This window comes from Candoia aspera, chromosome 11 (genome assembly GCF_035149785.1).
Source record: "Candoia aspera isolate rCanAsp1 chromosome 11, rCanAsp1.hap2, whole genome shotgun sequence".
Classification (NCBI taxonomy): domain Eukaryota; kingdom Metazoa; phylum Chordata; class Lepidosauria; order Squamata; family Boidae; genus Candoia; species Candoia aspera.
Genome location: NC_086163.1, coordinates 12,714,464 through 12,838,767, shown reverse-complemented (window position 1 = coordinate 12,838,767; position 124,304 = coordinate 12,714,464). Strand labels below are relative to the sequence as shown.

General features: G+C 40.9%; 6 protein-coding genes across 6 annotated transcripts; 2 read left to right on the top strand and 4 right to left on the bottom strand.

Moving 5' to 3' along the window:
• The first annotated feature begins 9,806 nt into the window (after positions 1–9,806).
• Positions 9,807–41,940, top strand: CMTM4 (CKLF like MARVEL transmembrane domain containing 4). Its single transcript, XM_063313019.1, has 4 exons — positions 9,807–10,052; positions 25,724–25,900; positions 30,906–31,004; positions 32,226–41,940. Exons 1-4 carry the CDS (start codon positions 9,867–9,869, stop codon positions 32,397–32,399), a joined length of 636 nt encoding a protein of 211 aa, XP_063169089.1. The 5' UTR covers positions 9,807–9,866; the 3' UTR covers positions 32,400–41,940.
• A 3,140-nt stretch (positions 41,941–45,080) lies between these two features.
• CMTM3 (CKLF like MARVEL transmembrane domain containing 3) lies at positions 45,081–53,615 on the bottom strand. The gene is made up of 5 exons (XM_063312947.1): positions 53,297–53,615; positions 48,233–48,388; positions 46,804–46,899; positions 45,863–45,983; positions 45,081–45,574 (listed from the first exon to the last, which is right to left on the bottom strand). The coding sequence occupies exons 1-5, from the start codon at positions 53,414–53,416 to the stop codon at positions 45,546–45,548; spliced, it is 522 nt and encodes a 173-aa protein (XP_063169017.1). The 5' UTR covers positions 53,417–53,615; the 3' UTR covers positions 45,081–45,545.
• A 3,332-nt stretch (positions 53,616–56,947) lies between these two features.
• Positions 56,948–61,478, bottom strand: LOC134503815 (chemokine-like factor). The gene is made up of 4 exons (XM_063312724.1): positions 61,342–61,478; positions 58,882–59,040; positions 58,102–58,197; positions 56,948–57,615 (listed from the first exon to the last, which is right to left on the bottom strand). The coding sequence occupies exons 1-4, from the start codon at positions 61,408–61,410 to the stop codon at positions 57,535–57,537; spliced, it is 405 nt and encodes a 134-aa protein (XP_063168794.1). The 5' UTR covers positions 61,411–61,478; the 3' UTR covers positions 56,948–57,534.
• Positions 61,479–65,186: 3,708 nt separating this feature from the next.
• Positions 65,187–79,874, top strand: TK2 (thymidine kinase 2). The gene is made up of 10 exons (XM_063313045.1): positions 65,187–65,444; positions 68,765–68,802; positions 70,075–70,149; positions 71,955–72,008; positions 72,581–72,670; positions 73,446–73,519; positions 76,124–76,212; positions 76,968–77,047; positions 77,763–77,843; positions 79,165–79,874. The coding sequence occupies exons 1-10, from the start codon at positions 65,270–65,272 to the stop codon at positions 79,261–79,263; spliced, it is 855 nt and encodes a 284-aa protein (XP_063169115.1). The 5' UTR covers positions 65,187–65,269; the 3' UTR covers positions 79,264–79,874.
• Positions 79,875–83,735: 3,861 nt separating this feature from the next.
• On the bottom strand, positions 83,736–88,286 carry LOC134504039 (uncharacterized). Its single transcript, XM_063313043.1, has 2 exons — positions 87,746–88,286; positions 83,736–85,420 (listed from the first exon to the last, which is right to left on the bottom strand). The coding sequence occupies exons 1-2, from the start codon at positions 88,058–88,060 to the stop codon at positions 83,999–84,001; spliced, it is 1,737 nt and encodes a 578-aa protein (XP_063169113.1). The 5' UTR covers positions 88,061–88,286; the 3' UTR covers positions 83,736–83,998.
• Positions 88,287–92,497: 4,211 nt separating this feature from the next.
• On the bottom strand, positions 92,498–123,629 carry BEAN1 (brain expressed associated with NEDD4 1). Its single transcript, XM_063313008.1, has 6 exons — positions 123,384–123,629; positions 121,038–121,112; positions 115,245–115,379; positions 101,503–101,712; positions 99,965–100,106; positions 92,498–93,097 (listed from the first exon to the last, which is right to left on the bottom strand). Exons 1-6 carry the CDS (start codon positions 123,415–123,417, stop codon positions 92,749–92,751), a joined length of 945 nt encoding a protein of 314 aa, XP_063169078.1. The 5' UTR covers positions 123,418–123,629; the 3' UTR covers positions 92,498–92,748.
• Positions 123,630–124,304: the final 675 nt, after the last annotated feature.

Below are 124,304 nucleotides of genomic sequence, written 5' to 3'. Positions count from 1 at the left end.
AGCCAAATGAATTCTTTAGCCAAATTCTTCAACCATGTGATTCCCTCTCTCCCCCCCCCCCAAATAAGGATAGGATGGCAGATTTTGGGGAAGCAAGAAGTTTCCATAGCTATTCCTTAAATCCCATCCAAAATTACACAACTATGTCATTTTGTTGCTAGCTTTCAAGGGCATGATTTCAGGGCTTGGAGGGAGGGTTTAAAGATGGGAATGGTAACTCTGTTCCTACAGTCCCCCAGATTCCATTTCCAACTTTAAGCCCCCAAAGATAGACCAAGAATGGGACACTTGTGCAGCTTTCTTGATGGTCAGATTGCAAGCTGCAGTCCTATAATGTGCTGAACCTAGATGGACGAGTGATAGCTTCATAGGCTTCTAAATGTACAAAACTCCTATTTCTAGGGTACGCATCATTCCTAAAGCAAACATTCCGAATGGAAAACTGCAATGCAAAGGTGTTCCATTTGAATGAAAGTATCCTCAGCAATTTACGTGAACAGTAATTCACTATAGACGTTATTTGGGAATCTTAATATCGGGGCTTCAGATTGGAGTCCAGTAGCCATTTCTTCATCATGGGTGTCGGATACTTCTAGGATCCACGCAGGCAAGCTATGAAGTCCATAGCTGTGTCCTACAACGGGCTCCAAATGTTTAATATTCAGAGGTATTTTTTCCTGATAAAATAGTACCCTTTCTGCAGCCCATAGGAATGAACACTCTTTTGATGGGCATCAGTGGCTATTTTTGGATAAATACTTCTCTAATTAAAATGAATGTGAAGTACTGGTATATTGCATGAATCTTAAGGGCCCTTACAGTATTACCTTTTGGAACCACCATTTTCAAGATCTATCCCAACAGAGTTGATCTAATAGGAATAGGATGTTTCAGATCCCCTCCCTGAAAGAAACTGGGGGGCTCAGACCTGGATACTCTATTAACTTTTTCAGTAGTAGCCCTCTCCCTCTGCAATAGTTTGCCTCCCAAGTTAAGGTGTGCCTGATGATGTTTTGAAAGATGACAACCCTAAGAGTATTTGCATTTTACAGCACTATGAGTTTATAGTTTTATTATTTATTGGTGTTATGGATGGATTTTACAATTCTATTACCGTTTTACTCATGCTGTAAGCTGCCCAGAATTTGAAGAGTAGGCAGCATATAAATTTTGGTAAAGATCATCTCTGCCACACCCTTAAAATAGCTCTGAACTCTTTAAACCTTAGAAAATAAGAATGGTAGGTATTTGTAACCTGTTGCTCTTTTGAGAGTTTGTCTTGCAATTATTTCCTGTTTTGTCACTAGCCACCGCTCACCAGGGTAGCCATTCTAAATAGGAATCTTGCCTCCCCTGGCTGTTTGAGGGGGCATTCATAATATACAGTCAATATTCCATGTGCCCCCATCAGCTGCCAGCAATTTCTCTTCCCATGTTCTCTGCAGTATACTTAAAGCAAGTTGTGGGGGAGAGAATCAATCTGTTCAAAGAGGCTGTGCATTTAAAGAGAAGCTTTATTCTAATCAAGGTACAGTAATGAGAAGCTACCACATCCATTAGCAGCATAAGCCATCTGTTTATTGAGCATCGCTTCAACCTTCATTGTGTTGCAGTTTTATGAATCCTGTTCTTTTCAAAAATAAAATTGGCAGTTGAATGCAGATTGATAATATGCACAGCTCCCCAGGATAGAGAGCCTACCCCCGTGGAAAGAAAGGTAAAATGGTTTTAAACTGTTTTAATTGGATTTTTAATGTTTTTTTATTTTAGTTTATTTGTAACTGTTTATTGTTTTTTTGTTATTGTGTGAGCTGTCCAGAGCCACATAAGATGGCTGGCTATATAAATCAAATCAATAAAACAAAAAGAAAACAGATCTGATCTGCTTTATTTACTGAATTTAGTACATCTCAGTAGCTCGTTCTGTTTATTTGGGGAAGGTTGATACAATACTGGCCCAATATTGTCATGCCACTGAGCTACTTGGAACATCCTTTCAACACATTTGATCAGTGTTTCTCAAACTTGGCAACTTTAAGATGTATGGACTTACAACTCCCAGAATTCCCCAGACAGCCAAGCGTGCATTAGATTGTGTTACCATATCCTCTCTGACCTCAATCTCTATGATTGTTATTTATGGAGGTGCTTTATGCTACTTTTGGGCACAGCCTGTAAGGTGGTCTGTGATTTAAGCTGAAAGCAAAAGGTAATGAAACGCATGGCATCAAACATCTAAGGTAGAAGATACAAAATCTGACAGTAAAAATGGTGCTCAAGCTTGAGCCTGCTAAAATGCACTCTACAGCAAGGGAACCTAAATTGCAAATCGAATCAAAGGACTGACCAAAAAAAAAATTTTTTTAGCCAATCCCTGGAAAGGCATTAAGGAAGAGGCTAGTCCAGTTTCCCAGGAAAGGAAGTGCCACAAGCGAGCTGCTTCATGGAAAAGGCCCAACCAGTTGCCTTTCCAGCTCCAGTGAGTAAGACCTTGCAAGAAGAGGTGAAAAAAAGGTTCATAGTTCCTCAAATAACCAGTTTCACCTTGACTTTATCTTGCCTATATTTCTGTGTATGTTTCTGCTGTTTATTCAAAACTGATCTTGCTAGGCTAAATGAACTGATTGTATTACAGCTTCATCTTCTTTCTGGTTTCTAGAGGTTAATTTGAATTTGAAAAAGTAATTCCTCTTTATCTGTGTCATCTTTGGTGAACTTACCATGAAGACTGTAGTGCTGAAAAGATCTTTATAAGATACCTCCCATATTGTGAATGCAATCCTATTTCTCATAAATTTTTGGCTCCAGCATGCAGAATGAACAGGTCTATTTAGCTATACTGATGCAAAACGACAACAACCACCTGGCTTGTAATCTTGTTTCAGAAATACAGGAAACTGTGTTTACTGCCAGAGTATTGACCTGGCTGGCTCAAAACTAGGTCTCTCCAACATCTCAGTACACTTTCTCAGTTGTTCAGGAAGATGCCAGGAATTGCATTTAGATGTTACTGCATGCAAAATGTGTATTTTGCTGCTGAGCTAAGATTGTCTTTGGATCAAAATATGTCGGCAACTCACCAGTTTCCCTCTTAAGATAGCTCTTGGGTTCTATGGGATTCCAAACAACCAGGCATTCCAAATAACAAAAGGAGAGAGATACCTGCCTTTCTTTTTAATTAACCAGTGTAAGGGTTTGAGGCCTATTCCAATATTACTTATTTTATATGTTTCTGTCTTGCCTTTTTTTTTTTTTAAGAAAGCACTCTAAAGGGTTAACACAATTAAAAGAATTATGGCAATTAAAAGTGAGCAGTGAAATTTCTTCTGCAATTTAATACAAATGGCCTTAATGAAAGTTCAAGGAGCAGAAAAAACTAGGAAATTTATTTAAATTGTGCATTTTTTTAACCCCTGTGAAGAGATAGCTCTTAGCTCAGCCTTGCATCATTTACGTGCTTTCAACATCCAGCTGCAAGAACTATTTTTGTAGATTTTCTCACCGCATTGTTGCAACATTATCATCTATGGATTTAAAAACCCACATTTTAAAGTACCTTGACCTGATTTTCTGCTGCTAATAAAAGGCGCTTAATTTATTCCTTTCTTTTTTAATGCAGATATCATTACTTTCCTCTCAAAATTGTGAAAATATAACATATGCTCTTTTGTTTTGAACTGAGGGAGCTGGAAAGGTTGGCTTGCCAAAAATATCTTGCTTTAAACGAAAAACAAAGTTATTTTACTAGCAGCCCATGTCTGCTTTTATTCTTATCTAAACTTTTGCCTGAGAAAAAGGAAAATATATCCCAGACCAGATCAGTGAATATGACATCAGTCATGGTAGTTGACAAGGAGGATGGGCCTTCCTCAATTTGGGGGATAGCATATAGTCCATACATTGGGAGAAAAAATAGAAGATCATGCAAAATGTTCAGCATAAAATAGTTTCCAAAATAGGAGTTAAAGGGGTGCATTCTACTTGTTTATGTAATCCTGCTGTACGATGCTTTGAAGTTAGCCTGAAATCAATGTCTGGAATCTGTGTCAGCCCTTGAAGAAAATGACAATACTTAAAACCAGAGGAATTTTTAATTTTCTAGCACTTTAACCAGACACCCAGGAATGAAGTCTAGGAATGTTTCTTCTTCAGTGCTGGAATTTGTGGATGTGATACAAACTTGGTTTGGCCATGGACAGACTGCCATCCTGTGGCTAGGTTTATGCCACACAATAATTGGAATGTGATTCATCTGCTTTAGGCTTAGCACACGCAAAACCCCTCCTTGTGTTCTCTGATCCCAAACCAGCCACCTTTCCAAGTTTATGGAAGCTAAAATTGGTAGCCTACAGACCTTGGTTACAAATTTCAGTTTCCATGATCCCAAATGGGTACCACTTTGGGTTCAAATTACTTCAGCAAGGTACCTTTTGGGGTAAAGATGTATGTGTGATCTGAGTTAAGACTGTGACTCTGTTCTCATTAACTAACATTCTGCCTGTTTTCACAGGAAGTATATAGGTTGCTAGATGAGGAGCACAAACTATGATTCCTTGTAAATATGAAATGTGTGAGTATGTATATGTTTTGAGTTTTAAGTCCAGTGGTGACCTAAAGTCTGGGAAGAGAAGGCATTTTTGATAGCTTGTCCATCTTTTTGTTTTAGGAATGAAAAATCTACTTGTTAAGTGACTACAGAATGAAAAACTAGGCTGATGGTAACTGGAGAAGTTTTGTGATTTTCCCCTGACTCTGAAATATTCTCTTTAGGTTCTGATGCCCTAAAATCTTCTCATTTGCCTAGATTTTTATCTTGGTGAGATGGGAACTGTCGTTCAACATTTCTAGAAGGCATCCCATCAAAAAACTGTGTTTGTGTGGGGGTTATATATGCTTACAGAAAATGAACCAGTATCTACACACATACAGTACATATATTTTGATTGATTATATGCCATTGAGTCATTTTTGACTCCTAGAGGCCACATTAATAGATTTTCTCCATGAATATTTGTATATAAAAGGTAATTAAAACAATAAAATCTCCCCCTTGAGCCAAGCTTGAACTCGGGCAATTTCAGGAGCATCACAGTTCGTTTGGCAGAAATCTGGAAGCTGTTGGCCTGCTGCTGCTTCCCCCCCCCGCCCCCAAACAAGGTTTTTCGACTTCTCAGTCTAGCCTTCAGCCCTGGGATCTCCTGGTGGCCTCCCATTGCCTCATTTTCAAAATCAGCTGTGGTCTGTTGAGATATATTACACAAATAATAATAATAATTTCATCATGTAACAAACAACAGTAAATATCGCCTTTGTAGTGAAAAGGATGAAATAATTGAACATTTGATCAGTGGCTGCACCAAAATTTCAAGAACTGACTATAAGCAGCATCATGACTGAGTTGCCAAAATTATTCACTAGAAACTTTGCCAGAGGTCTGGATTTGAATGTAGCAAGAACCACTGGGACCATCAAGTTGAGAAGGTTTTGGAAAATGAGTGGGTTAAGATCTTATGGGACTTTAAAATGCAAACAGACAGGCACCTTGTTCATAACATGCCTGACATAACAGCCACTGAAAAGAAGAAAGTCTAGTTCACTGATGTTGCGATACCAGATGATGCTAGGATTGAGGAAAAGCAATCTGAAAAAATGACAAAATACCGGGGCTTGCAAATCGAAGTTGAATGCTTATGGAAAAAGAAATCCACTGTTATGCCAATTGTGATTGGAGCCCTTGGAGCAATATCTAAAGGTTGTTTATTCGTTTAGTCGCTTCTGACTCTTCGTGACTTCATGGACCAGCCCACGCCAGAGCTTCCTGTCAGTCGTCAACACCCCCAGCTCCCCCAGGGACGAGTCCGTCACCTCTAGAATATCATCCATCCACCTTGCCCTTGGTCGGCCCCTCTTCCTTTTGCCCTCCACTCTCCCTAGCATCAGCATCTCCTCCAGGGTGTCCTGTCTTCTCATTATGTGGCCAAAGTATTTCAGTTTTGCCTTTAATATCATTCCCTCAAGTGAGCAGTCTGGCTTTATTTCCTGGAGGATGGACTGGTTGGATCTTCTTGCAGTCCAAGGCACTCTCAGAATTTTCCTCCAACACCACAGTTCAAAAGCATCGATCTTCCTTCTCTCAGCCTTCCTTATGGTCTAGCTATCGCAGCCATATGTTACTATATGCACTTTTGCACTTTCTTCTTTCACCTTCATCATAAGGCTCCTCAGTTCCTCTTCGCTTTCAGCCATCAAAGTGGTATCATCTGCATATCTGAGATTGTTAATGTTTCTTCCAGAGATTTTAACTCCAGCCTTGGATTCCTCAAGCCCAGCATGTCGCATGATGTGTTCTGCATACAAGTTGAATAGGTAGGGTGAGAGTATACAGCCCTGCCGTACTCCTTTCCCAATCTTAAACCAGTCCGTTGTTCCGTGGTCTGTTCTTACTGTTGCTACTTGGTCGTTATACAGATTCTTCAGGAGGCAGACAAGATGACTTGGTATCCCCATACCACTAAGAACTTGCCACAATTTGTTATGGTCCACACAGTCAAAGGCTTTAGAATAGTCAATAAAACAGAAATAGATGTTTTTCTGAAACTCCCTGGCTTTTTCCATTATCCAGTGGATATTGGCAATTTGGTCCCTAGTTCCTCCGCCTTTTCTAAACCCAGCTTGTACACCTGGCAATTCTCGCTCCATGAATTGCTGAAGTCTACCTTGCAGGATCTTGAGCATTACCTTACTGGCATGTGAAATGAGTGCCACTGTTCGATAGTTTGAACATTCTTTAGTGTTTCCCTTTTTTGGTATGGGGATATAAGTTGATTTTTTCCAGTCTGATGGCCATTCTTGTGTTTTCCAAATTTGCTGGCATATAGCATGCATTACCTTGACAGCATCATCTTGCAAGATTTTGAACAGTTCAGCTGGGATGCCGTCGTCTCCTGCTGCCTTGTTATTAGCAATGCTTCTTAAGGCCCACTCAACCTCACTCTTCAGGATGTCTGGCTCTAGCTCACTGACCACACCGTCAAAGCTATCCCCGATATTGTTACCCTTCCCATACAGGTCTTCCGTATATTCTTGCCACCTTTTCTTGATCTCTTCTTCTTCTGTTAGGTCTTTGCCATCTTTGTTTTTGATCATACCCATTTTTGCCTGGAATTTACCTCTGATGTTTCTAATTTTCTGGAAGAGGTCTCTTGTCTTTCCTATTCTATTGTCTTCTTCCACTTCCACACATTGCTTGTTTAAAAATAATTCCTTATCTCTTCTGGCTAACCTCTGGAATTTTGCATTGAATTGGGCAGATCTTCCCCTATCACTGTTGCCTTTTGCTTTCCTTCTTTCTTGGGCTACTTCTAGTGTCTCAGCAGACAGCCATTTTGCCTTCTTGGTTTTCTCTTTCTTTGGGATGTATTTTGTTGCCGCCTCCTGAACAATGTTGCAAACTTCTGTCCATAGTTCTTCCAGGACCCTATCTACTAAGTCCAGTCCCTTAAATTGATTCTTCACCTCCACTGCATATTCCTTAGGAATATTAGTGAGCTCATATCTAGCTGATCTGTGGGTCTTCCCTAATCTCTTTAGTCTGATCCTAAATTGTGCAAGAAGAAGTTCGTGATCTGAACTACAGTCAGCTCCAGGTCTTGTTTTTACCGACTGTATAGATGTCTGCCACCTTTGGCTGCAAAGGATGTAGTCAATCTGATTTCGGTGTTGTCCGTCTGGTGAAGTCCATGTATAAAGCCGTCTCTTAGGTTGTTGGAAGAGAGTGTTTGTTATGCAGAGTGAGTTGTCTTGGCAAAATTCTATCAGCCTATGTCCTGCTTCATTTTGTTCTCCCAGGCCATGCTTACCTGTAATTCCAGGTGTCATTTGACTGCCCACCTTAGCATTCCAGTCTCCCGTGATGAAAATAACGTCTCTTTTAGGCGTGTTGTCCAGTAGGTGCTGCAGATCCTCATAGAACTGCTCTACTTCAGCTTCTTCAGCATTTGTGGTTGGGGCGTATATTTGGATCACTGTGATGTTAGATGGCTTGCCCTGAATTCGAATTGAGATCATTCTATCGTTTTTTGGATTGTATCCAAGCACTGCTTTAGCCACTTTACTATTAATTATGAAGGCTACTCCATTTCTTCTGTGGTCCTCTTGTCCACAGTAGTAGATATGGTGGTCATCTGATGTGAAGTGGCCCATTCCAGTCCATTTCAGTTCACTGACGCCCAGAATGTCTATCTTTAATCTTGACATCTCACCAATAACCACCTCCAATTTGCCCTGGCTCATAGATCTTACATTCCAGGTTCCGATGGTGTGTTGATCCTTAGAACATCGGATTCGCCGTTCACCACCAGCACCGTCGGCCGCTAGCCGTCCTTTCGGCTTTGAGCTAGCTGCGTCATCACGTCTGGGGCTAGTTGAACTCATCCTCCGTTCCTCCCCAGTAGCATTTTGACCATCTTCCGACCTGGGGGTCTCATCTTCCAATGGTATACCGACATATCTCTGGTTGTACTGATCCATTTAGTCTTCACGGCAAGAATACTGGGGTGGGTTGCCATTACCTTCCCCAGCGATCGTATTTAGTCTGACCTCTCTGTCATGACCTTCCCGTCTTGGGTGGCCCTTCACGGTTTAGCTCATGGCATCATTGAGGTGCTCAAGCTCCAGCACCACGACAAGGTAACGATCCTTTGCTGAAGAATATCTAAAGGACACCCTTGATATTTGGAAATTTTGAATTTATTGGACCTGAACACCCTAATTTAAAAAAAAAAAATACCCTGCATGGAACTGCCTATATTCTCAGACGCGACCTTAATAATTCTTAGGTCCTTGGTTAAGACTTGAATTATTACATTTTCACCAGCCTTTGACTGTGAATCTAATTGTAGATTACCCATAGAAAATAATAATAATAATAACAACAACAACAACAACAACAACAATAATAATAATAATAATAATAATATATGTGCCATCAAGTCATCGACTCTTAGGGACCACAGGGATTTCCTCCACCACCACCACCATCATCCATGAAGAATATTATTCATGGAGAATAATGTGGTCACTAAGAGCTGAGAACGACTTGATGGCACATAATCAATCTATTATAATTACTATTATTGGAGGAAATCCATGTGGTCGCTAAGAGTTGAGAACGGCCTGATGGCACATAGTCAATCTATGATGATGATGATGACGATGGGGCTTCGGGTGGTCTGGCCTTGGGATCATCTTCCCGCCGCTCGCTCGCCCTTCCACAGGGGAAGCTCCCCCGCCCAAGCCGTGATGCGCCCCCTCCCTTTCGGAGCCCCCGCCTTACCTGTGCAACGGCGGCGCTCTCCCTTCCCCCGTCCCCCTCCGGCCGCCGCCGAGGATTCGCGCCCGGAGACCCGCCGCTCGGACAGGCGGGCGCTCCCCGGCCGGGGCTCCGCGCCCAGGGGCGCTTCCCGCGGGGCTGCCGCCTCGGCCCCTGGTGCCTGCGCCGCGGGGCGGGCTCCTCCCCGCCTCCGCCCTCCCTTTCCGCCGCCGAGCGGGAGGAGCAGCGGTCGAGGCGGCAGCCTGGGCGGGAGCGGCTGAGGGCGAGGAGGCGGCCAGGCGGGAAGCGGCGCCGGGGGGGCGCGCGAGGCTGCTGAGGCGGGGACGACGCGGCCGCGGGGCACGCCGGCGGGGCGGGACGGGGCCGGGGCCGGGGCGGTCCGCCGCGCTCCGGGGACCGACATGCCGCCGCCGCCGCCGCCGCCTGCTGCTCCGCGCTCCTGCTGCTCAGCGGCATCGCCGCCGCCTCAGTCGTCCTCTTCCTCCGCCGCCGCCGCGTGAAGCGAAGTTCCCGGGCCGCGACCCCCGCGCTTGCCATGAGGAGCCCCGAGGACCTGGAGGGCTTCGACGGCGAGGCGTCCAGCACCTCCATGATCTCCGGCGCCAGCAGCCCCTACCAGCCCACCACCGAGCCCGTCAGTCAGCGCCATGGGCTGCGCGGCCTCCGCTGCGATCCCGACTACCTGCGCGGCCCCTTCGGCCGCCTCAAGATCGCCCAGGTGGTGGGTATGCCCTGGGCCGCCGGGTGCCGCCGCCGCCTTCTCCCCGGCGGGGCAAGCGAGGACGGCTTCTGCCCCGCTCCTTTCTTCTCCCCCAGCCCCCCCTCCAGCTGTGTCCGACGAGACCCCCTTTCCCGTCCTGCGAAGGACAGATTGGCCTCCAAGGTCCAGCAGGGGGTTGGGGGGGGTCCCCCCTCTCTGGTGGTCTCCCCCCTTCTCCCCCCCCTTGCCCCCTTCCCAAGAACCTTGATGGCGACTTCCATATGTTGCTTCAACCTTTTGTGCTCCTGCTCTGTTTACATTATTTCCTAGGAACATCTGGCGCCTGGGAGCCTCTTCTGTGACATGGGGGTTGTGGAGGAGGAGGAGGAGGATGATGGGTGTTCAGGTCCAAGGTATCTGGAGGGTGCCTGCTTGGGGAAAGATGGCTAGTCTCTTCCCCTTTCATTTTTTTCCACCTGGGCCAACCTTTGCTTCGGTGACCCCCCCCCCCCCCTGTTTTTGTGGAATGGCCTTGAAGGCTCCAGATGTCTGGTTTATCAGCCCAGTTGGTCTGTCACAACAGATGGAAAGGAATGGGCACATTGCAGGGCATCCTAAAGTGTTAGCCCGATTCCTTCTGACCAAGGAGTGGATTGCTGGGCCCTTTGAGCTTGGTAGCATGGGTGGTACCCTTAATCGTTTGGCAGAGATATGCTATAACTGGGGATGCTGCGAAGGGGGAAGAAATTATGGGGATCATCCTTGCCCTGTGTTCACACTTCCCATCCTTTGTCGGAAGAATAGCCTGTGCTGTATTTTTGGAGTGTGTGTGATGGGAATTGTTGCCCAGTGCTATGGGAGGGTACCACGTTGGATAAGACTCTCCTAAATAGTGGAGTCCCAAAACTAACACATGTAGAGAATGCAGGCCATGTATTTTCGCCTGTTTCTGTGCCTTTTCTCTGGCCCATCAGTATGGGTGAGGTTGTCAGTCTGCAGAGGATGAAGTATGGTAATCTACAAAAGCTTCTGCCACAAATCTGTAGAATTACAAGGATTCTTTTGTTGGTTGTGCCCAAGCCTAGCAGAGCTGGGATTTGGGGGAACTCATATTCCATTTGAAGATCTTTGGAGAGGGAAAAAGGGATTATATATAGCATATTACTTTTCTTCTTCTCTTCATGCTCCCCTTTCCTTTTTATGAACAACTACTTTAAGGTGATGGGACTCTCTGTATATTTTGCTGAGGATACTGGCGTTTCGTTTGTCTCCCTGGTGCCTCTTATTTTTTTTCCCCCTAAAGAGAACTTTATGAAAATGATCCATTTTCCTTTCTTCATTCTTCGTTCCTATAGTTTCACCAGTATTTCTTTTCAGGTTTGGTTCTGTTTAATTAGGGAGCAGTTTGGCAACAGGTGACATTGTATATGGTTATTTACGTTTATCCAGTTTTGCAAGGTCATTCTTTGTAACTGGGGAGAAAAAAAGTAGGAGATAAGATATCCTCTTCTGACCCTTTATCTCTTACCTCAAGGTGTGTTCCTAGTGTGTTTGCAATGTCTTTTCCTCGTTTTGATTTAGCTGATAGATCTATTCATGCCTTTGTTTCAGTTTGCATAATATAACCAAGAAAGTGCTTATATTTTGGCATACAGAAGTGTCTGCTCCCCGAAACTAGGTAATTTCATGTAGGACAATCCTATGTTTATTAACTCAGAAGTCTTTTTATGCATAAGAGAACTTACAGCATTGCAACAGTGAAATACGTGGGTCTTTTGGTCTCTGTTACTGTTTCATTTGGAATGGAAATATGTGAAATTGGAAATACACAGAAAATGTGGCTTATACTGTGTCAGAGAAATGTGAACAATTGTTATCTTTTATGTTTTTGTCTCTAATTTTAACAACTGTCATCTCATATTGCTCAGGTGACTCCTGTTTATGTATTTAGAAGTTTTATACCCCATTTGGTCTACAAAATTCCTCAAAACACTTTTAGAAAATTGGTGAAAAACTTATACTAAAGTTGCTGTACTATAGTACAACAAAACACAAAAGCACTGAAAGTAGGTCTAAAATTAAAATATTCCAAAACTCACCTTTCAATTCCTCCTGCCCCGAACAATTGAGCAACAGCATCTTTAATTGTATTTAAATGTGAAAGTAGAAGGCAAAATAAGCTTGTAGTTCAGGTGGGGTGGAGGTGTTGAAACTGATGTACAGTACTAACTTCCACATAATACAAATGTCAGTGAGAACAGCAGAAGTATGTTTGAAAAGCCACAAAGTGATTTATTGTAGATTGTTTTTGATGGCATAAGGTGTGGCCACAGAAATAGCTACCAGCCTAGACTATTAAACATGAAAAGTATTTGATGTGATATTGTATGTTGAATGTACTGTACTGTAATTGTTTTCTTTTTCTGCCTTGACTGCTAGTTTGTTGATGTCTTAATAGCTTTAATTTTTTCATTGGTATCGGAGATTTACATCTTAACATCTTTGACGTATGCCTCCATCATACATCTATTGTGAATGGCCAAATTGGGAAAAGAAAATGGGTGTGGGCTGTTTACTGACCTTGGTCTGGCTAGAGTTTCTTTTGTGTTGTTGCTTAGGTGCCACAGTTCTTATCTCTATGTTTGAACACTGCAGTTCTGATATCCTAGTTAAGTGTTTTTAGTGGCATTTCAAGAACAGAGAGACAAATCTCAGGGACACAAAATTGTGCTTTACTACAATTGAGCCATGATTTGGCATTATGTGCATAAACAGTTGCGACTTGGGCTTACATGTTGCAGCCTTCCTTTGTACTCCATGACTGGAATATTCTAACAGCAGCAGCAAATCATAGTTTGGGCTTGAGCTCGGTGTGCACAAATCATAGTTTGCTGCATAGAGATGTAATGGCAAACTTTTTACCGTGAATCTGAGTTAGAAGTTTCCAGCAGCATTTTTTAATAAACAAGACTGCAAACTAGATGTTCCAATCTATTTATGTCAGGATGACCTGAATTTCTGCATATTTTATGCATTTAACCAGAGGACTTTTAAGGATGTATTTTCCAGAGGCAGCTTTATGAGACATGGAAAAAATTCTGGGTGATCAGTGGAATTTGTCTAGCATGGGAAAGGCACCTAGTATGATTATATGGGAAGGAACTATGTCCATGTAGTCATTTCTTTCTATTTCTGTTCTAAGAATGAAACAAAATCTCATCAGTGGGAAATAGCTCATACCACACTGGTTACTAGAAGTAGATTTTGTTGTGATTTAACAAGAAAGTGCTTGTTAATTATTTTATGTTGCGTGGCATTCAAGTAAATATATTACCCAGATACATGTAGTTCTGTTTTTATTTGAATTCAGAGATCACAAGATGATCACAAGCCACATTTTGATATTCCTTAGGTCCCTGATTTATTAGATGGAATGTTTTAAAAAATGCTAACTTTGCAAGCACTTCAAAACAATTTGGGGATCATTTCTGATTGGAAGAGCTGTCATGTACAACTGTAATGCTAACATTTAACATTAGTCTGGGCTTGGGCTGCCATTTGAGATTTTAAAGTCATTTCTGTGTGTTTTGTCTAAACTCAACCCCACAGTAAAAAATTAACAAACAAAATGTGAGATGAACATTATTCAAGATAGGTGTTTATATATTACTGTATTTTAAAATCACAGTTATTGGGCTATTATTATAATCCAAAAAGGGAAGCACAGGCATTTTCAGTAATTAGATTACATCAGCAAATGACACATGAGCAATTGTTGTGTTGTCTTTTATGTTACAAGGTTTATTGTAATTTACAAGGTTTATTGTTATTTACAAGCTTTATTGGTAGATTTAATTTTGTAACTTGTTTCTTGATAATATCTTCCCCCAGTAGTATTTATTTACATTAAACTTCTAAAGTTTAGTTATTTTCTGACGTTTGATGGTAGCTGAACATAGATACTTTCTTTGTGAGAATTCCATTGATTAGAGGTTATGATATTTTTAATGAATCCATCTCTGAATCATTCTCATGCTTTCCATCAATACCCTTTTGACTGTTCACATGTTCTGTTTCTTTATCTTCAGTCCTTTGCTTTTCTAACTCTTTTACAATACAGATACATACTGTATGTATGTCTTCTGTGTGTTACAAAATCATGCAAACTGTCTGAACCATGCACATTCAGCAGATATTTATACATGTTTGCTCATTTGACCATGGAAACTATAAAATACAGGCTTTGTGACTGCTTTTTTAAAATAACATTTTGGAGCTCCTGATGTTTTGTAGTTAAATATATCACAACAAATGTATATATTGTCTCAATGTTCAAGTTAGCTTATCTAAGCTAAATTGCACCTCTTAGCTAATTTAGAGTATAGGATTTCAATTCTGAACAGTAAACTTGATACTGAAATTTTTCAGGCACAAGAAAAGCTTGCTGCTTACAACAGGACACATTAGGATATAAGAAATGTACATAGATATTCTAGTTACGGTCGATTGCTGTAGTGTTTGGAGAACGGTCATGTTTTCTATGTAACTTTCTGTTCTCTAGATTCATTTGTAGTTTTGTGTATAATTGCAAATAGTAGTTTCATCTCCCCTTTGTTCAATTTGTGGAACTTGGGTTCTTTTGGAAAATATTTACTTGAGGCCCCCACCCCTCTGTGAATATATGGTGGTGCAATATATATATGGTGGTATTGCACTTCAGGGTGCTCGGTGACACATTATTGGCAGGCAGTTTAAACACAGTGTGGGAAGTTTGGGCACTTTAGGGAATGTGAAATGTTCTTTAAAAATTCAGACAGTGGAAAAAATTTTTCTTTTTGGGGCATAATTTGAAACATTTGTGTGGCTTTGTTTCAACCAAGGGTAGAAGGTAATTTTTTGAATTGCTCTATAAAAAAAAGTTGAAATATCCTGGTTCTGTCTGAATTACAGCCAGCAGCTAATATTGGAGTAGTTCAGGAGTTCTATGCTCTTATCAGTGTCATTCTCTTCATGTAAATTCCTTAAAACAAGTCATGTTCTATAGGTAGTGCCAGTGGGTGCCTGTTTTGAACTGTTAGCTACAGGTTATTTGGTAGAAGAATACTATTGCCAGTATTGAACATATTGAAGTAATTTGCCACAGAGTTTTTCCTTCTGTGCCCATTTTGTGTGTGTGTGTGTGATGGAGACAGTCCAGGCCATGGCGACCTTGGCTGGCAAGGTATTCTCATTGTCATTGTCCCATTTGCATGGTCTTTTAACTGCAAATAAGTAGAATCCTCCTTCTTGAAGTATGCATTCTGTACACTTAAAAGGAATTCTTCCTAATGGGAACTATGGAAAGGCACATACTGTACTCATGTTAACTGTGCGAGGCCAAGATTCTTATCTATTCAGCAAATCCTTTATTGAAGCTCCTGTTGAAGGAATGGACAAGAACTGTACTCTCTTTATGCATATGACCTCTCTCTACCTCTTTTTAATGGATTCAGTACTGTCTACAATTTCCAGTACGATTGAATCAGTATTGGAATAAGTGAAAGAATTAAAAAGAACAGCTGGATCATTGTCTCTGTAGGAATGATGTCCTTATAATATGTTGCTTCTGCAGGCTTTCATTATAATTGGTACTTACCTAGTTTTGAGGCAGCGGAACCTGTGTCCACCATATGGTTTCAACTTCAGCCTTCATAAGATTATGGAAATTGTAATCCAAAATATTTGGAAAGCACAAAGTAGCCTACTCCCATTCTCAGAAATCAGACTTACTATAGACAAGCTTGTGCTAATGCTTTTAAATGCCATGCCCTTGTAAGTGCTCCCCTGAGCACATTTATTTGGTTGATTGTATTGGAGATTTTAAGACCACACTACATAATACTTTTTGGAGTATTTCTGAAAACTGTTAGGGAGGGAACAACAATTCTGAAACAATAACTGTCACATAAAACGTTTTAAAATTATGTCCATAAAAAAAACATTTTCCTTCCTAAATACTTACAGAAATCTAAGGGTTATGCTAAAGCATTTTGAAGTGGTCAGAGTGGGGGCCAGTTGCAGATTCAGGCGGAGCGTCTGTGACTGGGAGGCCCTCAAAGGGACTTTTGTACAGATTTTAATAATTGGGCAACCTCGTAAAATGCATGATGTTGTATATTTTCTTTTTTGCATTGTTTTGATATATTATTTTTGAGGATTTTTCTTTTATTCTATGGTGTTTTGGACTGTTGGCCACTTAGAGCCTTCAGGAATGGACAACATAGAAATAAAGTAAATAAACGAAATAGCCATTTAGAGCTTTAAAGGTTAAAATCAATGCCTTGCATAAAAGCACGTTTATTTACTGTAGCCTTTGAAATATATTCTTGTTACATATGTTTAGCGATTGCTCATAGTTGTTGTATTTTTCAGCTTTGTTACATTTAACATGTTTTGGCTTTCCTGTTTGCATTGTTTGAAATTTGAGAGTAAGCTGCCTTCATGGGTTGAGCTAGTTGGTATAAATTTTGTAAATTTAAAATGTGAAAAGGTGGCTTAGCATAGCAAGGATATTTGAAATTCTTTAAAGAGGTTGTAGGAGTATTAGCTGGAACCATTGAGCAAGTAAGGCAAGGAATAGCCAAGTATTAATGCTACTTTTCACTGCAGTAGACCATTTTGTATTTACGCCCAACTCCACCCATCTTTGCATACATTCTGTTTATAATGTTCCATCTGTTCACTGTATTTGTACAGTAATTTAATAGTCACCTCTATTTCTGTTTTGTCTTTTTAGTTCAGCTCAACAGTTGGTCAGGATGTATGTTGATTGGTTTGATTATTTAAAACATATCACACTGGTTCTTAAAAATTTGCTGTAGCTGCCTGTTTGTCACTGAGCTAGGGAGGGTGTTGGTTTTGATGTCAACCACCTTAAACCACTTAGAATTTAGTTTTCTATTATCCCTGTGAACTGAATTTGGTTCTAAAGGCCCCTCTGGTTATATTGTCACTCAACCAAGTTTGACCTTCTTGGTGATGGAATGCATGCCTTCTTTAGAATATTTCTTCTCTTTGTGCTTTGACTGGTACTGATGTAGGGTATTTTTTTGTGTAAAGTGAAAACTGTTTTTAGCCACAGACTTCTTAATATGGGGGACCCTGTATTAGGAAGAGACAGTGGAAGGTTGCTTTTTAAAACCTTATTTGACAGCTGTTTAATTTATTGTCTCTTGATTGTATATACCGATTATCTTACCATGAGGTGAGATAGAGGGATTTTATAAATAATAAAAAGTGTACATTTTGATGCTTACTGATGTATGCAGGGAATGCTATGTTGGGAAAGTGGCAGAGAAGAAGAATAACTAGGAAGAATAGCAAGGATAAACATGTGTCACGAAAAAAGCTTTGCATATTACTTTGCCATGTCCTAAGGTATTTATTTTGGGGAAAAAGTATGACAGTTCACACTACTCTGAATGTGCTTAATGTTCCTCAGGATATATCTTCCACAAACAGAAGCCCACAGAAACTAAGGTTACTATTCTCTTCTCTATAACCTCTTTAGAGTCCACATTTGTTGCATGTCCTGCAACTCCACTGTTACAGTTTCTTTCACCTTTCTCACAGCATTTGTGTCTGAATTTTTAGAGTTCTACCCTGGTGTCTGTTCACCCTGTTGCAATTAGATAGTGCCTGGGTGCTAAAACCTTTTTGTCTTTGTGTTCAAGGCATACATTTTTTTTTCCATATTATTCTTTTCCATTTTGGGGAATTGCTTGTGAAATTCTTACAGAATTTGTTCCTATTAAGTGTTGTACTGCAGGGAAAGAATGCAACATGCATTTGCATCAGTGGGTGGATCATAACCAGGTGTTCTTGGATGTTTATCCTCCTTTGCTTCTTTTCTATCTCCTTCCTCATTCATTCCTTTGAGGGAACTGGCACTTTTGATAGGATTTATGGGCTCAGTGAAAGCAAATTATTAACATTAAGAAGGTGTGCCTAATGAACATGAACTAAAAGTTTGGTTCTGTTCTGAACACCTCTTTTCCCTGTTCAAGATCAGTGGTGTCATATGATTATGCAGGAAATAGTATTTCTGTGAAGAACACTTTAGAATTAGATTGTCCAATTTTTTTACAAATGACGGAAATATTTTTTTCTGTTTTGAATCAGGAAACTGAAAAAGTAGGTAGAGACAAGGCACTAGCACATATGGTAGTATTTTTAAATATGCTAGCTTGAATGTGTGAAACACCTACAGACATACTCATAGCAATTAATGCACCTTGGAGAAGAATGATGAGTGTCATTATGCTGGGTCCCCTCATTCCCCATCCATCACAGCCATATACTGTATATGGAGAATTGTGCTTTTGTGCTGAGGCTTTCTGATTATTCTCATTAAGAAGAATGAAAAGGAGATAAAAGATGAGGGGATGACTAAAATATGCTGATGTTATCTGGATCTTCTGTGAAATTTCTCTAAATAAAGTATATGCTAAAATGTCTGTCTGGAAAGAGTCTTTCATATATTATTTGGCAAGTTTCAATGCTCCTTTCTTCTCATTTCCTAACTGAAGGGCTATATTTAACTTTTTTCTTTTAGTTGGCCTAGCGCATAGCTTCCTCTTCTTTTGCTGTCACTCCATCTTCTTGCAGCACGGTCATTTTTGTAACCTATTAATTGTCCTTAATTAGTTTGTTCTTAATTGATGCCATGTAGTCAACAGCTGAGCTTGGTAGAAGATGCAATTATTTATTGCTTTTGACTTTTGAGATGTGATGCTTCTGTAGATTGGTAGCTATGTAATTAAGAACTTGAATCTTCAAATTATGACACATCATCCTATAATGCCCCCTGGACATGTTTACAACTAAGCAGAATTAATTACTTTGAGAACCCTCAGAGGAAACAATGCCTTCGATTTCAGTGTTGTTGCACCAGTGTGAGAAGGAGGGGCGGAGGAATCTGTATTCTTCAAAAGTCAGGATATTTTGTTACAGTACAGTAAAAGCTTAAAAAGTCTTGAAAGGCATGAGTGATGATGGATATAACAATTCGTGTTTTACAGAAGTGATCTATCTGTGTGAAAAATATGAGGAACATGGCTTTTCTCATGCAGATTCAAGTGATTTTATTCTATCATGTCTTGGGCCGAAGCTGGGTGGGATTCCATGATGATTTTGGATAGGAATTTTATTGTATTTAGTTACAGTTTATTTTAATTGTACTGATTTGTTCTACTGTTTACCCCCAGTGTCTGTTGGAAATGTAGTAGTGATGAATAGACATTCTGTAAAATAAATGAATGATTTTTTCACACCTTTTCCTTATTTAAACATGATTTTTGAACATAGGACAGTGCCAAGTCTGCTAATTTTTGTATAGCTTTTTAGAGGAGAATATTGTACGCCTTGCTTGCATTGTTGAAGCTGTAGCTCAGGCCTCAAGCACAGAGACAGAATATTTCAGATTGACCTTTTCCATATAGAGGAATGCCATAAAACAAAACAGAAACTAATAACTTTAGTCAAAGATAGCGTGGTGCCTGTGGGTACCAGTGTGCCCATGGACATATCCCTTAATGTCCAACAGGGCTACCTGCCCTTGCTGACTTTTTAAAAGATTTTTTAAAAAAGCTTTGTGCCCAGAAAAAGGTGAAAGGTAAGCTGGGGAGTGGTATATAACACCACCACTGGGGTGGGGGCTGGAGGATATGATGGGGAAAAACAAACTGAAAATTCCCCCAAGTTGGTTGCAAAATTCTAAACATGCTGATAGACTTAAAGAATTTGCCATGGCTTGAGTCTTTGATTTTTATGCCTCCCTCTCTGCAGCCGTGTTCCAACAGCAGACATCAGGAGTCTTGTTACTATATTCAGCATAGCAGAACTTTTTTTTACAGTAATTTCCATGTTGTGTGAGTGCTGTCATAGTTAGTTCAACCCTAGGTGAAGCTCAGTATCATTGGTTTCCTATTATGTTGTTGAGCTATCTTTGTGCTGCATTTCCCACCTAATCTGGGCTCTGTAATTATCTGAGCTTGGTTTCATGTACCATCCTTTAGAATTGCAGACTTTGTTCACTTTCATCTGTTCATCCTGAGGCTGAATCATTTTAAACCTGGACAGTCAGTTATTTGTTGGCTTATTCCTTATCTTTGCAGCTGTTTATCCTTAAGGGAGGAAGGAGACCAAAAAATGCTTTTTGGATGCAATTTGTTTGTGGGCTTCTTGTACTTACCATGCTTATTTGGAAGGTCGTACTCCTGGTGAAAGTTTTTATGGATTTACACTCTCCCTACTCATATTTTAAAACTAAATGTCTTTACAGCAATGATTCTGGTGTTTAGCTAAGCTAAATACTGCTGAACAAAGAAGTGCACATGTGAGATGTATTGCATTTCATTTGAACTGCTGATACATGTACTGAATATACAAGGATAATATTGAGTTGTTTTTTTAAAACTCTTCTAATTGTTTTATGGAATTTCTGGCCTGGTCCCATGTTTATACTTATTTTTAGAAAGTAATAATTTGTTTTTTAAATGATGAAACATTAATTGAAGCATGAAATCCACCCGATATTTGTTTTGGAAGAGATCACCGGAAAAAAGCAAAATCTCTCGGAAGCCAAACATTTCTAGTTTGCCTTTATCAATTTAATTTTTGTTCCTTTCTTTGGCCTAATGCTTTCAATTTCAAATTGCTTTTAGAGCTGGCATTAGAAATGGTGGTGCAACTTAAAGTGCTTGCTAATTTGTTTTTTGGGTGTTTTTTTTTTTTGTAGGACTGACTATATTCTTAGTGTTGTGGCTAGCCGTTTTATTTTTTTATATTCCTGTTTTTCCAGTATGTCAAGACTGTTTTGTCTTTTAGAGCATGGCATCTAACAGAGTGATCAGACTGAAGATTTGGGATTCCTGAGATTGTGAATATTTTTGAGTTGTTAACATTCTTATTCTAGTGCCTTCCTTTTAGGTCACGCTGTGCTCCTGATTATTCCCTTATTAAAATTCTTGCATTCTGGCACTGGTAGTTGGATACTAGATAGATACTTCGACAAATCTTAAACAAGTCTGCTGTTTGAAATGAAAGCTTTTAATTTAAAATGGGACTTGCTTTTTCTTTATTCTAATTTCGTTTGGATATTAAGGTAAAATATGGCTTAAAATTTATTATTCATTACAACAACAACAACAACAGATATATCAACTCAAATCAAACCTTTATTATGGCCTTTAGGCCAGAGAACACTACAATAAAAAAACACTGGTATTTATTAACAAAACTAAAAAGTAAATGTAAAATACAATAAAATTACATAAAAATTAATACAGCAAGAATAATACAGAAAACAGTGGCAATCACCCACATTTGTACTAGGAGGTCCTAGCTCTGTACATGGTATTCTGTTCTCCAAGAACACTGAGGTAGATTAGACCTGGCCCCAAGTCACCCGGTGAGTTTCTGTGGCTGCTGGTAGACTTGAACATGAGTCTTCTTGGTCATAGTCCAGCACTGTAATCATTAACCACAGCAGTGTGTCTTAGACTTGTGAGCTTCCCAGTCCCCTTATGAGTGGCTGCAAGGAGGTGCATGTGTTTGGACTGGGAATACACAACCTAACCACATCCTCCAGATGTTTTTAATAGAACTGTACCATTTCTTGTCACTGCTGTCAAAGTTGGCGGGAGTTGAAGTTCAAAATATCTGGAGGGTTCCAGCCCTGTTTCAGTGTAACTGTGAGCACAGCCAGACAATCCACCAGTCCTTGAGCTGGCAGTAAAGTTTGCTAGCATCACATTTGCTATCCTGACTACTAAGCACTATTTTGCCTTAGTCATGAGGCTGGTTATTGAAAGGATTTGCCGGTGACATCACTGTTGCCCAGGGGACACCCGAGGGGGCTCCTTTCATGTTCCTGTTATTTTCCCACCGAAGTGGTACCTATTCATCTACTTGCATTTGCATGCTTTCAAACTGCTAGGTTAGCAGGAGATGGGACAAGTTGATGGAAGCTCACTCTGTCACGTGGCTCGTTCTCTCGGGTTCCGAACTGCTGAGCTGCTGACCTAAATGGTCCTCTGACTCAGTGTCTTAACCACTGGGCCACCGTGGCCCCCCATTTTGCTGTTGATGAAAAGTAAAATCAGAGGGTATCCAACTTATTAAGTACATCCCACCAAGCACCCCTATATGGCACATATTCTGAAACATACAGTGTGTGTGTGTGTGTGTGTGTGTGTATTAAAAGAACTGTTTCTGCATAATGGCCAGTTTCTTTAACTTGCTTCATTGCCTTAGCGTTTTTGCTAATAAAATTTCACACTGTAACTGCATTGCAAACAGTAGACATGCTTCCCCTGAAAGTGCCATATGTCTCAGATGAGGAAAATAAGGTTTTCTTTCAGAATGTGTGGAAGGCTTAGACCTCTTGGTATGGACTCCCCCAAGTTGGAGCCCTCCAGATCTGTTGTGACTACAACTCCTAGAAGTCTCATACACTTTAAGGGGTGCCAAGTTGGGGAAGGCTGCATGATAAGGCCTAACTACGTTATATCTTAGGAACCCATGTACATGATGGAGGACTTTGCAGGTAGAACATAAAAAAGGAGAGTTCAGTACATAATTAATCATTGAGTACTTCAATGAAAAAAGAGTTTCCTTTTGGAAATTCAATACTTCACTGATAGTCATATTATTGAAAATACACATTTTTGTGCTCTTCAATATAGAAAATGCATCCTTCTTATAAGGAATGAGGCCTACTTAGTATTAGCCAAGTTAAATCAGAATAATACATCTAAAGCTGAGTACAAGTGAGAGATTTGATGTTAAGATATACTTGGGGAGTTCTAAAGGCAATTTTCTCTCCCTTTCCCCATCCCTGTACTGTGCTGTATTATCACCTTTAGCATGTCACAGGATAAAGTAACTCCTGTTAAAGTTTTTGCTCAAAGATCATGAATATTCTTCAGTAGGAAAAAAAGTTGATTATTTGGTGGTTTTTCACAATCATGAGTAATTATGTCATTGAACGACACACACAATAAATCTTTTTATGGGCTCCTTCAGATAAACAGGAAGGCTTTTTTTTAAGCAATCATGATGGAGGCTTTTTTACTGCTTTTATTGCCCAATTTATCAAAAGATAAAATGCAGCCAACTAAATAGGCAAAATGTAATGGTAGCATTCTTTTTCCTTATGAAAACTTCTGTTGAGGTTAAATTTATACTTCAGTGCATTCTCTTCATTTTTCTCAGATGTTGACAGTAATACTTCGTTAAGATGATTTGCCAAAATGGATCTGGTGCTGCTTCAATTCATTTTCTTTCTTACTTGCTTTGGTGGAGTGCGGGGCCAATTCCAAAGTTCAAAAATATGTGCTGCAGTGTCCTTTGCAATAGGACAAAATATTTGGGAAAAGTTTTTTTTGGCTGTTGTTCTTTGATCTACTATAGTTATAAAAGAACTCATTGGCTCTTGAAGAACTGAAACTATTTGGGGGAATTTTGCAGCCAATTCCACATTTTATTCTGTACCACCAGTCTTGTTTTGCAACATGGCTGGGGTTATTTCAGCAGTAGGTCCCTTTCTTTGCATGACACAAATGCCTTGATAATTAGCATGAACAGGGTAAAATTGGTTAGTGGTTAGATTGGCCCAAACCTTGCTGGCCTTTAGGAAGTCCCTGAAGACATGACTGTGCCATCAGGCCTGGGGATCCCATGGATGCGGAGAGCCTGCAAGATGGCTGTATTGTCCATGAGTTGTAAGTTGGCACTTTCCCATGCTTTTATGTTTTCAGTTAATTGTTTTAATTTATTTATACCAATTTGTTACTGTTTGTTTAACTTGTGAGCCCCCCAGAGTCACTTAAGTGAGGTGGGCATCTATATAAATTGAAACAAACAAACAAACAAACTAGTTACAAGGTTTGTGTGATCATAACAATTATAATAATGAATCTTATGTCTTCCAGATTTGTGAGTGTGAGATACAAATCTTACATTCCTGGAAAATGGACTATTCTGGCTGCAGTTTATCAGATTAATATTCCAGATCTGAAGAGCTGTAGTTTGGCTGTTCCTGATTTATTAATATGTTTTAAAACTCTGCTGGCCATGTTATAAGAATAACTGCTCTATCTGCCTGAGATCCTCTCTGTCCTTTACCTTCTGTCCTAGATCTTGTTTCCATGGAGTTTAATGGGATGGATTATGACTGGGTGTATCATTCTTGCATTTGGCAGATTGCTTAAGTATGAAATAGTCCGGTGTTTCTTGACTGTGAGTTGGTGAATTCATGTAGAGTTTTGCTTCCTGTGGGCAAAGTGGCATGAAAGCAAATGAGGGATACAGTATTGAAGTCAAGGATGCACAATTTTTTCAGGGCTGGGATTTGAACTTGTCCTTTGAGTAGCATATTGGAAACCCTACTATAAAACTAGCGGGCAAGCAAGAAGAAAAACTAAATTTGGTTTTGTTTAATTTAAATCATTAAAATTATGCTGGATAGCAACTTGATGATAACTACAGCCAAGACACTTGGGGAATCTCAGGTTGTGTACCTCTGGCTTAAGTGCTCATTATGGTGATGCCAATTTAATAGTAGGTAACTATGGCTAAAATATGAAAATTAATGCCTCTTGTACTTTGACTATTGACCTCAGTCCAAGATAGAAAAACAGGAAATGGATCAATGACAATTGTCTATTTTCTCTATGTTTAGGATTTAGTAATTTTAAAAAAAAAATTAGAAGTAAAATCTCAGTAATCCAAGTTTATCGTTTAAATGAGGTATTTTTTTTCTGTCGGTAGTGATTAGAAAAGTTATTACTGGATACAGCACAGCTTATGTTGCTTAGAACAGGGTTTCCCAAACTGTGAGGTGTACCTCCCTTGGGGAGGTGCAGACAGAATCCAAGGGAGGTGTGAAGAATCTTTTAGTTGTACATTGTTACAAACTTTTCCAAAGTTTCATTGCATTGTTTTCATTAATCGTTTGTGTTCATTTTGGTGTTTGGATTTTTAGTGGAGGTATGTACATTAAGATTACACTAAAGGGATGTGTGATGGCAAAAAGTTTAGGAACACCTTAGAATGATTTTACAATGTTCTTCTAGTATGAAAATCAGATTATACCTTATTTTGACAACCAAGTGAGGAAGGCTGTCCAATCTATCTTTTTTTATCAAAGAGAATACTGAGGAGATACCAGATTTCAGGGAACTCTTCCTCCATAAGTTTTCTATGGAAAGAAAAAAAAAGCCATGGGAAAACACAGTTATAAAAAGGAGATTATAATGTCTGCATCCTTCTTAAATTTCATAGATGTTCAAGGTGTTTGGAAACTTTTGCAAGAGAACACATTTCACTAACAGAATTATTGGTTTAGGCTCTTTGCATTGAATTAGATTTGGAAGCATTTCATAGATTCCCCATTAGTGCCATTTAATAGATTTCCAGTATATACTATCATTTATCCAGTAAGCTGTAGATGAGTGTGCCTTAAGCTTTCAGTACTATAGTAGCAAACTAGCTTTGGTATATCTTGTATTGAATTCTTACTTTAAATCATGAGTCTTACTGAAGTTGTACTGCACGTTCTTAAAGTATCAATTCCTCAATGAATGTTTCAGGATTATTTGTGACTATATTCAAAAATTTACAATACTATTTTCCTGTTTTTTACATCTTAGGTTTTGGCTTTGATTTCCTTCATCTGTATAGAGACCATCATGGAATGTTCCCCTTGTGAAGGACTTTATTTCTTTGAATTTGTCAGCTGTAGTGCATCAGTAGTTACTGGAGTTCTATTGCTTATGTTCAGTCTAAATCTCCAGGCAAGGATACCACAGATCAACTGGAACATTACAGTAAGTTCTCATCCAAACCTTTACTTTATAAAAATAGCTGAATAAACATGTGAAGTTTAGATTTTAAACTCTGATTGCCTCATACAGAAACTTGAGATCTTACTAGAGCTGTATGCATGAAGTAGAGGACATGTGCTGCTTTATATTCAGTGTGGATCCCCGCTGGTGTAATAATGTGTTATGAAATATTGTATGTTAAAGTATAGAAAGCTGAAATTGTGTCTGACAGCATTTTCCCTCCTGCATAAGGCAGGGTTTTCTTTAATGTGGTTTTAGTTGCTCATGACTGAGGAAAGCACTTCGAAGTTTTCTAATCACTTAATATTGATACTTGGTATTAGAATGCAATGCGAATTGTGTGAATTAGCTCTGTAAATCAATAACTATTAATAGACACTAATCTATAATGGAGCTACATTTTGGAATTGATCTATTTTTTTCAGTGTGGAAGTAGATTTTAATTTATTTTCTGCCCCACCTTCTTGGAGGAGTGAGGTTATAACCTTCTTTTAGTGCTAATCCTGTACTTAAAAAATAGCGTGAAATATAGGCTAATTTTCAGGAGATTTCTCTTAACTTTACTGTATCACCCATAATTTATTTTTTTCCTTCACTTGTCCTCTCCCATGCTTGCTAATTGTATTAATGAGAGTTTGGCAAGTTGGAATGCACGTTTGTATTAACTGATAAGCCAGTGAATACTTTTTCCCAGCATTGTAGAATAAATGGCACCCTCAGTGTTACAGGTGTGCTGAGAACTCATGAAGAATAAAAATTACGTGTTGCAACAATTTATATAGGCATCAACTGTTCAGTGGCAGAAATCACTAATCATTAATCACAACACTGTATTTTGGGGTTCTCTCTGTTTCCTTTGTCTATGTTTTTTGATAAATATACTGTATGTTTCTGCCTAAAGAAAGAAATGTAGTAGAATACTATTTTTGGCAGCAGTGCTTCTGTTTTCATATTGGGGAATTACATGCCTTTTAAATTATTTTTCAAAAGCATAGCTTATAGAAAGTGAAGCATGCAAATGACTCAGTTGTGCTATGCTGGAAAGAGTTAAGAACTGTGTATTGAGGGAATAAGTGACAAGTCATCTTTCAGACTAAAACTATGTTTAGTTTTCCTATGATAATTAGTTAAAAAACAACAGTGGAAACTCCTTAGCGTTACTTCACAAATATAGCTCTACAGTACAAGAATGTATGCAAATAGTATCAAAGAATGTAATGGCCATGTGAAAGCATTTTTATGATGAGTTTATGTTCACTCATAAAAACTTGTTTTAATCTATTGCAAATACCCAAAATATTTAATGTAATTGCAATTGGTATAGAGTCCTCTTCTCTGCCTAGTGACTGGTTAGAATGGATCTCTTTCAGATAGTTGGAAATGATGAAGGAATGCTTCAGTTTCTGAGATTCGGACAAACATAGATTTGACTAAATGTTACTGCAGTGTGTCTTAGCATGGGATCGTTCAGCAGGGGTAGTCAAAATGGGTGGAAAAAAGTCGTATTTCACCCCAACACTAGCCATCATGATTGCTGCAATTTAATATTTAGTACAAACTGTGTACCGTACAAAACATAAAATGGTGCTTGTTTCTTTTCAAAAGATTTACAGTTTAAATAAGGCTCAATAAAGACTAGAAAGCCCAACCCAGTGATTGAAGAGGGATCAGCAAGTACTGTATTTGTGATAAAGAGAGGGCTAAGAGAAGTCATAGCATTTAATATCACTGTTGCAATAAATTAATTTTGAGAGGTCTGAGAACGAGAGCATTGGTTTGGCAAGAGCAAGGCTGGTCTAGGCATGAAAAGTAGGTGTGAAAACTGTAATAAAAGAAGTAAACTGTTCCTTGCTGTAAGCCAAGCAGAGCATTTTTTTCTTGAAATAAATGTTTTTTTGGAGGGGGAGATATCCATATTTTTGAGTGTTCTGAAGTTACCTAACAAACAGTTAACTCAGAACCTAGGATTGTCAGGCTTTAAGCCTGGCACTACTATACATTTGTACCCTCCATTAAAGAAGTAGATAAGAACAGAATCATGCTAGGTAAGATGGTTTTATTGCAGACAGAAAGAAGCCATACATATGCAGAATATCTGCCTGCTGCAGAACACAGAAATAAAATTCTATATATATTGCAGCCCCAGGGCTTAAATTGGAAACCTTTTCCTTTCATTTATTGAGTCAATAGCTTTTTGGCTGTTCTTTTCCCAGCCTTGAGATTGGAAAGCACCTGCTCTGTATATATCCAATGGTTCTGTCTGGTCTGAGCAGTGCTGATATCTGCCTTGCCCATTTCAGTCCTTATAGGTTGATAGATTGGGACAAGACATCTCAAACGCAAAGTTATTGAAGGTAGTAGGAGTCACTTTTTCACATCTGACCTCTTTATTACAATTGGTTTACTGAACACTTCTTTGTCTTTCTCAATAGAACTTCAAATAGCTTTTGTGCAGGGGAATATAAAGGGTAGTTCCAAGTAGAAACTTGTGCTATTATATTCTGGTTTTGGCTAAATCTGCTTGCTCTTGGCTTGTGTCTAACAAAAACACAAGACCCATAATTGCCTAGCATACAAGAAAATCAGGGAGTCTGTTGAGTTTTAAAATATTTTGTGAACTGCACAATCAGCTTAGCCCATCTCTCCCCACCCAAGTTACAAATTTTGTCATCTGACCTTTTTGCCTGAAAAATTAATTGTAGCAGTTCTATCCTTTGCATAATTAATGTATTGAGATAAATTTGCTATGAATGCCCTCATAGCAAATACCATGTCTGTGTGTGTGTATGTATATATAACCAGTGTAACCAAATACCTTTTCTTTACATCTCAAAATTACAGGGTTCCTGAAAGAGAAAATGGCTTGTTTTTTCAGATTTCTAGTTTCCTTCATTTTGTGTGTGAAATAAAGATATTTTTTTCCTTCACCCATCTAGAAAGAGAAGAACTTACTTATTTCATCTGCAACTAAGCTATTTAAGCATTTTGTGTATTTCTGACTTGAAAGACCAGTTAATGCTATGACTTTAAAACCTGGAAATATTTGGTATAAGAATGCATAAGGAGATGATAACTAGAAATACAAATATGTTAGAAATAAAAAAGAAGATTTAGAAGAGAAAGCAAAATTGTGTGCTAGAAATGCTACCATACCTTTCAAGCAAATGACACTACAGGAGAGAACCAAGTCATATGGAAGATACAGAAACTAGCATATATCCCAAATGACTTCAAATATATTCCTTGTCCAATAGTCAGTTTCTGAAATAGCAAGTAAAGCAGTGGGATGGGAAGAGGTTCTTTTCAGAAAAGAATTTTCAGGCTAGGCCATTTAGAAGTGTATTGCATATTGTAAGCCAGCTCTCCCCAACAGGCACCATCCAGATGAATTAAGATGCAACTTCTATCCTGGCTAGGAATTTTAAGAGTTGCAGTCCCATTATATCTGGACAATGCCAGGTTGGAGAAAGCTGTGGTGAGCTATAATTAAATGAGTTCCTTGGTTTCAAATAAGTCATTCGTTGGCCTTCCAGAAATTGCTTTGAGTTTGCTATGACAGTAGCAAGTCAAGGTATCTGTGATGCCTTGACTTGGTGTAGGTAAATCTTAAACCAGCAGATTGTGGCTCTGAGTATGAGCTGAACACACTATTGACAGGTTCAAATATAATCCAACATCACTGTGGTGAAACCCTATACTTTTTATGTTACTTTTTAAAAACTCAGTAATTGACACTGATTAACTTGTTAATACAAATTAAAGAATTAGTTTATTTTTTTCTCCATATTAATCCAATGAATGTTTTCATGATTACATGTGCAGCTACAGTTTAGCTGAATTTCAGATATTACTGAAATATCTGCAATCATCCATTTACCAGAGCTTTCCCTATGTGGTTGTTGAATATATCTTTTTGATATATAAACATCAAGCAATTTAAATATGCTATGTGTACATATTTCTTGCAGCAAAACTTGCTGGCTATAGGAAGAAATCTACCATTTGAAAAGCTGGTTTGGGTTCAAATTGGCAGTTTCAAACTGGATACACACACACACACACACAAACACTTAGAATCTTCAGTTGTAGGTGGAAAACTCTGGATTTTATATTCAAAAAACACTAAACCTGAAAAATTGAAGCTGGGAGAGAGGATGGACTGAAAAAAGGTGATCTTGGCATGCTTCTGTAATAGACATCCAGAATGTCCACTATTCTTTAACTGGAACATCAAGCATATTGGCTAGGTGCCTCTGCATGATGTCCTGTGAAAACTATGATGAAATTAAATGGATAATGTGCATTTCTTTCTTTTTTTCATTTTGAGTGTATTGGCAAGCCTATAAAGCGTCTAACAAGTTTCTAACAAGAATTATCTCTAATTCTTTAGAATTATAATAATGCCCATAACAGCATGCTAATTATACAGTTGGGAATTCAGTGAGCTTAAAATCACTTGAGCTTCATTGCTAAGTAGGAAGTCTCTGAAACAGAATTGCAAGAGTTACTGAATGATTTGTTGTTTCAGGAATGAACAGTACTTTAAAAAGACTTCTCCAGTATATAGAGAAATGTTCCTTTGTGCTAAAACTATGTCACACAAACAGAGTTAGCATTTTACAGAGATCCTGTATCATGTAATACAGTAAGAGATATGTGGCAGGCATGCAGATAGTTTCCTAGATATGACAGAGCTGTCTGTCTGTCTGTCTGTCATTAAGTTATAGAATATTTTTGTCGCTAGAAGAATGAACAGTGGGTTTGGTGGATAGACAACTTGTACAATGTTTCATCACTTGAATGAAAAAAAAAGTGCAAATTTTCCTTGTTTTTTAAATTAATTAATTTTTTGTTCACTGGGGCTCATGATGTGCATTTTCGGTAGTGTTGCGATTTTATATAAAGAAATCGCATGCAAACTGTTCTGCTTCATCCAGTCAGTCGACATTATCACTAAGATACAATATCTATAATTTTGCTTTTATAGGATTTGGTCAATACTGGAATCTGCACTTTCTTCTTCTTCATTGCATCTGTAGTACTTGCAGCTTTAAACCATAAAAAAGGTGCAGAAATTGCAGCTGTGGTAAGAAAACACTGATTTATTTTCATTCTCTTGTAGAAAAGATGAAAAAATGTGTGTCTTCTCTCAATTCACTTTCAACAGTGAACTGCGACCCAAATTAATTTATGCTGTTGTTTAGAATTTTCAATTTAGTGTGTTTTAATAATAATCTCTCTTGTCATATAGAAATCAGCGTAAAGACAACCAATTTTGTTTGAAGTCAGAACATTGATAAACAAAAATGGTTGCCTTTATGCTGGCTACTACAATCATGGCAATGCTGATATATTTTACTGTTTTAAGTTAATGAAATATAAATGATCCATCATGTTTGGCTTTTTTTTAAAACATACAGCTTAATAACAAAGATTTTCAAATTTGCCATAAAGTGAAAATAATGGCAAGCTTTTTTCCGGATTAGATCAGGGGTTTGCAGCCTTTTGGGGGGGGGGGCGGGGTATGTGAAAGCCACATACCACACTGTTTAGAGTTAATAATCACTCTCCATGCTTTTAATACTTATTCCTTTGTGTTATAGATTAAACAGCATGATTCAGCAGCAATCCTTGAAGTGGTTTTAGGAAGGGGCTGCAAGCCAACAGATTTGCAGATGGTGTATTGATGCTTTCACTAATGGGGGTTCTACTTCACAAAAGAATTTAGCAGTCCTATGATATAAGCTAATCTTCTGCTTTTGGAACTACAATTGTATAATTTTTGCCTGCAGAATTCTGGGGCTTCTATCACAAGAATCTAGAGGACATGAGACTGGGGAAAATTTTAATGGAAAAGAGCATCAGTGTCATCACATGCTCGAGGAACAGTTTTGCTTTCTTTCATGAAGCTGGGCTTCAGCTCAAAAACCACATGGATGGATAAATGGCTATCCTGTAGCATTACTTGAAAATGTTTGGGATATACTGAATTTTCAGGTGCCTGTTGATCTCCTCATGTAAAAGACACCGATAAGAGTAAAAAAAAATTCCCCAAAGTAAACAATTAAGTACTCACCCAACTGAAAGTGCAGGATTATTTCTGGCTTGGGTTCAGAGGAGTTTTAAGAAGCATTCTATGTGAATGCATTTTGTGTGATTCAGATTATAGTTTGTCCTTTAAACAAGACACCATTATTAAAGACATAAAAGACAGCTGCCTGTTTATCTGAAAAAACAACACACAATTTGTACTCTTTTAAGAGTTACCTGTTATGAGTTCAAACCCATGTTCTCTTTCTCTTTTTAGATATTTGGGTTTTTGGCCACTGCAGTCTATGCTGTGAATTCATTTTTAGCAGTTAAAAACTGGAGAGATGCCAATAGACAGCCAAACACACGACAGACCAGTGACTATATGCGTGCTCGGACAGAATCCAGAGAAGTAGATAATCGCCCAGAGATTCAACGTCTGGATGGGTGAAAAAGGGAATTCCCCGAAGATTTTAAAAAAGCCTGCGGACTTTTTTTTTTAAATAAAAAAGAAAAGAAGATGCTGATAATAGTTTTTACAGGCAATAAAGGAGAATGTGATGGCCAAGAGCACCTGCATGTACAAAGAGAAGGAGGCAGATTAAGAAGCAATTATACGAAGCCTATAATGACAATTACAATTTTTTTTTGCCCATAAATATGGAGAATGGGAATACAATAGAGTGGAGAAGGTGGTGCATATTTTTAACATCCAGATGAAAAATTAGAATTAATGCTAGCAATAGATTGTACTTTTGAAACATAATTTTGATGTTTGGCATCATGCACTGAGGTGAAAGATAGCAAGAATATAAATTGGGTATTGGATTATGAAACTGCTGCATACATTTCCTAACAAGTTTGCCAGGATACTTTTGATCTTGCCCTCCTACAGTTTCATTGGGTCTCTACGACAGGCAGCCAGCTATATCAGACTTTTAGCTGGAGGATCAGGTAACATTAACTAAGGATTTTGAGTACAAAGAAAACACCAAGCACACTCCATTTGTGTCTACAATTTAGATACGACCTGGTATTTAATACCATCATCTGTTAACATTCATTCTCTTTTCTACTTTGAAAGAAATACAAAGTTGATGTTGGGGTTGTTTATCTAAATATGTAGACAGTGAAACTTTTTTCCTTATATGTTCAGCTACAGGAAAACCTCATTGTGGTCAGGGTTTAAGAACATTTGTTTTGTGTCCATGGATTGCAGTGTTTCTGAAATGGTGTAATTATCCTGAGAACTTAATTGGTTTGGCTGCAAATTTTTATTGTCCCAATTAGAGTGATACATAAGTTAGGCTGTTATTTAGTTGGAGGTACTTAAATAGTGACTTTCTTGGTGTCAGATCAGGTATACAAAATGTTTGAAATACTGTCTACAGATTAAGACTTATTTTTGTCAGTGAACATAGCCAGGATAACAATTATATGGTTTGTTTAGTTTACGTACCATTTTATATAACTCCAGTTTTCTCTCCATCTTTCCTGAAAGGGACAATAATGCATTCTTGTTGGTCAGGAATTTGGAACCAGTAATTAGGTTCTCTGTAGCCTTATGCTTTGTGTCCCTTGCATCCAGTGTTTAATGGCTACCACAAGATTAATACAGCATGTAAGTCAATAGAATTTGATACCCATTTGTCCAAATGTCTGAAAGGTTTCCTTAATTATCATGTAGGTCAGCCTTCTCTAATCTGATGCCTTCCAGATGATTTGGACTCATTATCCCTGATAATTGGCTATAGTAGGTAGAGCTGATGGGAGTTGTAATCCAAAACAGCAGGAGGATATACTTTGGGGGAACCCTAGTATAAGTTCTCTCTCTCCTAGCCCATTCAGTGCTTGGTTATACTTGGTAAGGCCAGAAGATAGAATTGTAAGGTTTACTGAATGTTGTAAGATGTGTGTTTCCTGTATGGATGGTGTTGTGGATCTTTCATACTTATTGCAGAGATACCTACATTCTCTTAAAACTTATCTGCACTCCTAATTCCATTACCTTTAGCTTTCTTATGTGAATAAAAAGGCTCTAACAAAGAGTCTGGCAGCCACATGGTGATACGTGGGATCTCAGCATCAGTGTTTGTGAAGAATCCTAATAACCATCTTAATTTAAAAAAAAAGTCCTTGAACTATGGAAATGGATAGGCTTTCCTAGAAAGTGAGGTGAATGCAGAGAAATCTAGCCTTCTGCATAAATTGTGTGGGTGCACACATACAGTAAGCATGATTTGTTGAAGAATATGGTTTCCGTAAGGTTTTACAGATTATGTGCAGTTCTGGTAACACCTAGAAAAGCTTGGATGGTTCAGTATGTTCTTTAAAATATGGTTAAAAAAATAATTTTGCTCTATTGTACAATCATGACTGAGAGCTGACATGTTCTATAGCTCCTCAGATTGGCTGCAGTGTGGCACAATGAATGAACAGAAATCTGCTCATTACCAAGATGGGTACATAGTTTAGTGTGCCAAACACACCTCATTTATTCCAGAGAAGGTACTCTCTATATTAGGCTTGACACCTTTCATTGTGGAATATGCTAACAGGATAATCCTCTTAAAACTGCTTGCTAAGCATTTAATTAAAATGTAGATGTTCAAGTGACTGCCCTTGGTGACTATGTATAGAAAAACTTTTTAGTACTGATCCCAGAATCTTTTGACACACTTTCACACTGATTTTTGGCTTTTTGGATGAGAACTTCATTCAGAATTGTGTAATGGGACATTACACTGCCAAGGTTGATTTACACAACATGACAAGAATGTATTCACATTGTCTGATTTTTAAAAAGTTGCCTGAATACTGTTGCTATGGTTCTACAATAACCTAGTGACCTTAATGGATTTTGTGAGCTATGATGAGTTAGCTTGGAAACAGTTTGCATTTATTTTCTCATTTGGGTTCCTACAAACTATTACTTTTTCCTTTTGGACTGTTTGCAGAGCAAGTTTGTTGGTGATGTCTTTAGAAGTACCCTTGGTTTCTTGTTTCTTGTTTAATGATGCTTCCAGTTCTGAATATGATGGGGTTGAATTTCTTAATTTTATACTGGCATTATGGACAGTAGCTATTGGAGTGTGTGTGTGTGTGTGAGTGACCTTATAAATATTCTGAAATGTTAGTTAATGCAGGATTATCCAGCATGTTATCCTTCAGATGAATTGATTCTTCCTTGTTCCCAGCATTAGTCATGTTCTTCTGAATAATGGAAGCTGTAGGCCATGACATTCAAAATGCTTTTTAAAAAGGGGCTTTCTGAAAAATTATCTTTATACGTTCAAGTGAATGCAAACTTCTAATTTGTGCTTCAAAAAGATTGGGACCAAATTGTTTAGACTGGAAACCTGAGTATGGTTTGGCATGAAGGTGGTCATTTATTATAAAAAGAGGTGGTTTAGTTCATGGTATCCTTTGATAATATGAAATGAAGACATCCTGAAAAGTAGTTTTGACTGGCCAATGTTAGGATGCTTTGGCTGTAAACTAACTTCCTGCAACATTTGTGACTGTAGTGAAGCTTTGTCTTTAAGTGAATCCTTTGGAAAGGGCAAGACATAATCTTAGATGAAAAGGGCAGGATCTCCAGAGTCATGTGCATAATTCCACATGTATGAGAAATCTTTGGTATTTATTCAAGCTGTATGGTAAACTGCTTTTGAAACAAGAGCTAAAACCAGCTTGAATTATGACCTGCTGGTGGAGCAATTGCTGTTCAAAAAAGTAAGCAAAACACGTGATGTTGTATAGGAATTTAGTTTTTCTCTCAGGAGATGGTAAGTAAAGGAAGTAATTGGAGGAAAATGCAGGAAAGTTTTAAGTCAAAGATGTTGCCTGGATTCCCCTTTGCTCCAGCCAGTAAAATTCTGTAAATTAATTTTATATGATACGAAATGGCAAGAACTTACAAATGGCAGAATATGTTTTTAAAAGCCTTTAAAATTCAGCTTGTGGCCTAATTCTAAATTACTTAATTGAGTAAACTGATTTAGCCCTTTCTCTTTGTTCTGCTGCTAAATATATGAGGTTGAATGAAAAGTAATGCCTCCACCTCCATAACTTTAGTTTGAAGAGCGATGTTTTAATAAATGAAACAGAAAATAATCCTTGATTATTTTGATTCCTTCAATTATGAGAAGAAGTCACATGGCACCAAGTCTGGACTGTGTGGTGGATGGGGTAAAATGCTGAGATTCAACTTCACAATTGCCTTTTGGGTGGTTCGTGAGGTATGAAGCATAGCATTGTTACGTTGCAGCAAATTTCCTTATTGTGTTTACAAGCCCTGCTTAATTATTGTTTCAAGTTTTGAGTTTTGCAATGTAGGGCTCAGTTAACAGCACCACCAGGTTCAAGGAAATTTATGTGAATGACACCATTTGCGTTCTCAAAAACAGTAACCATGGGTTTTCTTGCTGAAGATGAACCTTTGTATCAGCCCTTTGAAGTAGGCTTGGTCAGGAAACAGATACCACAAGAAATACTAGTCCTCTGCTTTATTGATAGAGGTTATAGTAACAGAATCTTGAAAACCTGACAGCATTTCCCCTTTGCTCCCTCTTACATCAAAGAGAGTCAAGATAGGACAATTTTTAGTTTCTTTCTCATCCTTTCTTGTTTTTCTAGGCTAAACTCTACTAACAGTCACCCCATACCTTCTCCAATATAATTTCTGTGCTCCTCTACACTTTGAGATGGCATTCCATAGATAGTGATGTTTAGTTTCTGGGTGACAATTATGAGCCCATGTTTCATCGGCTGTCACAATGCTGTGAAGAAATTCCTCACCTTCATTCTCATAGTGTGACAACCAAATTTCAAGTTCTTTCATTTCTGCCATCAGTAAGCAAGAAACCCATCATGGACAAACCTAATGATACTGGAGAATATCAATAATGTGACCTACTATACATGATCCTGTGAAATGCCAAGGTTGACAGCAATTTCAGTTTGATCTGCTGATTGTTCTTAATAGTTCATCAACTTTTCTTATATGACACCCTTGCGGTCACAAATTGTGCACTTCATTCTTGTTTATTTATATATATCATATTTAGTCCTTTGTTCATACAAGTGAGCTCTTCCCAGTTCATCTTCTTTACATTTTTTTTGCCCAGTGACAAACAGTACTTGGGTCAACATAGTCATCACCATAAAGGACTTGCATTTGGCAGTGAATTTCAGTTGTGGGGACTCCTTTGGCAGGCAAAAATTCAATCAATGCGTTGCTTAAAGAGCACTGACCAGTTCCCATTGCAAGCTTCCATTTCATGAACAATAGCAACACAACTTTTTATCACAGTAATTTGCCACCAATTGAAGTGGAAGATACTAAACAATAAATTTCTACTATGTAGGTAGTGCCATCTGTTAGGAACTTACCATTGAATGCACTTCTTTTCATTCAATGCTTTAATTTAAGTAGGAACCCATCCTCTGTAACATGCATTGCAGCTGTGTTTAGGAATATGAATATAATGTATACAAAAGAGACACTCAATTAAAAGAATAGACATTTTAAAGTTATAGTGTAGAAGAGAGGTGCATTAAATTGCCTTGGGAGGCTTAAATACCAAATTTGTCTTTGCTGTTATCCGATATGATGAGCATTGGAAGTCTCTCTCTCTCTCTGTGTATATAAAAATCTATTATAGCTGTATTAATTCATGAGGGCAAAATCCCTAATCCACAAATTAGTAAGAGGACCAACACTTATCTGGAAATCTTTGTCAAACAATATTACAGAAGCAAATATAGAGAAGAAGTAATGTTTGTATATCCCAGTATAGTAATTATGTTTTCATTCCATGTGATCAACAGTTCAACTAAATTGTCGGTATTAGAACTGCATTAGGACTGTACCCCACCACAACTTTGTCAGGAGAAGCAACATAACCTTTATTTGTTTTCTAAAGCTCCTGATGAGTAAACACATTTAGATACCACATTCCATCTTGGATGGAAATTGGAAATTATTTACCTAGGTTACGTATCTCTGGCAATATCAAGTAATGTTTAAAAAAATATGATTAATGTTCTGGAAGGATGGCCATATACTTTTTAGCAATGACTAGGGCTTAATTGGCTCTTTCCCATTTTAAGAATGTGTGGTTTTAAACTAGGAAAAAGACAGTTGAGGTTTAAAAAACAGTACTCTTTAATTTTTATGAGACAGAACTTTGCATTTTCAGTGTTAATTACCCATGCTTTTCATGGAAAAAGTTGCTCAGTTTATTTTAATGGCTGTTGTCAGGTTTTATTCTGTAGTTAATTGTGAAGATGTAAGGACCCAAGGCAGCATCCAGATCATTACAGTTGTGGCTTACAGTATTTAGCTAAGGCTTGTCTTTACAGCCATGCTAATAACCTGTAGATGAAAACTAAGAAGTTGGAGTGAAACCTATTCCTATCCCTTCTCCTGACAGCTGCAATTGATTTTGGAAAATACAGTTCACTTCTGTAGTAATTTAATTCATATGGCTTCTGAGCCACAGAAATAAATGGGTAGAAGGGAATAATGTTTTAAAAATCATATTTCTAGTAAGCTAATGTTTTGGAGTGGTTTTGCCTTATTTACAATATTGATTTGATACTAGAAAGGGTGCAACTGAAAACAAAATCCCTATTTCTGGTTCCCCTTGATTAGAAAGCTGCTTCCCTTGTTAAACTGCCTGGCCCTATATACAAGCTGTGAGTGGGCAGTTCTGCCAGCAAGTCATTCATTTTTCTTAAGCTTCAGTCCCTTCCAAGAATCTTCTCCCTAGATTGAGGGCCATTTGCATGTGCTGAGAACAACTCCAGAATACTCAGCCAGCATGGTCAACATATCAGAAAGAAACCAAGATAGGGAAAGCTGAGGTAGCTACTTAAATGAATTCAGTGATGTTTGATTTGGGATAAAATAAGATAAAAGTATCTTAAGAATGCATTGTGTTCTATCTCATTTCTGTCAAGAAGTCTTCTATTGTGGAGTATAAGAACCCTAAGTAAAAGTACTGTAAACAGAGCCTGTTTAGAGGTAGAATAACTCAGACTGTAAGAAATCCTTTAAATTTTATTACGTATTATCTCTGTTCATATTTGGGACTGGAATATATATGGGTACTCCTGGACATCTATGCATTGCTGTTAGAGCACTTTGGGATGAAAAAGTGCAGATCATGTCAGGAAGTGAGCGTCTTGATTTGGTCTCCTGTTTTAGTGACTCTGATAATTGCATATACTTACTCAACCTAGAATAAAAGATGCACTTAAATTGTCTTCTGTGGATAATTGTCTTCTGCATTATTATGGATAGAACCTATTTGTATATATTGAAGTTTATGAAATTGAGATATAATACGATAATGAGATGGTAAACTGTATATTTATTGTTCATTGTATTTTCCCAGTTTGGCTAGGGTGCCTTTGTATGAATATCATTTGTGTGTGAATGGCATTAACACTTCTCAGAGATCCTTCATACAAACACTATTTTTATAACCATGAATTGCTAAACACACTGTACTTTTTATTTTTAGTTCTGTTAAACACCAGTTTTAATGGATTCCTCAGGCTTCTTTATAGCCTCCGCTTTCCTGGTAGAAGTTGAAAAATACACCCCATTGCATTGCCATGACCAAAATCTAATCTTTTTAGCATGCAATGTAAGCCTTTTGGCAGGTCTAGAGAATTTGTATTAAGAATGATGTGGATTTTGGTTGACGGGGACCAAGTTGAAACAGGCAGCAAAGATGCAATTCTCAGTTCCTGAGGCAGCCCAAGTGATATTATGAAACGAGCACCAGTAGGTAGAGAGAGAATTTCTTCCTTAATTTAAAATGCTTTCAAATATACACCACAGTTGCACTTGATTTTTTTAGAGGAACCTTCTGAAAAACAGAGTATTGGATTGTTTCAATACCCACTCCAATGTGTGATGATCTATCCCTATTCTTTTATTCATTGGCATTGTGTTCTAGACCAGTTTCACAAATCAAGCTCTTGTGACCAAAAATATTCTCTAAATTGGCTGTCTTACATGATGTGACATTTCTGACCCATGTATTTCCATCTCAGAAATCAAAAGAGGATTTATTTTCCAACACTGACTTACTATATGCATTAAAACCAGAAAGTTGCTATTGTAGCCTTCCTTCTGAACTCCAGTTTCAGTTAGAAACAATGACAGGAAGCTCAAAATTACTTGTAAAAATTCTGTTAGTTAATAAGATTTTCAGTTAGCCAGTACTTTGGTTAAAGACAATGACTTCAGTTTTCTCATTTCTTTCCAGTGTGAAACTATATTTAAAGTATCATCTAAATTATTGGATGTTGTGAAATAAACATTCCTACTAAGAACAGAAAGGGTTAGGAAGGCTTGGTTATATAGCATGAAACACTATTAGAATCAAGTCCCATGGACTTAAATGGTTTTTCCCCCAAACAACTATTGCAATCATATGCTTAGAGCTACCATACCAGCAGTTTGTACAAAAAAATAATGTAAGGTTCTTTAACGCTGTGGATTTAAGTTAAGGTAAATATAATTAGAACTAAAGCTTGAACATGGTTTCAGTTACAAACTTGGTACAAGCCCTGGTGCTGATGAGATGAATCAGCTTTAAACCAAGGACTTCCAGTGTAACCTATACTGTATCAGAATAGTTAGTTTTCAAAGTTTTATTTAGCAGAAAATCACAACATCCCTTCACTAAGAAAATCTGCTCTCAGGATCATGTGGCTAGCACAGTATTTTCCATCAGAATCTTTTACTTTGCTGTCTAGATCAGTGTTTCTCGACCTTGGCCACTTGACGATGTGTGGACTTCAACTCCCAGAATTCCCCAGCCAGCCATGCTGGGAGTTGAAGTCCACACATCGTCGAGAGGCCAAGGTCGAGAAACACTGGTCTAGATTAACATCACATACTGAGCACTGCAGTACTGGGAACATTTTCCAATATGGTCAACACAGGCTTGATCAGAAACATTATTTGAATGGCCTGGGATGGACCTACATTGCTCGACCAACATGGTTTCATACCTTCTAATTACAAATAGTTCAGAAGCTGCTATCAGGCTGCTTCAAGAACACATGAATGAACTGGTGACTATCAGTGCACCTGCGTAGTCTAAATGTTGATAATTCGATTGGCCAGTTCAGGAATCTGGTAGTTGTAATTTAGATTTCATCAGCATAGTAAATGTGGATGGCAAGCAGTGCAGTCTGTAGTAATCCATTAGTCCAGTGTTTCTCCACCTCAGCAACTCTAAGCTGGCTGAGGAATTCTGGGGGTTGAAGTCCGCTCATCTTAAAAGTTGCTGAGGTGGAGAAACACTGCATTAGTCACCCCAGAGCAGAGTTAACCATATTCCACAAGGCTCCTGTGGTTTCAGACAATCTGTATGGCCTTTTGCTTTAGTACCAAGAAAAAAACTTGAGTGCAGAAAAAGTTTCTCCCTGCACAAAAATACTCTCCGACATTCTATATATGAGGAATTCTATTTGTTCTGTAAGATATATAACCATTCCAAATGCTCATGAAGACAAATAGCAGTTGTATGCCATGCACTTTTAATTTTCAACATTACTCTACATTTATAAAATTCAAGATGAAGGACTGTAATGATTTTTACTCAATGGAAGGCAATCACCAAATTGCTGCTTGGTCAGTTGTTTTTAAATTTATTCTTATGTGGTGTATTTTTATCAGTTTTTGCTTTGTATATTGGCATGATTTATTCTGTGTAATGTACAATTTAACATGGCTATCCTTCTGCCTTTTGATCTCTACTATTTTTAACTTTTTTTTTTTTTGGATACACCAGGATATTGAACTCTATAAAATTCTCATGGTACTTCTCTATTTTCATTGTGTGTTTTTTTTAAAAAAAAATCTGTATTTTTGTATGTAGGAAAAATCATAAGCTTTCTGAGTACTAATCTCATATGGAATCATTGTAAAGGATTTAATAAATGGGTAGGAATAAAAATCTTCACTTTTTGACTGTCTGCGCCTTGGGTAACTTATACCCAATTGGTTCATTCTATCTAAGAAACCTGTCCAATATTTCTAATGAGGGTTTGACTTTCTTTGGGAAACCAAAAAATAGTTGGTGTAAGAGTCTAACGTACTTGCATGTGCCTGTTCAGATAACTAGGAAAATCTCTTTAAGAGTAGCAGCTGCCTTGAGAGATACTCCAAGCAGAAAATTCAGAGGGGTATCCTGTGAATGAATTGCTCAGCCCTAATGTGTAAATAATTGTTTACCTCTCATGCAACCCTTTCCACTGTTAGTAATTTCTCCATGTGTAAAAAGTGCCTAATATAAACTTTTTTTTAAGCCAAGCCATTACTTTACCAATTACGGACACCCTAAAAGGGTTTGAAGTATACCATCAATCCTCCCTTGATGCAGATATTTTGGGGATTCAATTGCACAGTAAATAATTACTTGAGGCAAATGTATCTTTTTATAAAATACAGTTACAGTTAAAACAGGCTAACATAGTATCAAAAGATTACAAAATTCAGATAGCGTAAGAGTCACATAATCAAATCACTAACTCATTTCTAAATTGGTTTATAAGTAGCATGTCTATCAGAATCATGCAAGTAAATACAATGGAACTGAGCTGCTTATTTTGTATAGCTGAAGTGACTTCTGCATACATTTCCTTTTATACTGTTTCTAATCTGTTAGTCTTATTTTGGGCATAACCTGACAATAACCGAAATTTATGTCAAGCATCCATATCAGTATACAAATGCCTGAAGTAAATTTTTATAGGTAAAATTATATTCCAGAGATGTTATTTAAGAAACAGACAAGTAATTTATGACTTAATAGCCTTCACTTTTATGTTTCTGTTAGCACTGATTTCCACAGATACATCAACACTACATGCCAGCCAATGAAATACTGGATACCTTTTCTCAGGTTATTTTTCCACTTCTGGAAAGCTCAAGTTTCATAATCAAATGTTAGTTCTTGGAGATAGTTTTTGATCAACTAGTATTCCCCCCCCATCAAAAATGTTTGTCCTCTGTGATTTTGCACATTATTTAGGTCTTGAATCCCATTGTTACTAAGGCATCTGAAAATATGTCTCCAAAGATTATTTCAAACAAGTAAGGCTGAATGGTCTCCCTGAAAGATCTGCTTTGTAAAAAAATATAAAAGCTATTAATGGAGTTATGAATAGCCCATTATAATTTTTCTCACATCTGAAATACCTACATCTTTCCAGATAGTGCAGATATTTAAACAGTGTGAAAGCTGATGAAAACCTTAAAAAAATGAAATACTGCTACAGGTTTACTTCACTACAGTTCCAAAATGCATTCCCTGTTCCATTTGACATGTACTAGGTTACATTCAATTAAAGAATCACAGATTAAACCACATGCAAATGCCTATATAAAAAGAGACAGTAAAATGCTCATCAGAGGAATTCCAGAGGCACATGACCTCAAACACAGCTAAACTGTTGTGTTAACCCAGTTCAGAAGCCAGCCCTCTGGGTCCTTTCTTCTCTTATTGCTAGGACCTGCCTGCAGGATTTGTCAAAAGACATGTTTTCTATGTCTTGATAACTGTGCCTCCCTACAGAACTAATGTAAATTGGGACTAAGCATATTAAATGCTGTGTAATGATATATTACACTGTGTAATGATATATTACACATATATAAGGGACGCGGTGGCGCTGCGGGTTAAACCGCTGAGCTGCCGATCGGAAGGTCGGCGGTTCGAAACCGCGCGGCGGGGTGAGCTCCCGTTGCTCGTCCCAGCTCCTGCTCACCTAGCAGTTCGAAAACATGCAAACGTGAGTAGATCAATAGGTACCGCTCGTTAAGCGAGACATCATGTAACCATGACTTGCAATTTTAGTCCCAGCTTCTCCATTGACTGCTTGTCGGAAGCTGGCTATGAAGTGGGCAAATGATTACGTGACCACGGCACGCTGCAACATTCATAAATGCCTGCTGGTTGCAGAGCACCCAGATGTTGATCACCTGACCACAGGGACACTGCAATGATTGTAAGTGCAAAGACTGGTCGCAAAGTTACTTTTCCCATGCTGTCGTAACTTTGAATGGTTGCTAAACAGGGCAGTTGTTAAGCAAGAACCACCTGTACATATGGGAGAAAAAAGTAGAAGCAGCAGGAATTGTATGCCCAGTTCACACATCATACTACTTCCTGAGAATCCATTTGGAAATTCTAGTTTTGGATCAAGAGAACATGTATGCCTTCCCTTCTCTTCCGAAAAGTACCACGGTGTCTCTTGTTTTCTACAGCCCACTATTCCTCATAATTACTGGGCAATCACAAAAGCTGTGAGAGCACGCCTTCATTGCATTTATATCTCCCTTGAGGAATGGTCTGTTAACAGGGACTGGTATGTCTAGGCACATAATTACTTCAAGCAGCGCACTTTTAAGGAAGCATCTTAAAAGTTTTAGAAGCCCTTGAGTGCTTTAATGTAGCTGTTCTCAACTAAGTCACAGATGTGACACAGGACAAATTTCCATCCTTTAAAACTTATCTTAAAAGATAAATAACAGAGTACCTGTAAATGGAGAAGTGTTTTTTGTTTCTACCATGTTAAGACAGATTTTTTGATGGAGTGATGGGTGGGACTTAACATACAGAAGACTCAGAATTGCTTTCGCCCGTACACATCAACTTTTCTTATGGACTTGGTTTTATTTTTTTTCATTCTTGCTGAATTTGCCCTGAGTTTAAATTGGATCTACGTCTTAAAAGCAATAACAAAGACCCTTTTTATACCTCCTAACAGATAAGCAAGCTATTGTCTTCTCAATTCAAGAACAAAGATCTCAGTATAAATAGAAAACTTTGAAAAAGAGCCGTTAAGTTTGTAAGGTTGATCAGGATTCTATGTCTACTGCTGAAGAAACTCCATGCTTGCCTGATGTAATGACTTCTAAACAGGTAGTCCTTGACTTACGACTATTCATTTAGTGACTGTTCAAAGTTACGATGGCGCTGAAAAAATGACTTACAACCAGTCCTGGCACTTATGACCATTGCAGCGTCCCCACGGTCATGTGATCAAAATTCAGGCGTTTGGCAACTGGCATGCATTTACCATGGATGGAGTGTCCTGGGGTCACAAGATCACCATTTTCGTCCTTCCCAGCTGGCTTTTGACAAGCAAAATCAATGGGGAACTGCACTATTCACTTAACAATGTGATTCACTTAACGACTGCCGCAAAATGTCATAAAATGGAGTGCAGTCATGTGATGCCTTGCTTAATGACCACACTACTTAATGAGTTTTCCAGTCCCTCTTGTGGTCGTAAGTTGAGGACTACCTATGTACATCTCTGGTAACATATGGAGTCTGTTCATAAAGAACTTGGCTGGAAAACTACTGCAATGCTGAATGAGGCTCAACAGCAACAGATCAAGTTTTCCTGGGTAAATTATACAGACAATTTTCCCAGCATGATTTTGGTGATCCCATTTGTAGTCATACCCATTTGTAAAGTTCACTGAAAAGGTTAAAATACTCAAAACATTCCTTGCTCTTTTTCCACTGATGTTCTGCCATTCATCAAGATACTTGCTTCAGTCGGAATCCGAATCTGAGTCGTCATCTGAAAAGAATTGACGTGAAGAATAATTGTCATAATAAAAATAGGGAATGAGGTTTTTTTAATGTAATGGAGGACCACTAATAAATGGAGAGTAACCATATGAGCTGTATTTTTTCATTTACATTAAATTAGAGCAGCATTTTTCAAACTTGGCAACTTTAAGATGTGTGGACTTCAACTCCCAGGACAAACTAGACCAAATAGTAAGATTGCACTGAAACTCTGCACTTCACAACTCTAAATATGCAAGTGTGGCTGGGGAGCAATGCAAGAACAGTTCAAACCTACTTTCTGATTTCTGTGGCTGGGGGTTATCGGAGGAATCTCCTTGCTTCAGAAATGTTGCCAAGCTGTTAAGGGTGAAATAGACGTAGGCACAGTAGACGATGGTAGCGATAAAGCCGAATACCTGAAGGTCAAAATGGGGGGGAGATACTGAAAACATGATGAGTTCTTAAAATATGGATGGGAGGAGGAGGAAAAGAACTATAATGGGTAGAAATAACAGAATTCAGCCCGCCCACCCCCCATGTCTCCATTTCTGGTCTTTACTGCCTTCTCTACCACTCTCGTCTCCAAAGTGAAGAATACATTCAAATGCTTACAGCTTTCCAATGGAAGTGGAGCAAAATTCAAGAGAGTATCTGACAACTGTTTATAACTACATCTGGTCAAACTAAGGCTGGATCCCTTGACTAAAAGCAATCTTGACTGTTCAGTTCATGTTGGCATGAGATTGAGGCCTTGAATCCTCCCTAGAGGAGAAAAGGGGCTCTGAATTGGGTAAATACATGGATAATAAATTAGGAAGCAAAAGAAAAGCATCCTGCTGCTTTTTCAGGTGTTGCATGTGTTGGTGCGAATGGTCTTAGAAGTGTATCCTTCTTTATGAGATCTTTTGCATCTGTAATTCCAGCTCCCTGAAGCATTTGGATTTTTAAAGAAAGCTTTATTGGTGTCAGTGGAAACTTTTTATCATGCTTTAACTCAGTGCTGGAAGAGCTTATAGAAGAAAGAATCTCCCAGATCTCTTCTCATATTCCTCCATGTAGCAATGAGTTGAAAAAAAAGTACAGTGTTAAAAAAAAAGGAATTCCCATTAGCCCTAATCAATGGGTTTAGACAGAATTGCAAAGAGGAAACACAACAGGTCTGTGAGATTAACTGGTGGGGAGGGAAAATATTGCGCGCACATGTATGCAAAGTTCTACTCAGAAACAAAAACTTACCCCCGCTGCCTTCGATGCCGTGTCCGAATATTTTGAAACAGCAGCAATTGAGATGGCAAAATATATAATAGCAGCAATAATTCCACACAAAAAATCCTGCAAAACGAATGTAACCAGACAGGAGACCATGAAGAAGATAAATGAACATGTTATACGCAGAGCAGTCCTTAAGAGATAGATTTCAGAAGGAAATATGTGGCCCTTCCTTGCTGCTGAACTACAGTTTCCATCCAGAGCAAGCCAGTAGTGATCAAGTATTAGGGATCCTGGCAGCTGTTCAGCCATACCTAGAAGTCTACAGCTGCCCCAATAATTCTGCTCCTGGCCAGCCTTCCCCAACCTGGTGTGCTCTAGATATTTCAAAATCATAACCCCTGAAAATCCTACCAGCCAGCAGGATCTGGTGAAGACTTCCTTGCTCTTTGCTGGGACAAGCTATTTTGTAACAGCCTCCTTTAATTTTTGAGGGCCACGAACCCAGAAGTTATGAGACGGAGCAGCAATGCTTTGGTTGGAGCACAGCACAAGATCTTCTATTCCTTGAACCAACAGGAATCAGATTTGTCCGCAGAGGCTGCAGATTCTTTGATGGCCAGAAAGGGATCACCAAAATAAGTTAATTTGATGACCATATTTGCAGTAAACAGACGTTGAACTCTCTTTTTCCTTTCCCTGCACAAGGAAGGTAGGCACATGTACATAGCCTGCAGAAAATCTGATTTGAGTTTCTTTTTTCTAGTGGAGATGATGACCACTGCACTGGCATTTTGATTACAGAGCTCAGATAGGTTAATATCTCAGTTGTTACATATCTGAGTTACGATGCTGCAGTCTTTGATGGTAAATTAGATGGCTGGCGGAAAAGAATGAACAACCGGGGTGGAACAAAACTCAATGGCAGTGCTGCATTTTTCCACCCGGTTTTGTTTCACAAAACAGGTCTCTCTGGAAGGCCAGCATCCCCTTGTGGTCATTGTGGAGAACAAGGAAGCTCTTAAGCAATTGTTTTCCTCAAGATCTGGCTGTGTTTCAATATCACAACCAGCTTCACCATCAGGCAAGGCCACCCTCTGATTCAGAAAGCAGACTGCAAGAGCAGCTTGCTAAAAAGCCAAAGGTGGAATGTAATGGAATATCCGACCCCAGGCATGGAGGGCTTTGTGTTCTGTGTTTCAGGTTCCAGGAATAGTTCTCAAGGTAGTAACAACACAAAAAGGCAGATGTGCCCTCTCTCCAGATGTGCTGGACTTCAATTACCCCTCATCAGGTTGTCTGGAGATGATGGAGTCACCACCTCAACATGCTTTGAATTGATACCATTCAGTCTCCTGTCCTCCTTCCCTCTCTTTGGTGGTTCTACAGAGAAACCACTACCAGCCCATCTACTAACAGCATCATAGGCTCCAGTCAACCCCATACGGCTACTTACCACCAAAAGCCAATAGATGCCTCGGAACTTCTCGTCAAGCTTCAGGGAATACGAAATGAAAAAGCACAAAGCGAGTAGAAATGTCAGTAAAGGCACCATCATGAATGCTGCTGCTGTCGAGGCGATGTAACAGATGAAGATGATAAAGGAGAGAGCCTGGAGAATACAAATGGGAGAGCATGGCGGTTATAAAGGTAGAGGGTCTGTTAGAGTCCATTGGGCCCAGTGTTCCTGCAGATCCAACCATCCTCCCACTGACAGCTATCAAGTTTGCTGCACCATCAGAATTTTCTTGAATGGCTCTTCAATTTCTTTTAAGGATATTTAGTTAATCGTGCTTAAAGGTGTTGGACTGGAACTCAGGAGACCATGAGCTCCAGTTCTGCCACAGAACGGAAGTCAGCTGGGTGACTTGGGGCCAGTCTCCTTCTCTCAGCCCTAGGAAGAAGGCGAGGGCAAACCTCTTCCAAAGAATGGTGCCAAGAAAATGTAATGGACTTGTCCATGTAGCCACCAGGTGTCAAGACTGACTTGAAGATATTAAAAAAATAAAACCTCTGTAACTTCCCCCAGATTCCTTTAAAGGCTGCAACTTGTTGCTTCTTCAGCATTAGCCCTTGAAGACTACTTCTTGCAACTTTGGGGTCAGCGTCTCACCTGGCCAAGTTCTTGAGGACGTGCAACCTTATGTGATAATTTTTGCGAGTTCTTCTAAAGATTTTGGATGCTTTATGGCCTGAACAACTACGTTGGTTTTATACGAGGTGTGATGGGAACATCTAAATGTTGAGAGCATACAGTGGACACTTTCACAACACTGCTTCCAGGGAAACTTCCCCATTCGCAAAACAGCTGCTGTGGAGGATGTGGCCAGTCGCAAACTACCCACTTTCCAGTTGCTTGTGGCTACCTCCATCCCCTGAAGGCTTTATATTATCTGATTAACTTTGCCTTTGGGGGACAGGGGACGAATAGACACCTTTCCAAACGAACCATGGACCTGCACCCAAATTCTCTTTTTATTTGCTAAAAACACTTTATGGGAATCCCAAGAGGCCCCGAGACATTCTTGGATATAAAGACAGTGCAGGAAGTTGCATTGTGCTTTGCTGCCTGCCAGCTCTGCTTAGTTTTTAAGTTAAAAGACTCCTAAAAGATTAAACTCAAGCTGTGTCAGGGCAGCTGGTGGACACCACTTCCTATTCCTTTAGCTTCTGCAAAGGAGCCTGCTGCAAAAGAGACCATTGGGAACTTCAGCCTGGCTGTGAAATAAGAGAACTCTACAAAGGAAGAGCAAATTCCAGGCTATACAGCAGTTCCTCTATCTTTTTTTAAATCCAGGAAGTCTTTGCAAGCAAGCAGTATCAACCTGTAACAACGGCGGATGGTGAATTGCAACCAGAGCTGCAATGAAAGACTTGCCCATTTAAAAAATAATAAAATGAAATGAAATTACACCCCCCCCCATGCTTTTTTGGAAATCTGGCAGAGGTTTACCTTCAGGGAAAGCCTGAAACGGGCTGCTGATAGCCCCAAAATGAAGCCCAACTTAATTCAGTACCAGACTCTGATTTCATCCTATTGTCAATTCTAATCCCCATTTGGGAATGCAGAGCATGAAACAAAATTACTGTCACTTTATAGACTTGCTATGGCTGGGAGAGCAGGAAGGATCCCGCTGTTCCTCCCAAAGTGAATGTGGCAAATTGCCTTTAAAGTCAAGGCAAGATTTTTCAAGCAGTGTGTGCTGGGGGTGGGCAAAGGGTCAGACAGCCTGAAAAAGGTCCTTGGCTGAGTTCACATGACCTGCTAAGCCCAAATGTGGCGTCCTACTTTGGGCCATGTAAACCCAACACTGGAATTTAAAAAGCGTGGTTTATAGCATTGCATCATCATCACATTTGTTACAGCCCTAAGGCCAGACACAGTAAAACTATACAATAGCAACAGCATTATAGCATTGCAAAACCTACCCAGTTATGGTTAATTCAACCATAGCTAAACCAAGGTGAGCTGAGCCATTAAATCTGGATTAGGAAACATGGTTTAAGGCAGTGATATCAAATCATTACCAGTATTTTAACAGAATGCATTTAAATGTGTATATTTTCTGCACCTTAATAACACTGCCACTAAAGAGAACTTTTAGCTCTCTGATAGAAAGAAAATCCACATAATTTTGTTTGCTCATTCCTGTTATCGTAACATTTCAAGAATCAAATCTTGAAAACACAAAGTAAAAACTGTACTTTTGCGTATCCACAAACACACCTAACCAGCAAATGGCCTTCATCTGATTCTCAGCCCCACTGATTTGAATTTGTCCTAGGTGATTAAAATTGACCCTGATCAATTAATCAACGGATGTGCAAGCTGATTCCTCTACCACAGCCCTGCTTTTCCTGCCAGTACATTTTTTTAAGGAAATTCCAACCGTTGTAGGACAGGTGGGGGAAGAAAGCCACAGTCCCAAATATGATGTTATAGCCTCTCTGCATTTCCTGAAAGGAAGGGAAAAATAGGAAAGTTAATAAATTGTAGAGAGGAGGAAAGGAAAAAGTACAAACAGCATTTATTGAACACACGGGGGAAACAGAGGCAATGAAGTCAGGTAGGTTTCTAACTAACAAAATAAGAAAGGATGGACCAATGAACTACAGGTGAGATTCTCCAACCTGCTCTTTCTGGTTACAGCACCGTCAGGCAAGATGACCTATAGATACAGTGACCTTATTTTCTTGGAAAGAAGGACAAAGCTGAAAAAGGGGGCAAAGCTGAAAGAGGTTCATAAGGATTAAAAAAAATTGTTCATGTTTGTAACTTTGCTTTACAAAGGAAAATTCAAGAGCAAAACAAAAAAAATGGAATAAATCTAAAGGACAGCTTTCTGAAATAAAGGACTGTCCTTTATAACGAAGGGTGTAGGGTCATTGTTCATATAGATCTCTGTGCATTACCTCCTGCTGAATAAGAGTCTGGAAAGTATCTGTTCTTCCCTGCGAAACTTTCCCTTTCTTTCTCTGCAGTCTTCCTGTCTTTCCAAAGAACTCAACTTGGCATCTCTTCCACATTTTCCATCCTTCTGCTCAAACCAGTTCCTTTGCTATGCTAGCAACCCTTAAAAACAAGAGGCATCCCATCCAGAGTCTGATGGTGGCCATGCTACACAGAATCTTTCCCAGGCTTTATCTCTGGATGTGTGGAACCACAGCCCCCATGACGCCCAGCCAGTATCGGGTTCTTGGGTTGCCTCCACTGGTGACAGTCCCAAAGCCTGCCTTTTGCAATTTCTTCTGTAGCACATCTGACTCAAAGGCAGAATTCTTTCCTGCTACAGAACAAAGCGACGAATGCTCAGGTCACCGGAAAACAGTCTTCCATGAAAGCTTTTATTCAACCTTTTCCCTCTTCCTAGCTGGAAGTAGTCTCTACTACTGAGTTGCCACAGAGAAGAAGACGGGGCAAAAAAGACAGAAAAAAGAGGACAGACGGACATTCTCTATTATGTAGCCAGAGTAGTTCTGAATAGTTTCAGGCTTGGATTAGGGGTCTGAGTTCTCCCAGCCTGACTTCGGTTCCATGGTGGCTGCTGGGGTGATAAAATGTGGGGGTTCCTACCACATACAACTCCTTCACCTCTTAGAGAGAAAGCAGGGTAAAAAGGCAAAACAATAAATGCTGATGGGAATTGGTTGGACTTTTGCAAATCCTAATCTGTACAGAATCTTAGAATCAATATTAACTACAGATAGTCCTCACTTATTGATCATTCGTTTAGTGACAGTTCAGATTTACAATGGTGCTGAAAAAAACCAACTTACAACCAGTGCTCACACTTAGGACCGTCGCAGCATCCCCCCAGTCACGTGATCACAATTTGGGCCCTTGGCAACTCGTTCGCATTATGACCATTGCAGCATTCCATGGTCAAGTGATTGCCATTTTTGCAAGCAAAATCAATGGGGAACTGTGTGATTCGCTTAACGACCATGTGGTTCGCTTAACAACCACAGTGATTCCATTAATGACGGCCACAAAAAAGGTTGTAAAATTGGGTTGGATTTGCTTACTGACACTTTGCTTAGCAACTGAAATTCCAGTCTCAATTGTGATTGTTAAGTGAGGACTACCTGTATGCTTTGCTTTAGCAAGCCAGGTTCATAACCTCATTGGGTGTCAGGTCTGAAGAGGGAGAGGGTAAGCTGCAGTAATCTTACGTTAGGTGTAATGTTAAGGGACGAGAGCTGACACCAGCATGTCACGCTTGGTGTAACGTGGTTTGCCTGGACTTGGTTTTGTCTGTTGTGCAAGCTCAGCCAGTGTATCGTTTCCAATAAACTAGAGTCAAGTAAACCATGGTTTAGGATAATGAAAAACTAGTAAAAGATTCTGAACTTTTGTGACCATACTAGAGTCTTCCTGCAGTTTTCCTCCTTGTCCTATTGGTCAAGGTTCTCCTCTTTCATGGCCTCAGCTCCTGATTCAGTCCATCATCCTGCAGAGTCCAGAAGTTGCTGTTTCCCCTACATAGCTACTATCTTCGGAAGTATACCCCTTGTGGTGCTTTTCTTCAGTTAATTCTGATTAATTCAGGTTTAGGCTTAGACGTGTTGTGGGAACCAACTCAATATGCGGCAAGCTGATTGCACTCGTCGCTAGACCGGGGCTGGTGACGTTGCAGTTCAGCGTGTCGTGGGGACGCCTCCTCCGCCTTCCCTCGCGGGTATGCAACGCGCAGGGGCTCCGCTGGGCGGCGTGGCCGGTCTATCTTGGGGGAAGGCTGATCCCCTGCTTCTCCAAGGAAGCGACCTATTTGCAGTCATTCCTGCTTTGGCAAGACCCTGCGGCGGGCAACGGCTCAGAGGTCACGCGTTCCCCCTTAGGGCTCGGTTCCTGCAGAAGGAGTCGTCCGAACTGTGCGGTTGGGAAGGGCTTCTCCCGTTCTCTGCCAGAGATGAGCTCACCCTCCACGGCCTCCCTTCCCCACGGGATCTGTCCACTTGCCTGAACTTTGCAATGTGGAACAGGGTCCTCCCCGCACCCGCGCCACGCCCGCGCCCTTACCGCCTGGGACAGCAGCAACAGCCCTTTGCGGGAGCTCACGAACGCCTTGAAGGCCAGAAGCAGGCGAGTCCCCGGCGGCGCCACGGTCGGATCGGGGTCTTCGCCTTCGGATCGCTCCATGCTCAGGATCCTTCGCCCGCAGGAGAGGGAACCGGCTCCGGGACGCGCCGCCGCCGAGTTCGCAAGCAGCGCCGATCGATGCAACCGCGAGGGGTGGGTTTTTTCAGCGCTGGGTCTCGGGAGGAGGAAAACGGAAACGCGACAGAAATCGGGGAAACCCGCACCGTCTTCGCAAGCGGCCACCAATCCGGGTCGGGGCAGGGGGAGGCGGCGGGGACCTCGCCGCCTGGTCTGAGCGCTGCGCCCTCGGCTCCGCCTCCTTCCTTCGGCGCTTGAATTGAACCAAGGGCGCGCTCCGCTTCAGGAACTGGCGCCACGCTGGGTGGCTCCCAGCCCCGGGAGCAGGAAGCGCCTCTGCCAGGGGCAGCTGCTCTGGATCGGGTTGCGAGCCCGCTGCGCGCGGGAGTAAGGTCCTTGCGGCGCGCGAAACCCTGGTTTATTGGCCAATCGCTGTTGGTGGGGTTTTTGAGCCTAGCGGGTGAGTCCCATAAAGAAACCGCGTTATGGCTCAGCGCCCTGAGCGAGCCCGCGTTATCATGTTCGTGTGAAAGGTAATCATCTGTTCGGTGGTGTGTTGCGGTTCTTCAGCTCACGAGTGCAAATTACTGATGCGCAGAAAGCCAGGTTTATTCCGCTGAACCAGTGTTTCTCAACCTTGGCGGCTTTAAGATGGGTGGACTTCAGCCCCCAGAATTCCCCAGCCAGAATTCTGGGAGTTGAAGTCCACACAGCTTAAAGTTGTCGAGGCTGAGAAACGCTGCAATGAAGAAACGGCGAATATATTTAAAGATAAAGCATCAGGAGAAAGACTTCAGAAAACTACCGAGGATCAGTGAAGTTGTCAAGAACGTGGACCAAATGCTTTTTCTTTTTTTGCTCTCGAGTCAGGGAACATTTTCACCTGCTTTGTTTTGAAATAGTTAAATTATGTCACTTCCCTCCCTTGCTTAAGTGATCAGTAAGAAGCTGCTATAGGTCCCCTGACTGGAATGGCCTCCAGATGAGTTGGGATTGCAGTTTTCAGAAATCCTACCCAAATTTAGCTGGGAATTTTGGAGTTGCTATTCTAGTATATCTGGAAGTCATAAGCAAGCTTTTGTGGAATTTCTGGGAGAAGGAATTTCAGGGGAAAACAAATGTTTAACAACCTTTATAGATAATAAAGTCATCCGTGACTTTATAAACATGTATAATTTATACTACTTTGCTTGCTTGATGTATAAAACCGAAAAGTTTCAGACAAAAATTGCAAATGTTTTTAATTTTATTTTTGATGTTCTTACTGTTTGTTGCAAATGGAGCTACAAGCTCTAAGAAATGTAGCTTGTTTTCACTGTTGTCTTCTGTTTAGGCAAGCAAAAAGAATTAATCAAGTTATATATCCTAGCTTTTGCCTCTACTATATAAAACTTTCAGAAAGGTGATTAAGGTTCAAAAATAGACATCCTGCCACGTAGAATGTTTAGTCTCATTTCTTCTTCTGAAGTACTATCACTATGGGCAGTTTCTATTTCTGATCTTTTTCTTTATCATTCTCAAGGTCTTTTGAAAGCCCTAAGTTTGCCCATATGGAAAGATGCTCTACCTTTCACATACGATTCCATTTTTCCTTGTGTTTCCACTTTAAGCTTCCACACCTTAATCATATTAGGTATTAGTTAAAAACACAAACATAATGACATAGTTCAATGTTTTCATTTAAAAAAAACAGAAAAGGCTTCAAATAATTTTTTTCCTGTTTTTTAATTGCTAAGAGGGCACCAGGTTGGGGAATAATGGCATGTGGTACAATGGAAGAGACACGACTGGTCCACTGGAAGAATTTACACCAGATGAAGCATTTCTTAACCTTGGCAATACTAAGATGGATGGACTTCAAATTCCAGAATTCCACAGATACCATGCTGTCTGGGGAATTCTGGGAGTTAAAGTCCAGCCATCTTAGTGTTGCCATGGTTTACTGAGATGATGTCTTGGTGGGTTGCATGTGGCCTATAAGCCAACAATTCCTCGTCCCTGGCTTATCTTAACAAATCAGGATCAGAAACTATAGATTGGTCTTATTTGGACAAACCGCACTTTAGTTTATCCTGGTGCACATAAAAAGCCATGTACAGTTTAAACAAAAATCTTCAGATCTTCTCATTGTGGTGCAGGAAGAAAAGGAGAAGCAAGTCCCTTAAGTCTGAAGCTTGTTTGTTTGGCATACCCAACAGTTGAGCTTCACGCCAGAATGTGATTTTTTTCCCTGCAAACCTAATTGCAACACTATCGTCAAGAATGGAGTATATGCTTTTCTACAACATGAGCTACCAAAAAAGTTGAATTAGGATTAAGAACCAAAACAATAAATATGGTGTGGTTTTGCCCCAAGGAATTTACTCCATGAACTTGATTAATTTTATGAAGAGGTGAGATAACATGTTACTTGTATCTAGTACTTGCTGATGAAGATCAAAGATTTTAGTCAGCAATATGGACTACACCTGAATGTGAAGAAGATGAAGATTCTCACAAATGGACCAATGGACAATGTCACAATAAATGGAGAAGAAACTGAAGTTGTGAACAATTTCAGTCTACTTGGATCAATGATCAATACCAAGGGAAGTAGTAATCAAGAAATCAAACGACGTATCACGCTGGGAAAATCTGCCATCTAAGACCTACCTAAAGTTTTCAGAAGTAAAGATGTTAGTTTAAAAACAAAGGTGCGTCTGACTCACACCATGATCTTCTCAATTGCCACATATTCCTGTGAAAGTTGGACATTAAAAAAGATAGAAAAAGAATTTATGCATTTGGATTGTGGTGTTGGCGAAGATTACTGAAAATACCATGGACTGTCAGAAGAACAAACAAATCAATTTTAGAAGAAATACAACCAGAATGTTCCCTAGAGGTGAAGATAACTAAGCTTAGACTCTCATACTTCGGACACATCATCAGGAAAGACCGATCTCTTGAAAAGGACATCATGTTTGGCAAAGTCGAGAGCCAGCGGAAAAGAGGAAGACCTTCAATGCGATGGATTGATACAATTACTGCAACAATGGATGCAAACATTGGAACAGCCAGGCATATAGCGCAAGACTGAACAGCATTTCATTGTTATACATAGGGTCGCCATGAGTCGTAAATGACTCTATGGCAACTAGCTAACTAACCGTGTCTACATCTCCACTCTGCACTGTCAGATAATAGTCTAAAAGGTTGTTCTGTCTGATATTACACTTAATCTTCCTGAGTGCTCTGCTAAGAGGGATTTGCCAAGTCCTGAGTGTGTCTGTGTTTGTATAACATGCTAACTGATTAATGGCGAGAGGCTGAATAATTAACTACAAGGTCTGGGTTCACTGAACCAGCCCCATATTAGCCCAGCACACTGGGTGAACCCAGATACTCTGCTATTACAAGCAGTATAGTCAATGATGGTGGCTGTTTAAGATCACATTTTGTTAAAAGATTAAAATTTTTTTAAAAAATTATGAGTGGGGAAAATGCAAACAATAAACACTAGGGGCTCTAATATTATTGCAGGTAAACCTTTTTAATTAAAAACATTAAGATTTAATACAAACCGGTTCAAGAAGATATACCCCATAATCATTTTTAATGTTACACTGGCAAAAACAGCTATTTTATAAAACGCAAGACATTTTTATCAATGGTTGCTTGTGCTGCCAAATAAACAAACTAATTTGATAAAGTACACAGTATTCAAGTTCCTAGATACAGCTAAACCAAAGGCACAACCCACTTAAAGCTAAGCATTTTAAATCACATGTAATTTGATAGCAGGGTTAAACATCTGCTTAATTTTGCCTTTTGAAATCAGTAGGATTTAATAAAGCTTGACTGGCTGAACTGGAGTCTAAAGTTTTTAGGGAATACCAAGAAAATGTGACAAACAGCCAATAGCAAACCAGGTTTTTAAAATGGATTATAACACTTTTCCCAACCCGATGACCTCCTGGTATTTTGCCCCACCTGCACAAAGCATTTTATGTGTTGGTTGTGGATGATGGGAGCTGTAGTCCAGCATATTCAGGATGGCTGTTTTCTATAATTCATTTGGCTCAACAGGCCATTTTAGCTTTGGATACCATTCCTTCCTACTATGACCTATTAAAAGAAACTTTTTTCAAGATTAAAGCAGCATCTGTTATACAAAGAATGCAAAGCAGCAAACAGAATACCTGCAAAAAGGGGGAAAAAAGAATGTGGTTCAGATTCCACACAAAAAGAAAATGACTAAATCACGATAAACATCTAAAGGCTAGTTTAGAGCAACTCCTGTAGATCAGAATTTCTTTTTGTGACTCTTCTATGTAAATATATATGTAAGAAATAAGGAAAAAAAGTTCCACCTCATATTCTAGAAAAGTAATTCTCAGTTCTCACCCCCCACCCCTGCTCTCTCTCCAATCACATCTGCTTTCACTTCACTTGACTTTGCTAGCTAAACTAGGAAGTTCTCAATAGTCTACAGCGGCATTTCTCAACCTTGGCAACTTTAAGATAGGTGGATTTCAACTCCCAGAATTCCCCAGCCAGCTGTACTGGGTCAAACAGTTGAGAAAGGCTGACCTATTGTAAGGACAAAAACCTGCTCTCCAGTCCAGGATGTGCCCTATCTAGTTTCACACCATGCTGCTAGATGCATACAGATGCTCTTAACTTACACCTCCAATTAATGTTTCCTTGATGGTCTTTATTAATGTTGCACACAGGCCCACAATGAGGAGAAACAGTGCTGCCACCAATGAATTGAAAGCATCCTGAAAAAGAAAGCAAAGAATATTATCTCCAGATTTAAGACATTGTGCTTTCTGGTAAAGAACAGTGTGTGTGGGTCTCGAGTCCATCAAGTGATACCTAGTGAATCTCACACGGTCTTGTTGGAAACAAAATACAGAAACAAGCGTCAACAATTAACCAGTTGCTACCCATTTGCAGTACCCTAAATCAGCTGCTGGAGGTGGCTGCAGAAATGTGAATGCTTAGATCCTAGTTCTGTACATCTGATAAAAATGTTTATATTGCATTGCTTTTCTTTTGCTTGGTGGAACAAACATGGAACATCCAAGAAAAGAGTGCTTATAAAATACAAAGAGCTGCCTGTAATGTGACGCTTTACCTGATTGCTGGTTAAGCTTCAATATAACTGCTGGAAGGGGATTATTTTTATAACAGGCAGAGGTTAACTTTCACAATGTTCAATGGAACATACTCATTAGAAGCATGTTTAGAATTGAATTACACACACACACACACACTGTATACATGTATGAATCAGATTTACATCCAGAGACAAAACTATACAAAAGAGTGGAAATCGTTTTATAATTAGCCTATTTTTCCAGGAATATAACTGGATACATTAAGTATTAGTCTGACATTTGTCTTTTGCGCTAGCTATGAATGTGTTCCCAAAACAGTTGTTTGTACAAAATTATACTTACAGCCAAAGGCCAAAACATGAATTTTAGCTTATTATGCAACTTCAGCAGATAAAGTAAATAGAATAAAAAAGTAATGACAAGTTCCATGATGACAAGGGCTAGGAAAGCTTCGTGAGATCTTCTAAGAGCAAAAGTGATGGTTGCCATAAAAGCTAGAATCTGCAAGGAGGAAGAAAATAATTTACAAGACATCCTGCAAAGACATCAGACTGCCATACTTTTTATTTATTAAAATAATAAAACGCAAAGCTAGAAACTCCACCAAAAGAAACACGTACCTTCAAAATATGGTATTTGTTTCTTTAGAATTTTAGCCAAAACAGACCCGGAATGTGGCAAGAAAGACAAAGAGTATCTTGCACGTGAGTCTCCATGTGAAACACACCTAAACGGCAGCAGCAACAATAGTCCAAGAGTTTGGAGCTTCACACTTTGATTTTGTTGATCAAAACAAACAGCCAAAACAAGGCACAAAAAGTTAAATGATAAAGTTAACTTTGCTGAGGGGTATGATGTAATAGTGCCTGGGTTTACAGTTCATTATTTTGTTACTGAATTAATTCACTTTCTAGTTTGCATGATCACTGAATCAAAAATAAGATGGATTTGCATAAAATACACTAATGCGCAAACACAAATCAGCCAAGGGTAGAATTTAAAATGTTACGAAAATGGAGCTGTTAAGTCTTTAGCTGAACACAACGGGTGTGTGGGTGGGTGTGTACATTTATACAGAGAGAGAGAGAGAGAGAGAGAGAGAGAGACTGACTTTAAAGAACAAAACAGTTACAGCATGAAAAAGGAATGAAAGGCCTCCTTGCTAGCATTTTCCAATCGGTTTGAAATTGTTAAAGGGCCTCCAGAATGCAACATGTATACCCGGAAGAGAACCACCATTTCACATCACTGTAGAAACCACAGAAATCACTGGAAACAGATTTCTTCAAACAACTTAGCCGCCTCTACCCTGCTGTGTCGCAATAGTCTTTTTCTCCTTCCTCTGGCTAAGGAGGATGGGTGCTGTAGTCCAATGAACCTGGAAGGTGCCTGGTTGGAAAAGGTAGATTTAAAGTGCATTCCTGATGGCCAGTCTTCCCCCTGGACAACCGCTGTAGGGACCAGGGAAACAGCGACTATCCATACAGTGTGCCTACTCAGTTACACACCTAGCAACTGCCTGTACACAGTGTGCTTGTTGAGCCTTGGTTAGCTTCTTTCTGGGGTAGGGCTAGTGTGTGAACCCAGAGGTTATGTGTGATTATGAATGGTTCAGGGCCCAGAAAGTCAGACACTGAATTTTTGAAATGTCTTATAACAATGAGAAAATGGAGCAATATGTTTCTGTAAAGTCTAGATGTAAGAATATGTTAAGGGAATGAGCTCATTCTATATTTATTTTATTGATTTAGTAAATTTATATAGCCACTCATCTCACTAAATGTGACTCGGGGCAGTGTACAACCAAACAAATTAATATTGTATGAATCCTTTTTTCCTCCTTTTTCCTTAGTTTTAGTTCCTTGTTAGGTATCAATTTCTCTTGTGACTGCTTGATCACTGTTTTTTTTTTCTGTTTATTCCCTTTTTAATTTTATTTCATAACAAGTTTTAAAAGATACACAAAAACAAAAGCCCCAAGGACGACAACAACAAAGAAAAGGAAAACAAAAAGGTAATTGCTTTTTCAAAAAACAAGGATAGGTTACCCATTTCCTGAACCACTGCTTATCACTGGGAATAACTGCCATTTGTTTGTTCTATTTCACACACATGCACATTATATATTTCATATAGTATAATATATGTTTCTCACAAATACAATACAAACCTGTGTAGGAAAGCTGTTCCATTCAGCTACTGTGTTGTGTGAACACAGACACTGCCCTGATCATTACTATAAAAGTTATTTGGGAGGGACTTAATTTCTAAGACATTTAGAAGGAGGAGGAGGAGGAAGAAAAGAAGAAAGACGAGAAGGAGATGGAGAAGAAGGAGAAAAGAAAGGGAGAAGGAGAAAGAAAGAGAAGGAGAAAGAAGAGAGGAGATGGAGAAGGAATAAGAGGAGTTGGAGGAGAAGGAGAAAGGAAAAGGAGAAGGAAGGAGATGGAAGAAAAAAATGGAGAAGGAGAAGAGAAGAAAGGAGGAGATGGAGAAAAGAAATGGAGGAGATAAGAGAAGGAGAAAGAGATGGAGGAAAAGAGAAAAAAAGATGGAGAGAAGAGAAGAGAAGAAAGGAGAATGGAGGGAAAAGGGGAAAAGAGAAAGGAGGAGACAGAAGAGAAGGAGAGAGAAGAAAGAGGAGGAGAAAGGCTCAGGGGAGTCTCAGCCACGGCCAGCCTCCCCCGCCCCCGGTCCGGCGGATCCAGCTCTGGCAGCGCGCGGGGCTGGGGGAGGAAGGCGCTTTGCATAAGCTCAGAGGCACCGCTACCCTGGGGACTCCCCCCGCTCGCCGCGACCTACCATGCGGGCCGCCTTGAGGATGCCCCCCACGGAGCGCGGGAACTCGCGGTCCACTTCCACCTTCGCCATGGCGGCCGAGGGGAAAACGAGGCGAAGCGGCGGGCGGGCGGGCGTTGCCGGAAGGGGCGCCGGTTGACGGGCGGAGGAAGCGAGCCTTCAGCGCCCCACCCCCCTGCACGGGGCGGCTCAGCCGTCCTACTTGGTCGGGCTGTTGGGAATCTCGGGTAGGGCGGGCTCCTCGGGGTGGGGTGGGGGATGCAAATGGAGACGGAGCGGGGGAGAGTTGAGCCGCCCCCCCTCTTTTCAGGGCAGCCTACCTCGCAGGGGGGTTGGGAGGAGGAAGGTGGGGGCGGGGGAAATGGGGAGATAAATGACTCCAAGGTGGACTTAAGTATCTCTGTCTCTCTGGATGGTCTACTTTGCAGGGGGCTCGTGAGGAAGGAAGCCACAAACCAGCCCACGTTTTTGCCTCCTGTGAAAATGGACCCTTTGGTTTCAATTTCCCCATAACCTGCAAGCTGGGAAAGTCGGATGGCTTGAATAAACCATGGTTAATGTAACCCTGGATACGCAGGGCTGTGGGGCAGGGAGCCTGGAAGTCCCTTCGAGCCCCCAGACAGCTGTCAGGATTGAATTATAATAAATGAAAGTATAAATAAGTAATGCATTGCTGCAGGGATCCTTTATGGATGCTTATTTGTGGTGCTCTTTTATTTAAATATAATGGCATAGGTCAGATTTATTAGCAAGAGACTTTGGGATCCATTAAAACGGTGTCCTTGGTTAACTAAGGAGCGAGGATGATATATTCCAGGTGCAAACATTATTTTCGAAGAGCTTTGAGTGACAAAGGGAAATATTTCTTCTGCAAAGATGCTGGAGATGTCAGTTCACAAGTGGTTTTTCATTTATTTATTTAATCCATTTATATAGCCACCATCTCTGGGTGACTTACAATTTATTGAGCAAGAAGTAATTGTAGGTTGAACAAGCCTCATTCCTGCACAACATTAAACCACAAAGTGTGGCTTACAGATTACACTGGCTAGGTTCATTTGTTATGCTGAAACATAAGGCAGTGTGTTTAGTTTGGGCTTCAGAAGGGATATATACAAATGCAGTTCAGGTGGCCTGCAAGCCATGATTAATGGCACAGTGCACCATCAGGGCTTGTACCAGTATTGCTTCACCAGTCTTTTTCCTCTGTAAAGCTATGACTAGCTTTGCTAAAGGAATTCCGGTATTGCAACAGGAAATCATTTAGCAAAAACCTTCTCACTTACAGCTGTCAGATAAAAGTAGCTGATTTGAAGCATCAGGACGTTGATTCTCTTTGCTTAGACCAGTGTTTCCCAGCCTTGGCAACCTGGCTGGGGAATTCTGGGAGTTGAAGCCCACACATCTTAAAGTTGCCAAGGCTGAGAAACACTGGCTTAGACTCAAATCTCAGTTGTGGTTTCTTGACAGTTGTGCATTTGTTTAAATCTTTCACCTGGAATTGTTTTACGTGACTTCTGAATTTTGTGGACATTTGTTCCAATTGTTTGTTTATTTACACAATGTTTATACTACCCAATCAGTTGACTCTGGGTGGGTAACAGGCAAACAAAAGAATGATCTGTAGAAACACTCAACGCTGTATAGCCAAAAATGGCTGCCCGGTTCCCATCAGTCAGATAAAATGCCAGTGTCAAAGGGAGTTTTCAGGGTTTTCTAGAATGCCAAGAGGAAAGGGATGAGTTTTATTTGGGGGGTAGCATGTCCCAGAATGCTGGGGCAGCTGCTGAGAAGATCTTCCTTGTGCCCCACATCCCTTTTCCCTCTCACAATCATTGAATGGTATAGCTGAAAGGGACCATGAAGATCATCTAGCCCAATGCTCTGCAGTACAGAGGAAAACCAATTCAACCATCCTTGAGAAATGGCTGTCCAGCCTCTGCCAAAACCTCCAGAGATGGAGGACCCACCACTTCCATAGGCAAACTGTTCCATTCTTCTTCTACTCCTGCCATCAGGATTTTTTTTTCTTAAAATCTGCAATTTATATCCAATATTTCTGGTCCTGGTTTCCATGGCAATGGAAGAGAGTGGGCAATTAAGCAAGACCCCTCCCCATGCTCCTAGAAGATGGGCAGAATCACTTTGGCAGTTCCCAATGAAATCCTGGAGTTGCACCATGGAGGGCAGGCTGGCACACCTCGTAGAGTGGAAAGGCCCAGTTGAAACATGAGAAATAATCATGGGCTACAAAGGAAGAGCCGGCACCCAATCAGCTGTTTGGTGGCTAGCAATGCAGAGTAATTTGATTAGAGAAAGGACAATGTCTACATTTACCCCTTATGGACTTTTTGTGTAAAAATGAAAAAAAACTAGCTTGTGATTTTGATGATTAGACAGGATGGATTATAGAAAGAAGAGAGTCACGATGTAACTTTAGACAGAGAGGTTAAAATATAATTGTACTTATAACAGCTGCAAAGAATATTTGAAGCCACTTCTTTATATATTTCCTTATATTTTTTTTTCTACTTCTACATTTTTTCTTATTGCACTTTTAGCTTTTTCTTTTATTTCTCTCCTTTTCATTTTCTCCATTCTATTTTAATTTGTATTAGTTCTTATTATTGCTCTTAAAACTTTCAGTAAAAATTATACATACAAAAAAAAAAAGAAATAATCACAGCCCATAAAGGAAGAAATGGCACGCTAATCAGCTGTTTGGTGGCTAGCGATGCAGAGGCAGTGATGGAGCTGGCGTGTCAGTGAGGCCTGGAGGCGCTTGGCAGTGTGGCTTTCGGAGAAGAAGCGGCTATGAAAAATTAGCCTGTGTGACATTTGGTGGCAGTGAATTGGTTGAGTTTTCAAAAAATGCCAGTGGTCTGCCCAAAGCAGCATGCTGTGCAGGCCTGTGCTAGGGTGTTTTCATAATAACCCCTATTTTTAATTGGCCCTGGAGGGGGACTGGGAACCAGTGCAGTGACTGCAAAGTGGCATTATCATACAATCATGGGTAGGGCCCATTAGCAGTCTGGCCACTGCACTGTGCGTGAATTAGAGCTTCTGAGCCCCACCTAGAGCTCATTGCAATAGTGAAGATGCTTGGCAATAAGGGTGTGAGTTCCTGTCCACATTTCCTTGTCTAGGTATTCCGATCATTCATTCTCTGCAATACTTTTGCACAATCCATAACTGGGTTAACAAATCCGTCACACTAAGCTATAATACGACTAGCTTGATTTTAGCATCTTTGTGAACCTGAATACTATTTTTTATTACTTACTTCGTTGACACCTTGGTTTTCCTTCGCAGACTCTCATTTTAATCCCTTCCAAATCAACCGCGTGAGGAAGGCTGGGTTGCAGGAAAGCAGCTAGCCCCCAAGCCACCACTGAGCGCTTGCCCTGCTACCTTCACACAACCCACTTAAAACGCTTACCAAATTCACTTTTTTTCCGGGCTTATTCAATACGCCGGCGAATCATTTGGTGAGCAAGCGGGATGAGCTCGTCCACGTCAAAAAGCCCTAACCAAAAGCTTAGCGTGGTGTGCGAACGCTAGATGCAAAGTCTTGAACTGAACTGAGCCCGCCTGAATACAGCTGATGAAGCAAAGGTCTGTCTGTCTTTTCAGCCTGCACCCCCCGTTGCCCTCCAGGCCAGCAGGCTTGAACTACAACTCCCAGCACCCCCTGCAAACCTTGGGGCGCTGCGGTCGGCTGACGCGGAAGCGCAGCCGCGCCCCTGCCTTTCTCCGGTTGCAAAACGCAGCTGCTGCGCTCACGCCCAGGAAAAGCGGCGTCCGCGAGCGCAGCTGCTTGGGCAGCGGAAGGAAGCGGGTCGCTGGCCTGGGCGGCTGCTGCTCCTTCCTTCCTTCGCAGCGCGGCCGCCCTCCGGTTCCTGCAGGAGTCAGGCACGTCCGGACGTGGGCGATGTGGTTGGTGCAATCGCTCCGCCGCCGGCCCTGGCTGACTGCCTGGCACCTCCGGGTGGCCGGATCTGCCTTGGGCTCCTGCCGCTGCAAAGCCGTTCTCCCGGAGCTTCGTCCCCCCGGGCGGCCGAGCGATCCACGCCGCCGCCTGGCCGGTTCTTCTCCGCGCGCCTCTTGTACGTCCAGTCCGGCCGGGGTCCTTGCCGGGGCGGGGGGCGCGGGGGCTGCAGAGGCTGCTGGGCTGCTGCTGCGCGTTTCGTGCGATCCGTCGGAATGCGCAGACGGTTCCTGCGTGGCTCCGAGATCCGCCTCTCTGTTGAACGTCCCTGGAAAATTCTAAAATCCCGTGGAAGTGAAATTGAATCGTAAATCGCCTGGGTTTCATTAATTCACTAGAGGAACAGATGGAGTGTTTAATGTCCCTTGAGCTGGAAAGCTTAAATTGAAGCTGTTTACGACGAAGAGTTGGGGCGTTTTCAAGAGAAACAGCTTTACTGTTTCAGCTTTTTTTTGGGGGGGGGGAGGGATAGCTCGGCTTTGATGAAGTGGCTTGTGACGCACAAAAGCATATGTCGTGATAAATGTATTAACTGTGAGAGTGCCACCAGTTTCTGTTGTGTTTATGAGAGTCAAATCCTGCCATTCATTCAGGAGTTCAAGGTGGCATTGGTAATGCTCCCTCCTACCGTTTTTTGCCCGCAACAACCCTGTGAGGTAGGCAGGGCTGAGGGAGAGTGGCTGGACCAAAGTCACGAAGGGAGCTTCTGTGGTTGAGGGTAGGCTAGAACTGAAGTGTTCCCCCTCCTACCCCAACAGCTTAACCCCTGCCCCCCAAAATGTTGCAAAGTATTTGTTGCAAAAGGCTAATAAGAGAAATTCACTGGAAATTCTCCCTGGCATTGTTCCTCTTAGATTTGTAATTTAAGTGAAACCCAAATGTTAAGGGATTCCAATCCAGGCCATGTTTCCTGCATTCACTCAGATTTGTTCCTGACTACATAGGCAGAGTTATATTGATTTTTCCATAGTAACACTTTTTCCTAACTTTGTTCTTGGAAGCAAAGGAGCCTGAATTGATACCTAGATGGGAGACTGTCTGGGAATCTTATGGCTGTAGACAAGACTAGGAAGTAAAAAAAAATAATAAATCAATGCCACGCCACTTCCATAATGCTGCCAAGAAAATCACCCGGGTGCAATCAGCGGAATTGAGTTTGAGTTGAGGTCATCTTTTAAAAATCCTTCTAGGAGAGAAATATTTGGTTTTATTTATTTTTTTGGCTGGACTTAATGACGACATAGGTTGAAATGATGCCTGTGAAATAGAGTTGAATGGCAGACTAGATGCCAAAGTGAGTCTCTCTTCACTGGACTGGGGACAAGCACTTGCTTTCAGCTTAGCCTATGTCTGAATGGAGGTGGCTGATCTTGAGGAATCATCAAGCCAAGCCAGTCCCCACCCCCACTCCCACCCCCAGCAATTGGCATTTGGAGGCATATTGGTCAACTGTCCTGAATAGAGCTTCCCTGCCTATTTGAATCAGCTTATGGTTATAACATTGAGCTTGGTGTAGTCTGTGGTCTTTGCTACTCTCGTTTCCTGGGTAAATACGCCAGGGGTCCCAGAAGGCCTTGCTCTGATGCAAGAGACTCCACGTCCTGCTGCATGGTCTCAGCCTTCCCACATCCTTCCTGTGCTGCAGTGTCTCCTGTGTCTGCATCTGCTGTGGGGAGGACTGAGTGCTGTGCAGGTGTGTCGGTGGCACTTGCATTCACACCAGCCTTGAGTTGCCTTTCCCTTCCTTTTCTCTTTCTCCAGCAAGGCAAAGATGTTTGACTTTTTCTTTCACACATTGGGCTACAATACCTTTTAGCTATATTTCGCACTAGCTGGGGTTGCACATCCTATTTACCAATCTAATGGCTTAGTGTGATGTGTGAAACTTGTAAGGAGCAAATTAAGTCACATTGATTGCAGGCCTTGCAATTAAATTCTGCGGTGAGCATTCTTCGTACTGTTGATCAGGATTCCAGCAAGGCTGTCCAATCTGCTTTCCCCTCCCCTTGATTTTCTTTTGGAATAGTTTCTATTAAAAGAAGATTTTACAAAGATTTTTTTAAAAATGACAGAAACATTGAAGAAGAAATAGAAAAAGAAATTATAAAAAGGTAAAAGAAAAAGTGAAGGATAATAAAAAAGAAAAGAAAGATATCTGGTGACTTCCAGTCTTCTTTGCAGCAGTTGCAAACATGGCATTTGCCATCTCCACCTCCCCTATTGCATATCATAGTTCCCTTCTTCCCATAAACAAACCCTTTTTAATCAATAAATCCCAAAATCACCGGTTCGTTTTTAACCATTTTTAGCAAGGATTCATAAAGGGTTTCCAGTCTTTTATAAAAGTAGTTGTAGTTCCCTCCTTTATCAAACAAGTCAATCTAGCCATTTCTGCAAACTCAGCTATTTTCACAACTCATTCCTCCATTATTGGTATGTCTGAAATCTTCCATATTTGTGCATATCCTTGCTGCAGTTACCATATACTGTATACATCTCTCTCCTTGATTTGCCATCTCTTCCTGCTCCCTAAGGATTTGTACTTTTGTAAACCTCCAAGTTGCCCTTAAACCTGTTAAAATCTTCCTTCCTTGCTCGTGTGATGCCCTTTTTGCTACCTAACCAAATCGCACCCTAAGTATTGAAAACTAAAAGGAAAGGTTATTTTGTTCTATTTATATCCTATATTATTTTCCCCATGGAGCTTGGGGCACTTTATGGGATTCTGTGTTCTATTTTTGAAGCAGTCTAGTGTGGTGGATTAGACTAAGCGGGTCCTATATAGCACTTAGCCATAAACTGTACAGTAGTTTGTGAATTACAATAGATCCACTTGAACAATATGTTAAGTTCAAACCAAACCACTGTTTGGCTTCCTGTGGTGTGTGAAACTAAATTAAATTCAGCCAGTGAGTGTCTTTACTAAATGATCAGGAGTCTGGTAGGACCTTTTCTGACTAACACATTTTATTAAAAGGCATAAGCTTTTGTGCAGCAATTTGTTAGTTGGAAAAGGTGCTACCAGATTCCTTCTGACTTTGCCACCGTAGACTAACATGACTCTCCTTCCAAGCAGTGTTTCTCAACCTTCAGATGTGTGGACTTCAACTGGCTGGCTTCAACATGGCTGGCTAGGGAATTCTGGGAGTTGAAGTCCACACTTCTTAAAGTTGCTAAGGTTGAGAAACACTGTCCTACAGTGTCATCTAAATGAGGATTTGAAGCAGGTTCTCTTTAATTGGATACGCTAACCTTCTCTAATTTAGCACCTTCTAGATGTGTTGGGATTATAGCTCCCAGGTCAAAAGACACCATTTTAGGAGGTCCTGCTTTAACCTTTATACTATATTGCCCTTTCCTTTGTAGTACTGCTAATATCTCAACTTACTGCCAGCACGAATTACTCTTCCAAATTAATGCCTTTGTTTTGTTTTAAAGATAAGCACCAGGCAAACAAGGGAGAAAGGAAGACAGTTGTGAGTATGAAGTTCCCATATACTGCATTAATGAAAGCAAAGCTCTTTGTGCATGAGGAATTATTGCAAAATGTTTAACGAGACAGTGATGAAAATGATCTCTATGCATTTCTGAATGCAAACTTGCAAATCTTTTTTTTTTGGGGGGGGGGTCCCATGTGTTATAAAGGAGAGGAATAAGAATATATGGGTAGTATTTTTTAAAAAGACTTGGAGCATACAGTTTACCGATGGGGAGGATATGTGAAGTCCACTATTGAAACCCCAACTGAAGTAACTTCACACCTGGAACAGATAGTTCATGCTCATTCTCTTGATTTAGGACAAGACAGCATGGACTTTGTGCCACCCTTCTTAGATGATATTGGATGCATGCATCAACTCTTCCAGTTTATCCAGACCGGGAAACTGATTCTACAAGCAGACTAGAACTAAGCTTTACTGAAGTAGATTAAAATAACAGAATCTTGCAAGTTGGGTTGTCCTTTTCCTCCCCTCCCTCTTATGCCCCAGGGCAGTGTTTCTCAACTTGGCAACCTGAAGATGTGTGGACGTCAACTCCCAGAATTCCCCAGCCAGCCATGGGGAATTCTGGGAGTTGACGTCCACACATCTTCAAGTTGCCAAGGTTGAGAAACACTGCCCCAGGGAGTCACGAAGGAGCCAGCTGAGTCGCTTCCTAATACTTTCGCCTTTCCTAAGGCTTAAGGAATATTTCTGCCCTTGTTGTTTCTGTAACAGCTTCTGAATATTTCCCTCAAGCCCATTCCATGGCTCTCTACAGCATGGTAGAGGATGATATTCTTTCAGCAGAAGGTTCAAGTATATAAGACCTTTTTAACACCCCTATTTTGGATTATATTTTTGTTTAAGAATATGGTTTTATTGTATTGTATTTTAATGATGTTTTTTTCTGGTTTTATCCTGGTTTTATTGTAAACCACCCAGAGTCACTCTTTCAATGAGATGGGCGGAGCTAAATTCGAAATATAAAATAAATAAATAAATAAATATAAAGACACTGTGCACACCTATAAGATGGCTTAAACCATGTCACATGATTAACTGGTGATTTAGAATGTGGGTTTGGGGGGACTGTTTTTAACTTACGTAGAGAGATTAAAAAAAAGTCCTGTGGATTTTCCTAATTGAGAACAAGGCAGGTCCCAACTTTCTGCAGAACTTGAGCATTTCCTGTGAGCTTGCTTGCCTGCTGTCATTTCATCTAGTGCCAGTCTTAAACCAGGATTTTGTTCTTTCTGTTTTCGTCAGATCTGCATCGAGGGGAATATTGCTAGTGGGAAAACAACTTGCCTGGATTATTTTGCTAAAAACACTGGCATTGAGGTGAGGCATTGTGGGTTCTGTTAAATTTGTGAGTCATATGAGTGTGCGTCATATGAATGTAAACAAATATAGTCAGGATTGCACTTCACATATTCAGTGAATTCCTGCGGTATGAAGTATTTTTTCCCCCCACAGTTCCTTTGAATATCATGTCTTGGTGAGAGTTCCAGAACGGCTGCTGGGTCCCCACCCTTGTAACTACTTTGTATGACACTTACTTCCAATGTCTCGTGGCAGATTGCAAAAACATAACAAAATGATTCATTCGTAAAATTCAACTCCACAAAATGCATAGCACCTGAAAAGCCTTGGTGAAAACTTTATAAACTGTAATAAAGGGGAGGGGGCTGCTACAATTTCAGTGGCATTTTGCTCCATAATATAAGCCTGTCCTTGGAAAAAGCAGAATGCATTGCTAACTGGTAGTCTGAACCTGGTTTAAACCCATCTCACCCACGCCCTAGTCACCCCGTTTGGACTATTGCAATGTGCGCTACATGGGGCTGCCCTTGAAGAGTATCTGGAAGCTTCAGTTGGTTCAAAATGCAGCGTCCCGGATAGTTTTGTGCAAGCCTATATTTGTGCATGTGTCACCTCTTTTGTGGGAGCTGCATTGGTTGCCAATTTGCTTCCGGGTCCAGTTCAAGGTGCTGGTTGTCACCTCTAAAGCCCTACCTGGCTTGGGGCCAGGTTATTTGCAGGACTGCCTTTCCCCAGTTACATCCACCCGGCCCAGCAGAGCAGGGAGGCAGGGTGTGTTGCGGGTCCCTCCAGTTAGAGAGGTACATCTAGAGGGGCCAAGGAAAAGGGCCTTCTCCATGGTGGCTCCCTCTCTTTGGAACATTCCCCCAGAGATAAGGTTGGCCCCCTCCTTGCTCCTTTTCCAGAAGGCCCTGAAGATGTGGTTTTGTCAGTGGGACTGGGGACCCCAGGCTGCTTCGGAGCCAGTCAAGTGGCTGATATGAATGTGTTTGCTGCCATCGTGGGGTGTGTATTGTGTTTTTATGGTTTTTAATTCTGTAAGCTCCCTGGAGTCACCATGTGTGAGTTGGGTGGCCTTATAAATTTGTTTAATCAATCAATCTCTCTGCCACTATATGTCAATTTCAGAAATTGTGTACCACTGCATCGCTTCTGAAATTGACAGATATTGGCTTGGCCCATCACAAAGGGTCCTGGTGTTAAGTCCCTTAAGCTCTTTTACAAGATAATGGTGGAGGGATTGACAAGGACTGGCTGTGGTTGTTCAGAAACTTAAGGAAGGTGCAGCAATAACAAAAAAACGTTCTGGGTTTTTCTTCCTTTTTATTGAACGAACAGAAAAATCAAGACCAAAAACCCCTTAAACATTGCAGAATTAAAAAGAAACACAAAGCAGAGACAGAAATGAAGCTAATGAAAATAATGAAAAGATCACAAACTTGGGAGTATACATATGTATTGTATTCATTTTTTTTTCCTTTTTCCATCCACATGGTAGTGAAAGAACGTAAGAGAATCTTAGGAGAATTTTCTCAAGGACAAAATATATTTGTCTTTGGCAAGGCAGTGGGCTGTATAGAACTCACATACATTGGAAGCAGTTGGCTGTATAGAACTCACATACATTGGAAGCAGTTGGCTGTATAGAACTCACATACATTGGAAGCAGTGGGCTGTATAGAACTCACATACATTGGAAGCTATCTGTCTAAGAGTACCAGCTGCTAATCTTTTGCTTTTCTTGGTTGTTTCTCTAGTCTAGGCTTCAGAGAAGTGGACTGAAACTTTCTGTATTGCACTGATTTTTTAAATTTCCAATCCAGGTATTGCCAGAACCAGTGTCTAAATGGAGGAATGTTCATGGTCACAATCCTCTGGTAAGTTTGCCAGAATGAAGCCCCTGGACTTCTTTGCTGCTGAAATTGTTTTAACTGTTTGAATGCCCATGAGTTACAGTGAGAAATTTAATCTGAACTATCCTTATTTAAGACCAGGAAACATATTCATTTTCTGTCTAAGTTCAGGAGTTAAGAGATCTTAACAAAGGGGTAAGTTTCTTTACAATAAGGGTGTTTCATACGACTTACTAGAATAAAGAGTTCCAAGACACCATATGTTCTATTTACCCTTCATAATTTAGTAATAATTTTTAACCCTTCTCTTCTGAAAATAGTGGTCTTGGTTCTCTAAGTGCTGGTCCTTTTGAAGCCAAAATACATTTAGGCCCAGAGGAAGGTATGAATCACCAACTTTCCTTGGTGGCTAGTGTCCCATTGAGAACTCAACATGCTCAGTAGGCCCTGCCCATTGAGAAGAAGAAATTAAATGAATATTAGAGCATTTGGAACTGTCTATGCTCCTGTAATTTATATGGCAATAGTTTGTTATCCATTCCATTCTAATTAACAAACTAAATACAGTCCTAATTTTTTTTTCTCCCCAATGCCAGGGCTTAATGTATCAAGATGCAACACGATGGGGGATGACCCTACAGACTTACGTGCAGTTGACTATGTTGGACTTGCATACAAGACCGATGGTATGTCTTCAAGCTGCGTGCTCCTTTTAATAGCAGAGTTTTCATTCTGGACTGGAGAAAGACTGTACGCAATTTGAATTTACTCATCTCTCTCCCTTGTTGTCCCTTCCACTAATGGAATTTAAGTTGTAAACTCTTGGGATAGCCATGGCTTTGAAACACTTCTGCTCCTCTGTAAAAGACAGCTTTGGCTTACATGCTTTCCCTTGAGGTCTGCATTCCAGTGGTGGACAGAACCAAAATGGGCAGAGTTGACCAAGTGGGTCAAGATGCGCTTCTGATCCTCTGGCTGCAAGTTCTCTACCCTGTTGTAATCTAGTACTAGAATCCTAATGTTAACGTTAAGAGCTGGTGTGCCATAATAGTTAAGATCCTGGACAGGTATCGGGAGACCCTGGTTGAAATCCAGTCCCTGCCATGGATGCTGAATGGGTGATTTGAGTCAATCACCTTCACTTCAGCCTATTTCCGTGGCTTGTCGATGTGGGGAAAAATAGGAGGAGGGAGCATTATGTAGTTGGAGTTCTTGAACAAGAGATGGGATTGAAATCTAACAAAGTTGGTAGTTTCATAATGGCCTTGCTGACGTTAAACAAGCCTTAAGGAAATAAATAAGGGCTATCCCCTTTCCACAAAGAATCTGTAGTCCAGTGGATCTGAAGATGCTGCAGAACAACTAATTCCCCCCCTCCCCTTGAACAGCCAACCATCTGTGTGTCTACCCACCCACCCACCCACCCATCCCTCTAAATTGCTTTTGACATTTAATTTGCAGATTTCTCCCATAAGAATGATGGAGAGGTCAATTCACAGTGCAAAACACATTTTTGTGGAGAACCTATATCGCAGGTACATTACAAAGCTTGCTTTTAGAAGAGTGGCTTCATATTTACATTTTGAAATGTTGCTTTTAGTTCATTCTGTACTAGCTTGTTATCAGGAGCAGAGCCAAATCATCTGCAAATTGTCAGTTGCACACCGACTTGCTAAGGCACACTGGCTGTGATTTGTCTTACAATATATTTTCAGTTTGTCTTCTCATTATTTTTGCACACTACATAAAGGAATAAACATACAGCCCAACTAGACGTCTGTTCTGAAATATTGGAGGAAGAAGCAATGTGTTAATCCACAAGGTGGCATCTCTGCTACAGAGTCTCTTGAGCAAAGGTGCAGATGTGATGGTACAAAAATGCCTTTTGGTTCTCTTTTGTCCAAATTGCTGCAGAAAAATGATGTAGCATCTTTCTGATTGCTATATTTCTATACGTGCATGGCTTTGAAGAAAGTTACTGTTTTTGTACGTGTGCATATTGAATGCAACTTAGAAGCCTTGATAATTGTTGCGTTGGGTGGGAAGCTATGCACTAGTTTTATAATATCAATCTTGTATTCATTAAGTCTTGAATCTTGTTTTCTTTTCTATTATTTAAAACCGCACTATAAATAAGCAAGCCACAGCTATATTCCAACCTCACTCAGGTTACCTATGGATAAGAAGGCTTGTTGTTGTTTATTTGTTCAGTCGCTTCCAACTCTTCGTGACTTCATGGACCAGCCCACGCCAGAGCTTCCTGTCGGTCATCAACACCCCCAGCTCCCCAGGGAGGAGTCCGTCACCTCTAGAATGTCATCCATCCATCTTGCCCTTGGTTGGCCCCTCTTCCTTTTGCCTTCCACTTTCCCTAGCATCAGCATCTTCTCCAGGGTGTCCTGTCTTCTCATGATGTGGCCAAAGTATTTCAGTTTTGCCTTTAATATCATCCCCTCAAGTGAGCAGTCTGACTTTATTTCCTGGAGGATGGACTGGTTTGATCTTCTGGCAGTCCAAGGCACTCTCAGAATTTTCCTCCTAGTGAAAGCATATGACTTACCTGCATGGAATTTCACATGCTCTCCTGCATACAGTCCCTGGTTATTTGTAGTAACCAGGCAACACAGGGCTGATTCATACGAACATTGAAGTAGTTCCAGTAAATGATTACTGAAAATAGATACATCAGATCTATTACATTAAAATATTTTGGCTTGATTGTGGTTGAGGTGGAAATATACGGAGGTGAGGGGAAAATATATTCATTGATTCCCAAAGAAAAGTAAGGACAGCCTTCAACTAGGATGGATGACAACTAGAAAATATCAGGATTGTTGGCTGGACTGCGAAGTCGAGAATATACCCCAGAGGAAGACAATGGGGAATTGCTCCCGTACTGCTGTGAAATATTTATTTATTTATTTATTATTTACTTGATTTATTAGCTGCCCATCTCACTTTTCCAAGCGACTCTAGGTGGAGTACAACAGGGTTAAGAAACAATTAATACATTAAAAAGTATAAGAAGTATATAAAACCCAACTAAACAGAGAATAAGAGACGAAGGGATGGTCTTTATTTGACAAATAAATATATGACCAAGATGTATCTATGAAAGCATCAGGAGCTGAGCTTGACTTAAGGGAGACATTATCTGCCTTCCAGAGGTGGCAGAAAATAGCAGATGTTAGCTGATCTCAAAAAATGCTGAGCAAGGTTGTCCTGCTTAGTACTTGGAGAAGAGCATTCCAGGGTGGTGGGCTAGACCAGGAAGCTAAAAAAAAAGAATCCCAGGAGAAAGCAAACTACTTCCATATGGTTGCCAAGAAAACTGCATGGTCTGTGTGGAATCAAAGGAATCCTTAACTAGCAGGATTGACGTCATGGTGCCATGAATACCTACCAAGCTCCTAGAGGTGCCTCTAACCTCCTATACAGGTAGTCCTCATTGAATGACCACTTGTTCAGTGACAGTTTGAAGTTACGATGGTGCTGAACAAGGGGGACTTACGACAAGTCCTTGTAGTTGTGGCCATTGCAGTGTCCCTGTGGTCACATGACTGCAATTTGGATGCTTGGCAACTGGCTCGCAGTTACAATGTTGCAGGGTCCTGTGGTCACGTGATCGCCATTTGTGACCTTCCCTGCTGGCTTCCAACAAGCAAAGTCAATGGGGAAGCTGGCAGGAGGTTGTAAATGGTGATCATGTGATTGCTGCGACTGCGTGGAATTCACCTAATGATAGCAACTGGGACTATCGCAACTGCTGTCGTAAGTTGGTGTGGTCATATGACATGCTTTATGACCACGTTGCTTAGTGATGGAGTTGCAGGTCCCAAATGCCATCTTTAAGCGAGGACTACTTGTATGTACCCACAAATCACACAGACAAAGCCACAGACACGCTGATAAAATCTCATGATACCTTACTTGAGACTTTGACAATCAGGTATGAGATCTTGGTGATTATTTTTAGAGAGAGATTTTGGCCAATGTACGTCATTGTGTGATGATGCAGAGAAAGATTACCAGTCACTGGTTGATAGTATGAAGATGACTAACAGAACTGTTGACAATCTTTTTTATTTGAGTGGTACCACTGGGTGTCTCCTCAGATAATTCTCCTGTATTTGTTGTAGTGGGAAAATGCCAGAAGTAGATTACATCATCCTGACTGAATGGTTTGACTGGATCCTCAAGAACATGAATGTGTCAGTTGATCTGATAGGTAACACCTCCATTGATTCTTCAGGGGTGGGGAGGTTTCATGGCTACTTATCATTAGGGACACCTTTGGTAATTTGGGTCTTATGAAGAAGGGTCTCCAACATGATGCCCGCCAGATAGTTTGGATTTCAATGTCCATAATTCTTTAATCTCTATGAATTAAGGGAGTCGAACTTCAATATATATGGGGGAACTAGGTGAGGGAAACTGGAGTAAATATCATATGTAAAATTGTGCTTTTTCTTTTTCTTTTTAATAAAGTAGATGCTTTTGTGTTTTTGTGTGTAAAGAAGATTAACCTTTTAGCTCCAAATTCTTTTTTTCCTTTGATAGTTGAAAATCTAGAATAAGTTCACCTTCAGTCTACAATTGCATTGAGGGCTTCTTCCAGTAGTTTTCATGTTGTATACTTAGCAGTTGATTATGTAAATGTGCTCTAAATTTTTAACTGATTTATCACTTTGGGATATTTTTCCCTGAGTAGCGGGTAGATTCCTGTAGGTATAATTTCCCTCTGAGCTTTCAAAAACTGGCTGGATCCTTAAGAATATTCAGTTCATTTTGGTATGCCAAACATTTTGAATGGGAAATGCTGTTTCAAATGGGTAGCTGTTCCACATTCTAACAGGCTGCTGTGACAATTTTGGAATTCTTTCAGGGTTGAATCAGCTCTGTTTCTGAGTTAAAATACTTCTGAAATGATTGAAACAGTCTTGCGTACGTAACCGTTTAAAACTTTAATTTTTTTTAATGCAGTTTATCTACAGACCTCTCCTGGCATGTGTTACCAGAGACTCAAGCAGAGGTGCAGGGAAGAGGAAAAGGTCATTCCGCTGGTAAGAAGGAGGTCTTTCAACTTTTTGAAAGTTTACAGTTTGGCTGGTAGGAAGCAGAAAGGAAAGACTTTAGTTCCCTAACTGGCATCCACTGGGGGAGGGGAGGCCCATTGTGGACACATGCATGATAATGTCATCACACAAATTATGCAACTTCAGTACTTCCATCAGATGTCCTGAAGTGAGTGTGGCTTTGTGTTGTGATACCCTGATCCACATACCATCATTTTGATGTCATTGTGGTCTGTTTTGGATATAGCTGAAGAAGATGCATTCTATGATTAGCAGAAAGCAGATTCTTCGCTAAAGTTGTCCCTGCGATGTCTGGGTGATGTTCCCTGCCTATTGACAGCAAGTCACAGAACAGGAAGAGTCCTTTCCATGCTGCCTGGGGAATTCTGGGAATTGAAGCCCACACATCTTAAAGTTGCTGAGGTTGAGAAACACTGCTTTAGGTCTTTGATTTGAATTCCTTGCTCAATTAAAAGATCCCAATTGCACCTCTGCCTGAAGAGGTGTTGAATGTCCACCTGGTTGCCCTGTTGCAACTTACTACATCAGATATTTGGCAGTAATTGCAACTATTCTACATTTTGCATCTAGAGAACATAAATCATAATTAATCAAAGTACTTTTGGTTCTACTGAAAAAGAAAGAAAAGAGAACCAGTCATTCCTCTTTCTCCTCCCCCTCCTCCTTCTCCTCCTCTGGACAGGAATATTTAGAAACTGTTCATCAGCTTTATGAAGACTGGCTTATTAAACAAACATTGTTCAAAGTCCCTTCTCCTGTGCTTGTAAGTATATATTCCTGATTATTTTAAAAGACAGTTTGGCCAAGGCAGGAAAAGGGTGTCTTTACAGGCCTTTTACTATGTTTGTAGAAAAAATTATTGCTCTCCATCTGGTCACGCCCAGCACTGACTATCTTCAAATGCTTCTTTGACTTAAAATAACTTTTCTGCAAGAAAGGGAGACATTTTAATAGTGCTGTTACGGTCAGCAGACAGACAGTTTGGGTTTCAGCAACATGGTTCTTTCTAGCAAATATGAGAAGTCAATTTGCCACGGTGTTTTAAAAGAGACTATTTGGAGAACTTGACCATTTCTTGTGGTTAAGATGGCCAAGCAGTTGATCCATGCTTGGTGTGCCTGGTTTGGCTTCTTGTAACGTTTGAGGGCAGGTCTTCCTGACCTACCTATCTGTCCATTAGTTGAGGTCCAAACTAGCATGGTCTGTGCGGTCCCGGACCTTTCCCACTTTACCCCCATTTCTTCCTTCTGCTGACTGGTCTTCAGGAGTGTTCAAACTGCTGGTGCTAAGCTTCTAGGCTCTTCATGCAGAAACATCTGGTTATTTGAATAATTTGATTGCAATTCATGTTTCTTTGTGCTAGGCTTGTCTGGGCAAGCAATCACCTCACGTTTGATCCCTCTTCCATCTAGCTCCTACTCTTTGTAATTGTCTCCCCCTCTGAACTACATTTGGGGTCTGATTTCCTGAGCTTTAAAAAAGGCACTTAGACCATTTCCTTTTCCAGGAACTTTATAAAGCTTGAAGATCTATTCTTTTTGGTTGCTGTACCTGATACTGGCATAAAATATGGGTGTGGGAGTTAGACAGAGGTGTAAAATTGATGTGTGTACACGCGCTGCTGTGTTGCAATATTTACACCTGTATAAAATACTACCAAAAATGTTGTTAGTTGGTGAGGTCACATGTTGGCTGGGCTTTATACATTGCCCCCCCCCCCTTTTTAAACATAGCTTATTATATGAACTAAAATTGGTTGCATTTGCATGTATGTGAAAACCAAACAATGCTTTTAAGGGCAACAGTCCTGATTGAATAAACCACAATGTGAATGAGCTGTTAGTGCAGGTAGCCATTTGCTTTGAGGAAAGGAATTGTTTTGCATGCCATCTGAGCAAAGAATGATGGATGCATATGCCAAACAAGCTGGTATTTGTAAGCCAAGAACAAATCCTGATTTAGAGCAAGCTCAGGAATGTTGGCTCGTCTAGCATACAGTCCCAATTCCAGACTTAGATATTGCATCATCCATAGATTTTTTCAGAGATGTGCTTTAGTATTTGATCACTTGGGTCTGTTTTAAGGTGCTGCAGGCAGATGATGACCTGCAGGAAATGATGGACAAATACGAAGAGAATCAGGACCAAATCTTAATGCTGGACAACACGCAACACCATCTGTAGAAGTAGCTGCCTCTTACTGTGGAAGAGGCGCTGTTCCCCAAAAGAACTTCCCAGGGGATATCACAAGCTGGAGGGAGCTGTAGGCTTGGCTCTTGCAAGTAGCTCGATCGGTGGGCTTGGAAACTTGAGGGCATTCTGAGCAGCTTTGCAGAGTTGTCCAAGTGCTGGAATGACCAAATTGCTGAGAGAGCCTACCAGCTCCATGCAAGATGACCCACCCTGACTGCAGCTGGTCTTGGGAAGAGCTGGATTCTGCACACGCCTCTGAATCCCCTCCCCATCCACAGCCCCTTCCCTGCTTTTGAACTCCCCCTTGTGGAGTGAAGTATAAGAATCATCTACAAGGGAGCAAATACGTACATAGGAAGTGTGGCTTTTTCTTCTCTTTCATAGCAGCCCTTCTATTTTTATGAGCTTGCACTTACACTGCTAGTGAGAACTGTGAGATTCACAAATGAAGGAGAAATATGAAGAGAATCGGAACTAAATGTGTAGCTGTGGCTTAATTATTTCTCTTGTCAGCCGAGGCTGCTGTTTGGAGTTAGCAAATGCATAGCTTGCTTTCTGAGAGAGCCTGCCTCAAATACAATCACATTTAAATCTTATTTATTTTTTTAAAAAGGAGTTTTTATAGAGGAGGGGTGACAAAACAACCAGCCAGGCTTACTACCAGTACATACTAATTGCATACCTGTTAATACTTTATGTATATTAAAACAGCTTATGCTCTGGATAGTCCAGTTCTTTTCCACCCAGGAATACATAAATCGCATAAATTAAATGAAACAGGTAAAGCAGCAAACAGATGGTGGACTGTATTGTGTTGACACCCAAAGCTGGGTTTTGTCGTCAGAATTCATTCCTGGGGCCCAGTTTTGAAGGCCGTGACCCACTCCTGAGCACCATCCAAGGCAACCCAACCAGGATTCACATGTTTTTGCCTCTCACCCTTCCCTGCTTCCAAGGGCGGATACTTCCCAGGTGTTCCCACATTGAGTCTTTAGGCAGTCCAAGCCCTTGTGAGGTGTTGTCTTCCTGTAAGAAGAGGCACAGCTGTGGGCTGACGCCCTCCAGGAAACCATCAGGAAGAGGGAGAAAGTGAGACAAGCGAAAGTGCCTCAATCCTCACCAGGTTGCCTTGGATGGTGCTTTGACCAGTGAGCACAAGACCATTAGATGACCCTGGTACCTGAATCACTTGCATGGGTGTGTCCAGGCAGGATGGGAGTGAATGTGGTCCAACCCCCAGCCTTGGGTTGAGAATTCTGGTTTACTTTATATTCCCTAAAAGTCAGTTTATTTGGAATTATTCCTTTACAGAATTTCGTATTTGATATTAAGAGTTGGGTTTAAACAACAGTCATACTGGATCTTATGACTTACGTGAGTTGTAGATAAATGATGGAGAGCATGCATGTCTTTTAAATCTGCCTTTAACTGTTACCTAGTCTGGGGTAAAATGTTGCCCTTAATTGAGATGGGAAGATGGGTATAAGTTTTGGTTCTGGAATAGAACATGTGTTGGAAAGTACATATTTGCACTGAAGAGAATGATTTTGCTCAGTTTCTTATAAAAAACCCTTTTTGTACAAATGCTTGTATTAGATGAGTATGGAACTTTGTTTAGCATGTTGTAGAAAGAAACTCCTATTAAAACTGCAGTTTACCAGAGTAAGAACAGCAGATGTGATTCCAAGACATTTATCATTCCTTTCCTTACTACTTCATTAAAAATGTCTCATGGGTTATTGTCTCAAATACCCCAATTAAAGAGAACAACTGTCAGCCTGTTATTTAGCTTATTCTCCTTGGGGCACTGAATTCTAAGATGGAAGAGATGGTTGCATCTCTTATTTAAATGGGCAATGTTAAAAAGTTAGTGGCAGAAAATTAACATCTGATTCAATTATCCCCTAAGTGAGCTACATGGTGATATAAAAATATAAGCATACATTAATAGTCTTTAATAAATTAACAGTTATTGCCAGGGATTTGATCTATGTCAAGATACAGTGGGAACACTGCAATCTTACCTATTTTCCCACCAAATATTAAATATGGTAATCATTAAAATGTTTTCAGACTCCACAATTGGCCTCACTCCAGTTGTTGAAAGAGAGGACTTTTGAAATAACTGCAATATAGGAAGATTCACAAACGATTTTGTATAGTACGCTCTTGAGGGCTGGATAGGAAAAAATTCATTTGGCAGTGGACTCTTACTTCATGCAAGCCTACAGTAAGACTTTGAGGATACAGCACGTTCAGTCCAAATACTGAAACAGAAAACTATGCTATTATCTTCCTATGGGGTGTTCTTCCAGCCTTTGTGTGTGTGTGTGTGTGTGTGTACATGCCTTTGAGTCAGTGTTGACTCCTGATGACCACCTGGACAAGTCCCTGCATTTTCTTGGCAAGATTTTTCAGAAGTGGCTTGCCATTGCCTCCTTCCTAGGGCTGAGAGGGAGGGACTGGCCCAAGGTTACCCAGCCAGCTTTCATGCCTAAGGCAGGACTAGAACTCTCCTACTGTGCCTGATTGGCTTTTGGGCTGAGAGGGAGGGACTGGCCCAAGGTCACCCAGCTGGCTTCATGCCTAAGGCTGGACCAGAACTCAACAGTCTCCTGGTTTCTAGCCTGGTACCTTAAACCACCACACCAAACTGGCTCTTGTGTAAGTACCCCAAGAAAAGATGGCTTACAATTTGGGATATGATGGTAGGAAAATGTTATAAACCGAACAAAGACAATTCAAGAACTTTTTTTAAAAAAATCCAGAAAAAAGTAGTTTCGAAGCAGAAACAAAAATATTTCACAGGGAATTCTTCTACCTTGGCTTTTTGGGCATTACTTATAAATAGTCCATGTTCTGAACAGCGAGTGTCAGCCGCTTGTGACAATGAGTGAATGGGTAATGTTCAACTTCAGTTTGTATTGATTTTCTTAGGCTTCTTTCTTGCAGGGGTGAGAAACCTGCACCCTTCCAACTGGAACACCCCAAGTCCCATATTCCCTCAATATTAGTCATGTTAGCTGAAGCAGATGGGAATTGAAGTCTAACCAATTTCTCAGCTCAGCCTTGCTGGCAAAGGAGCACAAAGTGAGTTGGACTCACATGGTTAGAAGTAACAACCAAGAATGGAGTCAGAAGGTATGGTGTGAAATAACTGAACATTTTCACAAGTGTTCCTCCACTAGATGTTGAAAATATGTCCCATGAAATGTGCTTGACAGACCATTGAATGTATTGGCACTTCAGTACGTGTAATATGTAGGCTGTATGATTATTTTAGTTCATTACCACAAGACCACATTTTATGGATAGTCTTTTTTGAAATCTAGTTGATTGACCACAGAGGAGACAAAACATTTATCCAGAAGCCCAGAAGAAGCCAAAATAGTGAGAGAAAAAGCCAAAAGGAGAAATAAGTTTAGCATTGCCCAACATAGTTTTGGATCCAAATGGCTTTTCTATGCGAGATTCAAAGGAAATTATTTTTTCCTCATTTTCATCTGTTGTCTTTTTTTTTTTTGATGGAGCAGACAACATACTACAATTTAAATGCTTTCCCCCTCCCCCAGATTTCCCTGCTGGATCAGCTGAGTCCAAAATGCTTTTTCTTAAATAATAATAATAATAATAATGATAATCATACCAACATTTTTGGGTTCTTAGTTTTCCCTCAAATTATTTTTGGTTATATTTCAGTACAAAAGCAGCTTCTGTTATCCTTTGTCTTGTAGTCTAGTCAACCTGTTATATTGCAAGGAGTCTAACAAAGATGTAACAATGAACTAATCAACAGCAAACTTGGAGCTATGCAAATCCCTTTGACACTCTATTTTTCTGGGTATCTTTCATACATTAAAAGCAATTGTATTTAAAGTAACAAATGACATTAAAAATGTTACAAAAGTACCATGGTTCATGTATTTATGAAGCTGCCTATTATGGATTTACAATATTCAGGATCCAGCCAAATCAAAATCAGTAACTTTTGCTTATAGAGGTAGGTCTTGTTTAGTGACTGCCTCAGACAGTGACCGTTCACAGTTACAATGGTGATGAAAAAGTTTGCAATCAATCCTCGCATTTATGACCTTTGCAGTTGTAAATTAGCCACTGTGATTGCTAAATGAGGACTACCTGTAATCTTGTATCTTAAAGCTCATGATTAAACATTGCTTATCTATACAGCTTCTTAGTCCTAGTTCTTTATTCTGGATAATTTTCAGGCACTTAAGGATTGCATAAAAGGTTGGAGAACTACAAAAAGGAAGAATAGGGCACTCATGTTCCTCCCACTGTGTGTACCCCACTCTAGCCCGGCTGCTAACCATTAAGCAGAGAGAAGGCATATGCAGAGGAGACTGGTCGGAGCTGCATAAGTAGATGAAAAAGGACATGGGTGCCATGGAAGGGATGGTGATTTTTTTTCCACCCTGTAGATGCCTTCACATAGCAATGCAAAAACTAAAATAATAAAAAAATGGTAATATGCTTTCTATGGTCTCACAGTAAGAGGATGCTAAAAATCTCATGAGATCTTAGCTGAGCACTTTTAAAGTCCTACGAAATATCACATGATAACCTCTTGCAAGATTTCACCATTTGATGAGAGGGCAGGGATCTAGCAGACACCCTGATGCTCTTAGAGACCATATGACAAATCTTGCTGTAGCTGCAACTCAATAAACCCTGACTTGTTAGTCCCAAGCTCCCAGGGAGTGACTTTTTAGTTATCTTTGTTAATAACAACATAACTATCTAGGCTCGGTTCGCTCATATGCACCGCACGAGTATCCAAGTCTGCCAAAGATGAGTGGAGGGGACATCCTTCTTGCCTACACTGAATACATGCTGGAATGTCACCACAGTACTGAGCCTCAGAGGGAATGGGACAGGTGGAAATAGGTGGTTCTCCGACATGCTTTAAATACCCTTCTGCTTCACGCACAATTGGAACAACTTCTAGATGTCTGCCATAACTTGGACCAGGAGTGGGATATTTGCACCCAGTGATGTTACTGAAGTGATCTGATGAATAGAGGTCCATGTTGTAACTTTCTCTATGGGGTAGGTCTGCAAATTTCATCCCAGGATGATAAAGTTCTTCAGTGACTCTCTGGCTTCTTGCAGACTCTGGATGTGCTGTTTCTTCCACAGGATACATTAACCTCTCTACGCAGTCTTCCTTGTTCCTTGGCTGCTTATCTAACATCAAGGCTAAGTCACTGGAGGACTTAGATGGCTGATGCACCATGCTGCCTTTCAGTTCTTTGGGTCTGTCAATTGTATCTGACCCATGAAGGCTCAGACACTTCATCGCAATGCAGATCTTTGATTCAATTGTCTTTTGACAAGAGTCTTGAACCTGGTAGTCATAAGGAGTTTTGTTTACCACAGTAGAGTCACTGAGGATAGCTAAGGCTTGAGGCCCACTTTCATCAGAAGGCAGAAGAGTGAGTGATTCTGCCCCACTGGCTGGTAGGCCCAGCCTTGTTTCAGTAAGCCAGGTCTCCTCTCTGGTTGCTCTCGAAGAGGGGGTGGAAAAGTGGAGAGGCTTTTGCCCAATGACAATGTCACTGTACTTAATCAGAAAGTCCTCACTGTCCATGCTTTTGATGCAGGAGTGTGTTGAGGTTTCCCCTGTTTGGTTTTGGTTCATGTCCTGATCAGGAATCTGTTTGGAAGCAGCTGGCCGAGTCTCTGTTGCAGTGCATCGGAGACCAATGTCATTTCCGTGCTCCATCTTTTCCTGCTCATTGAAGGCACGTTGGCTGTGGCTCAAGTATGCCATTCCAGGATTTGGTGTCCCGTTGCTTTCTCCAGTTATCACATAATCTTTTCTTTGTGAGATTTCCTGCTTTTTATCTAGGTCAACGCAAGGAAGACAATGTTTTTGGGCCCTCTTCTGTAGAATATCAGCCAGGTTACTGTCTTTCATGTCCCCTGCAATTTCAAGAAGGTCTTCGCATTCAATTCTTGCAAGGAATATTTCAAATGCAGTGTGTTCTGCTTCTTCCGCATTTAGTTTTCTGACCAGTGAATATTCAGTGGCAGTGGTGGCAACATAGCCAATTTCTGACAGCAGTTGTTCTATTACACTTTCTGGAAGAACAGACTTTATATAGTATACAAAGTTTCCTGTAAAAGTCTGGAGAGAATGAGAAAACAACATCAGGAAACATCAGCATGGAGAAAACTTAGTATAGTACCATTCTGAGAAATTATGGGTTGAGGTCCTTCATTGGGGATACCATCAACAGAAGAATTCAGACTTTAAGCATGTCTTGTTGTAAACTGCCCAGAGTCCCCCCCTTGGGGGAGATGGGCAGTGACAGAAATTTGAAAAATAATTGTCTGTCTGTCTGTCTGTCTGTCAAGCAACAGACCAAGGACTCATATTGGCTGGCCCCAAAGAACCATACTAGTTTTAGAAATCTTCCTTCCTGCTGACCCTCCATTTTATGTCCTCTGTTACCTCTTTACCTGAGATGTAGTTAGCTAAATCTGGCCTTTGGGATATCTATTATTGGACAGGCATCTGGCAACATGATGAGTAGATCTTAGCATCTTTAAGGGATATGGCATGTTATCTCAGCAGGATTTAGTGGAAACAAGGCTGGAGTATTCTTGTTATCTTCTTGTTATAAGTAGCCCTTTCTGAGCACTTATATGAGATCAATAAAGTACTTAGTGGGAGTTGAAATGTAACAAATCTGGAGGGCACCAGGTGGGGGAAGATTGGGTGGGAACACAACCTCCATCAGCATTGTCATGACTGGAAACAGGCCCTTTACATTTTTAGTGTTAATTTGTCTCCACTTTCTATACTTCCTTTTTCACACTCTGAGGCTCTTGGTTTCAAATGATAGTGCCTTCTTCTTTCTTTATTTTTAATGGTGAAAAGCAAACATTTCATTTTGTAATCAAGGAATAAAGCTGACTTATTGAGCTAGCCATGCAGACTATAAATCAGGAATGAAACCACGATTCTTCAGTTCCATGAGCCAGTTGCTAAGTTTCAGCGCAAATGGAATCTTTCCGGGGCAAAGAGAGGCTCAAGAGGCAGCCCCGGATGGGCTAATGAAAGGGCTCAGAACAACTAGTCCTCTTTTTCTCCAAAATGCAGGAAGGGGAAAAAAAAGTGATGGGGAAACACTGGGGAATGGTTTCTTCTGCCTAGGCCAGTGTTTCTCAACCTTGGCAGCTTGAAGATGTGTGGACTCCAGCTCCCAGAATTCCCCAGCCAGCACTGCTGGCTGTTGAAGTCCAGACGTCTTCAAGTTGCCAAGGTTGAGAAGCACTGGCTTGGAGTCTTTCCAAATAAAATGCTGTGAAGGAGGAAGGAAGAAAGGAAAGTATTTGCCTACTCAAGACTTTCTTTACCTCTTTAGGAAGATGCCACATCCCACTTGCAGGATTTTAACTGTACGGTCATTTTAAGGTAGGACACATGGGAGCCCTAAGCAGGCACATCACAGTTAACAACCACTCTTATTCCTCCAACCAATGCAGGGTAATTTCATATATGGTGTAACTGAGGTTAAGGCGCTGGACAAACACCATGTAGACCAGGTTCAAATCCATATCCCACTATGGCAGCATTCTGGGTAGACTTTGGATTGACCACCCTCTCTCCACCCAGCCTCCCTCCTAGGGTTGGTATTAAGAGAATTAAATTGGAAGATGGAGTCTACCACCTCAGATGCTGAGTGGAAAGGCAGAATAGAAATCCAGTTCTAAACTGGAGGCAGAAGTATGTCACCTTGAGTTCCAAGGCAAAGCAGGATAAATCTAACCAAGGAAAAATTAAACTCCAGGTGGGCTTGACAAGATCAGGTCAACCTGGCGCCCTCTTGATCTGCCAGACTCCCACTTCTGTGGTCGGGGTGGCTGGAGATGAGGGTAGAAGGAGCTGAAAACATCAGAAGGCGCCCAAAGTCTAGGATTAGGATTATCTGAGCTGGCCACAAATGGTTTGCATCTTCTGCAAATACTTCCCAAATCTCTTCATATTATGGGAGAGGGATCTCAAGAACCTGCAACTACTTCAGAAGAACTGGATGCACATTGGTCCTGTACAGATTTCATGCCAATACGTCATTTTACTAGTAGCATTTTTAACTGTGCTTTATTATGCTCTCTATGGACATTACCAGGAAGGTTAGGCTCTGAAATTAAAAAGAGTGTTGAACGAAGACTGGGGGAGACTCTGATTCTAGTCTCTGCTCCACCACGGAAGCGCTCTGGAGAGCCCCGGGACCTCTCTCCGCCCAGCCTATCTCACAGGATGGTGATTATGGGGAAATCGGAGGAAGGATTTTTTTTTTTTAACCGTCTCCGCCTTGGGTTCCTGGAGGAAAGGCGCCCCGTCAAGGCGTGAAATGGCGAAACCCACCGGGCAGCTTCCTTCCCCAAGCTGAGCCTACCCTGCGCTGCTTCCTTCCCCGGTCTGGCCGGCTCAGCCCCGCTTTACCTTCAGCGACTTGATTTCCTTCCTCCAGGGCGAGAGGAAAAGGTTGACACACAGCAGTTCCAGGTAGCCGAAGGCCTGGCTCAGCTCTTGGAAGACGGTGCCTGCCTCGCGCTGGCCGCGCATCATCCAGCAGCTCTCCGCGATCGTGCCCGCGTCCCACTTGCCCGCGTCCGAGACCCGCAGGCGCCCGGCTCGGCTTTTCAGCGGCGCTTCGTCGCAAAGGCGAAGTTTCCCTTCCGCCCAGTTGGCACGGTAGAAAGCCAGGTAGTCTTGCAAAACTTCGCGCAGGGCACCCGCCGACGGGGCGCTCCTCATTTTGGCCTCCGCGGGACTTTCCTGCCCTGGCGCCGCGCTTAAGCGGAGCCGACAAACGGGGAATTCCACAGCGCTTTAACCAGCTTCCCAGGACACGGAAGCGGGGGCTCACACGTTCGGCCTATTTTGGCTCTCGGGGGCGGGGGGAGCGGAGAAGGAGGCCGCCATTGGCCTGGTAGTTGCCCTCCCCGCGATGCCAGTGGTTGCGCCTGCTGTCGCTCAAGGCGGTCCAAAGCTTTGGGCGTTCGTTGCTTTCACTTCGGGCTCTCCCGGAACCGGGAAATGGGCGGTGTGGCAAAGCGAAAGTGAAGCCGGAGGAAAGAGGGAAGTTGAGGTGGTGGTGGTCTGGGTTCAAATGCAGCCCAGAGAAGACTGGCCCGCTTGCTACGGGCGTTCAACTCAAGAAGTGCCACCATGCGTGATGGGTGGTGGTTTTTACGCGTCGGTGCAGCCGGCTAAGCCGTGGGACACTCGCCCCGACGCCCAGCCCTGGAGCGGGGCCGTTCGAAGTACGCGCAGAGAGTGCGACGCTTTTCTTTCAGAACTGGGAAGCCAGACAGTCAAAATGCAACGCCGTGAGTCCAGTATTTTGGGGTTATCACTGTATGCCGTTCTGGGACCTAGAATGCTGTATTAGCTGAGCGCTTGGCCGATCCGGCAAACTCTTCCTAGATTCATAGGTGTTTGGAACATTGAGAGCCAGCTTGGTCTAGTGCAGTGTTTCTCAACCTTGTCAACTTGAAGATGTGTGGACTTCAACTCCCAGAATTCCCCAGCCAGCATGGAGTTGACGTCCACATATCTTCAGGTTGCCAAGGCTGAGAAACACTGGTCTAGTGGTTAAGGCTCTAGACTAGAAACCAGGAGTCTGTGAGTTCTAGTCCTGCCTTAGGCATGAAAGCCGGCTGGGTGACCTTGGGCCGGTCCCTCTCTCTCAGCCCAATTCACCTCACAGGGCTGTTGTTGTGGGGAAAATAGGAAGAGGGTGGAGTGTTAGGTATGTTCCCTGTCTTGAGTTATTTATAAAAAATAAGGCAGGATAAAAAAATCTTAAGAAAAAAAGTTACTCTTAATGAGACCTCTAAAGACATCACTTTCCGTAACTTGGTTGTGCCACACACCGTCAAAAAGTGCTGCTGAGCTTTTCATGGAAGGATTTACAAATTCCTACAGAAGAAGAATGGATGAGAAAATGGATGGAATTAGCAGAGATGGTGAAACTGACATTTGATTGGAAAAAAGATTTGTCTAGCTTTGTTTCTACTTGGAAACTGCTTGTAACGGAAAAAAATGATGTTTTGGTTTTGGGAGTTGACAATTAGGTTGGTATAGGTAATAGAAATGATGTTGGTTATAGTTAAAATGTAGAGTAAGAGGTTAATGCATTTGTTATTTGTATCTGCTGGAGAAGGTCTTCTTGCTTTATTTCTATTTATTTCTGCACTCTTTATGTCTTTTTTCTTAGTCTCTCTAATCTTTTTCAATCTTTCTGTATTTTATGTTGAAAAATTTAATAAAGCTTCTTTAAAAAAAAAAGTGCTGCTGAACTTTTCTAAGAACTGCTGGCACCTCCATAAGCTGTGGAAGGGTTAAAAAAAAGAAAACTCCAAAACATTACAGATAAATGAAAGCTTCAAATGAGCGACCTCCAAACGTCTTGTGGATTCTGTTTCATACCATGTGGAAGTATGTTCTCATGTCAGGAGGCCATTTATAATGTTAATATTTTATGTACCATGTATAATATATATATGATGTATAATACATTAAGTATAATGTCTAGCATGGATACAAGTCAAGGACTGAGCTTTGGAATAACCTGTTAACCTCTGGAACACCCAGTCAAGAAATAGAGAGCAAGCTTTTGAATCATTCAGTGTTTAAGATTTGGCCAAAGCGTTATTCCATGTGAATTTGAATTGCTAGAATATTTCTAACCCCAAAGAGGCTGGTTTCATGCATAAAAACTATCCAGGTTTTTTTTATTGCTCTTCTCTCTGGAATCATTATACAATCAAATATCTGTCATTTAAACAGGGGCATGAAGTACAATTTTCCTTATGTTATGCTGCATAAAGAATCATCACAGACTGGTGTTTTTTGTTTTTGCATTTAATTGTTAATGGAATCCCATGCTTTACAATATGTAGCCTTCTGTATTCAGAGGCAGATGCCACCTTTCTGCTGCTACATTTCTAAAGGTTGCTAAAAGACAAACAGAGCAAAACAAGGTATATTATGCTCTTACTATGATGTATCAGAAGAATGGGACTGAAAACAGAGATGGGAAAAGCTATGCCAGTGTAATGGTTCAGACCTTTGGGCTGGGGAGACCCATATTCAAGGCCCCCCGTGACCGGAGAGCTGGCAGGGTAATTCTAGACTAATCACCCTCACCCTACCCAATTCCATGGGGTTGCGGTTGTGGGAATGCATTTAGGGGAGAACCCTGGGGTTTTGAGAAAAGTCATCATATAACACAATGAATAAAGTCAATAAGGAATGAAAAAGTTATTAAAAATAAGAATTAGAGATTTTTAAAAATCAGGTTTACATCTGGAATTTTCAGATGTAACTCGCCATCATCACTGAACTTGCCAAGTATTTTCTTGTCATTGATGACAAGTCTGGGGGAGGGTTTTGCACATCCTGGCAATTCCCGTTTGTGATCATTGCTTGCTCACTTACCCTTGTCAAACAGGAAGTGGCTACAAGGGGGAAGACAGAGAGACCTAGTGCACTGGGGCTGTAGATAGGAATGAGCATCCTTTGTCAGGCCAAGGGCCACACTCCGATGTTTGGTGATTGCACTTCCAAAAATAAATGGGGCTGGATGAATACAAAATTTGATTTGATTGAAAGGTTTAGTTAAATATAATGGCATGGGGTTTATGCTTACTGGTAGTCCTCGCTTAATAAAAAATATAGTTTAGTGCCAGGGCAGACTTGCAACGGTGCTGAAAAACTGCCTTCAGCCATCACAGTGCCCCTGTGATCACGATTTGGGCACTTGGCAACCAGTTCGCATTTATGACCGTTGCAGTGTCACATGGTCACGTGATCACCATTTCCAACCTTCCCGGCCAGCTTCTGGCAAGCAAAACCAATGGGGAACCGCTTGATTCACTTAACAACCACGTGGTTCACTTAACACGCACAGTGATTCGCTTAACGACCACTGCAAAAAAGGTTGTAAAATCGGGCCGGATTTGCTTAATAACTGCTTCGCTTAGCAACTGAAATTCTGTTCCTGATTGTGGTCATTAAGCAAGGACTACCTGTACTTCCGTGTGGCACATTTTCCCCTTCTATCAAATTAAAACACACACACACAAACACAAATTTTGGATAGAAAGTTTTGGAGGACTTCTGGGGGCCACAAGCCAATGTTTTCCAAGGCAGCTGGACTTAAGCTGGGCAGCGAGGCCTTAAGGAACTGAAATTGGGCTCCGTGGGAGAGGGCAAAGGAATGGCCAGAGGAGGGATAGGAGAGCCTCTGCATTTCCCAAACAGCAAGAATATGATTTTGTAAAAGCTGAGAAAATACTCAGGTTAAAACTCTCTAATCATGAATAGCAGGATGTTTTGTAGGATAGAAACAACAGCAACAGCAAAACAACAATATAGTAGCAACCCAGTGAGAACCAAAGCAGAGATTTAAGTCCTAAAGGCACGGCAAAACAATTCTTTTGCTTCCTGTTTGCAAAACACCATGGAAGCAAACTAGTTTCTAGAATCCAGAGTTACAGCTCAGAAAAATTGGCTTCTTGTAAACAAATGAATGATCTGAGATACTCCGAGATTCCTTCTGTGGAAACCTGTGGTCGATAACTATTATTAGTTGGAGAATCATATTTTGGTACATAAACTGAATCATCATCATCATTGTGAACTCACTCCACAGACCTCAGAACAACATAGATGGCCTTCTCCCTATTTTACTAGCTTCCCAACTATCCTGCGAGGTAGGTAGTGTTGATCAACAGACTGGTTGGCTTGAGGATGGCTATTTTCCCACACCACATTGAAACAGCCTACATTTTAGCCTAGGGTGTTTTGTAAACCCAATCCACATTTTCTCAAAGTTACAAAGAATCCATTCCTCTGTTATTTATGTCTACCACTTACAAGCAGTGCTTAAAATATTGGTTGTACTTTTTTCCCCCCCAATATTCTCTTTTCCCCAAAAACCAGGGAAGGCCCAACAAGGATTGAAAATTCCGTATGCCTCTGGGTGAGCAAGAGACATTTTAAAGTGCTTTGGAGAGGCCTGCTTTCCCTAGCATTGCTTTTATTGTTTTAAATCAGTGTTCCTCAACCTTGGCCACTTTAAGAAGTGTGGACTTCAACTCCCAGAATTCCCCAGCCAGCAAAGCTGTCTGGGGAATTCTGGGAGTTGAAATCCACACATCTTAATGTGGCCAAGGTTGAGGAACACTGTTTAAATGTTCAGGGTGGGGGAGGATACAGTGCAAAAGACATAGACAGGCAAACTTTCAAAAGATGTTCTTCTAACAAAACAAAACCTGTATCTCCAAAAACAACACAGCCTAGCCCTGTTCCAAGTAGAAAAAGAGAAAAGTTTTGTTGCAAGTATGTAGGTGTGTGGGTGACCAATTCATCTTTCCAGGCGATCACCCTGCCTCGGCTTGAACATTTCCCTCCGATGTCTCCCTGGGGTAATTGGTTCACATTATTCTGTTGAAAAGTGTCTGATGGTGGTCTTCCAAGTCTTTCAGTAGAGCCGGTGGGATTTGGGGCAGAGGAATGTTCTGTTCACACGCAACAACCTCGTATGGAGGGGCAGTGTCTGTTGGGAATGATGATGGAAAGGAGATAGAAGGCTGATGCAGGTCCTGTACCCTACCCAAGTCCTCAGGATCCCTTCTCGTTGTTGTTCTGATGAATCCCCTTTCTTCTGAGGGATTGTTTATAGCCACATCATTCTGCTGACAAGGGTCAATCAGAGAATAAGGTGGAGGGTCCTCTGTGGGGAGATAGATTTGTGCTGCTCCAGGCCCAACACACTCATCGTATCTGAAAGAAAGCAAAGCCGCTGTTTAGCTCTGCCCCTCATATATAGTTGTGCAAAAGAGGTTCTTTGGGATAGTTTAGTTGTATAGAGAAAATGAAGAAGTATCAAACAGCAAAACAAATACAGAAGAAAGAGAGAACGGGTAGAGAGGAAGGGGAAGATGGAGAAAGTTTCAGCAGGATGGAGTTATCTTCAAAAATCTTCAAAAAGGAGGAGGTGGGAGGTTTAAAGAAAGCAAAAAGGCAATATATAAATTGGTGTTGGGTGTAGTGAAGGATAGTGTGCAAGGAAAAATGGTCTAGTGAATGGTGTTAGTATATAGTAGATTCAGCTCTATAGGTAGTTCTTGACTTAGGACCATTCATTTAGCAACCGTTTGAAGTTACGATGTTGCTAAAAATGTGATTTACAACCAGTCCTTGCGCTTACGACCATTGCCGTGTTCCTGCAGTCACATGATCAAAATTCAGGCGCTTGCAAATGGCATGTATTTACGATGGTTGCAGCATCCCGGAGTCATGTGATCGTCAATTGTGACCTTCACAGCTGGCTTCTGACAAGCAAAGTCAATGGGGGAAGCTGGAGTCACGTAACGACCCTGGCAGAAAAGGTCATAAAATTGGGTGTGACTCACTTAACAACTGCCTTGCTTAGCAATGGAAGTTCCGGTCTGAATTGTGGTCATAAGCCGAGGACTACCTGTATTTCCTTTCCTTTTCTCATATCTCCTGCCTTTAATTTCTTTTATTACCTTTTGCTCTGCTTTGCACAATATTGCTTTTCCCAACAACAGTGAGTTATTTCTTCTAAACTAGGCAGCGTGTACTTTGTTTTTAAAAGAAACCCACAATATGGATTTCATGGAAGGATGGCCTTAGGAACAAAAGTGAAGGAAAGGGGAATAACACCTTGAAAGCAATTAAATGTATCTGTTTTTACATTCTGCCCTTTTCAGGGGCATCCATGGGGAGCTGAGTGTCAAAACCTGCAAGTTGGCAGGCACAACCTTGCAAATGAAGCCTTTGTATGTACAAAAAGACTTCCATCACAGCAGTCTGCCCGCCATCTTGCAGATCCTCCCCACAACACAGACACCCCATCCCTTTCATGTTCTCGCACTATTCAGGGCAATCAATTAATTCAAAACAACAGTACAGACATCCATTCTAAAGGGAAATGAGAGAGAATGAAATTGAAACCAACTGATGCAGCAGGTGAAATAGAAGGTCAAGTATGTTTTATACTGTCTGAAATCAACACTTTCCTAAACTGAATGGTTCTTTTTCAAGGAGCAGGAAGCATTAAACGAAGGTGCCACTCTTAATGTAAAGGAGAGAGGGCTGCTATTTAAATGCAGACCCCCTCCACCATCAATTATATTAACTGAAATAATAAATATATAGCATGTCTGTGGTTGAGAGTCTTCTTGGCAGCAATTTTTATGTTATTTTTGTTGTTTTTAACTCTGGTTGTTTTTATTCTTTTTTATTCTATTTTAATTGTGAGCCACCCAGAGTCTTGTGTATGAGATGAGTGACCTATACATTTACTAAATAAGTAAACAGACAAACAAACAAACAAACAAGCTCTAAGCTATTACACAGGGCAACCAAATAGAGCCTGTCTGCATATTATTTTTTTTTTACTCCGTATCTGCTCTTTCTAAAATACTAGCTCTAAAATGGATCTGACATGTTTCCAGTGAATTTGGGTCCCCAGGAAATCCATTAAGAGTGAGATATTTATGGATATTACTATTGATTTACTGTTTCAAGAAAAATTGACTAGAGTGGTTCCATTTGAGTGCCTTGGCAGGATCATGATTAAGGAAAGCAGAAAGAAAAAGAAAAGAAAACCCCAATGAAATCTGAAGTGTTTTGCTTAAAACCCGTATTAGAACTGATTAGGGATACATTTTGAGAGATAATCACATTTAGTCATAAATGAGATTTCTGCAGCTCATGCATCAAAGCAATTAAATTATTAACATCCCGAAGGCATCTTTCATAAATTAATGTCCTAATTAGAATTGTATATAAATAGTATATCTGCCCTGGATAGCCTTCAAAATTTTAAACGAAAAACAGGCCCCCACCAAAACTTGGCTTCAGCTTCATGGGTCAGGAGTGAGTTTATTGATTCTCAGAAGATCTGGTCCCAGGTGCTAATTTTGTGCTTGGCTGTAATGGCTGCCTGGTTTGACCCCTATGCCCTTTCCCCAAACTGGGGCCCTGCAGATGATGGGGGTTGCAAATCCCAGAATTCCTGAAGGCCTCTTTCACATGTTATAAACTTTACTGGGCATGTTTGTTGCTCAGGGCAGAAATAAATTTTAAAATCGACATATGCCCCTTCCCTCTCATTAGATGGAATTCCATTTCAAGAACTGGCCATGGTTCAGTGGAGTAAAAACACCCAACAGCAATACCATCATGAATCTCAGCTGCAACAGAATAGGGGTCCTTCTGAAAATAATTCTTCAAGAGCAGTGTTTCTCAACCTTGGCAACTTTAAGATGTGGGGACTTCAAGTCCCAGAATTCCCCAGCCAGCATGGCTGGCTGGGGAATTCTGGAAGTTGAAGTCCACACGTTATAAAGTTGCCAAGGTTGAGAAACACTGTCCTAGAGGAATACATACATAGAAAAGATTTCAAACCTGCTGACATCCCTCTCTCTTCTTTCCCTCCTACAATCATTCTAATGACGCTGGGCGCAGGTCATTTTATGGCTTTAAAAACTATTTAAAGTTTGAAACTATTATTTTAAGTTCAAAAATGACATGGGAAGCTGGCCAGCTAGCTAGTATCACCTTTATTTCTAAAAACATCTCTGGATTCTCCATAAGCTCCATAGACTATCTTAGAAAAGCTAAATGATGGATGGTTGAATCTCAGGGTTGGGTTTGATAGATGCCCCTCATTCTGGAGTAAAAGGCAATGTAAACTGAGGGATAGTTTTCTGGAAACTGAAGGGAAGTACGGAAAAATGACCCCATCAATTTGTCTTTGGCTAAATAAATTGTTATTGCTTATGGAAATAATGTTTATCAAGGTTTGGTGAGAGATTGATGTATTATATGTTTTGTTGTTTATTCGTTTAGTCGCTTCCGACTCTTCGTGACTTCATGGACCAGCCCACGCCAGAGCTTCCTGTCGGTCGTCAACACCCCCAGCTCCCCCAGGGACGAGTCCGTCACCTCTAGAATATCATCCATCCATCTTGCCCTTGGTCGGCCCCTCTTCCTTTTGCCTTCCACTCTCCCTAGCATCAGCATCTTCTCCAGGGTGTCCTGTCTTCTCATTATGTGGCCAAAGTATTTCAGTTTTGCCTTTAATATCATTCCCTCAAGTGAGCAGTCTGGCTTTATTTCCTGGAGGATGGACTGGTTGGATCTTCTTGCAGTCCAAGGCACTCTCAGAATTTTCCTCCAACACCACAGTTCAAAAGCATCGATCTTCCTTCGCTCAGCCTTCCTTATGGTCCAGCTCTCGCAGCCATATGTTACTACAGGGAACACCATTGCTTTAACTATGCGGACCTTTGTTGTCAGTGTGATGTCTCTGCTCTTAACTATTTTATCGAGATTTGTCATTGCTCTTCTTCCAAGGATTAAGCGTCTTCTGATTTCCTGACTGCAGTCAGCATCTGCAGTAATTATATATATGTGTATTATATATATGTGTTTATATCTGTGTTGGAGAGGGTCAGAAGTCACTTTCTTTGTATTATTTTCTAAATATTTCGCACTTTTTAAGTTGGTCTTTTTTCTTTTAGTTCTTTCTTCAATCTTTTCTATACTTTCTATCTTATCTGTACTTTGAAACTTCAATGACGTTTTCTTTAAAAAATTGTCTTTGGCTAAATAGATGGTTGATCATGTTTGAGAGAGCCATGACCTATTTTCAGAATTCCAGATATGTTTCTTCTTCTTAGCATTTTTCCCACATTATGGCAGGGTCTGCTTGTCGGCATATCCGCCTCCATTTGGCTCGGTCCAAGGCATCTTCAGGAGTGACGTTCACACATTCCATGTCCTCCTTAATGTGGTCCATCCACCATTTCTTGGGTCTACCACAGGGCTGCCGGCCATCAGGGTCCAGGCGCATGGCTGTTCTTGCCACTGAGCCTTCTTTGCCGCGTACGACGTGTCCATACCATCTAAGCCTGCCTTCCCGCAGTTTTGCCATGATTGGCACAACTCCCAGTTGTCATTGGACGTTATCGTTCACGGCATGGTCAAATCGTGTTAGTCCAAGGCACCATCGGAGCATTCGCATTTCCATCACGTGCAAGGCCTGCTTGTGCTACATGAATTCTTGCTCCTTGTTTTTAATACTTAGGAAGCTTAAGATAAGACTGTTGGATGGATATTTTATATTTTCTTTTATTAAATGCGCCTATTAGCATATTTTGTATTTAATGATTGCTAGCCACCTTTAACTCTTTGGGAAGGAGCAAAACAGTGGAATAATGTGTGCAAAGATTTTTTGTCCTCAATTACTCTTTATACTGATTCTCTACTGTACTCTACAAGCTCTGTTTTTCACACTCCTTAACTTGGGAATATTACAGAGCAAAACAAGTAGGAACATCTATAATCCAGACATATTGTTGTAACACAGAAGAAATGAAACAGCCTGGAATCTATCAAAGGGAGCTTCCCTCAGACTTCTGTATGACATAAAGGGGCACTGATGCTCATTCGGGCATGCAGTCTTGTACCCAATAACCTTGGAGTAAGCCTCTTGGATCTCAATGGGATTTACTTATGCATAGACATAAGCTCAGCATGTGGGATACTAAAGTAAATGGAGGGAGTTGAAGAAAACTGGGTGTCTTGATTCAGTCTCATTCATATAGCAGGTTTCATCCCCAAGATCCACAGCTGGTTGGAAGAAGGCCAGTCTGAAGCTTTAGAGAACCATTACATATCAAGGTCTTCAATACACTGGATTTGGACCTAGGCTAGCATGATCTGTTACAGGGGAGGAAAAACACTGCAGCTAAAGGGGGATGCTCAACTTTCAATAGCACAACGTTGATGGCTTAGGAGCTAGAAAGGAAAAGATAGATGGAAAATTGAGGAATAATCACTGCCATAGAATGAATGGGGGAAGGAAAGAGGAAGAAGGTTTGGGAGAAGAGGATGAGGAAGGGTAAAACTTGGAAGATTACTGGAGCTGGCAGTTGGCAACCTTGCCTGGAGGATTTAGGAGAATGCCAGCTGGTAGAAACAAAGGCTGTACTTTCTAGATACTCTTATCAGTTAAGCAGATGGCCAAACAGCTTCCCACTTAGGCTGCAGGAAGAGGGTGGAAAGGTTGTAAAAAGCCCTGATTTATGGGCCTCCTGCCACAAGTTGATTTCGCCTCCTGTAATTAAGTTAGTGGGAGAAAATCTGTATGTTCCACCCCTTGAGAACAGAGTGTAGTAGACTCTACAAATTACTGGAATTAAGTACTGCTTAAACAAACGCTACTTGAGAAGAGAGGCATCCTCACTTCTACACCAGAGAATATGAAGAGGATGGAAGATTGACCATGCCTCTCCTTCTGCCAGGCTTCAAGCTGTAGGCAGCACTGGATCTAATTAGGCAAGGTCTTGAAAGAAAGAAAGAAAGAAAGAAAGAAAGAAAGAAAGAAAGAAAGAAAGAAAGAAAGAAAGAAAGAAAGAAAGAAAGAAAAGAAAGAAAGAAAAAGAAAGAAAGAAAGAAAGAAAGAAAGAAAGAAAGAAAGATTTAACTGAAGGAAAGTTAGAAAGCCATAATGAGGGATTACCCATCCATCCATCCATCATAACCACACACTCATATATGGATGGGTAATACCGTACCATACCTGGGTAATAAAAATCTTGCACAAATACACAAAGACAATCTCACCCAACATCTCAGCTCCATTCCCATGGCTGTGGTTTTGCATGATCAAACCCTATTTATGGAATTTGGACTTGTTCTTATGCCTGTGCTGCACAAGGCTCCCTTTTCTGAATGAGAACCCAGATACCCATCCATGCCTTGCTTTGGAAACAGGGTTTGCAAATTTGTTTCTCTCTGTGATAAGCAAGTCTCCATCTTTGACAGGCTGATGGTCTTTTGTATCTTAGAAGCTCAGGAAGGTGAACTGATCACATGACATCAAACAAGTGGAAAACGTATGCATACACATGCAGGATATTTTATTTATTTATTTGATTGGTACAGCTACCCATCTCACAGTAGTGACTCTTTGCAACTTACTATAAAGTTTCAAATGTGTCTACATGGTTTGTTTTTGTTTGTTTTGTTTTAGGGCCGTGTGTGTTAAATCTGGAAATTGGTGAGAAATCAAGCTGCTGATTCTTGGACACTAGTTACAATTTTTGATGAAGTTATTCAGAGAGGGCAGACAACAGAAAAGAGTTCAGAGACCAAAAGGGGTTTGGGATATATGGGTCAATGGTTTTAGTATATGGCTGTTCCTACATAATTCCTTTAATCAGAGGCTTCAGCTGACTTTCTGAATGAACCCTGTTAATTCCACCTAATATCCTTTACATTTTCAGTTAAACATCTAACGGCTGCTTTTGCACAGCATGCTAAGCTTGATTAATTTTTATCTTCCTGAGGATCCTTTTTGGTAGCATAGTTGTGTGAACCCATGGTTTGGCTAATTTATACTTCAGTGTACTATGTGAACCCAGACCATGGGTTGATTCAGGAACCAAGTTAAAATGGGATTTGCAAATTGAGTTAATATCCATGGTCAATTCTGGGTAATAATTAGAGAAGCTGACCCAAACTGCCTTGAATTTAAGAGCTAGAGTAGTTAAACTGATCATCAGCAATTAATATAAACATGAGAATAATATATATACAAAAGAAATTTACCGTGGTGGCGAGTCAGGGTGTGTGATATTGGCCTGGGAGAGTGCCTCCATGTAAGAGCTGAAATAAAATGTTGGTTGGAATTCTTCAGTGCAGCTGGATCTTAGCTCTCCTACTGAACCACCATAGGAGAAACAGTCTGGAGCTGGGAAAAAGAGAAGTAATACTAGCACGGTTCCATAGGATGGATTAAACAAGAGTTGGAGAGATAGAGCCTTGGAAGTTCTAAGTCAGAAATACTTTGGATGAATCCAGGAATGTAGTCTTAAGCTGAGCAGAGAGAGAGATTTGATGGCTTGGTAGCTCTCTCTCATAGCAACTGCTGAGACATTCTTGAAAAGTGCTAGACATCACATAACATAGCATACTATAGCATAGACTTTATTACAGTCTTAGACCAGCCTGTAAAGTTCCAGAAAAAATGCATTTAGTTTTTGGGTATAGATGGGAATGAAGGATACCAGTTAGATGCCTTCTTTTCTGCTCGCTTTCCAGTTACTTGAATTGTTTTTCATGGTGTCCTTAACTTTATTCATGGTCACTCATACTTTGGTCGCCTCCTGGTTGGGCTACTGCAATGCACCCCAAATAGGGATGTCCTAGAAGACCACCCCAAAGCTGCAACCAGTCCAGAATGCAGAGGTCCAGGTAATTATGCAGGGGTACCAGGCACCATGGTAGGCTCATGTTAACACCACTGCTTTATGAGCTGTATTGCTCCCAGTAGGTGTCCAGGTGCTGTTACCATGTATAAAGCCCTTCATGGCAAGGGTGAGTTACTTGAGGGACTACCTTTCTCTGATTATCTCTGCGTGCTCCATGAGGTCCAACCAGGTGGAACTGCTGCATCTATAAAACAGTGGGACCAGGAGGTGTTCCTTTTCTGTTGCAGCACCTACCCTTTGGAATAGGCTATCCCAAGATCCAGATAACCCTGATCCTACTGGCCTTCTGTACAGCCTTGAAGACCTGATTTTTCCCCCAGGCAAGGAATTGGGTGAGTCCATTGGTAAGCATTGGAATGGGAAAGATTGTGGGTTGACCTTGGTTTCTACTATATTTTTTTTTTCTTGTACTCTTATTTATGTTGCTTGTTTTGTTCTTGGTTTTATGAACAGGACAACCACCCAGAGCTGCAATCTGTAAGTTAGGCAGCCATAAAAATCTAAAAATTAATGAACTGCTTCATTTCTAAGAATTTGGGCAGTAAAAAACAGTAGCAGCTGGGGGTGCTCTAACAAAGCAAAATGTCCATATTTTGACCTTGGAGCAGAAATGGGGAACTTTTGGGTCTCCTGGGTTGCTGAATTCCCAGCATCTCTTTACCATTCATCTTACAGGCTATGATACCTGAGTTTTAGCCCAGTGACATCCAGAAAGCTGTATGTTCCCTTCCCCTCCCTAGGATCAGGAATAACAGAGGATGAAGTAGGGCTATGGAAGGAAAGATTGGAAATATTTGCACCGTATTATTGAGCTCCTAATTTTGCAGATACCATTAAAAAGAAAAAAGAAAAAGAAATTACAGAAAACTCTCTTACTGTAGCTGGCATCCCTCCACAGCTGAAGGTGTCGAAAGCACTGATTTTTTCGCAGGCTACCAATCAGGATGGCCACACAGGACAGAAACAGGACCACTCCAATGACTACCCCGGCCACAAGCACTGAGGAATCCAGCATAATAGTGCCTCTGCTGGTTTCTGTGTAGTGAGTAATCTTGCTGATGAAGTTGCTATGGTTCAGGTGGATTTCTATGCAGCAGTGAGACAGAGAGATGGAGACTGTTGAATAGATCCTACAAAGCAGCCAGTTTCAAATTTATATTGCTAGGTAAAGCTTTGTGGTTTACAGGTGAATGGAGAGCATCCCATCAACTTCAGTCAACACAACCAACAATCAGGACTATTGCTGGACTACAACTCTCTTCATCCATGATCGCTGGGATATGTTGGCTGGAACTGAAGGGAGTTGAGGTCCAACAACATGACAATGAATGAAAAGCTTCTGGTTCTCATCATGATATGAGTTGAGTTTTCTTTACAGTTTTATAGTTGAACTAGGTCACCTAATTGCAAGCATGCGATGCCCACTGATCTTCAGTAACTGATATCAGTTACTTGCTCCATTTTGGCTAAGAGGCAGTTGCTGGGTTCACACTTAATGTTAAACCATATACTTCAGATTACACAACACAATGGCTGGCTTTGTGCATCATACAGAACTAAAAACCACAATTTGCAAGTCACAATGGTGGATTCACACATCATTCTAAGCCCCCTATATCACATTATAGCTTAGGCTGATATGTGAATCAAGGGCTCTCTGGTGACTTCTCAGTGCCTTTGTGCATACAGTGATCAACCTCAATATACCACTGATAGCGTGCTGTTGTTGTCAAGCTCCTGTACCCATGCAACGATAACAAAGGTTGCTTTGGTGCATTCAGAAATATTAAATGGGCCAACAAATCTACAAGGATTTTTGGGACGTTTCTCCAAGGCAAAATGCTGGCCTCTCCTTTTCAACAGCTGACGTTGCCTTTTATTTTTTGCTGAAGCCATCTGATAACAGCCTCTGCCTTGTGCACTGACATTCTTATTAAAGAGTCAGAAGGAATCAGATTGGGTCACTACTGACCTGCACACTAAGAATGTCAGAAGCAAAGAATGTGTGGCAGGAAAAGAGGGCTAGAAATAAATTGTTTCAGATATTTGTGCCTTTAGGACATTACATTAATGTCACAGCCACTTGTAAATGTGCTATTTCAAATTAGCAGGTAAACCCATACAGGCTTCCCATTCTTCAGACCACCGATCTGTTTTAGCAACATGATAAATTCCACTGGAGGGAATGAAATTGCTTGGGTGGCCAGCAAGCATGTGGTATATGCTGCTGCTCCGCTGCCTGCTTTCTCCAGCAGCAAACCATTGCATTAACTGGCATGGGGCTTCAGCATTCTCAGGCTTGCCAGAATGCATATTCCTGATCAAGGCCCAGCTCCCTGTACTGCTCTAAGCCATGGAGGACTGAGTAAGCCACAGTGGCCTGAATTCAAATATTATGGTAAGACTGGCTTTACAGACCAAAATGGCTAGGTTCCTAGCATGTTGAATCGAGGCTTGTTAACTAAGCACAAATGACTGAGTTTTCACAAGTTCTAAACCATAAACCATGGTTCACAAACCATGAGGCTGTATTCACACAAGCCATGAAGGTAAAATCAAACACAGCACCTTATAGCATGTTGTAGCTTAAGTTTTTAGCTGAACACCCCCACTGCATGGGTTCTCACCTTGTGCTAAGCTGTGACCATGGTCAGCTGAACAAACCACAAGTGGGTGAGTTATCACATGTGAAGCCAGTTCCAAAACAATTGTACCATGTCTATGTACAGTGTGTGAATCCAGTTAAGATAGTTTTTTTGCTTGAAATTGGTCTTAAGACTTGCCCATTTTCTTGCAGCGAGATTATTGTATACACAAAGATGGAAAGATTTGGCACTACCCACAATGGAGGAATGGTTGGTGAAGACGAACTTGCTGAGATGACTAAATTGACTTCTTTGATTAGAGAAAAGACAATATCTATGTTTATTACTGACTGGAAACCCCTTATGGACTTTTTGTGGAAAACAGAAGAAAATGAACTTATGATTTATGGTTTTGTTGAGTAGACAGGATAGACAATAGAAAAGAGTCATACTGTAACCAGAATAAGAGATAAAGTTATAATTGTTCTTATAACTGCTGCAAAGATTAGAAGCTACTTTGTATTTTTTTCTTCTTTTTCTATTTTCCTTTTCCTTTTTTTTTCTTCCTTGCACTTTTAGCTTTCTTTGGTTTCTTTTTTCTTCTTTTCTTTTTCTCCCTTTATAGTAGTTTGTATTAATTTTTATCTTTCCTTAAAATCTTTAATAAAATTATACACGCATACACACGGTGTGTGTGTGCGTGTGCGTGTGTGTGTAAATAAAAGACTTGCCCATTTTCAATTGGTTGCTGTCTTCTGATCTTGAAACCCTTTTACTATTTCTCCTGATGTGTCCAGTTCCTCTGCTAAGCTTATCTTGGTATGTATGATAAGTGAACTGTAAGCAACATTTAGGAAAATGTGAATTTATCATCTGTCTGTCTGTCTATTGTAGAACTATATTCACATTTCCCTAAATTATATAAAATCTATCTTCACCTCAACTCAAAACTGAATTTAGGTGAAATACAATTAAAACCAGTGCAATGCTGCTCTTTCTGCATTTGCCAGGGATGTTAGCATGAATGGAGGAAAAACATTCTCATGGTCCCCATCAGGACTTTAAATTCTGCATCTGCCAGAGAACCCTACAATCAGGGTAAAGGTAGCTAGACTCTTAAGGCTTGGCAATTGAGCTTGCTTTTTTTCCTTCTCCCTCCCCTCCCCTTTTTATCCCTGATGCATCTTTTCTGTCCACCTTCTTGTATTTTGCAGGTGTGCAGTTTGTCTGCTTTATAACATCCTTGCATGGAGTGGTTGCTATCACTCTTGAAGGCCTTTGCTCACTTGCACTCAGCACAAACATGCCCTGGCTACATGACATTGTCCCCATAATGTTGCTTTCACCTCCTCCCCAGGCCCATGAATGAAACCACCTCAAGTCATTTGGAGCTGTACCAAGCTGTAGTATTTTTACCTTATTCCAACAACATTCCAGGACAGCCTCAGGATGTACAGTATAATATCTTTTAAACTTTGTCATCCATTATTCTGGAGGGAAGTCAGTGATTGGAAATGATGGGGAACCGAGACAACAGAGGCAGGAGCGGAACTGGCAAGGGGGACAGCCCATTTTTTCCTGGTATAGTTTTTTGCTGATTCAAGGATGGGTTGAGAGCACTATAACTCAACAATGGAGAAATCCAACTGAGAGAGGTCAGACTCAACCAGCAGCAAAGAAGAGAGACAGAGATGGACTTTAATGGAATCTGGAATGTAGAGAAGCTCTGCAAAACTTGGAAGCAGTCCTCAAAGAAGATAGATGGCAGTATATACTCAGAGGGTGGTATTCTTCAGAGATGGATATCAGTGGCTATGTAGATGTTGCTGAGCTACTATTCCCAGCATTCCTTGCTCTCAGCCCATGCTGACACGGGCTCCTGGGAGCTGAAGTTCAGCAACATCTGGAAAGCCACAGGTTGCCCACTCCCATACTGAGCTTCAGATAGGTTTGGAGTCTTCACAGGCTTGGACAACCAAATAAGTGAAGACTGCCCACCAGCTGTGTATGATCAGTCACTAGGTACTCTTGTTGCGCTTCATTTTTTTTTACTAATATACAGCAAAATTTCAATTTAAGGGACTTCCATTTAGTGGACTTCAAATGCAAGGGATCAGATTTCCACCCAGTCAGGCCCTTCCCCACTCCCAAAATAATGGACAAGTCTATTGCACTTGAAGTAGTCCAGATATGCTAGTTCCATTATCTTAATTTTATGACATCTGTGGCAATTGATGTCATGACAAAAATTAGATACTTTGGTATTTAACAGACGCAACCAGAAATAACAGACACACCTTCCCCTCAATTAGTCCATTAAATCAAGGTTTTGCTGAATTCTAAAAAGAACTACGATCCCTGTCATGCAACTGCTGAAGGCACAGCAGCAGGGGTGATCAAGAGGGCAATTAGAATCATAGGATTGAATCCCTATTTTATGTCTGTTGTATGAGCGAAGGGGTGGGACTTCAATCGTGTAGTTGGGCTACCATTTTAACTTTCCGGACCCTCCCCGCACACTCCCTGCAAGGTTTACTAGTAAAAAGAAAAACAAGCAAGCAAACAAAAAACAATCCAAATGCTGTCTTGACTACATTCCCAGCTGCTGCTGCTTCTCTGCCTACCTGCTCTATCGCATGGTCTCTGCTGGACCTCTCTGTGATTCCTTGCTACTGCTGATAACACAGCCAATATATCATTTCCATCATTAACCAATGCATCACGTCCATTGTTGACCTCAGTTTCCTTCAACGTTCCCACCAATGTCTGGAATTGGATAATATTTGTGATGCCGAAATATCATCCTGGCTCAGAGTGGCTGCTCTTTTTTCCCTTTCACACATTTAACTTCTTCTAAAAATAAATGAGCCCCAAATAAAAGCCAGCCAAGTTTTTTTTTTTAACAACCTGGTCTACTTCTTTCAAATATATATAAAAATACATACAGCCGCATCTTATTGCAGGTGATGTTACCAAGCCAACCCTAATCTGGCAAGAGATTTATTCATTTGATTCATCATCTTTAAATAAAGACTTGCCTCTCTTTTACTGGTGGACTGGCCACAGCAACCTACATCTTGAGGCAAGAACTGCTTTTGAGGTGGGGGAGGGCATAGGAGGCTTTACTAATCTACTGTTTCCAAAAAGATTGTTCTACTGTATTAGAATAGTCACACAAACAGTAGCTGTATTTGTACATCTGGCTAAGCCATGGTTACCACTGATTGGTTGATTAAGCCACCGTGGGTTGATTTAGCACTAAGTCATAATCCATGTTTTCGAACACAACATGCCAATTCCAAATCAAACCTGCCATGCCACAGCTTAGTGCAGGAGTAACTTTGGTGCCAGAGTTGCTGGTAGTTGACAACCCTGTTTCCCACCGTCTGAGGCAAGAACAAGATGAAAATGGTTAGCATTTCACAGCTGAGAACAAAAACAAGAAAATCTTATGAATACTCCATAGATGAAACACTTTTAAAAAAAAAAGGAGCCAAAAAATAAAGTTGCAGAATGTCTTTTTTCTTCGTCTTCCACAACTGAGTTGAAATCGGGTCTTTGGCATTTTTCTTAGTAGGCTTTGCATTATTTTTTGCACATTACCCTTCATCTCAGTTTCTGTTTTGAGAGGAGCATTACTTGGTTTGCCTGCTTTAAAAATGGCAAAACTTCAGCAGCTAACGTTACTCAGAAGGGTTGATGACAATCTTAGATCAAGAATTTCCTCTGCCAGACATTAGAGGTTAAGCATTTATGCTTGCCCTCAAGATTGATTGATTTCCACTGGCAGATGACCCAAATAACCTTCACTTTGGAGGGGCTAAAGCACTCTGCACTTGACCTCGGTCTCAATGCTCAGGGGAATTTGTTTGCCAAAACCCCAACAAGATGAACTTGAATGGCCAAGAAAAGAACTCCATGTTCCAGGAGCTATAGGTATCTTGTACTAAAGCAACATTTTTGAAACTCTAGCTACTTTGGGCTAGAATTTAAATAAAACAGTAAAACATAAGAGAAGGAAAAAGTTTTCTTGTATTTGAAAGAAAACGCTGCATTAAGAGTGAATTAGAAAGAGACAAAAAGAGGTTTTATCAAGTTGTCTCTTAGCACTGTACCTGAAAAACAGGCAACGTTTGGCAGGCAGAAGGAAATGGGTAAATAAATGGGTGTAGTGGTTAGAGAAAGGATAAGAAACTCTTTTCAAAGTTTGAGAGCATTTGGTTGGCAAACTCACAATATGGCTATTTTGGGAGCTTCATCTGTTCAAAAGAGTCAGTTTGGTGTGGTGGTGAAGGCATCAGGCTAGAAACTGGGAGACTGGGAGTTCTAGTCCCACCTTGGGCACAAAGCCAGCTGGGTGACCTTGGGCCAGTCCCTCTCTCTCAGCCCTAGGAAGGAGGCAATGGCAAACCACTTCCAAAAATCCTGCAAAGAACACTGCAGGGACTAGTCCAGGCAGTCACCAGAAGTCAACAATAACTCGAAGGCACGCACACAAACACACACCACACCTGTTCAAAAAGAAATACTATGGTAAGTATGGCCAGACACTCAACATCTACGTTCCTAAATAATAAATAAATATGTACCAAAAGACAAATGATCCTCTTGCCAGTGAGATGTTTCTGACATCCAAAGGCATTGTGACAAATAAACATGAAGCTGGAGGCTGTCAACTTTTTACTTCATTTTGAAATTAAAAGTATCTTTAAAAAACAACAGTCAGGGAGGGAAGGCAGCGTGCTGGTGCTTGTGGACTCCCTGTTACTTAATTGTTGGCCAGAATACTGAGTGGGTTTGGAGAAATTAAGGTGGCAATAATAAAGCTTGCTGGGAGAGTTATACATACAGTATTATTATAATAGAATGATAAATGTAGCAAGCTAAACCTCACTGTAGGCTGTCTCAAATGCCATTCTTGGATGGACTGGCAGGGTATCAGTTAATTAAATGAACAAGCACAAGCAATTTATAACATGAGGTCCCAGCTTTGCAGACATGCTCATAATACTACCTGGGCCCAATGCGACCTGACAGTTCTAATGACCTCAACAACCCGTTGTTGTTGTTGTTGTTGTTGTTGCTGTTGTTGCCAGGGTCCTTCTGAGATTTGCTTTCACATTTCTTTCATATCAACCTGTTCCCGGTTCAACTGCAATTTTCATCCTCAGCTTTTCAATCAAATGCTTAATGAAAAGATAAGCGTGGTCAAGCTGCAGCTGGCCAGCAGAAATTAAAAAAAAAACATTCTACTCTCATCAGCAGAGGCTCAAAGGAGACTGTTCCAGGAAATACTGCTGTTATGGCTCTTCTTGAAACAACCAAGTGGGGTCATTTCTTGGACAGATGAAGCAGACAATTTATGCCAAATTATAGGGCAGGCAACATTTAGAATTCTTCTAAAATCAGATTTGTCACAGTGCAAATTTCCAAATTTGGAAATATGAGCTCTGGCACAACAAAATGAGGTGTGATATGGCCTGCAAATTAAGATAATTAAGTTTTCTTAAATGAGCTCCAATGTTATAAGCCTCTTTATAAATCAGAAAATAGCAAAGAGAATATATACTAGAAATTTCTTCTCAAGTTGGCTTCTTCCAGATGTGCTGGGACTCAATTCCCAGAAGAAGGAATTCCATGTGGAAGTCTTCATTCATTCTCTGAACGAAGACTTTATCTCCAGAGTAGAAAGTAAAATAGGCAACGGTGATGGGTGAACTCTCCCTGTAACTCCAAATCTGAGGGATAAAGGTGTGTGTGTGAAAGAGAGGTAGAACATTAACATGGAGAAAAAGTGGACATACAAAATCACAGGAGAGTTGAGGCTCCTGGTTAATTTCATGGACTTGTCAACTAAACCTTTCCGGGCAGTATTACAGGAATAGTTTAACATTATCTTCCTCTGGGATTTTTTAAAACTTCTTTCTCTATTGTACAGCCCTGGCAATCTCCCATCCAAACAGAAACCAAGCTCAGCCAGCCCAGCCCTGCTTAGTTTCTGACCACGGCCAAAGATGACTGGGGGCTGCTACCTGCTGAGACATTGACTGGTTGAACAGGCAGGTTATGTGGCAATGCAGAACTGTCCAAGGTTCTGAACTGGCTCAATTCCACACCCACTGCATTTAGCCAACTTATTCCACTCTTCCTTCTGGCCGGGACAGTGATATCCTAAACATATCAAGGCTCTCACTTGATGTTGTCAGAGTCAAAATGTTGGTTTTACTATTGATTGGATTTTGGCAGCTTTCCTCCATTCTTTAACATGTTGTTATCTATTTTGTGTACATGTTATCTTCTGAAAACAGTTTTGGAAGTTCCATCGAGAGATGACCCATACCTTTTGAATAACAAACAAACACTCTTGCTCTAAAATTCCACTAATAAATTGCCCATTTGTTCAAAGCCTTTCAAATAGTTTTCTGCCTCCATAGGAATTAGGGCTCATACTTAGCTTAACCTGGCTTTTCCTCTCCCAAAATGGAGACCACCAGCAGGAAGAGGCCACCTACTGAGACCAACATGATGCACTTATTTTGGTTACTGAATTAATCCATTTTTCGAGTCTACACCAGACACTGAACCATGGTAACCAAAGGAGCACATATACTTCATTTTGGAATATACTTCTAGTAGAACTAGAAGGTTCATGAGCTGAGATTCAAGGACACAAATGCAAGAAAGCAACACAGAAAAACAATAAACTCTATAATTCAAGCCATCCTCCCTATCTACCTACCTGGCCCAAGGTCCAGATTATGTCTCTTCCTCTCACTTTCATGTCATACTGGGGGAGGAACTGCTTATTATCAGCAGGAGAAGTGATTGGCCCCTGTCTACTCTTATGGAAATGACCGAGGCCCTTTGTTTCTGACTTTACCCACTTCACAGCTATATTGAAACAACATAAGCCACACAGATCCACACACAGACACTATGAGTAAAGCTAACCAAAGTTAGCATGTTGCATTACCACAGCTGTAACACTGAATAAACCATGTTTCTACCAGTATTTTACCCTTAGAATAACATTATCCTATCAGAGTTGCTGTTTTTGTTTTCATCAGCAGTTATCACTCTAAATTTCCACCTAATAAACTATCTTGGCAATTCTGCCTTCCTGAATTGCTTCCCTTGAAACACATCCATTATAGCAGATAGGCACAAAGAATTCTTTCTGAACAGATGCTGTGAGGACCAGCTTCCTTTAAAAAGCCAGAACAAAAAACAAACAAAAAACATTCTCATCATTTCCTTTCCTTCAGCCATTAAAGAACTCAGGATATTAGGTTAGGCATTAATGACTCAGCAGACTAGAGGTAATTTGTAAATCACTTCCTGGTTGATTTTGTCATTAGGCAGTTAATGTGATGTTCTGCCAATACCCTCCTAGCAACATTTCTTTCATTCATGGAACCCCTTCTGACCAATGCAAGGTGGCCAGCTACTTTGATAAACCTATTCCTAGGCTCTTAAAAATGATGCCAGTGAGCACCGATGTATCCCTTGCAGGTCTCTCTTAGAGCCTGATAGGATGCCTGCCCACCACACTTAAAGAAAAAAAGACATTAATTAGTAAGCTGATGTTCTGCAAAGCACGATGCCCATTTACAGCATTGTTTATTATTTCCAGTAATGGAAATAAATATTTCTAGAAAATTTAAATGACCAGTGATTTCAGCCACCTGCTTTGTTTGCAAGTATGTTCATTGGCCCAGGTTGTTGTTTTTTTTTAAAAGAACAACAGGTAAAGTAATCCAGAACACTAAAAAGCCTTCTGAAGGATGACATGGAGTGACCACAGCCACTGGAACAACCATCCTGTGAATGTGGAAGCCTCCTTTATAAGAATGCCTATTGACCTGCTGTCAAACTTCCTGAAAAGATAAGGACTCCTGGCTTATCAATTCCTGCATTATCCAAGTATAAAATGCTCTGTTTTAAAATGAATGAGTTCAAGATAAAAGGTTGAGGAGCCTCTTTTATAGTGCAGGCAGTTGAAATGGGTTTATATGTTGAATGGGGAACTGCGTGATTTGCTTAACGACCACATGGTTTGCTTAATGATCATGACAATTCACTTAACAACCACCACAAAAAAGGTTGTAAGATTGGGTCAGATTTGCTTAATGACCAATTCACTTAGCAACCAAAATTCTGGTCCCAATTGTAGTCATTAAGTGAGGACTACCTGTATAATTTCTGAGAGTATGTAATTGTACTTTTTAATAAAATTACTATAGAAAAATAGTTTCTGAGGGTATGTTTAGTGTTGTAATGTTGTATTCATGTTAATACTTAAGTCTCTTCCTTCCCCACTCTTTAACATTTATAAATGCATGTTATTTGGCCTGAAGGTGCTTCTCATTATTGAGTGTTTGGCTGGAAGTCACTTCTCATTATGCAGTGTTTCTAGCAGGGATGACAGAATCCCTTGGCAACCACACTATCTGGATAAAGCTAGCTTTTTCCCATCATGTAAACTCTCTGCCATCACATTATTTATAAATACTTGTGCGTGTGTTTGTACAATGCTGAGTACTTTTCCAAATTCTCCACTTATGAAAAAGAAATCAAAAGCTCGAGTGGAAGATGAGAGATACCTTACTCAGTATTTACTAGATAAGAAAAGGATCCTGGAACTGTAGAGTCAGCAGTGAGAAGTGACTGCCAAAAGAAAAAAAGCAAATGCAATTTTAAGCTGCATCAATAGAAGCAGAGTTTCTAAATTCTAAATTAATCAGTTCACCCTGACTAGTTTTGGGCACTAAATTTCAATGACAATTGAGAGAAGCTGGGCCCAGTTCAGAGGAGAGCAATGAGAACAATCAAAAGACAAGAAATTAAGTCCTGGGGAAAACACTGGGAGGAACTGGGTATATTTAGCCTTGAAGAGAAAGAGAGAGGGGATTTGATATTGCTTTTCAAATGCCAGAGGGTTTGTCATATAGAAAAAGGTTGAGACTTTGTCTCTCTTGTTCCATAATTCAAAACACAGAATAGGTTCTAGGAAGGAGATTCTGACAGAATTTTAGGAAAACCTTCTCAATACTTTTACTAGATATGCTCAAGTAGAGGCTGGACAGATACTAGTTGGAGATGCTTTAATTTGGATTTCCTGAACTGTACTAATGGGCTGGATTTGACCTAAATGGTCCTTTTCATTTGTATAATGCTAGGATCCTATTTCTCCTCTAGCAGAAGGCAATGAAGCGATGAATCCCATGCTACCTTAATGTTCAGTTTGAGCAGAAAGGCAGGATATAAATGGATAAATAAATTTTTAAAAACTTCAGGAAGAACCGAATCTAAACAATAACCATGACACATAGTCTGCCCGAAAAAGCTGTACAGAGAAAGGATTTCATCTTGCCTCTGACATACTTTTACTACGATCTACAATGATACAGCATTCACCAAACATTACCATAAAGCTAGTAGAGATGGAAATAACAAAGAAGCAGTTTATTAACACATTCTACACATTAAAATGTACTTCTGGAAGTTTTGCAAAAATGACTTCACCCAGAATTTGCATTTCCCACAGTTGCATTAATGCTTTTGTGGCAACTCCGATTATGATTTTTTGTCTATTAACACTATTGTTAGGAATAGGCACTCTCTCCAGTCTAAGTAATGCTCATTTGTAAGAAACATTATGTGCTATAATCAATTACTTTTTCTGTGAAAGTCTGTGGTCTTCATTTTGCATAACCTGAGATTTAATGGAATTGTTAGAGATTTAACTTGTTTACATTCTAAGACCCTTCACAATTTCTTTGTCCTTGTAACTTTGTACGTATTCTATCCATGCATGAATGCTTATACTATATACTAAAGTTGCTAAGTCTTTAGGGCAATCTTTCCCAGCCTGGATACCCTCTGGATAAATGGAAAGTGTCATCTATATACCAGATCCATACTTTGGGTTGTGTATGTGGGAGTGCTATCCTTTCTAGACACTGCATTGTAATGGATCTGGTATGTAGATGACACTTTTGTCATATAAAAAAGGAACAGCTGGAGGAAACACACGAAACCATGAACAACATCTTCAGTGGAAGAAAATTCACAAGGGAAGAAGAAAACAATAACACACTACCCTTCTTGGTCATCCTCATCAGCAGAAGAAATGATGGCAAGTTAGAAATGCAAGTCTACAGGAAAGCTACCCACACCAACCAAGTGGTCCATTATCAAAGCAACAAGCCAACCTCCCACAAGAGGAGCTATGTAAGAGCATTATTCAGATGAGCACTAATGCACTGCAGCAATCCAGAACACCAGAAAAAGGAAACAGATAACCTATACAGCACCTTCCAGCAGAATGGATATCTCCCCAACTTTATCAAAAAGTACCTGACCACTCAACCCACTACAACCCAACCAACAGAAGCTATGAAAAGGATAACACTGCCATACATCAGAAACATCTCAGAAACTACCAACAGACTGTTACAACTGCATGGCATCACTGTAGCACATAAACCAACTAAAACCCTTCAAAACATCCTAAGTAGACCCAGTAGCCCAAGAAGAAAAAACAGGAGGCATCTACAACATACATGTAAGGACTGTAACAGCCACTATGTAGGGACAGATAGGCAGAAGACTAGCAGAGCACATCCACAAACACCAACTGGCAGTCAGAAGACATGATGAAAATCCCTTAATCTCACAACACATGGACAGACTCAGCCATACTTTCAGCTGGGAAACTGTGAGCATCCTAAACCAAGCCAAATCCAAAAATGCTAGAGAATTCCTGGAAGCCTGGCACTCAGACAAAGCAGCCATCGACAGACGCATAGAGGTAAACAACATTTACATACCATTCAAAAGGGACAATAGAAAAGCCGAAAGACCAGTACACTCCCTCGCCAGCAATCAACACCCAGATATACAAAAATCAACACTAGGATCAACACCAGATGAACAATCAAACAGCACAATACACCGTAATCAAGGAACTATTAACTCAGCCAGTCAACCAAGCAGCAAACAACAGCCCAATGAAGGAACTCCCAAGAAGAGAACACCTCCACCAACACAAGCTGGACAAACCACGGTATATAAACAGAGAGCAAGGCCCTCTCCCTCTTCACACTGAAGATGTTGCCTAGTCTGGCAGGCAATGAAGTGTCAAAGTTGTGCTTGTTGCCAAGGAAGAGGAAATCTGTCACAACATAATAATCCAACTTAAAGAGTCAAATCTTATGTGACAGATATTCAGACTGACTGTTGCTGCTCTGCCTTACACGTGGCATTGTCTATGCATCTTCATAGAGGAAAAATGCTCTTACCCAAGGTCAAAATTCTATTCTGTATATTGCTAAGTATAGAAGACACGACACACCACATTGGTAACTTCACCGTTGCTAACGTATTATTTCCCTTGACCAATAAGCCCTCATTTAAAATTCCACTATTCTTAACTGCAAGTAAGATGGAATAATTAAATACCATTAAGAGATAATTAATTTGCATTAAGTGACCTTGAGTACCTTAATATGCCTCATTTGTGAAAGTACTCCCAAATGTTTAACCTCCTGGACATGCCTTCCTGCAAAGACACAGATCCTTATGCATATTTTTTTAACTCTTCATGGTTTGAAAACTCACTAAATGTAGCTTAATTTGTGGCATATTCGGATTTTATGCTACTGATAAGGACTGATTGTTTTCTTATCCAAATCTCCCTGCTCATAGACAGCTAGCATGTTTTGGGAAAGGTGAGATTGATCTAGAAAATTTCTCCCCAATTGCCTATGCAGGAGGCTTTTGATGTGGAATAGAATATGATCCCTCCGTGGTGTTCTGAAAGTAGGACTTTGCTTCTCCTTAATGTTCTCAACTCTTAACAAAATTCTCAAGAAACAGTTTGATAAAGGTTGACATCATTTTAAGCATAGCCACCCAACACCACAGCACAACTCCATCCTGTAATAAGTAGCAGCAAAGAGCAGAAGCCATAGACATCCCAGCTGAATGGCCATGTGTGAAACATGCCTGATGCACCCAAAGGTCATTCACCTGAACATGTCACTGTGATGGAGACATACTCTTTGCCACAGCCCTTCCTGTAATGGCAAAGAAGCCAATTCATCAAGCAGAAGCCATTCCCGCACTGAAGTTCTTCTTTTCTGCAAGGCAGGAAGGTCTTCTCATCTAAAAAAATAAAAGGAGGGAGAGGGAGAAATTAAAAAAATGATTTAGGTTGATATCAAGCAGGGCAACATGTGCATCAGCAAGAGCCCAGATTTCTTGAGGACTTAAGGCTTGGTTTTTATACTGTATCCAAGAGCAATAAATGATTAGGTACACTGTTCCTTTCTCAGTTGATGGGAGCTAATCTAGTCCTGAAGTAAAAGTTAATTCTATGATTATTGAAATGGTACTTATTCCTTTCCACCAGCTCTCCTCTCTTCTCTTCCACTGTTGGATGGATGTCTGCACATGCTGGCCAAGAAGGAATGCCATGAAGGAGCTTTACAATCGCAAAGCCATTCTGTGACATTGAATACATTGTTCATGGCAAGATCCAGCCATTCAAGCCTGAGCATTTCAAACTCCTGCTACATCAGCCTTCCCCAACCTAGTGCCTTCCAGATGTTGTAGGATGTTGGTGGAAAAATATATGCCTGAAACAAAGTTATATTACTTTTGAAGTTGACCCCCTTTTCCTTATGATCCTCTACACTGCAAGGGGCAGATTTTCTCACATCTCAACAGATTCCTGAGAGTGGGCTTTGGCATAAGATTAGGGCCAGAATGTGCAGTCTTTGATCTGTGTGCTGTCTGGCTAATTCCCTAAAGCCCCAGGTGGAAAGGGTGCCAGCCACCCATTTTGCTCTCGGCCTGGTTGTCTCAGAGTTTACAGCTAATGCTTCTTGTGGTAGGAAGGCAGCATGCCCACAGAGCCTTCAGCAGCTTCAGCTTGGGAGGTCTGATGGGGAGCTAACAGTTTATTTTGCTATAAAGGCAGCAGAGAGACTGTGTGTGTTGCCTGTATTATCTCTTACCATGTTACCATTGGGATCCAAGGAAATATATACATATGCGCTATGAGATAATACAAACAGACTGATGCAATGGTCTTGAAGATATCCAGTATAATCCTGTTCCCTTTTATTTAGATGCAGTGCCTCCTCCTAGAGTTTAAATGCTCTTATTCTTGAGCAAATGGAAAGGATTGAAGCTAAGTCTTTCTCATCCCTGACACCAGACCGCAGTTCTTTTTTAAAGAAACTATTTATTCAACTTTAAAGACATTACAATTAACATTTCTTGGAAAATGAAAAAAAGTTATTATTTTGTAGCAACACAGACACACATACACATACACACACACATGTATATGTGTGTGTGTGTGTGTATATATACACACACACACTCAGACACACACACACATACATACTGTGTAGCTTTATGATTATATAACTATATTACAGTTGTATAAAACACAACATGCTTTAAAGAAGAAACCTAGCCACCTGTCTGCCTGTCTGTCCGTCCATCCATCCATCCATCCATCCATCCATCCATCCATCCATCCATTATTGTGAAAACAACCCTCTATGCTAAGCTACAGTATTTAAGGGAAAAAAAACCATGGGAAAAAAGATTTAAAAACCTAGAGAAAAGTTTTTTTAAAAAAAAATCATCTGATTGACTAAACACATCTAAAAAAAATCCACATAAAAATGTATCTAAATTATATCTAATATTACATTTAAAAGAAAAGAAAAAGTAAAGAAAAAGTCAGGCTATAGAAATTATACAACTTCCTTCAATTTCATAATCATGATTCAATTTTTGAACAATGAATTAAATCTAGACTATAGAGCAGTGTTTCTTAACCTTGGCAGCCTGAAGATGTGTGGATTTCAACTCCCAGAATTCCCCAGCCAGCATGGGAACCCAATTCTGGTAGTTGAAGTTCACACATCTTCAAGCTGCCAAGGTTGAGAAACACTGTTATAGAGAATCATATTGTCCAGTCTTGCCTCTCCTTTGCTCCAAAGGGCTCATAACCAATCTGCTATCATCCCATAGCAGGCAAACAATTTAAGTTGTGGGATGATAGCTGTAGGAAGGCAGGAGGAGGAAGGGAACACCCTTATCACTTTGATTTCTGATAAAAGGATTTTGTGACTAGCCCTATCCTCAATGGCAGCCATTTTATGAATAAGCAAGGCTGGGGCACCATTTTGTGAGATTGCCCATCACATGTTCTCAAACTTTCAGAAGGGGCCATGGCCTGAAAAGGTTGGGAACACCTGTTTAGAGGTATATTCCTCTATTCAATGGTGCACTCTCCATATTAAGTATATTTAGGACTGTAGCTGATACTGTACAATCTAATGCCCTGCTAGCAGATTCAGATCCTGCCAAATGTTGACCAGTTTGCCTCATGCATTTCAGTTGATTGTCCTCCATCCCCAGATCTGTCTCTCCCCTAATTACTGGAAAGCCACTTTTCCACAAAGTCAAGTGGGGAGTGAGAGGGCAGCCCAATCTGTATCCTGATGCACAGAAGGGGTGGTGGTGGTGCTTAGATTAGTTATCTGGTTAGCTCTGCAACATGTTTAATTTGATGTTTTTGTGTCATTTTTTTGATAGCCAAAGGCCCATGGTAGTTAGCATAATGGTTCATGGTTTACAGTTTTCTATGCTGCTGCTCCCCCTTGCATTTCTCAGCATCACCCACTCTGACAGCACATTCATCTAAGAAAGCATGTACACACCTGGCAGCCCAGTTTTGTGCAAGACCTGTAATGAGATAATTTTGGGGTTTTTTGTACTTTTAGCATGCAGTGGATAATGTTCTTGGAGGACCTAAATCATTAGTTGCCTGACTAAAAGTTTAATTTTAGTAACAGGGACATATCCCTTACTAGCATGAAACCCTCTCCCTGCTAAGTAATTAGCTATTTCTATCTATTTATCTTTCAAGTCAGTATTGACTCCTGACAACTGCCTGGACAAGTCCCTGCAGTTTTCTTGGCAAGATTTTCAGAAGTGGTTTGCCATTGCCTTCTTCCTAGGGCTGAGAGAAAGTGACTGGCCCAAGGTCACCCTGCTGGCTCCGTGCCTAAGGTGGGACTAGAACTCATGGTTGCACAGTTTCTAGCCTGATGCCTTAACCACTACACACAACTGGCTCTATAACATTATTAGCTGCAAAATAATATTTAAACATTCCTGCAGAAGGTTCAGACATCTGGGGTATTTCCATGCCTTTCCTTTCCACGCACCTCAAATCCTTATCCCCTACCCTGCAACAGTTTTTAATCTGGGCAGGCAGAGAAACAGTTTGTAAGTAGGCTGCACAAGCATCTTTAGAGAGGTATAAAAGCTGATGCTTTGGGTGGGGGGAGGACTGATGCTGTTTTAAGAACAGCACTTTGCTTCGGTCTCAACTCACTTCCCACCTACTCAAATTGGATGCTTGCATGGAATACAGGTTGACTAGGAGACAAATAATACCTAGCTAGTCCTCAAATGGCATCACGCTACATCTCATCACAAACAGCCATCTATTAAAAATAATAATAATAACTACATGCACAGTCCTTCACTTCTTCACTAGATTTGACCCATAAAGCTATGATGGACCTGGACAAATGCAATCCAGTACAATCCACCAGAAACATTTGGGGAATACAATCTTTCTTTTCTATTTGCAAAGTTCAGGGGGAAGCATTGCTCCAAACAAAACTCTTCATGTAAAAAGGCAGAAGCACCAGCAAAACAGAAAAAGAAAGAAAACAGCCCCAAATTGCATGAGAATGATAACGTCTCACTGATTTAAAGCGAGAATCTGACACCTTGCAAGATCTCAACCTTCCCATATGAGATCCCACAAGATACTTGCGAGTCAATCTTGCAAAAATGTGGGCCATTTTAATTCTTTTGAGGGAGAGGGAAAGTGTGAGATGACATAGTGTCTGGTGCCTAAAATTTAACATCTCTTTGTAAATGGTATCTTGTGGGCCTACAGACATATTTTCAGAAAAACTGTTAAGATTACAATAACCAACCTCATTTTTGCTTTGTAATAACAATCCACTATATTTTTAGCAGAAGAGTTTTGCTGCAGGGAAGGCAAAACCAGGTCACTTTCAATTGATCATGTTTTGAGGATAGGCCAAACGTGAATTACAACTTCAGAACAAACTAAATTAAAACAAAATGTACGGGGAAAAAGATTTTGAGCTCAAGCCCAGAAGTGCATTTTTGCATGGAAAATCGGGCACCACAGTACCTGTGATGTTACTGGTGCCATTCAATAGTTGCTTATGGCAGCTGAATATATTTCAATTGCAGGAGGAGCAACAGAAGAAAAAAAAACTAGGAACCAGGCAAAAGAGGAGAGGAGTAAGAAAATTAAAGATAAGAAGGGATGAATCTGAGTATGTGACACCTCCCCAAGTCATCCCACAATATGTATGTTGAACCAGGAATCACAGTATAATTTCTTTATTCACACAGGCAAAGGCTATACGTGCATTACAGTTCATTTCCAACTTGCATATTGACGTATAAATGCAAGAGACACTCACACCAGCAGCTTAGTATATTGGGTGACTAAGGTCTAGTTCATATATTTGGAAGAAAGGATCAGTTTGTCAGTTCTACTTTTCATGTCTGAGACTTTGAAGTTCTCATAGGAATGTCCCTAAAGAACCCTGCTAGAATTAGTTCCTGAAGCAGAAAACAACTGAAAAAGTAGGGTTTCAGAACAGGTACTGGCCAGCACAGGAAGGTCAAGAACACATGAGAAATTAGCTGTTTAGGACCTGGAGAGCTACAAGGGAGGAGGTGTGTTTGCAAATATTAGATCAGTGTTTCTCAACTTTGGCAACCTTAAGATGTGTAGACTTCACATCTCAACTACACAACCTTAAGATGTGTAGACTTCACATCTCAACTACACAACCTTAAGATGTGTAGACTTCACATCTCAACTACACAACCTTAAGATGTGTAGACTTCACTTCTGGGAGTTGAAGTCAACATATCTTAAAGTTGCCAAGGTTGAGAAACACTGTATTAGATAGTAAGTAGACCTTTCTATCAGTACAGTGCCCATCAAACTGCCCATCTTCTAAACTTTTCACTTTTTAATATATTCTTTCAATTAAAATAACTATAGAAATGGGAAGCTGGCTAACTTCAAAGAGAACAGATCCATGGCTGGATCCACATGGGAGCAGGGTTAACAAGATTTAGTGGAAAGAATCACATCAGCCTTATCTCATCTGCAATGGGCTCTGCCATGTTGCAATCAAGCTTTGGATGGGTGTAACATAAATATTTCTGCCACCTCTGCCCTCTTTAGCTTCAGCTCCTATGAGTGGTCATAGATCACTTTGTAAACAAAGTGACCCTGGCAGGTGCCAACTGTACTGATGCCAGAAAAGAGGAACTATGGAGAGTTGGATTTTTGTCCTTTTAATAAAACTTGGGCACAAGGAAGACTTATTCTCAGCTCAAGAAAACTACTTTTGAATAGGCATACATAAGCAATGCAGTTGCTTTCTTTAAGCAGTGACACATGCTCAAGAGTTGTACGCATCTGAATATATTTCAATTGCAGGAGAAGCAAATGAATTCTTCTCTTACCCTAAATGAACATATTCACCTTTGCCACATAAATAGTTATGGGAATGCACTTCATCCTCAGCTAGTTTTTTTCCTTTGACTGAGGAGTCTTTACATGGGGATCTTTCTTGAAAACCATTATCCTATTTTGCCATTAAAGCAGAACCACCCCACCCAATAAAAACTAAACAAACTTTTAAACCTTGGCATAATACTTACACAGACTGGAATAACTGCTGCTGGTTTTAATTTGAACAGCAGTTCCCAGAAGAAGAGAAAAGTGGAAGAAAAGAACTAAGGAGAAAAAAGGGAGAGAGAGAGAGAGAGAGAGAGAGAGAGAGAGAGAGAGAGAGAGAGAGAGATGGGGTTTTTAATACTTCGTTTTTGTTTGCATAGCAGATATTAATTAGTAGTATATAACATTATCGAAGTACACCCACTTAACTTACTAGCCAGATTTTGGGAATTCACAATATACTCACTTCAGCGAGGAGAAATAAAATCCAGCTATTCACCAAAAGGGGTTTTTGGAAAGGTTCCTTTTTCAATAAGAAACATATACAGCTTTCTGGCCTCTAGAAACCTTGAAAGGGAAGCACCACATCTCAGAGAACACTTGCTTTGCAGACAGAAAAGTTCAGGTAGGTAAGATAAGACTAAAAAAAGACTCTGATTTGAAACTGGAGAATGGCTGGCAATCAGATTAGAAACACTGAGCCAAGATGGATCTCTGGTTTGCCTCAAGATAAATCTTGAAAAGAAACACTTTCACAACAAATCTGCATGGATTTATCCAATCTGCACACTCCAAATCCACATGCAAAAGGGAATTAACACATGCTCTCAAATTCACCTTGTCTGAGTGCCTAGGTTTTTTTTTTTAAAGTATAGTAATATTAATGAAAAGTGCCACAACGATGCATATTTTAAAAGGAAGTATTCAGGAAAAGTGCAATACAACTATTGAAAGAAATGGACAGAAAATTTCTTCTGCTCCCTTTTCAAATTTGCAAACTGAGCAGGAAATGGGTCCAGAGATTAGGAACATGAGAAAGTGAGCCTAGGTTTGCCCATCCCCACAAGCGCATTTCTGAAACCTTTTGTCAGGGGACCAACATCTACCAAAATGGTCCACACTTGCAGAATAAATACCTACTTCCACTTGGCTTTAATGATGATTACATGCCACTAATTTGTTCCCAAGGTGTGATATTCTGAATCTTGATAGACTGCCTTGGGCAGCTGGATTTGGCTAGAAAGTCAGCACTAACAAGCAATAACCCTTTCCAAAAATAAAAATCCATTCATTTTAGGCCAAGTTAGTACTGTTTGCATCCTGGCATCTGTTTGCTGTGTGTCCAAACACCAGGCAGGGATTAACATGTAAATATTTCCCCAATCTTTCTACCCCTTACTGTCAGACCTCAGACCAGGCACAGCCCTGGAGCCTTCCACTTCCAGAAACTCCATAACGCAGGAAAGAGACAGCCACAGAAACTTCAAGCATTCCAGTGGTTAGAGAGGTCGCTATATTGCAGACCAGAAGCCCTGTGCATTCAGGAGATCTGCTTGCTGCCCAACCCAGAAACCAAATTCTATATGTATATGCCAGCTCCAGGGATTAAATCTTAAGCTTTTTTCCTCCCATCCTCTGTGCTGTTCTTTTTCCACTCTTGAGACCGGAAGGCACCTGCTCCATTCTGGTTTCTGCCTCTCCAACTTCAGCCCTTAGTTTCCATCAAAGAAAGTGAAAGTGAGAAAGCGAAATCCGGTTTGGTTCCTGCATTGTCCTCCTTGCCAGGGATGGAGAAGAAAGAGAGTGGAAACGTCTCCCACACCCACGCCCACGCACGTCTGCATACATACGTGCAATGTGCTCTCCATGATTCTGAAGTTTCCCCCGCGCGGCTGACCTCCTCGGACCACGGAGACGGCTTTCGCCGCAAGAGCGCCGGAGGCATGTTTAGCCTAACAGACTCTGCCCGGACTTTTTTCCTTTCCCCCAGATGTTTCCGCGGGGAAGTCCGCAAGCCATTAGCAAAGACCGCGGCAGGCTATTGCACACGCACAGGTGGACGCGCACGCACGCACGCACGCCCACCCCCAGCTCGCCTCGTGCAGCTGAGATGAGCCACCCCCCTGCTCGAGCCAGACAAAGGGAGCAGGGAAGTGCCCCACCCCACCCTAAGGACTTCGCCGCTTTAAAGCTTGGAGGAGCGTGGGGGCTTCCCGCTGGCCCCCGGGGGGTAGCGCACCCCCCCCCCGCGCGCGGAGGCACGTGGAGCAAACGCGTTCGCTTCTTTGAAACGAGCGACTCCGGGAACAAGTCCCGGGGGCGCCCGCTGGAAATCCAAGCCAGCCTCCCGGGGCGGGACTAGATCCCGGAGAGCGAGCGAGGAGAGTCGGAAGCCACCGTCCCTCCCCAGCCGGGGCTGCACCCTACCCGTCCTCCCCCTCCCGAGGAGTTGTCACCCAGCGCCTCAATAAGGGAGCGGGGGAGGGGGCGGGGGCGGGGGCGAAGCAGCCACACGCCACGCCTGCCGTCGCCCGCCCCCCGCCCCTTACCGGAGCGCATCCAGCAAGAGGCCGTGCTCTCCATGCGGGCTCCCAGAGCGCCTCGGTCGCGGGCCAGAGCAGCGGCGGGAGGAAGTGGCTGCGGCGGACGCCCGGACCGCTGGAGCCGGGGCAGGTGCTCCTAGGACGGCCAGCCGTGACGCGGCGGCCGGAGAGGCGGAGAGCTGTCGGGGCGTGCCGCGGGAGGGGACTCGGCCGCGCCCCGGGCCGCCCAGCCCTGCGCTGCCCCCAGCCCGCTTGCCGAGCTGGACGGAACAAAGGAAGCGGGCGCGGGCGGGGCGGGCGGCACCCTGCCGACCTCCCCCCCACCCCGCGCGGGGCAAAGGAGCGCTGTCCGAACCGGACGGCCGCTGGAAGACAGCAGCGACGCCTGGGAGAGGTGGCCGGGGCTCGGTCCTAGAGCTGGATTGCGGCTGCTTTGGCTCTTCACGCGTTCGCTGAACCCGGGCATTGGGTGGGCTCGGGTTTAGGGCCACGTGCGAATCCTTTTCTTGGGAGGTGGTAATAGAATGGGCGATGGGAAGGGCCTTTCGAAGGCCCCCGGTTGCTTTTCTCTGCGCTCTTGAAACCCGGCCGATTGAGGTAGCGACTGTTTCTCTTTCATTGAAGGCGACGAAGATCCTCCTGCAATTGATGGCAGACGCCCAAGGGCCTTGTGGATCGGACGCCCAAGAAGAGGCATTTGCACAGTGATGCTCAGAATGATAGTCCTAGCCATAGTAATACCCTGAGGGTTGCTAACCCAAGGCAGGCCAGTCTTAGCAGCTTTTTGGACAAAGATAATGTGTTCCTATGGTTTATTTATTTTATTTATTTATTAATCAAATTTGTATTGTGGCCCATTTCACAGAAAAGTGACTCTTGATTGGTGTCTATCATGTATTTCAGGATATAGAGTGGGTTCCATAGTAG

Coding starts and splice junctions, on each gene's coding strand:
- CMTM3 (XM_063312947.1), bottom strand. CDS start 53,416: ATGGAGCGATCCGAAGGCGAAGACCCCGATCCGACCGTGGCGCCGCCG. Junction 46,900..48,232: donor GCATCTATTGGCTTTTGGTG/GTAAGTAGCCGT, acceptor TTCGTTTTGCAG/GATTTTTTGTGTGGAATTAT. Junction 45,575..45,862: donor CCAGCCACAGAAATCAGAAA/GTAGGTTTGAAC, acceptor AATTCTTTTCAG/ATGACGACTCAGATTCGGAT.
- CMTM4 (XM_063313019.1), top strand. CDS start 9,867: ATGAGGAGCCCCGAGGACCTGGAGGGCTTCGACGGCGAGGCGTCCAGC. Junction 10,053..25,723: donor GCCTCAAGATCGCCCAGGTG/GTGGGTATGCCC, acceptor TTTACATCTTAG/GTTTTGGCTTTGATTTCCTT. Junction 31,005..32,225: donor GTGCAGAAATTGCAGCTGTG/GTAAGAAAACAC, acceptor TTCTCTTTTTAG/ATATTTGGGTTTTTGGCCAC.
- LOC134504039 (XM_063313043.1), bottom strand. CDS start 88,060: ATGAGGAGCGCCCCGTCGGCGGGTGCCCTGCGCGAAGTTTTGCAAGAC. Junction 85,421..87,745: donor AGGAAATCAAGTCGCTGAAG/GTAAAGCGGGGC, acceptor CATTCTCTCCAG/ACTTTTACAGGAAACTTTGT.
- LOC134503815 (XM_063312724.1), bottom strand. CDS start 61,410: ATGGCGAAGGTGGAAGTGGACCGCGAGTTCCCGCGCTCCGTGGGGGGC. Junction 59,041..61,341: donor TCCTCAAGGCGGCCCGCATG/GTAGGTCGCGGC, acceptor TCCTCCTTGCAG/ATTCTAGCTTTTATGGCAAC. Junction 57,616..58,101: donor AGGAAACATTAATTGGAGGT/GTAAGTTAAGAG, acceptor CCCTTTTTGCAG/GTATTCTGTTTGCTGCTTTG.
- BEAN1 (XM_063313008.1), bottom strand. CDS start 123,417: ATGGAGAGCACGGCCTCTTGCTGGATGCGCTCCG. Junction 121,113..123,383: donor CTCTTGCTGGATGCGCTCCG/GTAAGGGGCGGG, acceptor TTTTCTCCTTAG/TTCTTTTCTTCCACTTTTCT. Junction 100,107..101,502: donor GTGGAGGGATGCCAGCTACA/GTAAGAGAGTTT, acceptor TCTTTTTCCCAG/CTCCAGACTGTTTCTCCTAT.
- TK2 (XM_063313045.1), top strand. CDS start 65,270: ATGTGGTTGGTGCAATCGCTCCGCCGCCGGCCCTGGCTGACTGCCTGG. Junction 70,150..71,954: donor CTAAAAACACTGGCATTGAG/GTGAGGCATTGT, acceptor TTTCCAATCCAG/GTATTGCCAGAACCAGTGTC. Junction 77,844..79,164: donor AAGTCCCTTCTCCTGTGCTT/GTAAGTATATAT, acceptor GTCTGTTTTAAG/GTGCTGCAGGCAGATGATGA.